Genomic DNA, 144,179 nt, shown 5'->3' with positions numbered 1-144,179 from the left:
CCCATGCTGGGTGAGATAAATATCTTGGTCAAATGACAACTTTGTATAAAAAAATGGGAAAAGTTGTCTTTTGCCAAAATATTTCTCTCACCCAGCATGGGTATATATAAAATGACACCCCAAAACACATTCCCCACCTTCTCCTGAGTACGGAGATACCAGATGTGTGACACTTTTTTGCAGCCTAGGTGGGCAAAGGGGCCCATATTCCAAAGAGCACCTTTCGGATTTCACAGGTCATTTTTTACAGAATTTGATTTCAAACTCCTTACCACACATTTGGGCCCCTAGAATGCCAGGGCAGTATAACTACCCCACAAGTGACCCCATTTTGGAAAGAAGAGACCCCAAGGTATTCGCTGATGGGCATAGTGAGTTCATAGAACTTTTTATTTTTTGTCACAAAAAAAAAAAATCATCATTTTCCGCTAACTTGTGACAAAAAATAAAAAGTTCTATGAACTCACTATGCCATCAGCGAATACCTTAGGGTGTGTACTTTCAGAAATGGGGTCATTTGTGGGGTGTTTGTACTGTCTGGGCATTGTAGAACCTCAGGAAACATGACAGGTGCTCAGAAAGTCATAGCTGCTTCAAAAAGCGGAAATTCACATTTTTGTACCATAGTTTGTAAACGCTATAACTTTTACCCAAACCATTTTTTTTTTACCCAAACATTTTTTTTTTATCAAAGACATGTAGAACTATAAATTTAGAGCAAAATTTCTATATGGATGTCGTTTTTTTTTGCAAAATTTTACAACTGAAAGTGAAAAATGTCATTTTTTTGCAAAAAAAATCGTTAAATTTCGATTAATAACAAAAAAAGTAAAAATGTCAGCAGCAATGAAATACCACCAAATGAAAGCTCTATTAGTGAGAAGAAAAGGAGGTAAAATTCATTTGGGTGGTAAGTTGCATGACCGAGCAATAAACGGTGAAAGTAGTGTAGTGCAGAAGTGTAAAAAGTGGCCTGGTCTTTCAGGGTGTTTAAGCACTGGGGGCTGAGGTGGTTAATGATAAAATGTAGTTTTGCATTATACAATAATACACAGGTATTATAAAAATATGCAGATTTATTGGTTACAAGGTTATAAACGTATATAAGTAAATAAACACAATGATACATGCAAATGAATATATATAGCGTTAATATAAAGCATTACAAGCTTAACAATACATGTGAGTGGAAATAACTTGTCACATTATAACTAAGCTATTATTAGGTTAGGATATCAGAATAGGAACATAAGTTATATACATTACTTCTGTTCAGAGAAAACCTCATGATATCAGGATGGGCATGTCTAATCCTAGACATCAATATAGAATGCTAAATACATTCTGCCCCCCTCTAACCAACTACACATCACATGACTTCAAGATGGGCAAATCCATCCAAGGATATAACTTAGAAGACTATTTTCACATATATAACTTTTTGGTAAGACTATTAAGACAAATAACAGGGATCTAGGATCTTAAATGGAAAGGATTTGACGTCTTTCCCGTGGGAATCCATCACTTAGCTTGGCGAAGAATGTTCTATCAATATATATATATAAAAGCAATCATTTAATGCTTTGCTAGATTATGAGTCTAGATTCTTCTGCAGGTAGAATGAAGGCTCACAATATCCTAAGACTTCATCTCAATATGGAGATGATCAATTTATTTAATCATTTATTTATTCGCCAATCTAGATGGTATAATTTCACCCACACTATCAAATTAGTCTTAATAAAATGAAATATCATTTTCTGTGTCTCTTACCAAGTCCTAGTAGGAATCTCACTTCTGCTCCTAGGAAAGCTGGGTGATCCATCATAGCGCATCTCATTATGGCTTCCATCTTGATAGACCTCAACCTCTCCTCCCTCTCTCTTTCTCTTGATCGCCCCTACTTTTCTCTTGATAGCTCCCTTTCTCTTGATAGCTCCCTTTCTCTTGATAGCTCCCCTATGCAACACCGCACACGAATAATTATTCCCCCCCTTATCTAAGAATCACCCCATTTAGATTATGGATTCCCAATCAGGTAGGGTGGGTGTATTCGTATGCTAATAACCTCATGACGTTATCTCAACTCCTAATATGGCATAGGACAAATAATGAAATAATATAATGTTGCCCATCTGACTCCAGATGGCACTGCGGTACTGTAGGTGAATATAACAACTTTTTAAGCATTAAAATTAAATATCTAATAATACTTTCACAGGACCTCAATGACCTTTCTACCATAAATCACTGAGGAAGGTCTTTTCCTTACACTTTTAATTACCTATATGCCGGATTTGTTGGAGTTGACTGTCTTCTCCTATCTTTTGAAATATGGGTTGACTTGATGAAAATTTTATGTAGCGGCTTTGATGCTGGGCATCGGAACTTGTAGATTTCATTTATGTACTCCCATGAATAACTATTGTTTTGAAATCCAATTAACTTAAACTTACTGGTTTCTGTATCTTCTACAATACCTTCTAAATGGTAAATACATGGTATAACATATATATATAAATCGATACATTGTTACACATAGATAACATATTATATGAATTATTGATTAACATATGTTGTAAACTAAATATACCATGCAGAGATATATATATAATATAATTATGTATATATAAATTGAAGCTCATACAGCAGGTGTGCTCCAAGGACATGAGTCCTTATTAAGTAACCTCTAGACAGACATGTTTTTGGGAGTTGACTTACTCCTTACCAGATGGTCTCATATCTGTAGCACTAACTTTTTAAATACAATGTCCATTTATGTTCACAATTTTTTTTTTTTTACATAGACTGAACTTGCCATGAACTCATCTTGGCTTTTTCAGCCACATAATATGACTATGGTTCAAGTTGATCTTATTCTTAAAGGAAATGAGATGAGCATCCATTTTGATTACAATGTCATTAGATAATATTGTATACGTATGAAAATGCCCAACAATGCGACATACTGGGACTACAAAGCAACAGTTGCAAAAAGCCCAGCCATATCGGATATTGTGTCGCACTTCGCAAGTTGCGCGACTTTTCCTCCATTGGGTTTAATGGAAGTCATGGCGATGTTCGACACAAAATCCGTCAAGTCTGGTAGTCGTTGAGGAAATCCATTGACAATCATTATGTGCAGTGTCACCGCGTAGCCGTTCCCTTGAAGAACATTCTTATGGCCTCTAACTAATGGGCCCCATAGGTATGTTTAGCGTGTACCTCAGGATCTAAATGTCAGCGTGTGAATGAGGCCTAAGAGGAGACGACTCTACTGTGTTGGACACAGAAATCAGATGCTGAAGAGTTTGGTGCCCCTCGAGGATCCCTCCTGACGTCCCCTACAGATCACTATGTATCACAGCAGCACCCGTGTCATCACAAATGCCGTCTCATCACTGCATGAGCAGCTCTGTATCAAGCATGTCATGATGCCATCTTCATGTTTATTTGCCACTTATTTCAACCGGAGAGACAAACGCCATATTGATTGTTGCCATGGTTACAGCTACCAAGATGAATACTTGAAAATGTCTCCCAGGGGCAACGCAATCCATTATCTGTAGACGCCAGAGACTGGTGATTAATTACAGAAATCAATAGACGCTGAGACACCTATTTATTACAGGGTTACTAGAAGAACCAGGTCTTCTACTGCTCTACCTGTGGGTGTATTTCTATATACCGTACTGTAGATATACTGCGTATGTATGTGCATATGTATAGTAACAAGGTGTGTGGTAAAGGCCTGGACGGGATGTATATCTCACCCAGAGTCCTCAGCAGGCTGAGATAAAAAGAATCCACAAGGCTGTATTGGTTTTAGCAAAGTGCAGTTTGCTGGAGCTGTTTTTTTCGGACTGGTGGGTTGGTTTGGTAGAGGGACCTACCAGTCTACACCCTTACTCCAGGAAAGCTATTCCCCCTAGCCTGAGGACATCAGGTGTGGCTACTGGGATTGGTAATGGCGGATAAATAGGAGGCCTCAGTCAGGGTCAGATCATGGTGGCTATCTGACTGTGAGGCTGTGCTTAGCCAGATCCCCTGACATGCTGAAGGCACTGGTGAGAGATACATTCTCTGTATGGTTAGGGTTAGAGTGCAGATGGACAATGACCCAAAGCATACTGCAAAAGCAACCAAAGAGTTTTTTAAGGGAAAGAAGTGGAATGTTATCCAATGGCCAAGTCAATCACCGGACCTGAATCCGATTGAGAATGCATTTTATTTGCTGAAGACAAAACTGAAGGGAAAATGCCCCAAGAACAAGCAGGAACTGAAGAGTTGCAGTAGAGGCCTGGCAGAGCATCACCAGGGATGAAACCCAGCGTCTGGTGATGTCTATGCGTTCCAGACTTCAGGCTGTAATTGACTGCAAAGGATTTGCAACCAAGTATTAAAAAGTGAAAGTCTGATTTATGATTATTATTATGTCCCATTACTTTTGGTTCCTTAACAAGTGGGAGGCACATATGGAAACTGTTGTAATTCCTGCACCGTTCACCTGATTTGGATGTAAATACCCCCAAATTAAAGCTGACAGTCTGCAGTTAAAGCACATCTTGTTCATTTCAAATCCATTGTGGTGGTGTATAGAGCCAAAAAAGTTAGAACTGTGTCGATGTCCCAATATTTATGGACCTGACTGTATACACAAAAAAATAATACACCCAGATAGAAATGTCAGATTGCTGCAAAACTCAGCATGCAGAAATGTCTCGGGCAGACAAGTAAACGATAAAAGGTGTGGTCTGATTAGACACTGGGTCTTAAGAAGGTGTAAAAGTGCTTCCCCTGCTACCCTATGAAAAGGCTTTCAGAGGCTACTTTTGGGTAGTGTACCTCTTGGTGACAGATCATTGACTGCTAGACATGCCACTTTGTCGTACTCTAAGTCATTTTTCCCAGTTGACAGTTGAGAGGGACTCCTCATTGGACTGAGAGAAGCAGGACAGTTGTCTCAACAAATTCCCCGCTATCTAGACGTTCAGACCTAGCTGTTAGAAGGTGTTGGGAGCAGTGGTTAAGTGAAGGCACACACTCACGGTGAACAGGCTCCAGATGCCCAAGCAGACCACCAAGGATCGTTTGATCTGCCGACAAGCATGAGCAGCTCTCACGGTTCCATTGTCCACCATACAGACACAGATGGCCCCTTCACTACACACTCCTGATTCTGCCCGGACCATTTCCAGGTGCTTAGCAAAAAGAAATTTTGTGTCATGGCACCAATTAACTATCCTGTCATTGCCAGCCAGCCTCTGTCTCCTTAGTTTGCAGTGGTGTCGTCAATGAGACGCCTGGACTACTTTGGACTGCAACCGTATTATCTTTAGAGATCAATCCAGGTTCTGTTTGGGATCCCACGGCGGTCGGGTTCGAGTATGGAGTCCTCGTGGTGAGTGCTTCAATCCTGCCCTTGCTGCTCCAACCATGATCTGAAGAGCCATCTCATGACAGTCGGTCACCGCTAGTAGTGATACCAGGGACACTAACAGCTCAGTGATATGTGCAGGACATCCTGCAACCACATGTTTGGCCTCTCATGGCAGCATTCCCAACTGGTATTTTTCAGCAGGATACTCACATCAAGGGTTTCCCAGGAATGTCTCCTCCATATTCCTTGGCCTGCCATTCACCAGATTTATCACCAATCGGGCACTTATGGGACCATCTAGAACGCCACCTTCATCAACCTACAAGTGGGCATGATCTACAGGCCCAGCTACAACATCTGGGGGTAAATGTTCCAGAGGATACCATACAGAACCGGTATGCCTCCATGTCCAACTGTATCTCATCTTGTATCTAGGCTAGGGGCGCCCAACAAGGTCCTGGAGCCTCCTTTAAATTGCCGTTTTCCCCAATAAACTTCTCCTTTTGCTCTAATATTCTACTAACTTCCATATATCATCATCATTACATTCACACATAGGAAGTATCATTCCCAAAAAGGCTTCTTGGTGCGGTATTTTTGTTGTTGTCAGTGAGTGCATATACCGACACATCTACCAGTAACCTGGGGGTGTCAGGCGGTTTTGATTTTCTCTTTACCATGATGTATAGTTGTCCTTCCTTCAGGGCCTCGGGGGTCTACAGATTAATGTTTGCATGCTATGCTATTGATGTAAGGAAGTGCAGCAATCAACCAGGGTCAATGATTTCTGTAAAAGAAATGTCCGCTGCTCTTCTGCAGAATAAGGCCTTATTCACACAGTCAGTGTTTGGTCAGTGATTACCATCAGTGATTTTGAGCTAAAACCAGGTGTGGGTCTAAACTCAGAACAGATCGTTTACTTTATCTCTGTGGAGGCTCCAATCCTGGTTTTGGCTCACAATCACTTCTGGAAATCACTGACCAAAACACTGATGCCTGAATAATCCCTAACGGGGTGGAGGCGCCATTGTACGAAGTGCCAGGCTCAGAATAGTTGAAGTTGGCCTTGGCATTTCATTTGGGAATTAATCTCAGATAATAGATGGCAAATTGAATTTGGACTACCACTCCCAATATACAGAGCAGGGTAGTGTCCATCTGACACCATACCCTAGACTCTACTGGTTCCCAGTACTAGTCAAAGTATAGCAGGTGGATAACCTAGTAGTGCTGTCACATACACAAGTCTTCCATCTCCCCATGATGCAAGGAGAGGAGATGCACCATGTCTGGAAGCTCACGTGTGTTCATGTATTGATTTAGAGGTAGACCATTGTGACAACCACCCGCCAATCCCATCGTATTATGCCACAGCTGCCATACAGGTCTCGTCCACTAGAGACTTCTGGAGGCAAATCCACTGTGAGCACAGTAGACATTAAAGATTGGTTGGTGTGCCCATACATGATACAATCGCGATTGTATGTACACTGCTCAAAAAAATAAAGGGAACACTTAAACAACACAATGTAACTCCAAGTCAATCACACTTCTGTGAAATCAAACTGTCCACTTAGGAAGCAACACTGAGTGACAATCAATTTCACATGCTGTTGTGCAAATGGGATAGACAACTGGTGGAAATTATAGGCAATTAGCAAGACACCCCCAATAAAGGAGTGGTTCTGCAGGTGGTGACCACAGACCTCTTCTCAGTTCCTATGCTTCATGGCTGATGTTTTGGTCACTTTTGAATGCTGGCGGTGCTTTCACTCTAGTGGTAGCATGAGACGGAGTCTACAACCCACACAAGTGGCTCAGGTAGTGCAGCTTATTCAGGATGGCACATCAATGCGAGCTGTGGCAAGAAGGTTTGCTGTGTCTGTCAGCGTAGTGTCCAGAGCATGGAGGCGCTACCAGGAGACAGGCCAGTACATCAGGAGACGTGGAGGAGGCTGTAGGAGGGCAACAACCCAGCAGCAGGACCGCTACCTCCGCCTTTGTGCAAGGAGGAACAGAAGGAGCACTGCCAGAGCCCTGCAAAATGACCTCCATCAGGCCACAAATCTGCACGTGCCTGCTCAAATGGTCAGAAACAGACTCCATGAGGGTGATATGAGGGGCCGACGTCCACAGGTGGGGGTTGTGCTTACAGCCCAACACCGTGCAGGACGTTTGGCATTTGCCAGAGAACACCAAGATTGGCAAATTCGCCACCGGCGCCCTGTGCTCTTCACAGATGAAAGCAGGTTCACACTGAGCACATGTGACAGATGTGACAGAGTCTGGAGACGCCGTGGAGAACGTTCTGCTGCCTGCAACATCCTCCAGCATGACCGGTTTGGCATTGGGTCAGTAATGGTGTGGGGTGACATTTCTTTGGAGGGCCACACAGCCCTCCATGTGCTCGCCAGAGGTAGCTTGACTGCCATTAGGTACCGAGATGAGATCCTCAGACCCCTTGTGAGACCACATGCTGGTGCGGTTGGCCCTGGGTTCCTCCTAATGCAAGACAATGCTAGACCTCATGTGGCTGGAGTGTGTCAGCAGTTCCTGCAAGACGAAGGCATTGATGCTATGGACTGGCCCGCCCGTTCCCCAGACCTGAATCCAATTGAGCACATCTGGGACATCATGTCTCGCTCTATCCACCAACGTCACGTTGCACCACAGACTGTCCAGGAGTTGGCAGATGCTTTAGTGCAGGTCTGGGAGGAGATCCCTCAGGAGACCGTCCGCCACCTCATCAGGAGCATGCACAGGCGTTGTAGGGAGGTCATACAGGCACGTGGAGGCCACACACACTACTGAGCCTCATTTTGACTTGTTTTAAGGACATTACATCAAAGTTGGATCAGCCTGTAGTGTGTTTTTCCACTTTAATTTTGAGTGTGACTCCAAATCCAGACCTCCATGGGTTAAAAAATTTGATTTCCATTTTTTTATTTTTGTGTGATTTTGTTGTCAGCACATTCAACTATGTAAAGAACAAAGTATTTCAGAAGAATATTTCATTAATTCAGATCTAGGATGTGTTATTTTTGTGTTCCCTTTATTTTTTTGAGCAGTGTATAATCAGTAATATACAATTATCGATTTCACGCTGGAAATCAAATTAATTTTCTGCCACCACTCAGGGCCAGTCTTTGGGGTGTGCGAGCTGTGCGGCCGTATGGGAAAATGGAATGGGAGAGTGGAACAGATAAATTCCGAAGGGTGGAGTAAAATATTTCAAGTAATAAAAACAAGACCTCCCAGAACCCAGCACATAGGCTTATTCAAGCAGTCGGTCTTATACAGCAGGCCAGCCCGAGATTGTGTGAGGCGAGCCTGGCGAGCTAAGCCGCTGCAGCTGCCAGGTCAGGTTCTGGAGCGTGGAGGAGGAGCTTAGGGGCGCAGGCGCAGCATCCAAGTGCTGCGCCTTCACAGAGAGCCGCGGAAGGAATGAGTGAGGGCGGCGGCCGGTGCTCTGCAGACAGGGAGGGAGCAGAAGACTTCAAATAGTGAGTACCTGTTCTTATTGTTTTTTTTTTTTTACCAAATATCTTTCATTAAATGGGGGCAGGGGCTAATTAAGGGGGGCAGGGTACTGGATAAGGGTGACAGACACTGGTAATAATTAAGGAGGCAGGGGACTGGATAAGGGTGACACTGGGTATGATTAAGGAGGCAGGGGACTGGATGAGGGTGACACTGGGTATGATTAAGGGGCAGGGGACTGGCTTTGGTTGACACTGGGTATGATTAAGGGGGGCAGCGGACTGGGTAAAGGTGACACTGGGTATGATTAAGGGGGGCAGGAGACTGGCTATGGGTGACACTGGGTATGATTAAGGGGGGCAGGAGACTGGCTATGGGTGACACTGGGTATGATTAAGGGGCAGGGGACTGGATATGGGTGACACTGGGTATGATTAAGGGGGGCAGGAGACTGGCCATGGGTGACACTGGGTATGATTAAGGGGCAGGGGACTGGCTATGGGTGACACTGGGTATGATTAAGGGGGGCAGGGGACTGGCTATGGGTGACACTGGGTATGATTAAGGGGGGCAGGAGACTGGCTATGGGTGACACTGGGTATGATTAAGGGGGGGCAGCGGACTGGGTAAAGGTGACTCTGGGTATGATTAAGGGGGGAAGGAGACTGGCTATGGGTGACACTGGGTATAATTAAGGGGGGCAGGAGACTGGCTATGGGTGACACTGGGTATGATTAAGGGGGGCAGGAGACTGGCTATGGGTGACACTGGGTATAATTAAGGGGGGCAGGAGACTGGCTATGGGTGACACTGGGTATGATTAAGGGGGGCAGGAGACTGGCTATGGGTGACACTGGGTATGATTAAGGGGGGCAGGAGACTGGCTATGGGTGACACTGGGTATGATTAAGGGGGGCAGGGGACTGGCTATGGGTGACACTGGGTATGATTAAGGTCCAGATAGACCAGATAATCAAGTAACAAGGGCAAAACTGGAACGATTCAATCATTAGTTTTATTCTAAAAACTATACACAAAAAATACATACATTAAAACTGACAGATAAATATACCTGCCAGTCGAACAGATTGGTTGGATAGAAATAAGTAAGAGATGAAAGGGAATAGAATGTCTGTAAGTTTAGAATTACTGTGGTAGAGTCCAGTAAAAGATAAAGTCTTTGTAAGAAATAATCCAAGATGGCGGTGTGCCCGTGTCCAGCGGGCGGTCGTGATGTTAGTTGACTTCAGATGGTAGATGAAGGACCAGGATCTGAGTGGGTCTCCGTGTTTTACCCTCTCTGTGGCTGGGAGCGGCTATGACACGTACAAGTCCAGCCTTGTGTAATTGGAAAAGGGACAGTTTTGCCCCAGAGGGAGAAAATCTGGCAGAATCTTTGCCTTGCCAGTTTGTCCGTACCCGTAGGTCAAATTAAGAAGTAGAATTCATATTTCTAATTGGTACAATTTTACACATCATCTGATACCAAATACGACTGGAAGATAATACAGTGTGCCTAAGAACCGTCATATCTCAGAGAGGGAATTTCCGATTTGTTTGCGGATTTCCAGGAAGGTGTGTTAGAAGACCTGAAGCAATCTCTGAACAGATGGTTCCTTTCATATTTCCCTAGCCCATGAAATATTAGGAAAATATGGGAAAAATATGAAGATTGGAGGTGACTTTCGGGTCATCTTCCTTCCTGTACCAACCAGCTGTGTGATAAGGATCTGTCCTTTTCTTCTGAAGTTCGCTGCCCGGGCTAAAGTTGTGAGACCTCCGGCGATGCTGGAGCCACACAGACTGGGAAGATGCACATTTTATGAGGTTTTGTCATGATGATATCTGATTGATGGATGTATCCTGGCATGGGGGCAGGAAGATTCTATTGGCACGGATGTGCTAAATTTACTCTGATCTCTGAGCTGTGCTAGCAAGGTGAATTACTTCTGGGTTGAAAAAAAGATTTTAACTCTTTGTGTGCAGGAGAGGGCTCTTGTGATTTTAAAAATGGACGCATTCACGATTTCTTCATATTGCTGAGATCACAAAGCGTCACAACCATGTTTCCTGCCCAAATTCTACTGGATGGAGACATTGTGGGGGCAGATACACAGTCCAACAGCAAAAACAGAGACCTGCTGACTGTTTCCCAGGGCAACCGGCAGAATCTTGACTGTGCATTCAGGTATATTCTACATAAAACATGCGGATTATATCTGAGGTGAACATGCACTTTACAATTCAGCTGCTTCCTGGGCTTGTGACAAGTTTTATATCATTTACAATTATTTCACCGCCCTGTCTGTTTTATATTAGGGATGGCTTTATGCTGGCTCAGACATAATCTGGATTTTCTTATTTGAAGGGGTTGTCCCATGAAAAATATTCTATATCTTTCAAACCAGCACCTGGATCTGAATACTTTTGTAATTGCATGTAATTACAAATGTATTATAGCTACTGAGTTATTCAATAAAATGTATCTGTATAGCGCCACCTGCTGTTTACTCTTTTTCTAATTTCTCAGCCCTGCTCACTGAGGTGGACGCACATGCTCAGTTTCATCCTTCAACTATGGCAAGCTGAGGCAGCAAGGACACGCCCCCTGAGAAAGGACATGCCCCTGAGAAAGGACACACCCCCTGAGAAAGGACACGCCCCCTGAGCTGCCAGCTTGAAATAAATCTAGCAGAGCAATGAATGGGGAGATCTCTGGATCCATGTGAGGTACAGGACTGGTTCTGGCTTCGTTAGAGATTGCCACGTCATTTTTTTCAAAATGAGGAAAAAACAAGGCGTGAAGTATGGGAAAATGGAATGGGAGAGTGGAACAGATAAATTCCGAAGGGTGGAGTAAAATATTTCAAGTAATAAAAACAAGACCTCCCAGAACCCAGCACATAGGCTTATTAAATTTTTTGGTGGTGCATCGTTTATATTACTCCCCTGCCAAACTTATGAAATATTACAAGAACAAGGTATTTAGATGTTTAAAATGTGGCGAGATTGGAGTTGAGGATGTGCATTTACTGTGGGAGTACCAATCTCTCCAACATTTTTGGAATGAAGTGCTTGGTTATATTAAGGTACTTCATAAGGTGGACATCCCCCTAACTTTCGGGGCATGTGTGCTGGGTTTGGTGGAGGATACAGGGTACTCCAGGAAATTCTCAATAATAACTAAATTGATATTTCAGGCTACGAGATGTATTGTAAGAAAATGGATAGAGAAAACCGTACCAACAATAAATATGTGGTTCAGCCTGGTCAAATGTTCGTTGGCTTGCGAGCTACAAATGCTAAAAGGTGGAGGTTTGAGAGTATGTGGGCAGAATGGCTAAAAAACTGATTAAGATGGAAATTGGATTGGGGTATGGGGGTAGTTTTTTTTTAGGTGGGATGGGGATGGGGGTAGGAAAACTATAAATTGTGATGTAGATTTGGTGATATACAATTCTGCAAAGATAGATGTATTGATTTTATATGTAGCTACGATATGTATGTCCTTTTTGTATTGTAAAATATATTTAAAAAAAGAGAGATTGCCACGTACCATATTCATGGAAAGCCCCTTTAATCTGTATGAAAAAAAGGAAGAAGGTGTAAAGTGATTAATATGCTTCCTGAGATAGTCTATATACAGGGGCGTACATAGAAATCACTGGGCCCCATAGCAAGAATCGAAATTGGGCCCCCATTCCCCTTTTATAGCCCCTCCCACTACCCATTCCAGGCCTCTCTCTTTGTTCAATGAACTGTACAGCCTGCTGCGTTTTATAATTTATGCCATCAGGGCCGGATTAGGATTACAAAACAGCCCTGGCACACAAAAGAGCTATAATAGATGCAGTGTGTACAGATGTATAGTGTATACAGCAGTGTACTGATATGTGAGGTACGAGGTATAATAGATGCAGTGTGTACAGGTATATAGTATATACAGCAGTGTACTGATATGTGAGGTACGAGGTATAATAGATGCAGTGTGTACAGGTATATAGTATATACAGCAGTGTACTGATATGTGAGGTACGAGGTATAATAGATGCAGTGTGTACAGGTATATTGTATATACAGCAGGTACTGACATGTGAGGTACGAGGTATAATAGATGCAGTGTGTACAGGTATATTGTATATACAGCAGGTACTGACATGTGAGGTATGAGGTATAAAAGATGCAGTGTGTACAGGTATATTGTATATACAGCAGGTACTGACATGTGAGGTACGAGGTATAATAGATGCAGTGTGTACAGATGTATAGTATATACAGCAGTGTACTGACATGTGAGGTATGAGGTATAAAAGATGCAGTGTGTACAGGTATATTGTATATACAGCAGTGTACTGACATGTGAGGTACGCGAGGTATAATAGATGCAGTGTGTACAGGTATATAGTATATACAGCAGGTACTGACATGTGAGGTACGAGGTATAATAGATGCAGTGTGTACAGATGTATAGTATATACAGCAGTGTACTGATATGGGAGGTACAAGGTATAATAGATGCAGTGTGTACAGGTATATTGTATATACAGCAGGTACTGATATGGGAGGTACGAGGTATAATAGATGCAGTGTGTACAGATGTATAGTATATACAGCAGTGTACTGATATGGGAGGTACGAGGTATAATAGATGCAGTGTGTACAGGTATATTGTATATACTGTACAGCAGGTATTGACATGTGAGGTACGAGGTATAATAGATGCAGTGTGTACAGGTATATTGTATATACAGCAAGTACTGACAAGTGAGGTACGAGGTATAATAGATGCAGTGTGTACAGGTATATTGTATATACAGCAGGTACTGACATGTGAGGTACGAGGTATAATAGATGCAGTGTGTACAGGTATATTGTATATACAGCAGGTACTGACATGTGAGGTACGAGGTATAATAGATGCAGTGTGTACAGGTATATTGTATATACAGCAGGTATTGACATGAGGTATGAGGTACAAATTACAGCTTGTACCTCACATATCAGTCCACTGCTGTATATACTATATATCTGTAAACACTGCATCTATTATACCTCGTACCTCAACATATCAGTAGGTTTATACTATATATCTGTACATATTGCATCTATAATACTGTGTAATATATGCGGTGTGTATATATATATACATACACAGAGCAGTGTATTGATGTGAGACATAGAAGGTATAATACTGTAGATGCAGTGTTTACAGAAATATGTGGTCAGTTATACATTATGGTCACTGTGTGTGAGGTACATGAGGTAGTGGTCACTGTACCTGTCTGAAGTATTATACATGAGTGAGCAATGAGTAAAACAGGGCATGGAGGGGAGGGGGTAAATGATGAGAAGTGGAGGACCTCCTCTTACCACTCCATTCCAGTCTGTATGGATCAATGTAGAGCTGATTGTGAACTTCTAATTACTTGCTGTTAGTGGTTGCAGTTCCTTTGCTAGATCCTGCAGGACCTGTGATGTTGAAGATGATGTCATCACAGGTCCTGGCAGATGCACTGTTCTAACCTGGGAACTACACTTTACACTGTGCAGTTCCCTTACAGGACCTGTGATGACATCATCAAAGGTCCTTTAGCTTTAGAAAGATAGACAGGAGCAATTAGGGGGCGGGGCCTCTCCTACACTGGGTCCCTCTTCCTCACGGGCCCCATAGCAGCTGCGTGGTCTGCCTATATATGGTAGGTACTCCACTGTCTATATAGTACAGAATAATGCAGCAGTAACAGGCCACTACATGCATGTTGTATAGGTAATCCTTGCAGCTGCCTGAACACAAAGTGATGGAGCAGGCCCTGCCCAGACTAATCCTATGGGCGAGGTGATCCACAACTGCACAAACGAGAGATGGCCGCACCACCAGACGGTTCATGACGCCCATCTTTCCTACAGAAGATGGGAAAAGAGCAGGGGACGGGAGGATTGGGATGTGAGGCCAAGAACCAGAAGCAGCAGTGAGCCGGGTGGTGTTTTAAAGGTTTCAAAGAAACCTGCGTGATCCAGCGCCTTCACGATAAGGCCTCATACACACGACCTTATGTATTTTGTGGTCCGCAAAAAATACGGATGACGTCAGTGTGCATTCCGTTCTGCAAAATACAGAACAGCTGGCCCCTAATAGAACAGTACTATCCTTGTCTGTATTGCGGACAATAATAGGACAAGTTCTATTTTTTTGCGGAACGGAAATACAGACATACAGAAACGGAATGCAGACCCATTGAAATTAATGGTTCAGTATACGGTCCCGTCCCCCCCCAAAAAAAGTAACAGACACGGAAAGAAAATACGTTAGTGTGCATGAACCCTAAGGCTGAGTAAATTAACGTTTTTGTCATCCATTTAACGTATACATTAACGGATGCCTCAGACTGATGCCATACAGTGGCATCCGTTTACCAAAGTGCTCCAACGCAGACTACTGTAAAACCGACTTCAAAAATTCCTTGCATGATAAATTCCAGCCGTCCATGAACAGCCAAAAATGAGTCTCTGTCTTAAAAATAACTAGTGCTGTGTATGTTGCTAATACATAGCAAAAGCTATTCTTTAGCTCCCCCTAGCGGCAGAGAGAGAAAATGCTGCAAAGAAGTGATCCTCTTCTTTGTCGTTACTTAAAATTACATAACAATTCTGGAGCAGTACAAAGCACAATGCAGCGTTCTATTATTCCTCCTGGAAATGTATGAATACATTGACAGCTAAGTCTTAGCATTTTGGGGGTATCCTATCTGAACTGTAGCGACACCACTCTGACGAGGAATGATGAGACCCAGTTTTCACTTTATTCCGATATTCAGGAGGAATAACAGGAATGGCGCAACACAAGAGAAAAGCTGCTCATCATGATGCAGGTTCGTCCAATGCAGAGCAAGCGTCAGCGCGTACAAGTGGATGAGATAAAAAAAAAAAAAAAATATATATATATATATATATATATATATATATACAGGGAGTGCAGAATTATTAGGCAAGTTGTATTTTTGAGGATTAATTTTATTATTGAACAACAACCATGTTCTCAATGAACCCAAAAAACTCATTAATATCAAAGCTGAATATTTTTGGAAGTAGCTTTTAGTTTGTTTTTAGTTTTAGCTATTTTAGGGGGATATCTGTGTGTGCAGGTGACTATTACTGTGCATAATTATTAGGCAACTTAACAAAAAACAAATATATACCCATTTCAATTATTTATTTTTACCAGTGAAACCAATATAACATCTCAACATTCACAAATATACATTTCTGACATTCAAAAACAAAACAAAAACAAATCAGTGACCAATATAGCCACCTTTCTTTGCAAGGACACTCAAAAGCCTGCCATCCATGGATTCTGTCAGTGTTTTGATCTGTTCACCATCAACATTGCGTGCAGCAGCAACCACAGCCTCCCAGACACTGTTCAGAGAGGTGTACGGTTTTCCCTCCTTGTAAATCTCACATTTGATGATGGACCACAGGTTCTCAATGGGGTTCAGATCAGGTGAACAAGGAGGCCATGTCATTAGATTTTCTTCTTTTATACCCTTTCTTGCCAGCCACGCTGTGGAGTACTTGGACGCGTGTGATGGAGCATTGTCCTGCATGAAAATCATGTTTTTCTTGAAGGATGCAGACTTCCTCCTGTACCACTGCTTGAAGAAGGTGTCTTCCAGAAACTGGCAGTAGGACTGGGAGTTGAGCTTGACTCCATCCTCAACCCGAAAAGGCCCCACAAGCTCATCTTTGATGATACCAGCCCAAACCAGTACTTCACCTCCACCTTGCTGGCGTCTGAGTCGGACTGGAGCTCTCTGCCCTTTACCAATCCAGCCACGGGCCCATCCATCTGGCCCATCAAGACTCACTCTCATTTCATCAGTCCATAAAACCTTAGAAAAATCAGTCTTGAGATATTTCTTGGCCCAGTCTTGACGTTTCAGCTTGTGTGTCTTGTTCAGTGGTGGTCGTCTTTCAGCCTTTCTTACCTTGGCCATGTCTCTGAGTATTGCACACCTTGTGCTTTTGGGCACTCCAGTGATGTTGCAGCTCTGAAATATGGCCAAACTGGTGGCAAGTGGCATCTTGGCAGCTGCACGCTTGACTTTTCTCAGTTCATGGGCAGTTATTTTGCGCCTTGGTTTTTCCACACGCTTCTTGCGACCCTGTTGACTATTTTGAATGAAACGCTTGATTGTTCGATGATCACGCTTCAGAAGCTTTGCAATTTTAAGAGTGCTGCATCCCTCTGCAAGATATCTCACTATTTTTTACTTTTCTGAGCCTGTCAAGTACTTCTTTTGACCCATTTTGCCAAAGGAAAGGAAGTTGCCTAATAATTATGCACTCCTGATATAGGGTGTTGATGTCATTAGACCACACCCCTTCTCATTACAGAGATGCACATCACCTAATATGCTTAATTGGTAGTAGGCTTTCGAGCCTATACAGCTTGGAGTAAGACAACATGCATAAAGAGGATGATGTGGTCAAAATACTCATTTGCCTAATAATTCTGTACAGGGTGTATATTGTGGGGACTTGCTCTGGTAGTCAGGACAAGCAGACGCAGTATACCGTATTTTCCGGCGTATAAGACGACCCCCAACTTTTCCATTTAAAATATAGGTTTTGGGCTATACTCGCCGTATAAGACTACCCCTGAATGCCCAGCCCTGCCTGTCTTCAAGACGAACTTCTCCAGTCCAGGAAACTGACTGGGATCTGTGGATGGCACTGTTATGGGGAGGGGGATCAGTTAATGACACTACTATGGGGGGATCTATGGATGACACTATATAGCATCTTATGCTATATGTGTCATCCACAGATCCCCCTCCCCATAACAGTGCCATACACAGTTCCCCCTCCCCATAACAGTGCCATCCACAGATCCCCCCCATAACAGTGCCATCCATAGATCCCCCTCCCCATAACAGTGCCATCCACAGATCCACCTTCCCATGACAGTGCCATCCACAGATCCCCCTCCCATGACAGTGCCATCCACAGATCCCCCTCCCATGACAGTGCCATCCACAGATCCCCCTCCCCATAACAGTGCCATTCACAGATCCCCCTCCCATAACAGTGCCATCCACAGATCCCCCTCCCCATGACAGTGCCATCCACAGATCCCCCTCCCCATGACAGTGCCATCCACAGATCCCCCCCTAAACAGTGCCATCCACAAATCTCCCCCTAAACAGTGCCATCCACAAATCTCCCCCTAAACAGTGCCATCCACAGATCCCCCTCCCCGACGCTCAGAGTATACATTTATAAACTGTAATCCTGTAACTTTAACTCTAATCAGCGCTCATCTCTTTACTAGGGTATCTTACTCTCAGCTCCGGTAACAGGCAGTGCGGGCGACGCTCACTCACTGACGTCACGCGCCTGCGCCGCCTAGTGGGAGGAGCAGGCACGTGACATAAGTGAGTGAGCGCCGCCCGCACTGCCTGCTGTTACCGGAGCTGAGAGTAAGATACCCTAGTAAAGAGATGAGCGCTGATTAGAGTTAAAGTTACGGATTACAGTTTATAAATGTACTCCTGTGAGCGGCGGGCCCCTGTATATTCTAACCCCCAGGCAAGCGTCCCCGTCACCATGGGAACGCTTGGGGGTTAGAATATACCATCGGATCTGAGTATACCCAGCGTATAAGACGACCCCCGACTTTTGAAAATAATTTCTAGTGTTAGAAAGTCGTCTTATACGCCGGAAAATACGGTAAATGCAAAGACCAGTTTATAACTCAAAAACATCAGTGTTTATTCACACTTATAAATAAAGAGAGGTGACGCACTGGATCTGGAGCAGATTATGGTAGAGGTGCTCTCAGTAAAAAGGAATCACCCTTCCTTTGATAAAATGTGCAAATGAAAAAAGATACTGGGCACTCTCTAGAATAGAAGGAACCTCACAATTTATTATCAATAAGACATATAAACATATAGACAGTTCATTTAATACCATTAAAACACCATAACATAAAATCCGGATAAATATACTAAAATATAGATATAAAACTAGATTCCTAATAGTCTAAAAATATATATAGGAATAAGATCGCCTCTGATTGTTCGGGGATAAAAAGTCTTTGTAAATAAATGTTCCTCCAACTTTGAGTTTGGATATACTGTAGAAATATTCTTTAGGGTATTGATAGCCCAAATATAACTTCTCCTCCACAAATGAAATGAAATCTCAGTTTTTTAATACAGTGATTTAGTTGTGCGGCGTCCCGCTATTACTCACTGTTCAGTTGAAATGCTTTATTCCGCTGCTATGCCGGTACTTTGAGTTCAGGGATATCACATATGAGTTTCGTTCCCCTCTCTGTCTCGTAGGTGCCGCTCTATCAATAGAAGAGCCGGCGCTCGATGGATATTGCAGGCTCCTTTTTCTGCGCTGGATTTGATTTGTGGATGAGGGTATGATACTCCTCAGAAAAGTCCTTTTGGAGTGCGCATAAGGTCTGCAGTGAGACACAGTTAATCCGGGTATCTGTGATACTTTAGCATGGAAAATCAATGTCCATCAGGGGGGATCCTAGCACCAAACGCGTTTCGGGGTCTGTTATCACCCCTTCCTCAGTGGACAACTGCTGCTGACACATGAAAACTGGCTCTTACTCCACCGTGGCCAGGAACCTCGGTGACACGTACCTATCATCCACGAAGATTCCTTGTTCCTTCTTACAATATATACAGGTGAAACTCGGAAAATTAGAATATCGTGCAAAAGTCCATTTATTTCAGTAATGCAACTTAAAAGGAGTTGCATTAATGCAGCTTAAAATTAGAATATTGTGAAAAGGTTCAATATTCTCGGCTCAAAGTGTCACACTCTAGTCAGCTAATTAATCCGTACCCCCTGAGCAAAGGGGACCTGAGATTGTGACTTTGGGGTTTCATAAGCTGTAAGCCATAATCATCCAAATTATAACAAATAAAGGCTTGAAATATCTCGCTTTGCATGTAATGAGTCTATCTCATATGTTAGTTTCACCTTTTAAGTTGCATTACTGAAATAAATGAACTTTGCACAATATTCAAATTTTTTGAGTTTCACCTGTATATATATTTACATTTTTTTAACCCCCGAAAGGCACTTTAACCTGTTTATAATAGCCATTAGATGGGTGAACTCCTGTCTACACGGCCATTAAAACTGGCCTATTGATTTCAATGGGGTTCATCTGGACTTATCCTATTTTTTGACGGCCAGTACAAAAAATAAACCTGCATGTGATTAGCTCTATAGATTGGTTCTAAAACCAGATGTTTGAATTTTAAGCGTGGTTTAATTAATAATCGGGGGGCAATGCTGTTTGGGTCCCGGGAATACGCCTTTACGCTTGCATCAGTAGAATATAATGACCAGATGTTGGGGATGTAATATGGGACCATAATACATGGCTGCAGAAGACCGGTCTACATCTTCTCCTCACCCCTCAACGTGCTGGTTTTCTTTTATAGACAGAACCTTGTGTGAAGATGACCCCCACCGCGTAGTTGTGGATTTGGAAAACAGATTTTAACAGTCCCTCAGGGATGTAGTACAAGAAACCCAGGTTAGCACTGGTGCCGGGCAGCGCTGGGGTCCTAGGTTTGAATGCGACCAAGGACAACATCTGCACAGAGTTTGTATGTTCTCCCTGTGTTTGCAAGGGTTTCCTCCCACACTCCAAAGACTAGTGATGGACGAACATCGGCTCAAATGTTCGTGAACCGCAAGTTTGCGGGGGGCCCCATTCAATTTAAAGGCAGGCGAACCTGGAAAACCTTCAGGTCATATTTGCAGCCACCAAATACTTACTAGAAGTGCACAAATAGTCCCACAACATAGTGACATACCAGATGTATTATTAGAATTTGTGATCCATTCATAATTTTTTTCAATGCAAAATATCGGCAATGTAATTTTCGCCTATGCGCAAAATAGGCGCAACCTACTACAGCAACTGGGTTTCCACCAGATCGAAGTTGGATGCGATCAGAAAAGACGGTTGGCAACTATTTTCGTGACGTTGAGGAAGAATTTCTGATCACTGTAAGTAATTTGACATTAAAGCAGTGTATTTGAGTACATTTCACATGCATGTTAGAACAATCGCTGTATATGCAGATCGAGTGTTTAAAAAAAGCGCCATTGCGAAATATTTTCTTCAAATAGTGTTTTTCACTGTGTGTAGATGCAGTAACGCAGCAAAACCGCAGACAAATGCTGCACTACCTAAATGCACAATATAGAAAGTATATAATTGATATATAACACCCCTGCTTCAATCTGTTTTTTTGGGGGGCAACTGCCATATCACACCAGTAGAAATTATTGGTTCCAATGGTGTTTGTCCCTCTATATAGCTGCGGTATCGCAGCAGAACCGCACACAACTGCTGCACAATACAAATGCACTATAATATACTTTCTATGATAGAAAGTATATTATAAGTATATCACACCTATCGATAGCACACCTATACCAGTCCTTAAAAGGACTTTGGTGGCCCTATTAGCTAGCGTTTGGTGTCCCTAACAGCCTGTCCCTGCTCCACACAGCAACCTCTCCCTACACTGGCAAAAGACTGAATGTAAAATGGCGGCCAGATCCGGTTTATTTATAAGGTAGGGGGTATGTCCATGTGCTGAAACGTCTCAATTGGCTGTCCTGTACCACCTGATGGATGTGTCATGGGTCAAAGTCCTTCACAATGTAAAAGAATATGGCGGGCGCGAATATCGCCATATGTTTGGCGAATCGCGAACGTGCAAAGTTCGCTGCGAAACAACCACCAGGCGAACCACAAGGCCATCTCTACCAAAGACATACTGATAGGGAACTTAGATTGTGAGCTCCATTGGATGCTAATGTGTGTAACGCGCTGTGGAATATAGTAGCGCGATATAAGTGCATGGTTCCTGATCATCTCCTGGCTCTCACGTTGGGGGTCTCCTGACAAAAACCAGACAGGACGATTCCTATTACCCATCATCACAAGAAAGGAGGTTCAATATAAAACTTTACAGCCCGATTCAAAGGAAACCCCAATTACGCAGTCCTGGAAGGCTACGGGACGAAACAATGAATGAAAGACTTCACAGCCAGTACAAGTCAGGGAGGGGGCCAGCATCACGAAAGGACGGAGGCCTGCTGGGATCATGGAGGGTCTCCCACCACCCTAAGAAAACAAACAGGCGAACTCCAAGCATCAGCCCCTTTTCTCCACCACATCCGGCCTGCTTTCATAGGACTAAGAAGAAGAAATACTCCATAGGCTACTTTCACACCTGCGTTAGGTGCGGATCCGTCTGGTATCCGCACCTATAAATGCAAACGCTGGTATCCGTTCAGTACGGATCCATCTGCATAACTTTGTTAAAAAAAAATCTAAGTCTAAGTGTAAGTCAAACGGATCCGTCCTGACTTACATTGAAAGTCAATGGGGGACGGATCCGTTTATAATTGCACCATATTTGTGTCAATGTAAACGGATCCGTCCCCATTGACTTACATTGTAAGTCAGGACGGATCCGTTTGGCTCCGCACCGCCAGGCGGACACCAAAATGCTGCAAGCGTTCAGGGCTCTCACGGTCCAAAACGGATCAGTTTTGCCCTAATGCATTCTGAATGGAAAAGGATCCGCTTAGAATCCATCCGTTTTTCACTGCCTCTGCACTGATGAGCCTCATTGTAAGGCTAAGTTCCACCTACCAGAGAGGATGAAGATTTCCACTTGGGGTCTTAAAGTTAGATGAGAGGATTTATTCACATATTCCCTGTCCCAACGGGAATGGGTCTTAAAGGGGTTGTCCCAAGACAGTTAAGGAGGGACCACAGTGGACGGAGCAGTCAATCTCTAAAAAAACCTTAAGGATGCTGCCATGCTAGATTTTCTTCCTGGAGTTTTTTTTTTTTTTTTTACTTGAAAATGTATTCAAATTGACACAAAAAAACCCCTAAAAACCTTCGGGCACCACCTGCTGGAAAGTAGATATCCTATAAGAATGTTTGACTTTTTAACCCCTTGGATACCAGAGTTTCCCTATTTTCCTTGAGCCATAACTTTTTTATATTTCCGTTCACATAGTTGTATGACGGCTTTTTTTTTGCGGGACAAGTTGTACTTTCTAATGCCACCATTAATTATGGCATAAAATGTAGTGGGAAGCGGTAAAAATTTTTCCAAATGGGGTCGAATTGAAAAAAAAATAAAACAATTCCTCCACCGTTGTACGGGTTTTATTCCCACAGTGTTTAAGGCAAAACTGACCCGTGCCCTTCATTTGCTGGGTCAGTACGATTAGAATGTTACCCCATATGTATAGGTTCTTTATGTCTAAATAGTTTAAAAATAACTTTAAACTTTGAGAATTATATATTTTTTTTTAAATCACCCTATTCTGACCCCCATAACTTTTTTTTTTATACTTCTGTCTACTGAGCTGTTTAGGGTCTCATTTTTGGCAGAACAATCTGTAGTTTTTATTTGTACCATTTTGGAATGTGCTTGACTTTTTGATCGCATTTTATTACTCTTTTTGGGTAAGAGAAGCAATAAAAAAAAAAAAGGCAAATCAGCCATTTTGACCCTTTTTCCGTTATGCCATTCGCCGTATTGGAATTTTTGTTTTCCATTTTAATAGTATGGGCGTTTTCAGTCGCGGTGATACCCATGATGTTTATATTTGTTATTTAGGTATTTATTTTTTAATTATACGGAAAGGAAGGTGATTTAAACTGTTCTTTTTTTATATATTTTTTGTGATGATTTTGTGGCTCATATATGAGGCTATAAATTATGTTTTTAAATTTTTCATTTTTGTCTATCAGGGATTTTTAAAATGCCATTTTAACTAAATTTTGCTCATTTCTTATCCTGGCAGCGCAAATACCGATGCCCCAATTGGCCACACAGGGCATCGGTAGGAAGCCCGAGCTTCCGGGTTTTTGCGCATTTTGATGCTGTGACCTCACTTGGTAACGGCATCTAATTACCGCGATCGGCATTATTGCCGGTCACAGTAATTAGCCGCAGGTCTCTGCTGTTTACACATGGATCCAGTGCTGTATCGAACGGGTTAAACAGGCCTCGAGACATCATTTAGAATTATATCCCAGCACCTCATCTGCAGTCCACAAATTTCAGATCCGCAAAACAAGGACACCGGCCTGTGTGTGTGTTCCACAATTTGCGGACCGCACATGGCCACCACTCTCATATAAAATACCTATTCTTGTCCGCAATTGCAGAAAGAATAGGACATGCTCTATATTTTTTGCGGGTCATGGAACGGAACTATGGATGCGGACAGCACATGGTGTGCTCTGGAATGAATGGGTCCGCACCTGTGCGTACCCGTTCATACGGTCGTGTAAATGGGCCCTTAGGAAGTGATTGCCTCTCATCAGTGCAGAGTGGAGAGAACTGGCCTAACAGGGTGAGCGCGCCTGGTACTGGTTTGACAGTAACCCTAAATTATGTCCCAAGGCCCTTTTAGAAGGTCAAACACTGACATAGCACCACCTGGTGGAAGGCAGCTATCCTATCACTATAGACATTTTTCCTCCAGCCTTTGGATACAGGATAACTGTTGTTTGCAGGAAAACCCCTTTAAGAGGAAGTACAAAAAAATAAAATAAAATAGACTAGTTTTTCAGCTCCAACCCCATTTTTAGTTTGATTTTTTTATTTTTTGCATCGAACCGTGTGAGCAAAAGCCAAAGTCTTTATATTTTGAGTAATGCTCATCTTCTATGTATTCCCCTCAGGGCCTTTCTGGTGTACATCTATAAGCAGCACGTGCACATTTTCTCTTGTCTTGAGACCCAGACTGCAGCCGTCACTCCTCCATGCTTTATACTGCAAGTCAGCCTATAGAGACTGGGTGTGTTGTACAAGCGGTCATTGCAACTTGACAGCCCTTATTATACACCATGCCCCATAAACACTAATTCAACACCAACTTTCAGTAGAGCAGCTTCAGTAGGGCACCAAATGCCACATGTCAATTACCAGATTTATTAACCTGGCGTACATTCAGGCTGTCTAGACCTGGACCAGAATTATCACAGGGTTTAGGCTGGATGATAAATATGGTGCAGGGAAAGACACCTCGATGTGGCAAAATTCACAGCGGAATATCCTCTACATGTGACTATACCCTTAAAGGGGTATTCCCACCTTATATGTGCCATTGCTTTATGATCATGAGGACGTACAGTACCGACTCCTTCAGCCTTTGCTTGCACAGTGGCATCCCGGACGCTGCAGCACGGGTCCATTCAAGTATAAGTGTAGCGCTTCATTCCCCAGATCACTACCCAACCCAGAGGTTGGAACCTCACAGACCGTGACATGCTGCCGCTTTATAAGATCGGAGTACCCATTTAAATTTGAACATTTCATACTTTCCAGATAATATTTTCAGCAATGACACCGGCTAAAAAAAGACGTAGGGAACGGTGTCCGTGTCACATACATAAAACATGCAATGGCGGCTAAATATTCCAGATTATCCTTTTTATTACACAGTATTATCGGTGAACCTGTATTAAAGAGCAGGCATCGGCTCCTGTCACCGTAATTACAGAAGACACCATCTCCATCACCTTCTTTTATGAGAAACTCCAATACAGAAGTAAAGAACAGTCTTTGGAAAGTGTCATTTAGTGTTTCTGCTGCAGCCGAGATAGGACAAAAAAAAAAGGAAGACGACAGGAAAAGACTAACAACTTGTTAATTATCTGTATTCACTGTAAAATTTTCAGATCAATTCTTCTTAAAAAAAAAAAAAGATATTAAACAGGATCCTGAAGTGGCTTCATTGTCGACCAGTTCAACTTAAAGCTACGAGGAGGGAAAGGCTGGTTAACAGTTATTCCTGAAGAACGCGGCTCCACGACCCCGGGGGCACGTGCCCTCCTGAGTACCACTACTCTGACTCTAAACCGGCCTACGACGTCTAGCTGTTCCGTCTTCAGTCCTCGATAGACTTTACGTATTTCTCGTAGGCGTCCTCGCTCATCAGGTCATCCAGTTCTGAGGGAACGTCCAAAGTCACCTTTATTAACCACCCTGTGCACGGGAAGAAGAAGATGACAGATGAAGCTTCGGGAAGCCTATAAACATCACTGCATATGAAGTGTGTGCCATTGCAAGATGTCCCCCGCAGGGGGGGGGGGGGGGGGGCACAATGGGGCAGATTTCCTAATCCTGAAGACCTGCACCAAATATATCACTGTGGTTCATGCTGGATGATGTACTTGGTGCAACTAATTGGGGACTTCGTTATTGCTAGAATAGTGGCACAATTTTGGTGCAAAAAGTTCCACCTTAGGCCATACTTCTTCCCACCGAGCGAGCGCCCTTGACAAGCTAGGTGCAGTGTTTTTAAGACCAGGTGCACCAAATTTTGGCATAATTTAAAGACAATGTCTAATTGCACTCACATCAGCAAATGTGGGCTGGTATGGGACATTTATCAAGACCGGTGTTCCCATACGTGCCGGACTGAGATGCGCCTAATTTATTAAGAGGCATCTCTGGCACTCCATGCGCCAGAAACTGAAGGGGCGGGAGTAGATATCAGCTACAACTTACACTGGTGTACGTTATAGTAAATCCGACAGGCCGTGGGAAGCCCCTCCCTCTCCTGCTAAGTCCCGCCCCTTCAGAAAAGCGGCAAGAAAAACTCTAAAAGTTACAAATTATGGCATGCATCACAATTTATGCCACAACAGTGTTTCCTGCAGTAGATCGATAGTACAGAAGCATCAGAACATGGGGAACGGGGTTTTCTTTAGGAGGGGCTATTTTTTGGGATCCCCTATAGTGAGCTAAAGGCCTTTCTACACGGGCGGAGGATCTTACAAAGATTCCAATCTCTGCCCATGTAAATATGACATCTTTTATGTGGGCATAAAGATCATTGTTTATTGACAGCACATCACCCATGTTAGTGGTACATGCTGCTGACAAACAGTGCACTCTATAAGGAGGGGTCTGGGTCCATTCAAACCCCTTCCTAAAATTGCCAAGCTGAAATGAAAGGTAAAAATGAGTGCTGATCGTCTCAATCTGGCGATTCATCTGCTCAAGTAAAAGGACGTCACGTTCGGTTTGGTGGGTCAGAGTGCTCTGTGCAGCTGTTTGAGGACCTACCGTATTTTTCGCCCCATAAGACGCAGTTTTTTTACCCCAAAATGGGGGGAAAAATGTCTCTGCGTCTTCTGGAGTGAATACTAATGAGAGCTTCCGTTATGGAAATAACAAAACCAGTATCAATCACCAGGAAAATCCACTGCCGCTGAGCTGGGGCTTCTGCTTCTCTGCAGTGATGACGTTGCGGCTGTCCACTGACAGTTCCGTGGGTGGTCACAATGTCAAAACAGACCGGCAGAACCGCGGAAGCAGCAACAGATTTTCCAGGTACTATTTTCTCACATCACCTGCTATTTGCTAGATTTTTAAACATCCTGGACGATCCTTCTAATAAAAGGTGACCATTTGTAAGTTCCCGTCATGACAGGACATTATGATATTCACCTTCATCGTAGCAGGATTTGTTCACCAAGCCGGGGTTATCTGCCAGCGCTTCGTTGATTGCCTTAACTTCTCCGGTCAAGGGAGAGAAGAGTTCACTAGCTGCCTTTACACTCTCTAATGTTCCAAACTCATCTATGTCAAAAGAGAAAAAACATACAACGCAGAATGACATCACCGATCATCACCATGGCGACCCCCATCACCAATGACCAAACAGATTAGAAATCTAAACAACTGAAATGAAAACCTGTTCTAAACGCTTTGTTTTACAGTAAATTTCCAAATTCAAAACAGCCACAGATGTTATGGAGAAATAAAATTACTTTGGTGGCCCAACAAACTAACTCAGGGCCACTGAACCACCAAATGTGCAAAATGCCAAAAAGGTGTCTAGCGATTTAGGACTATAAGACGCACGATCTAGCAAGAAAAAAGCCTTGCGATAAACTGCCTGCATCTTAAGATTGTATTAGACAGCTCGATTCTGCAGGTGACTGTCAGGAAGGAAGCTTTCCTTCCCGGCAATCTCCTGCTCGTTTAGCGGAGGAGACCGCTGCCATTACATGCAGCGATCTCCTCCACAGCATTATACCATGGCTCATTCCCATGATGTCCAGTTGTTTGCTGGCAGTAGAACGTTATTAGACACCACGATCTGCCGCCTGCAAACAATGATTTTTTTATTTTTTTTACCCGTCTAAAGATTTGGACTGCTCAATGATCGCGCAATCGGCGGCAGTATTACACTGCCAGATGATTGCTAACAAGCGTTACTACAAACGCTCTTTAGCAATCATCTGCCGAAAAATCAGCAGGTGTAATAAAGGCTGTCCGCATCTTTTGCGGCCCCATTGAAATGAATGGGTCCACACCCGTTCCGCAAAATTGCGGAACGGATGCGGACTCATTCATACAGTCATGTGAATGTAGCCTGAAATGGAGGATTTTTTTTTTGCAGTCTATTCAGTCAAAGGAGTGCGCATAAAGAAGAAAGCGTCTTTCCTTTAGGCTACATGCACACGACCATATGTGTTTTGTGGTCCGCAAAAAAAACGGATGACGTTCCGTACGGCATCCGTGTTTTTTTTTTGCGGATCCATTATAATGATGCCTATCCTTTTCCGCAAACTAGAAAAAAAATAGGACATGCACTATTTTTTTTGCGGAGCAACGGAACGGACATACTGATGCGGACAGCACACTGTGGACCCATTGAAATGAATTGGTCTGCATCCTATCCGCAAAAAAAAACAAAAAACGGTCGGACACGGAAACAAAATACGGTCGTGTGCATGAGGCCTTATACTTTATCTTATGTATCAAACTGCACGTGTGCTATTCCAGCCTTCTATATAAATGTAATAAAATGACATTCAGCACCGATTGTCATCTTCACTCCGTACAGAAACATCCAATATTCTAGTCAAACGTCAAAAATGCCACAAACCTACCCATTTTGTTGATCTTGGCCCCAACTTCAGGAAGACTACAGTAAACTACATCTCCTAATGACTCCTGGAAGAAAAGAAGATACAAGTGAGTATGGTGGGGGGGAATAAATGCACATAAAGTATTGTAGATGGGCAAATGCTGGAATATCTTCTTCAGGCTGTAATGGGTCTCTCCTACTACCAGGCCTTGCTCAGATACGGCACATTCTATAAGCAGAGATGAAGCATTCATGCTCATAATATTGACATTTCACAACATTTTTTATGCCAAGAAAAGTAGTTATTGGCACTATTATTACTGTGAGAACACAGGGAACCCATTAGGTGGGCTCTCGGGGACTTCACCCCTATCCTTAGGTCATCAATGTCTGATCTCAGGGTTGCATTCACCGTGGCCCCCAACGATTAGCACAATGAAGTGGTTGTGGAAGTTCTGCAAGCCCTGGTCCACTTGTATACACAGCCACTGCGCCTCATTTGTAAGAGCTGCAGTACCAGGAGCAGCCTCTGGAGGCGCTGTGTAAGAACTGGAGAGGATGTGGAGTGCTTCCATTCCTTTAGCATTGGAGTCTATGGGGATTATACTGTCTTCCTATGGAGCTTTGCCACAGACAGGGGCTCGATAGGAACTAATGTGCAGCAGCCTCCTGTCACACAGGAGGACAGGGGCTGCTGCATGCACACGCCAGCTCCTCCGATCTCTGCCAGGGGGAGCTGGAACACACTCCGATATGCGCTTTTCTGAGTTTCCGTGGCTCTAGATGCCTGGGTGATATTTGACCACGGCATCTAAAGGGTTAAAACCCCGCAGTCTGCGTTACCGGAGGTCACGGTCATGAGCCCTGGGTGACTGCGTTTAAAACAGCAAGCAGCCAGCAGCTATGGCGCCCGCGTGCCACATTTAACCACTTACATTATATATATATATATAAATACACATACACACACACACACACACACACACAGTGGGTCCACTGAAAATGAACAGAACCACGCACATCCCTCTAATCTGACTTTAAACCATTCTTTACTATATATTTTAGAAAGTAACACACATGTACACATCCATAGTAAGGCTACTTTCACACTTGTGTTAGAGGATTCCGGCAGGCAGGTCCGTTGCCGAAACTGCCTGCCGGATCCGGAAATCTGTATGTAAACGGATAGCATTTGTTTCCGGATGCAGATCCCTCGGACAAATGCATTGAAATACCAGATCAGTTTCTCCGGTGTCATCCGGAAAAACAGATCCTGTATTTATTTTTTTGCATTTTTAAAAGGTCTGCGCATGCACGAACCAGGAAACCAGATCCGTTTTTCCAGAACACTTGGTACCGGATCCGGGATTAAATCACTTCAACGGAAATTAATGCCAGTTCCGGCATTCCGGAATTTTGGCCAAATAGCGTAAGAGGGACTGAACTGAAGACATCCTGATGCATATGGAACGGAATGCGCTCCATTCAGAATGCATTAGGATAAAACTGAAGCTTTTTTTTCCCCAGTATTGAGCCCCTGTTACAGAACTCAATACCGGAAAACTTTAACGTTAGTGTGAAAGTACCCTAAGTACAAACGGTATTCTATTAGTAACCTTTATTACTGCCGCTCACTATTCACCGATAGAGGGCCCTTTAAGAAAAATATAGAAAAACAGGCAAAGTTTATGTTTAAAAGAAAAAAAAAAAAAAAAGGGGAAGACATAAGCTGACTCCAGCAGCGTGGCGTTTACCGATGTCAAGGGTCAGGGCTGGGAATATTCCACAAACAAGTAGATACCTGGGCAAATTTGCTGATTCCAACAGTTCCAACCCCTTCCTCCACAGATATCCATTCATGCTTGTCTGTGAACTTACGAGCTGCCGAAACCAAGAGTGAGAAATGGCATAAATCAACCAAATATATATATAAAATGCAATAAAATAACAGCATTTAAAAGGTTTTACATTGAATTAAAATGCTCAGGACTGTATGCTAAACTCTGTAACAGGTCGTGTAGTAGTTTGAGCCCAGACAGTCCAGTGGTGCACTTTAAAAAAAAATAAAAAAAAATTGCAACTACCACTAGGGGGAGCTCCCTGCATACAAATCAATGGGGAGCTGTACAAATTCATGTGCACACAGCACCACCTAGTGGTCCCCACAGGCAGGGTTCATTAATGTAACTTCAAATGAAGGGAAGTGAAAGATTTGTGTGACAAAAAAGGGGTCTCAAACCCCAATATTATAAAGAGGTACATCATTTTGGGAGGAGAAATCTACAAACACATATATAAAGGTTAGACAAGATAAAACTGATCAGACTGGCAGAACAAGGGCTACAGCGGAGCACACCGTACGATACACCTGCCGCCTTTTGCTTGGCTTACCTTTCATTAATATACTGACATATAATGGGTCGCGCTGTTAATAAATTTGCACATTTTAACCCCTCTCAGTCACTGCCCCTTTTTTTGGAAGCTTTTGAAAACGGTCTAGTGAAACGTAAAAAGCGTATAAAGCACATAATAAATAGAACGCACTGTGGATTTTGCTGTGACCATCCACGGCATAAACCGACATAGTGCGGGTTTAATGCCCGACTCGCGGGTCAGTTACGCTGTGGATTTTTTGGAGGTCCCCGAGGGACTTTCCTGCGTTTCTACTGTAAGATCCGCACGCGCTACCTGTGGAGTTTTCTACAGATCTGGTGCAGATTTCATCCTCTGCACTGGAAAGGGTTAAATCCGCAGCAGTGAGAAGCCACAGCGTAAACTGACGTCAGGGGGAATTAAGATCCGCACCGCAGTTTACACTGCGTGGGGATTACGGTAGTCGGGCAGAATCTTCTCCAGTTTGCTGGTACTGTAATACGCGCTGGAAAACCTGCAGTGTATCCATCCTGTGTGAACATACTCTTAAAGGGGTTTCAAGGACTCCTATAGGATAGGTCATCCATATCAGATTGGTGGGGGGGGGGGGGTCCAACTTCTGGCACGCCCACTTATCTGCAGAATCCATGCCTCTTACCAAGCATAGCGCCGTACATTGTACAGTGGCTGTGTTTGGTATTGCAGCTCAGCCCCATTCACTTTTGAACGTGACCGATGAACACCACGTCACGGGTCTAGGAAAAAGCCGTGGTGCTCACTGGACCGCCGTGGCCTCATCAAACAGCTGATCGGGAGTCAGACCCCCCCCCCCACTGGTCAGATATTGATGACCTATCCTAAAGGTTATGAATCCTGGAAACCCCCCCCTTTTTAACAAGGACCATCTGTCTGCAAGACATCCTCACGTGTAAGGCTTGTAATGAAATCGAACATTCTGATCACCCCGGGCGTTAGAGACCCTTAACGGAGCGCCAATCATCCCGCTATATCACTGCCTGTAAGTGCCGATCAGATTCCACATCACTCGGCGTGTCTCCGTACAGGTCACACTGTATGCTCCGTGACTGCGACGAGAACTCTCTGGCTTAAACCAGATCTGGGGCAGCAGGGAGCATGTCCTGGCGGTATAGCACACACCGCTCCGCACGGTGACACAGAACAGACATCGCTATTTATCGCTGCATTGACACCTTTTTTTCTGGTGTAAATTTTTAACCGTTTACAGCAGACATTACAGCCATCCGTGGCTCGCTGCCCGTCCTGGTGGCGTAAGCCTGAAAATGTGTTTTTACACATGGATTCACATCTTGGGGCACTTTGATCATTTAGATCAGGCATGCTCAACCTGTGGCCCTCCAGCTGTTGCAAAACTACAACTCCCATCATTCCCTGACAGCCTACAGAAGGGCATCGTGGGAGTTGTAGTTTTACAACAGCTGGAGGGCCGCAGGTTGAGCATGCCTGGTTTAGATGCAACTAAAGGCTGGTGTTACACATGCTAGACTTAAAGGGGTGCTCCGGTGTGAGAAATTATCCCCTATCCACAGGATAGGGGATAACCATCAGATCGGGGGGGGGGGGGGGGTTCTACCGCTGGGGCCCCCCCATCGATCACGACAGCGGGGGCCCCATACTCCCCCTTGCAGCCTCCCTGAAAAGAACAGAGCGGCCGGTTGGGGCGGGCGTGCGGAATTCCGGAGATAGTGGAGCGCTGTACTCGGCTATCTCCGGAATTCCCATAGAAATTAATGGAGAGGCCACGCACATGTATGCACCATCCATTCTGTTCATTTTGGGGGTTCCACGGGGCACCCGTTCTTGTGACCAGTGGGGGTCCCAGCGGTAGTACCCCCACCAATATTACAGTTACCCCCTTATCCTGCGGATAGAGGATAACTTCTAACAACCGGAATACGCCTTTAAGGCAGGTTAACACAGCCCAATGGAGCAGGCGATTGTCAGGAAGGAAGCGTCCCATCCCAGCAGCTGCCTGCTCGTCAGTAGAGGTGAAAGCAGCTATTACATCCAGCTATCTCGACCCCCAGACGAAGGTACGCCGAAACGCGCGTTGGGGTTGGCGCCATCCTGGAGGAGACTCAGTATGGGTAATTGTCCTGTTTCCTGCAATGTATGAATTCATGTATGTAACTCTTTGATTAATCATGGTTAAGGATAGGGACTTCTGTCCACTGTATGTCTCCTCCAGCGATGTTGCTCTTTTATCTCCTGCACTGATTCTTTTAAACATGTATGTTGTTAAATTAATGTGTTTTTGTAATAAAGAATTAATTAGTACCAGCGGTCTGGCATTTCTCTATGTAGGTTATATATATGTATATTACTGCCAAAGGATAGGGCATCACTTGAATGAGGATTCATTCTATGGTTGAGGTATATATTTCGGTTGGTATATCTCCTCCACAGTAAAGGGCCGTTTTCTGAATTCCGTATACGGAACTATACCTTTTAATGGGTCCGCAAAAGATGCGGCCAGCAGTCTGTGTGCTGTCCGCATCCGTTGCTCCGTTCCGTGGCCCCGCAAAAAGTCCTGTGGTCCTATTCGTTTCCATTTTGGCGGACAAAAATAGGCATTTCTATAATAGGCCTCCTGTTCCGTTCTACAAATTGCGGTAGACACACGGGTGCCACCCAGGTTGCGCAATTTGCGGACCACAAAAAACAGCACGGTCGTGTGAACGAGCCCAAAGTCATCGCTCGTCCCCATACAGCAACCTCCAGCATTCCAGGTGTTGTGAAACTACATCTCCCATCATGCACACTTGGAAGGAGCATGCTGGGAGTTGTAGTTTCACAACAGCTGGAGGGCTGAAGGTTGCGGATCCCTGCCATACAGATGGATTTGCCGGCAGCAGAGGCTGTCCACAAATGGCCGCACCATATGAACATTCCTCCCGGCAATAAAACCCTTTGGTGGAAGATGCAACCAATTTATTAAGGAACGTGCACCTCCTCTCCGGGAGCAGGAGGAGATTTCGGGTGTAACGGGGGCGGCAGTTTTCTGGTGCACATATTGTTAAAGGCATCGGAGCTCGTGGCCAGGACCCGCTTCCTCCTGTCCACTTTTTGGGAGAGTGACGAGGGCATTGGAAAAGCTAAAATATCAAAACTTGCAACTTTTTTTACCCTAAAAACTGGTAAAGAGCTCTAATAACTGACCCCCTCTGCCTGCAGAAAAACCAACCTCGACAATAGTTCCGGTGATAGGTCCCTCTCAGGTCTGTGTGTAGAGCGCTTGGCCTCACATCGGGGAAGACCGGAAGTCCGGACAGGGGCGCCGGGACAGACACTCCGACTCTGCACCAACCACTGGTTCTCTGTTTGCAACAGAATTTACACCAGACCTGCGGTGCACTTTTGGTGCAAAATGTTGCATATTTTACCAAATCCTCTTCTTATGCGGACACGCCCATTTCCTTCTAAGCCACACCCCCTTGTTAGGCTAGGTGCAAATACTCTCTCTTAACCTGGATGTGCCATATTCTGCTCCAATTTGCCCCAAAATCTACACCAAAATCTAGGTGCGCTCACATCAGTAAATGGTCCAACATTCCTGACCCTAGGCCCAGTACAGACCCGCTGGGTGCCCACGATGGCTCCGTACCCGTACACAGACCGAGTGCACCACGGCACGTTCACACCGCACAAATCCACTGTATATTCGCCATGGAATCCACAGCAGGAAAATCTACCTCAAAACCTCGTCCAAAAAATTCTGTGTGAATCTACCCTAAGGGGGCGGTTCACCTAACGGTAAGTCCTTTGCAGTTACCGGCCGTGTGCACGCCGCATCATGGCGCGGAGCCACCGACTTCAATGGGTTTGTGCGCCACGTGTTGCGGCAAAGTACAGGCCTTTCCACGGATGCGGAAGCACACAGAAATATAAAAAGGAAGGATTTTGCTGGTTGCAGGCGAGTGCGTTCATTCCGGGAAACGCGCTCCGTGAGTGAGGGACATTCCCCGGCCTGTACATTGCTAGTGTGACGTGAATAATGACTGATAATGTGAACTCCGGTCTCACCGCCGGCGGTGTGTGATAACAGTTCAGTAGTAGCAAGGCTGGGGAATGTCCCTCACTCACGGAATGAACGCGCTCGCCTGCGACCAGCTAAATCCTTCCTTTCATATTTCTAATTCCTTTCAAATCCACTTCTGGCTTGAAAATCCTGCCTTAAAACCTCCTCCCAAAATCTCAGTGTGAACCTGGCCTTACTGTTGCATGAGCCTTAGGCCTCGTGCACATGAACGCATTCTCTTTCCGTGTCCGTTCCGTTTTTTTTGTGGACCATATGCAGAACGATTTATTTCAACAGGTCCGCAAAAAAAAACGGAAGTCACTCCATGTGCATTCCGTTTCCGTATGTCTGTATTTACGTTCCGCAAACAAATAGAACATGTCCTAGTATTGTCCGCATTACGTTCTATTAGAGGCCGGCTGTTCCGTTCCGCAAAATACGGAATGCACACGGACGTCATCCGCATTTTTTGCCAGGTCCGGCATGTGTGACAGTACAACGACCCAGGCAGGAGCCAAGCTGTCACGTGAAGGTGCAGAGCAGACCTTACCACTGATGCAGAGTCCACGGACACGCCGGGAACAAATCTTACAAGGGCAGCAGGGGGCGGCCCCTGGTATGTAATGTATGAGGGCCCTCAGGCTGGAGTCACGCCGGGGCACGCCTACGTACAACGCCACGGATCACTTTTTACATACATCATGTCTAAGGCGGCAGTCGTTCTGACGTGTGTTGTGTTGGGCGTGTAGTCTGAACACGCATCACGTTTATAAGCTCCTGCCCGCTGCAGCGCGTCGGCTCCTACCCGTGTAAAGCGCTGGTCCTGCCCGCTGCAGCGCGTCACCTCCTGCCCGTGTAAAGCGCTGGTCCTGCCCGCTGCAGCGCGTCACCTCCTGCCCGTGTAAAGCGCTGGTCCTGCCCGCTGCAGCGCGTCACCTCCTGCCCGTGTAAAGCGCTGGTCCTGCCCGCTGCAGCGCGTCGGCTCCTGCCCGCTGCAGCGCGTCGGCTCCTGCCCGCTGCAGCGCGTCGGCTCCTGCCCGCTGCAGCGCGTCGGCTCCTGCCCGCTGCAGCGCGTCGGCTCCTGCCCGCTGCAGCGCGTCGGCTCCTGCCCGCTGCAGCGCGTCGGCTCCTGCCCGCTGCAGCGCGTCGGCTCCTGCCCGTGTAAAGCGCTGGTCCTGCCCGCTGCAGCGCGTCGGCTCCTGCCCGTGTAAAGCGCTGATCCTGACACCCGGCCTGTGCCAAAAGCTCATTGATTTTTGGTGAAAAAAACAGCTGTACCCATCAGTGCCCCCTCCCCCTTCAATAGTTACTTTTGCCCCCAAATCTCTATAGGGGCACCATGCCCGGCTCTACCGTAGTCCTCCATCATGCCAGTCACAAAGATGCCCAGATTTCAGCAAATAAAACCCAAAAGTTAAAATAAAAGGCTTTACGGGTCATTTCCCCCCCCCAGTTTTCAAGATCTCTGTTTACTGGCTTTGAATGAGAACCTAGAAGCTTTTCACCCCGTGTTGCTCACACTGGATCAGGTCCGCCTCCTCCTAGTCACTGACAGCAAACAGAGATCCTGAAGATAGCGAGGAATACAAATAAAGCCTTTCCTTCTGCACTTTACTCGGCAGAACACCTGTCAGTGAATGGAGCTCAGCCCGGCGGCTACATCCGGGCACCCTGACAACAAGGTCAATGGAGCAGAACATGTGCGGAGCCCCCGGGGTCACCGACCTGCAGAGTCCAGGAGCACTTACCGCCGCTCCATGCCAGGCAGTGCACGTGACAAGTAAACGCAGTAATAAGCCGCAGGGCTCTGTGCACACTGTGACCAATGAACCGCCCCGTCACAAGTAGTTATAGCAACTTGTCTCCGCATTAACGCGACCCACGGACGGGGCCCTCGGAACTCACCGGCGAGCAGACGAGCGGCACCGCTCAGGTACCGGGCCGGGCACACGCTCCTGGGCAGCAGGCGGGCGGCACAGAACACGCTGCTCACCCCGCGCACCACTCTCATCGCCATCTTTCCCAGCGCGCACCCTGCTCCAGCCGCCACTGCGCGGCCCCGACGCCCGCCTCACGTGGTGCTAGTGCGCAGGCGCGGTATTTCTCTAGACGGCGCCTCCAGCAACCTACAGACTGCTGCACAGCAGAGTGCAGGCTGCTGTCAGACAGTCTCAGCGGAGTGCAGGCTGCTGTCAGACAGTCACAGCCTGGTATCTGCTTGCATTGGAGCTCCATGCACTTTGACTTGAATTATATTTGTGTAGTACCCCAGCATACCTCACAACTTTCCAAACTAACAAAGAGGGACACTTTGTGCAGCAAGTGAAGCTAATTTTTTGGGACCTACTAAAAGGAATGACAGAATGGAATGCCCATAGACTTTAACAGGAAAGTGGAATGCCCATAGAGAATAATGGAAATGTAATATTTGAATTAGAGACAACACCATTTGACATATCTAATAATTATTTAGCAGGCTTACTCTCCAAGTTCAGTGGGATTATTTAAAGCGAACCTTTCACCAGGATTTCACTTAATAAACTATTACCAGTACCTTATAGATTATCCTCATTGTGTTTCAATGCATTTTTGTGCCGCTTTCCTGGGATGTATATTCATGAAAAAACCGACTTATAAAGTCCTCGTCTCCAGCTCCTGAAGTCACGCTAGAAGTCAAGGGGGTAGCCCTTCCCTCACTCCGGGCTGTAACTCCCCTGCCCTAACCCCTCCTCTAAGTAGTGTAACTGACAGCCGGCTCAGTCGCCGGGACCGCGCTTGTACAGGCGGTGCATGCGCCGTCGGACTCAAGCGCGATCCTGTAACTGAATCGCGCATGCGCCGTCCCCGATGCCTGCCTGTCTTCTCTTCCTCACGCGCGATTCAGTTACAGGATCGCGCTTGAGTCCGACGGCGCAGGCGCCGCCTGTACAAGCGCGGTCCCGGCGACTGAGCCGGGTGTCAGTTACACTACTTAGAGGAGGGGTTAGGGCAGGGGAGTTACAGCCCGGAGTGAGGGAAGGGCTACCCCCTTGACTTCTAGCGTGACTTCAGGAGCTGGAGACGAGGACTTTATAAGTCGGTTTTTTCATGAATATACATCCCAGGAAAGCGGCACAAGAATGCATTGAAACAGAATGAGGATAATCTATAAGGTACTGGTAATAGTTTATTAAGTGAAATCCTGGTGAAAGGTTCGCTTTAATGCTCAGATTAAGTGGAATTATCACTGTTTTCTGCAGAATGACAAGGGGAATGACACAAAGGAATGCCTATAGACTATAATGGGAAGTAAACTATGAGCTCATCTGCAGGTAAATCAGTGTTATGTAGGAAATTAAAGGGCTTCTGTCACCCCCAACACTCATTTTTCATTTTTGGGCATATTAAAATCCTTATTGGACGACTATTCCCTATATAGGGCTCTTACCTTGGTCTGTGGCTTTGCTTCATTAAAAATCGAGCTTTTAAAATATGGAAATCACTTCACTACCAGCAAGTAGGGTGTCTACTTGCTGGTAGCCGCCGCATCCTCCTTTTAAAAAAACGCCCCCTCCTCCTGTTGATTGACAGGGCCAGCGAGCGCTCTCCTCCTCCGGCTGGCCCTGTCAGCATTTCAAATCCCGCGCCTGCGCCTTACGTGTCTTCATTCGGCGCAGGCGCTCTGAGAGAAGGACGCTCGCTTCCTCAGCACTCCCTCAGTGCACCTGCGCCGATGACGTCTTCTCTTTTGACACAATATGGTGCAATTGCAAACGGATCCGTCCCCCATTGACTTTCAATGTAAAGTCAGGAGTTAATATACCATAGGATCTGAGTTTTCTCCAATCCGATGGTATATTTTAACTTGAAGCGTCCCCATCACCATGGGAACGCCTCTATGTTAGAATATACCATCGGATTTGAGTTACATCGTGAAACTCAGATCCGACAGTATATTCTAACACAGAGGCATTCCCATAGTGATGGGGACGCTTCTAGTTAGAATATACTACGAACTGTGTACATGACTGCCCCCTGCTGCCTGGCAGCACCCGATCTTTTACAGGGGGCTGTGATCAGCACAATTAACCCTTCAGGTGCCGCACCTGAAGGGGTTAATTGTGGGTATCATAGCCCCCTGTAAGAGATCAGGGGCTGCAAGGCAGCAGGGGGCAGACCCCCCTCCCTCCCCAATTTGAATATCATTGGTGGCCAGTGTGCGGCCCCCCCCTCCCTCCCTCTATTGTAATATCATTGGTGGCCAGTGTGTGCCCCCCCCTCCCTCTATTGTAATATCATTGGTGGCCAGTGTGCGGCCTCCGTCGGCCCCCCTCTATTGTAATATCATTGGTGGCCAGTGTGCGGCCCCCCCTCTATTGTAATATCATTGGTGGCCAGTGTGCGCCCCCCCCCCGGCCCCCGCTCTATTGTAATATCATTGGTGGCCAGTGTGCGGCCTCCGTCGGCCCCCCTCTATTGTAATATCATTGGTGGCCAGTGTGCGCCCCCCCCCCCCGGCCCCCCCTCTATTGTAATATCATTGGTGGCCAGTGTGCGGCCTCCGTCGGCCCCCCTCCCCCCCTCTATTGTAATATCATTGGTGGCCAGTGTGCGGCCTCCGTCGGCCCCCCTCTATTGTAATATCATTGGTGGCCAGTGTGCGCCCCCCCCGGCCCCCCCTCTATTGTAATATCATTGGTGGCCAGTGTGCGGCCTCCGTCGGCCCCCCTCCCTCCCTTTATTGTGATATCATTGGTGGCCAGTGTGCGGCCCCCCCTCTATTGTAATATCATTGGTGGCCAGTGTGCGGCCTCCGTCGGCCCCCCTCCCCCCCTCTACTGTAATTTCATTAGTGGCCAGTGTGCGGCCTCCCCTCCCCTCCCCCCCCCGATCATTGGTGGCAGCGGAGAGTTCCGATCGGAGTCCCAGTTTAATCGCTGGTGCTCCGATCGGTAACCATGGCAACCAGGACGCTACTGCAGGCCTGGTTGCCATGGTTACTTAGCAATATTACAATATTAGAAGCATCATACTTACCTGCTGCGCTGTCTGTGACCGGCCGGGAGCTCCTCCTACTGGTAAGTGACAGGTTTGTGCGGCGCATTGCTTAATGCAGTAGCGTCCTGGTTGCCATGGTTACAGATCGGAGCCCCAGCGATTAAACTGGGACTCCGATCGGAACTCTCCACTGCCACCAATGATCGGGGGGGGGGGGGGGGGGCCGCACACTGGCCACCAATGATATTAATACAATAGAGGGGGGGAGGGGGGCCGCACACTGGCCACCAATGATATTACAATAGATGGAGGGGGGGGCGCACGCTGGCCACCAGTGATATTACAATAAAGGGAGGGAGGGGGGGCCGACGGAGGCTGCACACTGGCCACAATGATATTACAATAGGGGGGGGCGGGGGGGGCCGCACACTGGCCACCAATAATATTCAAACTGGGGAGGGAGGGGGGTCTGCCCCCTGCTGCCTGGCAGCCCCTGATCTCTTATAGGGGGCTATGATATGCACAATTAACCCCTGAGGTGCAGCACCTGAGGGGTTAATTGTGCGGATCACAGCCCCCTGTAAGAGATCGGGTGCTGCCAGGCACCAGGGGGCAGTCATGTACACAGTTCGTAGTATATTCTAACTAGAAGCGTCCCCATCACTATGGGAACGCCTCTGTGTTAGAATATACTGTCGGATATGAGTTTTCACGAAGTGAAAACTCATCTCTGAAAAAGCTTTTATGCAGACGGATCTTCGGATCCGTCTGTATGAAAGTAACCTACGGACGCGGATGCCAATCTTGTGTGCATCCGTGTTCTTTCACGGACCCATTGACTTGAATGGGTCCGTGAACCGTTGTCCGTCAAAAAAATAGGACAGGTCCTATTTTTTTGACGGACAGGATACACGGATCACGGATGCGGCTGCAAAACGGTGCATTTTCCGATTTTTCCACGGACCCATTGAAAGTCAATGGGTCCGCGAAAAAAAACGGAAAACGGCACAACGGCCACGGATGCACACAACGGTCGTGTGCATGAGGCCTACGCCTAACATTTGGCACATCTTACAATTTCTCTCGTCACTTTTTCTAGACACTTTTCCTAAGTAAATAAACAGAGAAGACACGGAAAAAGATGCAAGAGAAGTGGAAAGTATCTGCTAGTAACGTGTGCATGTTTCTTATGTACAATGTCAATATATGACATGGCTGAAGTAAATAGGTCCAGACACAAGACATGGCTGTACACAGCATGCAGTTAAATCATATATAGAATTGCAGCTACAATAGAGATTCATTACATTGTGTCGTTGTGTTATATTCTTGCAGTTGTGGCTGGAGGACGAGGTGCCTGTGGTTTGCTGCTTGGAAGATTTATCGGGGTGGTGTGAATGTACTCAAGAAAAATTAAAGTGAGAGATCCAGCAAGTGCCGGTGACTTGAAGAGATCCATGTTCTCTGATGCACTGAGGTTTTCCACATATTCCATCTTCAGACACGAGACATCTAGTGGTGGGCTCTATAGTGGAGGCCCCTGCAATCCTTGGAGAGAATGGGGTACAATGCTTTGCTTACGGATCTCTTCCGCTTTGGTTTTGAGCTTTCATTTTTCCATCGGACTATGCACTGCTCATTTCCAGGGGTTACAGGTATCTGCGCTGGATGGGATATGCTGCGCATGCGTGCCTAAGCTTGCTCCCGGTGTCCCAGCCGCCGGAACTTTTTCCTAGATTGCAGGGTGGTCGTAACCATGGAAACGACCAGTCTATAATGTAATGGGAAAATGATTCCAGCCAGCAAAGGAAGCCATATGGACAATCCCAATACATTAGTAAGTGGCTTGTATTAACTTTCTCTACATGATAAAGGCCATTTAAAGAAGTGAGACGACCCTTTTAGGGGTACCTGCGCTCCAGGCATATTATGCATGGATTTTTGTGCAGCAAAATGGCAATGTAATACAGATACGATTTTAAAAATCTCATCTATACTGTGTAGAAATTTTATGCATGTAAACTGACCTGTGCAGCGGATCCACAGCAGATCAATTATTTGTGGATTTTTATGTGGATTAGTTGCGGAAATGTGGCAAATTTGTATCAAACACGCTGCTATGTCTAAGGGCTTGTCTGCATGTAATGAACTTGCTGCGGGTTTTCCCTCTGTGGACAGAAAATCCACAGCGGATTAGAATACCAGCAGAGTGAATGAGATTAGCAGAAATCTCATCCACGGGCTGCATACACCTTCATTGCTGAATTTGACCTGCGATATCTATCATTATGTAAATTTCTGTTGCAGAATTGTTGTGGGTTTTTCACAGATCTTATTCTTCACTTCAGGGCGGACGTGAAAACAAATCCAACCCCTTTTCTGCATCTAATCTGCACGCAAATCCGCATCAAAATCTGCCCGATACGATTAGATGCAGAAATAAATCTGCAGTAAATCCGATGTGTGGACATATCCTAAAGGGGTTTTCCAAGATTTTTTTTTTAAATTGCTACATTGCAGGAACCTGTATAAAATAAATGACATAACTTACCCTTTGTACGTCCTGCCTCCTCCATCGCTGCTGTCCATGTTGCAATCACATGATGTTGACTGATGCAGCCAATCAGTGGCCTCAGTGATGACGTGTGCATGAATGGCACATTACCGCTGAGGCCAGTGATTGGCTGCAGTGGTCAAGTGAATGATCAATGTGACTCCATTGTTGCAGGACCAGAGTGGTGGGACATTTAATGGATGAGATATATTTCATTTTTTATCTTTTGGAATTTTATACTGTACAGGTTTGCAATTTTAAAAAAAAATCTTGGAAAACCCCTTTAATGTCTGATAGTTAGGGGTCCCAGTGGTGGCATCCTGATCCTGAAGTTCTGACTTGCTCCCTGTGCCTTTTAGCCCGGAGGACAAGGTGGTGGAGGGAGCTGGTTGCACTTGGGTGGCGCTATGCTCAGTGAGTTCCGCGTTCAGTCCAACCCCTGGTACAGAATCCCCAGATACTATTCTTCTTAAATGAGTACATGCAGTTTAATATACAGTAGTATAGAGACATCCATAAACCTTGTGTACAGTAACAGAAACTGGTGACGACAATAAAAGCCAATTACATTTTTGCTGCCACTGTGCTGTAACAGTGACACGAGCAATTATTCACATACATAACATAGAATAAAAATCTTCAGGTATTCTGACAATTTGCATTTGGCCCCCCATCCCCCTTCTTATGCCGTAGTCCAAGAAAGCTGCATATTTTCATCAACATGAGATCCACAATTTCTTCCTCTTCTGACGGCTGTAATAAAGGTACAATATATTAGAATTGGATGACACTTGTAATCATTGATGAGCGGTAGGGGCAATATTCGAATTTGCGATATTTCGCGAATATTCGTCATATATTCGAGAATTCGTGATCTCCAGTCATTATTTTCTTGATTGTGAAAATCGGCAATTCGAAAATTCGTGATAAAAATTTGCGATACGAAAATTCACGATACGAAAATTCGCGATCAACACAACTCCTAAAGTCAAAGATATTGCAGCCTTCTCATTGGCCCACAAACAAGAAGCAGTGAGGGATCATGGGTACTGATGAAAACAAATCTAGGATATTCGCGATTACGAAGATATAGCACTATATTCTAGATATTCGTGAATTCTCGAAGTGCCAATATTCGCGATCAACACTCCTTGTAATAAAGGTATAATATAATTGTATGACTCCTGTAATAAAGGTATAATATAACTGTATTACATATATTTTTTAGTTTTTTTCCAGGGCCACTTTAAGTTCCCAGTGCGCCCTTGGGAGGCACTAGATTTTTTTGATTCCACTGGTGGTAATGGAGAAAATGTTGCTATACTGTGTCTCCAGTGAAAACCAGTAGCACCACCTGCTTGTCCACGTGAGCTCCCAATGTGACCATATCACGTGTCTCACTGACATGCAGGAACATCCCTTGAATTGAACATCCATATGGAAATAATATGTAAGTATAATACATGCGCTTGCTGTGTTGAGTGAGTTGCATACAGGCGACCTATAGACATAAGAGGCTGTTACACCTGCAGGCACACTGGAGACCACGACTTATCTCTCACTGCCCTTGGATGTCTATTTAAAACCTTAAGATATTTATGCAGTGTAGATAAAATGCTGGTTCAGATGGTCAGACCATTGACATGTGAAGAGACCTCTGGTTCTTACATACACACACGTGTTAAAGGAACACTGGGCAGACATATACTGTGTTATGCATTGTGCAGGGCCTGAGGGGGGAGCTTGGCTTCTGCCTTTGGTGTCCTGTGTCATGCTTCGCCCCCCTGCACCAGTTTTGGCTGTAGTTTTCCTTTTCCTCAGGTCTTCCATGTTCCCAAATGTATAAAGCGTCAACAACATGTTATTGTAGTTTTAAAAATATTGTCTGAAGAAAATCATAGGACCATGGAATATGTGCCATATAATATTCTATGTAGTCCTCACTTTAAAGGGCTTGTCCGAGTTTTTGATATTGATGACCTATACTTAGGATTGATGGCCTATCAGATCGGCGGAGGTCCGACTCCAGACTCCCTCGCCGATCAGCTGTTTAAAGAGACCGGTGAGCGCTGCTGCCTTGTTGCAGCTCGCCAAGCACAGTGCCGTACATTGTATAGTGGTCGTACTTGGTATTGCAGCCCAGCCCATTCACGTGAATGCTAATGAGTTGCGCCTAGGTTATGTGACCAATGATCAGTGGCTGCAAGGACCCTCACTGGAGTGCTGCTGTCTCTTCAAACAGCTGATTGGCGGGAGTGCTGGCAGTCGGACCCCCTACTGATCAGATGTTGATGGCCTATCCTGACGATAGGTCATCAGTCTTAAAAACTCGGAAAACCCCTTTAATTTTGTTATATCATCACTAACCTGGTGATCCTTTTGTTCTTCGCTGAATGCCACCAAGATAACCGAAATAAAGAGATTCAGTACCACAAAGGTCATGAAAATAATACTTGATCCAACCAGGAAAGAGCCCAAAACTGGATTATAATCCAACACCTGTGAATGAAGAGACATAGGGTGATCATGAAACTGATATATAGTGAGCAGCAGTAGCCAGTCCCTCACATGGACTGTGGTCTTCACCCCTGCTGCTGAAAATTTAGGATAAAATCATTAACTAAACCACTAAATGCCCAAGTAATATACATTATTCCATTGTTCCATAATTAAAAAAATTTTTTAATTAAAGGGAACCTGTCACCGGGATTTTGTGTATAGAGCTGAGGACACGGGTTGCTAGATGGCCGCTAGCACATCCGCAATATCCAGTCCCCATAGCTCTGTGTGCTTTTATTCTGTCAAAAAAACTATTTTTTATATATATATATATATATGTAAATGAGGCTACTAACATTTCCGGAGCCCACTGTGAAGGAGCCCAGCACCACCCCGCATCCTCCACATCTTCTCCTTGCTCCCCGACGTCACAAAGCTAGAGCGCCGCAATCTTGCGATGTGCGAGCTAGCGCATGCACAGTGCCGGCATAGTGTACCTTCCCTGTGCTGGCATCAGCCTCAGGGAACGAACTGTGCATGCGCTAGCTCGCGCATCGCGAGATTATGGCGCTCTAGCTTTGTGATGTTGGGGAGCAAGGAGGAGATTCGGAAGACGCGGGGCGGTGCTGGGCTCAGAGTCAGAGAACGCTGGACTCATCTCTGAAGCATGGAGGAGACAGGACTCATCTAAGGTTCATTTACATATCTATAAAATCTTTTTTTGACACAATAAAAGCACACAGAGCTATAGGGACTGGGTATTGCAGATGTGCTAGCGGCGATCTAGCAGCCCATGTCCTCAGCTCTATGCACAAAATCCAGGTGACAGGTTTCCTTTAAAGAGTAACTATGCTTTTTTTCCATTTTTGATATGTCATAGGGACATATCAGAAGTATCGATCGGCGGGGGTCCCAGCTCTGAGACCCTCACCAATCGCTAGAACTAGGGGTCAGAAGTAGGGATGAGCGAATAGACTTCAGATGCTTCATCTGAAGTCGATTCCCATAAAACTTTGCTTTAATACTGTACGGAGAAAGAACGCATTGGCTCTGAAACCAAACCCGAGTTCTGTATCAAGGTTTTTTACAGTAAAAATTAATTCCCGAAGTTATTACACAAAGTCTCGCGAGACTTCACAAAGTAATAACTTCGGCTCATCGGAGCCAATACATTCTCCCGCTCCGTACAGTATTAAAACAAAGTTTTATGCGAATCGGCTTTGGATGAAGCATCCGAAGTCGATTCGCTCATCCGAGCGCTGCTGCCCCCTCACTGCTGAGCACAAGACTGTGTACGAGCTCATAGCCTTTCTATTGAAACCGTCTACAGTCTTGTACTCAGCAGCAAGGAGAAGCTGCGCTCGGCTGAGCGCTTCTGACCCCTCGTTCTAGCGATTGGTGGGGGTCTCGGAGTTTGGATTCCTGCCTATGACATATCAAAAATTGAAAAAAAAAACTGTTGTTACCCTTAAAACAGTGCCATGCTGGTCCACTACCAAATTTAAAGGAGTACTCCACTGAATGCAAGCTCTCAATGAGTCAAACAGGACAAAGTACAATTGCTAAGTGGCTGAGGTCTTCTAATCCTGCTCTCATGGTCTTGGCTAAGGGTCCATTTGGACAGGCCGATCTCACCCCAGAATGATGATATAATGATGATTGACAGTCATTTAAAGGGACTTCTAAGGCCATTTTACTTGAAACGATGATCAAAATCTGTTTGTCGGCTGATGAGATCTTTTATGTAGCCACAAACATAATCGTTTGCTGGCATCACATCTCCCGGTTTAAATGGGATTTGCTATCGACAATATAAAAACTGTATGGGGGACGAACAATCGTACTAATGATCGCTTGCTCCCCCAATGCAGTTTTCATCGGCCAGAGTTAAGGTCCATTAAACCAGTGCAGATTGACTTGTTACACTGCTGATCAGAGTTCGTTAAGGTCCCGCATTGGGCCGTGTAAAAGGACCCTAAAATGGGCTGATGCAAACTGAAAGAGGGATGAATGATCGTCAGTATGATTGTTCGTCCCCATCCAGTTATTGTTATATTATCAGCAGCACATCCCCTGTTTAAATGGGGAGGCAGGCAATTGTAAGTCTGCATAAAATATCCTGGTTTTCACTGAGCAATGACTTGGAATGAGAGTTCTTCTGAATGCTCATTTACATGTGATAAGGTCTCAAGGTTGGGGCTCCAAAGGTAAAATTCCATGTAATACTGAAAACGTAACCCCTATGAGAGTGGTCTTTTCCCTCTTGGGTGGTCGCTATAACTATGACTATAGGGTTTTATGGAGCTTCTGCATATCAGCAGTTCAGGAAGGCAGGTCTCTGCAGTTACCGCTCTGCACAATGTGAATCACCCTGGATAGTCGGCCTTCTTTTTATTGCTCTTTTTTTTTTTTTTATAAATATATATTTTTATTTTCCAAATCATGATATTAGTACATAAAACAGTAATAATCACAACGGCATGCCTAGCATGGCAATCATAAACATCCTTACAAGAAGATAAATTCTATACAACATCCTAAGAACACCCTCACGACAATATATAATAATAACTATATCCACCCCCCCCCCCCTCATTGGCTGCCGTCCACTCCATTCATTAATGAGTAAAATAATATTGATTATGGCTATGTAGATCTGCGTGCACTTCTCCGTTTCCTTTCAATGTCCTCATAAACTCTAATTTTTTGAAGATATGAACCCCACTCCCTTGTTGAGGGCGGGGAGACAGAGCCCCAATACTTTATCAATATAGCTTTAGCGACCATCAATCCCCGCATCCAAATCCGTCTGACCTGGGCCGGGACTTCCACTTCTGACCCACATTCTCCAAAAAGCACTATCAAGACCTCCGGGTTATAATTCATTGAGCTCTCCCTTTGTAGGGTAGAAAAAACCTCATCCCAATAACTTCTTATTTTGCTGCAGCTCCAAAGCAAGTGGACATAGTCCGCATTAATATATCCACATTTGGAGCAGCAGCAATCCCGATCTTTATTTTGGGGAAATTTTCCTTGTATTTTAGGCGTATAGTAAAGTCTATGGAGGATCTTAAATTGGATTAACCTGTGCGCACTGGAAACTGACGCCCTTCTCACATTCCTATAAATGGTAGATCACTGTAGTGGGGGGCAATTCAGCTCTTGCTCCCACTTAACTGTGCTTTTGAAAGGTGTTACAGTTGCCAGTGCAATTCGGAGTTTTGCATATAATCTAGATAACTTCACTTTTTCATACTTCTGAGCGTCACAAAAATCAAAAAATAAATTCTCTCTTGCTCTTTGCTCCATTCACGTCTGTCTGCAGCAGTGAACTATGTCTGACAATACCTCCTCATAATTGAAGATTCCCAGCTGAAGGCTGACCATAGTCTTTGCAGAGTCGAACACAGTCTTGTAAGAGTTCAGCTTCCACCCGAATATCAAATTACACTGCAACCATCGGAAATAGGGCAATATTAAAACAAGATTACTTAGCATTTTTCTACATATACAGAACAGTAAAGGGTCACTGAGTTTTCATAAAAGAGAAATATCTGCATGGAGTTTGTATGTTCTCCGCGTGTTTGTGCGAGTTTCCTCCGGGTTTTCCGGTTTCCTCCCGCACTCCAAAGACATACTGATAGGGAGCTTAGATTGTGAGCCCCATTGGGGACAGTTGGATGCTAATGTCTGCAAAGCGCCGTGGAATATGTCAGCGCTATATAAGTGAGTATAATATAAATTCCCCTTACGCCTCTTTTTGGCGTAGAAAGGTCGCAAATGCACCTGATTTCCTGCTTTTCAATGCATTTGCGACTTTTCTAATTGCAATCTGCATTTTATGCTTCCCTCGCCAAGTCTATGAAAGGGGGTTTGACGAGAGAGGAGCGAGGGAGTGATTCATCATTATTTTCGCCAGATACTGGGATAAATGACGACTGAAATCCACAGCTACCCCTGTAAATATCTGATTCGAGGGGTCGGACCTCTGGGACACCACCGATCATGAGAATGGGGGTCCAGTCTCCAGATATAGACGGTGCATGTGTGCTGCCGCTTCATTCACCCTCTATAGGACTGCTGGAAATGGCTTTCTCCTGCAGTCCCATCCGCTGCATACAGGGACCCCCTTTCTGGTGATCGTGGGGGTCCCCTCCTGTCCAGTGGATAGGGGATATGTTGCATTGTAGGAAAACTCCTTTAAGGACTTTTCCATGAATCATAATACATTTTGTTCATTCCGACCCCTTTAACTAAAACCATGACAACGGCAGTGATGGAGGACGGAGGCACTCACAGCGATGGAATAGGCCAGAAACATGACAAGAATGACAGTAATGAATCCGGAGATGTCTCCCCAGGCTCGGCGTAATGTTGCTGTGATCATATTAAGTTTTGGGTTCAGCCTCATGAGATGCCACAGTTTAATGGTGGAGAGAAGGACTAGGAAGGCGATGAGGTAGCCCAAGGCAGCGTCCGCTGCTGCAGTTTCATTAAAAGTTACAAACCTAGAAATAAAATAAGAATATAAAAAGAGAAAACTATTTCATTACACTTCGTCCACTATAAATATGGGTGCAGGGACCCTACAGGCAGTTATTCCACCAGTAATTTCCACGAATGTCTGCACCACAAAGGATGCCTTCACATCACCTTCTAGGCTACTTTCACACCAGCGTGTTCGCGGGATCCGTCATGGATCAGCAAAAACGCTTCTGTCATAATAATACAACCATCTGCATCCGTTATGAACCATTGTAAGTCAATGGGGGACGTATCCGTTTTATTTTGTGTTCAAGACATTGTGTGTCATGACGGATCCGTCTTGCTCTGCACCACAACGCGGGCAGAAAAACGCTACTAGCAGCGTTGTTCTGTCCACGATGGGAACGCAACCAAACTGAATGGAATGCATTCTGGTCCACTCCTTTCATTCAGTTCAGTTTTGTCCCCATTGACAATGAATGGGGACAAAACGGAAGCGTCCTTCCCCCCCCCCCCCCCCCCGCTATTGAGACCCTATGAAGGATCTCAATAGCGGAAAGGGAAAGCGCAGATGTGAAAGTAGCCTTAGCTTTCCGTTCTTCTGATCCGTCAGAGAGACAGCAGAAGGAAAAAAAAACTGGATCCTGTAAAAAACGGATCCTGTTGCATCAGTTGTCATCCGTTTGAGCCATTTCCATCTGAGATTCGTTGTTTTAGAAAGGAAAAAAACAGAAAACAGTACTCTATGCAGGACTTTTTTTTACGTCTAAAAAAACGGATCTCAGACGGAAATGGCTCAAACGGATGACAACTGATGCAACAGGATCCTTTTTTTTCTTCTCTCTCTTCTTCTGATGGATCAGAAAAACGGAAAGCTAAACAGTGATGTGAACGCAGTGACTTCAGCACTTTCTTCTACTTTTTTAGTTAAAGGGGTTTTGGAATAGAGCAGCCATTTTTTTCTAATCCCGGAGAACCCCTTTAAAGTCATTTCACAACAGTGGCTCTGCAATTTTTGAGCGGTCCTTATATAAGAGTCTGCCCCGAGGGGGATACCGCCTTTTCAGCTTATTTCATGTATGTTGCTGCTTAGGCTACGTTCTCCACTGCGGCTGCTAGATCCAGCAGGCTGTTCCGGATTCTACTATTGATTCTGCTGCAGGATGCCAATGGCTATTATGGCATCCGGCGGTGAGCCGGCCGCATTCTGGCATAAATGCCGGGTTTCGGCCGGACAAATCTGCAGCATGCAGTGTTTTTTATCCAGCCAACAGCTGCCATTTATGTCGGGACAGGTTACGGGAAAAGCCTGCTGGATTTCAGCCGCTACTATAAACGCACCCTTACATTTTCCAATTGGCGCTGTTGTTTGGCGGTACATGTAGTGTGGCACTCGTGCCTCGGGGAGGTTTAGGCATGAGTGACGAGTGCTGGGCAAGGGTCTCCTGCTTGTGGCTTAGAGACAACAGAAGGAACAAGAGTCCCATCCATTTCACAGGAGGTTTTCATCAGTCGCAGGTTGGGAATCCTGTAATGACGTCACAAGGAATGTGCTGGCGCAGAGGCACTGCGCCGTGGCATTCTCTGGGCCAGAGTATGCCGTATTAAAGGGGTTATGCCATGATTGATGTAAAAAAATAAAAAATAAAATCAGACATCATACAGTGCATGGCAATACCTTTCTAACAAAGCTAGAACCAGCCCTGTACCTCACAAGGATCCAGAGATCTCCACATTCATTGCCCTAATTGCTCTGCTAGATTTATTTCAGGCTGGAAGCTCAGGGGTCCGTGTCCTTTCTGCTGCAGCTCAGGGGACGTGTCCTTTCTGCTGCAGCTCTGTCCCTGTAACTGTCACAGCTCCTAACAGAAGTTATAGGTGGTGACGGGTGAAGATGTAAACTGAGTGCGTGCGACCACCACTGTGAGGTGGACAAGAAATAAGTTAAAGAACAAACAGCAGGTGGAGCTCTACAGATAACGTTTAATGAATAGCTCAGTGGCTATACTAAATTTTTTATTACATGCAATAACAAAAGTATTCAGATCCAGGTGCTGGTTTGAATAATGAAAATATTTTTTGTGGCATAGCCCCTTTAAGTTATCTTCTCCCACATTTTATTGCAGGGAGGGAAGCTACGATGTGCGCTCTGGTGCACCCTACACTGCATCATGTACTGCTTGTGCTGCAGCAGCTAGGCGCTGAGAACGTTTTTTTTACTATTTAATACACCGTCCTGTAATCGCCTCATTTGCTAGTTAAAAGTGGATTAAGCAACTTGCTGCAGAGCTGGCTCAAAGTCCATTCTCCGAACCGCTGGACACTAATCCCAGCAAATCTTTTATGGAAACTAATCTGCCCTGCACTCTGCGAGGCCTACACGGCACATTTCATTACAAAGCATTCCATGGAAGATGGGTCATGACATCTCCAATTTACTCGTCCTTGTGGTCCTGGTAGTAGTGGATATCTCTGTTTCCAAGAATGGTCCTTTTCACAAAGACAGATAGGGCGCTCCAGCTGAGTAGAATAATCGCCAACTCCAGCAGGTTCCACTTGCTCCGAAAATATCCCCATTTCAGCGTTTTCATAAGCTTCCCCTGTAAAGTAGGCACGTGATAATGTTGTTATTTAAAAGAGGGTTTTTCCGAGATTTTTGAACTGACAACCTATCCTCTGCATAGGTTATCAGTATCTAATCGGTGGGGGTCCGATATCCGAGACGGTTTCGGTGCTCGCGGTAGCGCTGGAGCCTTCTCTAGCTTTCCTTAAGCCATGTGACGTCATGTGAATGGGGCAGAACACGACACCAAGGACAGCCGCTATACAATGTACGGCGCTGTGCTTGGTGAGCTGAGAGGAGGCTGTGGCACTACTGTGGGCACCGGTGCCTTCTCACAGGTGATCGGTGGGCAGACCTCCACCGATCCGTTCAAAAATCCCAGAAAACTCCTTTGATAGTTAGGACTGGGGAATGTTTGTAGGACTCAATATCTTCTCATTCTCACATTGTTTTTCCTTCCAGACATTTAGCTAAATGCCTGCTCAGCTGCCAGCTACCTCTCCCCCATACACATGCACGCTTGGCTGAGTGTGCCTGTATTCTGAATAGGGAGAAAGCTGCTGCCAGACACCTCTGTTGCTGGCTTATCCATTACAGAACAAAAGGATTGGAAATGTTGAAATCCAACTGCCTGATCCTTATCTCCACCCAAATTAGATGGTTGTCTGGTTGAGCAGAAATTGTTGGGTTTGGCCAACATGCATCTGCAAGGCCGGCCTAATTAGGATCTGTCATCAGGTTTACGCTGCCCTATCCGGCAGTGCCATGACTGGTGACATAGACCCTGATTCATACATGGGGTCACTTAAAGGGGTTAAGCAAACAGGGTAGCTCACTGTGCTATTTGCACAGCTTCTATTCATTGCTATAGGAATTAAGGCAACAGCAGAACGCCAGCCTTAAAAGGCCAAGATGGGACAACCCCTTTAATTGACCCTACGTTTGAAAGAGGGTCTCTGTCACCAGTTGTGGCACCGTCAGATAGGGCAGCGTACAGCTGGTGACAGATTCCTATGATGCTGGCCATACACATTAGAAGCATGTTGGCTGAGCCCAATGATTCCCCATCAAATAATGATTCCGGAGCATCTTTTAATAGTTATTAATACTAGACTCCATGTTATGCCATTCCTCAGTTATTCCTACACATTTATTAATAGGTGTCACCAGGTGGGGTGTCACTGCATGGTCTGACATAGGACTGACTGGACTGTGTCAACCCCCGACTGGAGACACCTATTAATAAACTAGTAGGAATAACTGAGGAATGGCACAACATAGAGCCATGTGAAAATATGTTCTAGAATTGTTATAGCACAGAGAATAAAATATTTCATAAAGCAGACATGTCAGGAGTGGTGACAGGCCCTCTTTAAATCTGATGAAAGGCTACGGACGCTCAGTTGTATTGCTTAATTCATTTTAAAGAAAAATTAAGCAATATTACAAATAATCTTCATTAAAACTATCCTTATATTGTGCTCGTATAGTTCTTCTGCAAACCTGTGTGTCTCCATGGTAACAGACTACAAATAAACCCTGTGTAGTCTTTTCCTGAGGAGCATGTCTACAGGGTGGGGAAGGCTAGCCTAACGTCTATGTGATATCAATATTACATTCATTTTCGAGAATGATGTGAATAATATAGACATCTGAGCCGGGACTGTAACCAAACTGCCGTACCTGGACCACCATGTAGTAAATCACAAAGAGAAAATACATCACTTCGGCTGCCACAACAAAGATATGTAAGCCATCAGTGTACGGATACAAGCGGATGCTCTGCAGATCTGCGTGAGTCTGGAAAGTGCCTTAAAGACAAGGATCAGAAGATGACATGCTGCTGATATTCTCTTGTTCCAACATTCCCGTAGTTGCTGATGAATATTTTATAAAGTTATCATCGTCCTACCTAATGCATTCGTCTCGAACATCAGGCTGACGAGGCAGAAGAGGTTGACGTTGGCGTTGTAAATGGTAAACTCCACAAAAACTGCCCTGGTGTAAGTGTCCAGCCAGACATTGTTAAAGAGATACTGCAGAATCCTAGAAGATACGATCATTAACATATTAATGTCAGGCAGTGGCACAATCTGTGGTGGTTGTAGTACCTTAGAGCAGAGTAGATTCCTTTCAAGTCAACATCTGCTTGAAAGGAAGATGACAGATTTGGCGTGCTGAATGTCAATAGAGTCCTTAAACTTACCTAGAGGCAGTAGTTCGATCACCACCTAGATCCACCATGTAGCCCCCTCCACGGTATGTGGTCAGCCGACCCCAAGTTGGGTGGCTTCTAAGCTTAGACTGGCTCCTGTAGCTCCATGCAGAGGTTGCATCAGATGAATTGCTCAAAGCGGAGATATTCCACTGTTCGCCATAATGCTCCATATCTTCTGCGTCCAGAGAATAAGGAGCTCGACAGTCTTCAATTGTGGTTTGTAGGACGCGAGCTACAAGGCAAGAGTCCTTGTTGACCCGAACTTGTCGGATTCTGGCACTGCCAACCAGTTTTGAGTTGCCATCTGTTACAAAGCCTGTATCATAGCACACAGATATTAAAGTTGGTTGCCTGGTTTATTTTCAACTACAATTATTGTTATTTTTAATGAGTGGCGAGAGTTCCCCTCTCTATCGGCCAGAGTGACGAGTAGAAACGTAGGTCTCATGCTCTGGAAGACCAGGGTGTCAAAAAACATATGGTGCCTTGCTTTAATTGGCACCATGCTGACAGTTTCCCGAACAGATTAAAATGACAGATGGAGGTCCTAGGAGCAGGTCACCCTGTGATCAGCTTGTCCTCAGGGGACATTAGGTATATCTCATGAGAGCATGCTAGGCCACCAGCTCTGATGCTATGAAAACTTAGACGTCCCCTGTACACGTGCTAAAATAACAAAAAAGAAGCCATGCTTACCTCTCTCTGCCACTTCCAGCACTGCACTTTGACCTCCCACTGCTAGTTATTTTCCTCGCATTTTCCACGCAGGGTTGGACTGGCCCAGCAAAGGACCCTTCCGTGGGCACAGCCTTAGTGGTCTAGGTTCATGGGCCAAGCCAAAGGTCTAGGAGAAAAGCACCATTTGGAGCTGATCACTTACCATGCGGATCTGTTTCTTTGATTCAAAACCTATTAGACTTTATTGATAATACAGGGGTTGAGACCCAGGTAACATCGGTCCGACACTGCACACAGGTCACCACTGCAGCCAATCACTGGCCACGTCCCATGTGTACTGCTGAGATCACAACTTGGAACTTCACTGCTGCAGCCAGGATGATGTCAGCAGTGAGAGGGGAAGCAGCACAGTGCAGGAAGCCGCAAGAGAGAAAAGGGGTAAGTATCACTTCTTTGTTATTTTAGCACATGTACAGGGTAAGGGCACGTTCACACGACTTTGCCGTTTTTTGCGGTCCGCAAATTGCAGATCCGCAAAAAAATGGATGCCGCCCGTGTGCCTTCCGCAATTTGAGGAATGGAACAGAAGGCCCATTATAGAAATGCCTATTCTTGTCCGCAAAACGGACAAGAATAGGACAGGACTCATAATTTTTGCAGGGCCACGGAACAGAGCAACGGATGCGGACAGCACACAGAGTGCTGTCCGCATCTTTTGCGGACCCATTGAAATGAATGGTTCCGTATACGGACCGTATGCGGAACGCAGAAAACGGCCCGTATAGGGAACGCAAAATACGTTCGTGTGAACGAGCCCCAAGTCTGAGTTTTTATTTAATGCAGACAGGTGCTCTTCAACTACTGTCATGAGGACTACAACTGATATCATGGCTTCATGGTCAAAATGGCTGTTTTCTAAAAAAATTTAGGGCATGTTTAATGAATACTGTCGATCTGGTCTTCTGCTCGGCACCCCTGATCTATTCTACAGCACCAGAGGACTGTAGGAGATCATTTGTTATAAGATGTACTGTCTGCATTGTCATGAATACAAGCTGTAGGCATACAGGGATATACTGTATATGAAATGACCAAACAACCATGCATTGTACCAACCTGGATAAGTTCCAAATAAATTACTGATCAAGGTGGTGTTTGCCCAGGTAAAGAAATTTTGGTAGCTACAAACTTTTTCCAGTCCACCAGCGAAGCTATTTTCTATGTGTTTATTGAGGTAGTATGAGTTTGGATCTCTCTGCCCATACGCAACTAGAAGAAGCATCCATAGAAATCCCAAGTATGCTGCAAGACAGAAGTCACGAGACTGCATCATGATTCTATACATACAGTAATGTAAAATACAGGTTTTTGTTACATTTCAATCAAGTGTTTCGTTTTCAGCTAGGATCAATTGAGTGTAATAGGCACGTCTACTAAACGAGTCTAAGGCTGGAGATTCAGTGATGGCACCAGTCACATTGACTATTTCACAGTTGGCAGTTACATGCAAAAAGGTATCTCCCAAGGAAGAGAACCATCTAGCTATCGCCACCTCTTTGAAGTGGCTCTCTATAATTCTCCATACCCTGGAGTACTTACAGTAAGCCTACACACAAGACTGGTCTCTTTAAGGAGATTCGGCACCATGCCTAAACCACCTTCAAGGCGTGGCGCTCAGCTAGCCAGAATCCTACTCCATACAGATGAGGGGCAAGCACCCCTAAACATCACCCTGCCTAAAGCATTGGCAGCTTGTAGGAGAAGCCGCTAACTTATGTTATTCTAAGGGGGCATAGACTCTTAATGAACGACCAGGACCTGACATTTTGATTTAAAAGAGGACCCGTCACCGTCCCTGACATGAATGTCTTAGTAACTACTTGCATTCCCCATGTAATAAAAATTCTGGAGCATCTATTCTTATGACTCAATGTTTTGCCTTCTTCTACTATTCTTGCTAGAAGTTTATGGATATATAGGTACAGATGGGTGTTACCAGTGTCTTTGCACAGTCTGACACTATCAGCGCTGCCAGTGTCAGCCGGTAACTCCCATCTGTACCTTTATCCATAAACTTCTGGCAGGAATAAGAGATAAATAGCACAACCTAGACTCCCCAGAATTGTTCTTACACGGGGAATGCAAGTCGTTACTAAGACAGACATGTTAGGAGAGGGGACGGGTCCTCTTTAAATACACAGATGAAGTTTGGGATGATCACAGTGTCATATAGAGACGATAATCTTCCCAGGGTGCAGGGAAAAAAAACATTATATCGCTGTAATTAGGAAAAAAAAAAAGGGCATTTTAGTGACATACTGTAAAACTGCTGGGTTCTTAAACCATGAAATACGTAGATGAAATCAAATAAAAACACCACAGTAGATTATGTTGGGACGTCCATATTTCATATACTGGTTTGGCATGGGCTGTATACCAGAACTCCTACCCTAATATAATATATTGGGCAAAAAAGGGAGACAATATGCCGATGTTAGTTTGGCTTTTTCTGGGTGGCCACACGAGCGGCTTTTATAGAATAAAATCCAGTGCACAAGGCGACAGGAGATGAAGAGGCATGGGGCTTTCCTACAGACGGTCAGACAGTGGCAGCATATCATATCCTGGTGATAATTCACCGATGTCTGTAGTGAGTACGCACATGGAGCGCCAGGTATTCTGGATGGCAATGATGAAATCTTACCCAGTATTTCCCGTAATAAAGCAAACACCTTTTGCTCCTTTATATGGATGCTCCTCATTCTTGAGACATCAGTAGGAGGAGGCGGCTGGTATATCTTACTGTCTCTGGGAGAGTCTAGCAGAAGGTTTGGATCTCCTGTGGACGCATAAATTATTCTTATCGGTAAATTATATTTACATCTCCTTTCTGATTATTGACACCGTAGCCAAAGGAAAAAGTACAATGGTTACATTTTTACAACCTATGTTTTATATTGCATATTTATAGATTTTGTATTGCCTAAAGAGTCACGGTACCTTCACACAATTTCATTTCATTCAATAAAGAATGGTGTACATTTCTAAATAACTTCAGTAATTTCTAAAATTTCTAAATAACTTCATTTAAAAAAATTCGGCATGCATGGCCACTAGGGGGTCTCACTTCCACCTAATTTGCAATCCAGTGCCTGTTGTCAGGCAAGATCCATGCCTGGTAACAGAGACTCAGAAGACGAGAGGAAGTGGCGGCGTGTCAAAGCTAGCTGAGATCCTGAGCTTGATAAAAAAAACTTCTTCTGAAGATTATAGCAGCTTTTCCTGCCTCTCTGTAAGTGTGACCCCCCCCCCCCTCCTAATCGGTTCTGTGAGCTCCTGAGTTAAAAACTAAAATAGTGGGAAGTAAGGGAAAGTATGTCACAGCAGTACAGTGCTAGCAGATTCCACAAAAGGGATACACCTCATGCTTGTGAGAGAAAGGCATCTAGCTGTGCAACTGAAACAGGGAATAATATGGCTGAAATTGACATTAGGGAAGCCCAGAAAAGAACTATTCCTTCACAGTTATGATTGTACAAAGAAGCACAGACACTATGCAAACATTTTTTAAAAACTCAGGTACCCTTCATGGACTGGATCGTGCATGGACAACACTTCTCACAACTGGGGGTTTGCTATATGATATCCAGCCTAGGAAATCTGCTATAGGCTAAACAGCCTGGACTGCAGAATGCTACTTTTCTCCAATGTTCCCCTTCTCAGAAGACAGATTTGTGCCGTTGATGTACTTAGCTCGCAGAGGATTGTCTAGACCAGGGGTGCACAACCTGCGGCCCAGGGGCCACATGCGTCCCTCAATATTATTCTGTGTGGAACCTCAACCATCTGGTGACAGACATGTATGTCTATGTCTTGTGGCTGCTCACATGCATTTTTCATGTATTCTCCCATTAGATGGGAGTCCTGGAAGTGTAACCAGACATTTATGGTGTATACTGTATGTATAATATGCAATAAATACAGTACATCAGTTGGTAATACCCCTTTAGCTTTTATTTTCGGCCCTTGGGATTCTTTCAGTCTAATAATGTGGCCCCCAACCAGAAAAGGTTGTGCACCCCTGGTCTAGACTAAAAGTTTTGTGTTCCTTTTTTTTTCCTTCTTCTACTGTTATATCAGTTCTTATACTCCAGTCACGTCCAGAGCCATACTTAGTACTCTGCACGTCCCACACCTTGTAGGTTGTAATTTTACTCTTATTAGACATTGCACAAAAAATATTACTGTTAAAAGTTTTGCAGGTGGTGCCCCCAGTAGCATCGTCACCATGAAAAAAAAACTATTGATCACAGTCATTTGATAAACTGCATATTTTCATGTATTTTAGAGCTACATATTGTCCATGCAGGTTCCAGGGCATTCAGTAATGTCGTTTAGTGTGACATGACTAAGGGACACATAATAATTTCCAATATAGACTAAAAACTAGTAAATGTTTAACACAACCATTAGCGGGAGAGAGAGTTTATAGTTACTTCTCACTGGACTGGGTCCATCTCTAGGGGAAAATTAACCAGAGGATTGTGTATGTACTGTAAACCTTGACCCTGACAATCCATTAACAAGCTATACACATGTATGGAAATACGTTTTATATTAGTGTTGGCATGTGTAGTATATCGTATACCGTACATATATGACCTTGCCACATGGAACAGGCACTACAGTTTCTTGCTATCCCCAAGTCACTTTTCAGGGGATGAATTATGACATATTAGCAATGCATGGTCGCCAATTATTTAATTTAAAAAAAATGTATTAAAAAAAAAAAAAGCTAAAAAATTGCACCTTTTTTTTTTTATTACTGATGATCTATCATTTGATTAGGTCATCAGTATCTGATCGGTGAGGGTCCAACAACCGGGACCTCCGCCGATCAGCTGTTTGAGAAGGCAATAGCGCTCGCAGTAATGCCGCGGCCTTCTCGCAGTTTCCCTCAGGCCAGTGATGGCACGACTATGTATATGGCCTGGGCATCCAGATCTAATTACTTGCGACTGGGAACACAGCATTTGTAATGTAAAAGGGGTTGTCCGATATTTCGATATTGTTGGATGGGTCATCAATGTCTGATAGGCGGGGGTCCGACTCCTGGTACCCATGCTGATCAGCTGTTTGAAGAGGCCGGTGAGCGCTGCAGCCTCTTCCTAGGCCAGTCACATTCATTGGACCTGAGGTGTAATACCAAGCACAGTTACTATCAAATGTACGGCACTGTGAGGGGGTTGCAGCGCTTACCAGAGTCACCAGTGTTGTGTTCTCTTCAAACAGCTGATCGGCAGGGGTCCCACGAGTCTGACCCCCACTGATCAGATACTAATGACCTATCCTGAGGATAAGCCATCAATTGTCATACAGCCACCTTAATGTTATGCACTCAAGTCTCTGTGTAGCCACAGCCTAAATGTGCCCTCTGATTTAGCAAGGGTTGTCTCTCTTTTGGGACCTTCATGAATGAGCTGGTGCAGAGAGAGAACTATAGATAGCTGTGGAGGCATTAGAACATACAGAAGTGAGGATCTGAGCAGGATGGTGCATGATATCATGGCCAATTGTAATGACCGGCGTCACGCAAAGGGAGGGAAATGGGAAGGTCCTGTCCAAGGGAGAGGGAAAGGTGGTGACCCCTGACTCACCTTGAGGCTGGCACCTGACTGCCCTGACGTCCCTAGACGGGTTCCTCACCCGTACGCCGATCACGTGCCTAAACCCTGGCTTTCCCTAAGATGAGCCCTATGTAGTGAACGGGCGCACTAGTCCGCACCACTAACACTAAAGGAAAACACCAAGGGAAGGACAGACAATACAGACAAACATATATTCCCAGGTGGGCGACAACAGCAGACCACAAAGGCCCAACAGGGATCCGGAGGGTAACGTTCTGGAACAACAACCAGGGAACACAGCTACACAGCTCCAGTGGGTCAGTATAGAAGTCCAGGCAGGAAGCTCTATATCTGGCAACCAGAGAAGTGAGAGAGGGGAATATAAGGAGGTTGGGATTGCTGGACAAGAAACAGCTGAGGAGGAGAAGCTACGGATCCCTGAGTGAGCCAAAAAGGATTGCAAGGCAAACCCAGAAAGCTACCATTAAGAAACAGTACTGTCTTTAGACATATAGCGCGCAGCCACCCGATGCGACTTCCTGACCCCGGGTATAACGGAGTCAGACGTGGCTCTTGACACCATCGTGACACCAATGTTAATTTTTTTTTTGAACAATAATTTTTTATTAAGATTTTCATAAACATAGGTTACATTTAAATGTAAACATTCACATGTACAAGATTGTATCACAGCAGATAATAAGGCACTTGTGACATCTTCTAATAGGGGAAGGTAGTTACATTGCACACGACAGATAAACTGGTACCATTAACAGAAAAGGTCACTAAGGTACATAAATACTGGGATGCATACTAATATTCAAGTAATAGAGTAGAGCTAAAAGATCATAATCTAATAGCTGCATTAGGAGGAATGTTGCATTTCTTATCACTTAGCCACACTTCCCAATTCTTTAGGAAGACAGACTTTGAGTTCCTAGCTAATGCCCAAAGACCCTCAAAAAGGCAGTTGTTGTCAAGCGTTCTAAAAATTCTCTTGATATTAGGGAGTGCACCAGCTTTCCAGCAGGCAGCAACTTTCAGACGTGTAACAAATATTAAGTGACTGGCAATTACTCTAAAGTGGTATGGCAGGTCTATAAGGCCTACAGAAAGTAAAGCCATCTTAGGAGAGGGGTCAATAGGATAACCTGCTAGAGAAGATAAGAACTCAAAAATTGAGATCCACAGACTTTTTACTGTACGGCACTCCCACCACATGTGAAGATATGTTCCAGAATCATGGCCACATCTCCAGCAAGCTGGGGAGACCTCAGGAAAGATTCTGTTTATATAAACAGGGGTTCTATACCATCTGTATAATAATTTTCTTGCTCCTTCTAAGTGATCAGAGCATTTGGAGAGTTTAGAGACAGAGGTAAAAACTTCGTTCCACTCTGAATCTGTGAGAGCTGAACCCAATTCTACATTCCACTTATCTATAATACCAATGTTAATATTTAGTAGGGCACACTACTAAATCCAATATCTAGTTGGCCGATCCCTCCCACTTATCTGTTTATCCTACATCAGTTTATGAGATATGCAAGGAATATCACTCGGCATCTTAAACTCATGACTTCTTTCTCCGTTGTGCTCATAATAGCCAATAATCATATTACGTTTATGGCACCCCTTTAATTGAATAGGAAAATACTCTGGGGAATTCATGGTACCTGGTGCTGAAAGTTCTCCATTGATGGTGGTTTCTTCCTCTTCTTCTGGTTCCACTTTCTTTAAAACTAGAGCAAAAAAGGCTGCAAAACCAAGTACCTGTAACAATTTAGGAAGAAATAATATAAGCAAAGTATGTACTTCGATCTCATTCTCTTAAGTTATGCAGGAGCTTCCTACCACACCTTTAAAGGTTGAGTGATGAAAAGACTCTCGAAAAATGAGATGGCCATTGAAATAAGCCACTTGATAGAACTATCCTTGCCATAATGCAAGCCATACAACATAGTAAAGAATCCAGATACACCACTAGTAGCCAGGACGAGGAACCACCCAATGAAGACAAACCACCACGGCAAACCCTTGGAGATGTTTTTCTTCTTGTCCTCTGAGAGATTCATAGCGGAGGAATATCTACAGAACATTAAGACAGAAGGAGATAAGGCTGGTCAACTATGTATACACCAGATGATGCATGATCATTATATACTCTATTCCAGATCTAGAAGATATGCATCTTGATTTAGATACTCTATATTGCAGAATCCTTCCAAGATCACTATATGGTCAGAGTCACCTCTGGGACCCATACCTACTTCCAGGACAGGGTCCCCAAAGTGAAGGGGAGTGCACCGCAGATGCATGGCATGCTCTTCATCCATTTCTATGCGAGTTGCAAAAAGAATTGAGCAAGTGAAGCTCAGCTATTTCCAGAACTCCCACAGAAGTGAATGGAGAGAGCACTTCACAAACACGGATGCCTTTAACTCTATGGGAGCCCCGGAAATAGCTGAGCCGGTACTCATCCATAGAAGTGAATAGAGGGTGGCAGCGATTGCGCTGTGCGCCCTTGTTAACTTTGAGGGCCGCTTTCTAGAGATAGATGTGGTAAGGAAGTTCAAAGGGGTTGTGCCATCTGGGACTTTAATTGCATCTAATAATCTCACACGTGTCCCCTTCATAGTAAAAATTCCCAGATGCGCCCCCTTTACAGTAAAAATGCCCAGATGTGCCCTTTCACAGAAAAAATGCCCAGATATTTGCCCCTTCACAGTAGTAATGCTCACACGTGCCCCCTCACCTGGTTCTGGTCCGCAAAATTTATACCATGTCTAGTGCGGCCCTCAGGAAAAAAAAATGTTTGGGCACCACTGCTATTAGGCATTATGGCTGGTTTTAATGGGGCTGATCCTGCTGACAGACGCCCTTTAAGTAAAATCTAAAGCAAACGTGATCTCACATTTCACTTGCTGATCTAGAAGCACAGAGTTGGTTTTCCAGGACTTCCTTCATATGCTGGACTTGTAAAACAGCCTGGATGTAACACTGAGGATTCTGAAACTGAAGAGGTCCAAGAAGCTCTAGCTTCCTCTCTATGTGCTGCAACTGCCGGTAAAGGTATCGGTTGTGATCTCCTCTAGGATGTCTCTCTTCAAGTCCTTTTTCTGGGGTGGGGCTCCTCATTTCATCTGGAAAAAATGCATGAGTGCGATAGTAGATTTTATATACCAAGTCTGCATCAAGCACAGGGGCGCTATTAGGAATTAAAGGGTCTCATATAAAAGGAAGGAACTGCCCACCACCGTTTTGACAATTAATTGAACTAAGCCATTCAAAAACAGCATCATCACTTTTTGTACTTGAAAATAAGGAATGGATAGTAATGTTATATTCTGCACATTGGTGGAACCATACAGTAGTGTCAGATACTTGGACAACTTTTATTTTTTTTTTATATATAACTGGTCATTTGGACAGCTCTGCTATGGTGACAACTTACCATGTAGGTCTACAGAGCCCAAGCTGAGGGTCATTGACCTCTCCTCCTTTTTACTATCATCATAAAACTCTTGACCAATTCTGTTCTGCCTCAGGATGATGTCTTCTACAAGTGATAAAAGTTTATTGATATCTGCTGATTTCCCGGCATCTATACTGGGTAATGGAGACTTCTGGGCCTTAAACAGGGAGTTGGCAATTCTTCTGATGTCCTATAAGGCAGAGAGATTCATGTAAGTTTATTGGTGTTTATCACTAGTATATATAAACATTATTGTATAGAAGCAAAATATTCCACAGGAATGTACAGAGACCGACAATTCCCACCCCCAATAGAGTGCGCAGTCTAATTTTTCCTTATCCAAGTCACACGAGGATGGCCTGGCTTTCACCAAGGGGGTGTGTAGTACCCCAGACCTGGGAGTACTACAATTGCATAGGTATATTAATTTAATGTCATGTATTTCATTTTATGTATTTGGCCATATCTTCCAGCTAAGGAAATGGATGCAAAGGTTAACCAGGAAGAAGGCTAACCACCCTGTTCCCCACCTCTTGGTTGGAGTGGGCTGGTTCTGCTTCCTTCCAGGATGGGGAGTTTCTGTCCAGAGATAGAGGGGAAGGGAAGCTCATTGCAAAGCTCATGTTCCTGTTACAGATTCTCCAGAGAGAACTACTCAAACTTTTCTCAAGTAAAGTCTTGAGATGCTAGACAGCAGAGTGAACCGCTACATCCAGCACTGAAGACACTGCCATAAGGTGAGGGATTACAGTGAAGACACTCATCACCAAACTACTATTAGGCCAGGATAACCTAAGTGCTAAACTGCAGCCATCCAACCTGCCTCCATATCCCTATTGGTGCCAGAGAGGAGATTGCACTTAAACTACTGCTACTGAATGTATTTGAAGTTCTACGTTGCACTTAGTAAAAATACTTTGTTTACTTTCGTTTACTTATGCCTCCTTCTTTAGTACTACATACCCACTGCACCGATCCCCAGAGAGCAACGGCCTGAGGTAGTACACAGTGACACAACACCCAATACCACTCCCATCCTCTATACCGGTTCACTGCACAATTTTATGGAAGGCCAAATATCATTATGTTTTTAGGGTGAGGGAGGAAACAACCAAGAACATGCAAACTTCATGCAGATGCTATCATTGGGCAGATTTGAACCAAACAGCTCAATATTGCATGGCACTAAGGTCTGAATCACAAAGACAGAAGTTAATGGTACAATTCACACGTTCGTTTTTCGAAACTCAGGACATGCACTACTTTGTTCTGTGTCTCATAGACCGTGGACCTGGAGACCATTGGAGACAACTGCCATTATAGGAATGACTGTACCTTCAACACTGAATCTGGGGTAAGAGCCGAGCTGGAAACAACTGGTGAAGAACATTTCTTTTCGGTATGAGATGTACAGTCTTTTCCTGCCATTTGTGAAGACTCTTTTGTTGGTTTAGGTCGGACATTTCTGAAGATCTGAACTATCAGGAGGTTGATGGGAAACATCAATAAGGAGCTCTCGATTCCAATCATCACCTCCTGCCAGGTGAATTCAATCTTACCTGAGATTGCCGATAAAAATTGGATGTCAGCACATGAAAAATTGAAGTGGTTAGTGACAAAATACTATACATCTTACATGAGGCGGCTGCGGCATGCAGTCAAAACCCTGTCCCCCCGTGGTGGCCCGCACAATTTTGAGGGTAAAGCTGAAGTGAAGTCTAACTTTCAAAATTGCGTAAACCTGGACTTAAGGTGCTTTTACACATGTGGCTTTAGCCTAGGATACGACACCACAGTTACCACTAATTTCAGGGTGGCACCCGGTGCAGTTCCATGTGATAGCATTCTGAAGGCCTTTTTATGTGGGCAGGAACCATTTACATGCAGCCATGAGCCTTGCTATATGGAGATGATTGAGCGTTAATACAATAGTTCATCCCCATAGAGTTGTCATCGTTTGCCAACTGCACACCTCTGGTTACACAAAGAAATGTGCTGCCAACAGACAAGGATTTATGATGATGTATGAAAGTTGTCATTGGTGGCACATGTACATGGGCCATACATGGGCTGAATCCTTGTTCCTCATAATTGAAGCAACAAACGGGCTCTAACAGTGCTGGCACTGGTTGCGGCTGAGCTGCAGTAACCGCCTGTAGATTACCACCAATTTTCGGGTTGGACCTGCCATGGTTTCAAGTTGCAAGTACAGGTGCAGCTTGGCATTAGAGGTAATACCATGGTTCTGCTACACATTGGTTCTGCTTTTGTATTAGCCATGATTTTTCTGTAATTCCATCTGTAGTATGTCATTGTATGTACTTTGTCATATGGTTCTTGGAATTATTTGAAGACCAGGAGGGTGGGTTAGGTGGGGCGCTTACCCTTCTTGTTTTTACACAAAATCTAATAAAGAGACTTAACATTACTTATGGCAGAAAACTGGTGTAAATAACACCTGAAATTATAATTTCATTTTCTTGCGCTTGGACTTCCTTACATGCGCCAAAATTATTAAGATGTGTCTGTTAATACACTTGGTGCCTCTCCTGCCAGTGCAACCTAGACCAAGACTGGCATATAAAGACTCCAGCGCTCAACCGATTGAAGAAAATCCAAGCTCTGTTGATAGTATAACCATAACGCATTTCAGGGATGCAGCCCCTTCTTCGGATGGGTTCCTCAGAGTTCATTGTAGATCCCTTCTTCACATCTGGTTCTACTCCTGTAGGTCACCTGGACACCTGCTGTTGACCATTACCTGGATTATTCAACTTGTGTCTATGCTTTAATAGTGGCTGGGGCTGATCACAACCAAACAAGGTGAGAGCATTACCAAAGAAGTCGTGTGCACATATTTAGCATTGCTTCTTGATAGTACTATGCTATGTAGTGCGCAGCGCTGTATTTTCTTTTTGTCTTGTCACAATTAATGGCTTCATAAATTCTGCCTGTGATTCCTCTTATCACAACATGTCCAGTGGGGGAATTTATCATGAGGGGAAGTTTTGAGGTCAGTTTTGCTTGAGTCTGCTTTGCCTTAATTTAAGCCAAAGTTATCAAATAAGGCACTTTGTTTGTAAATTTGGCCCATCTTAATTAAAAAAAAAAAACACTTTTGCCTAGAGATGTTACTCCAGTTTTTACGCTACCACCTACTGGAGTGAGCTTGCAACATTTTTTGTGACCTTTTCCTAAGGGTACGTCGCAATCGTGAGCCATTCGGGCCGTGGCCGGCTGCGGTCGAGAACCGCGTGGCCAATCAGGCTGCAGCTCCCTCTTATTTAACTAATAAAGACCTCATTGTATAGCTGGTCTTCATGGTTAACAGCCGCGTGGCACCATCAATACTGCTCAGCCATTAACAATGATGACCAGCTATACAGTATGGTCTTCGTTAAGCAGCTGCGGCCTATTTGGCTGCGTGGTTCACAACTGCAGCCAGCCGCAAAGTTCAGAAAAATTCTATGCAGCTGCTTTGCCGAATTTCACAAAGAAATTTGCTTCATGATTAATTACTTTGTCACAAAGCGCATTTCTTTGTAAGCAGCAGGTGCAATGACGGGGAACAGCGTTTATGTCGCCCCCTGTCACTCAACACCTCAGATGCCACGTTCATCACTGATTGCCGAATCTGAGAATAAAAGTGAGGGCTTTCAGGGGTTTATCCGGTAAAATAAATAAATAAATAATACTCACCTTATCCATTTGAGCGGGAAGAGGCTGCCGCGGTCATCTTGATTAAAGACACTGTGCAAAGTCTGGTGATCACGTCATCAAGCTGGCCGGCATGGTGACGTCATACGTTACCGCACACGAAATTTCGCTTGGGATCCTCCATCAAGATGGCTTTGGCAGCCTCTTCATGCTCAAATGGATGAGTTTTTTTAACGCCATTTCAGGGAAAAATCAAGGAAATTCGGCTTCGCGGCAAATTTAGTTTTTCCTGAAATTTAGGTTGAAGTCCACTTCGGATAATTCCATTAGTTTAACCCTACCGACTATGCCCCGAATTGCTCATGACGGTGCTGTGTGCTCATACCCTAAGTCACATATCATAAATCTGGCCCAGCTAACCACCCCCACTCTCTTTTCAAAAGTGGTGAGTGTGGTGTTAAATCGCAAAAAGTTGCAAATATTTTATGCAGAAATGGCATCTGCCAAAATTAGTCAACCGTTTTCTAGTGCACAGGGAATGATATATTCCCCCATCTGGTACAAAGACCAATTTACCTATGCCAATAGCAACCATACCAAAGGTATAATAAATGGGTGGGTTCAAAATAGGGCTCAAGTAGAAAGCATATCTCCCAAAAAATACAATAAAATAAAAACAGAATTAGGGGCACATTTATTAAGACCGCGTTTTAGACACCGGTCTTAGTACGGGCCCATAACTGGTGGAGGATCTGCCGAAGTTATGAAGAGGCGCAGGCCTCTCGATAACTTCGGCTCATCCGGTGCCAAGTCTAAATGTAAGACAGCTTCCTTGCTGTCTTACATTTAGACCATTTTCTTCTCCTAAAACAGGCGTAGAAAATGATGAATGAGACGGGCCGGCCGGCCCGTCCTGCCCACGAGTTTAGACCTGACATGAGCAGGGCGAAGTTGCAGACAGCAGAGCACCTCACCTGCACATGATTTAGATGTATTTCAGTATAATAAATGACCCCCTTAGTGTTTAAAATATGTGTTCTGTAGTCACAGATTACATCTAGTCATTACCTAAGTCCATCTTCTGTTCAGCAGGGTCTGTGGGCACCCCCCAAAACATAATACTGGTCAGCATGGTGCAGAGCAGCAGGGAAAAGCAGCAGGATACTCTCTGAACCCGAGTAAATGGGCTTCTGGGAGAGCGACTAAATACAGAGTACCAGATGTGTCCGTCTCTGAATCCTTTGGATGTCTTCATGAAGAATAGATTGCTGAAAGCAAAAAGCGGAGAATTTCTAGTAAACTGCGTGTATCATCTGATAATCTGTCGTCAATTATATCGAGAAATAATAGATAGTTTTTCTAGATCACATCAGGAAACAGAAAGCATCGGTTCTTTTAAATGTTTAGTGTCTATTGTCTGGTGTTACCTAAACTGCTTCATATCTTCTTCTGTGGCCACATTGAACTCCTTATCCAGCACACAATCTCCAACCTCAATGGAAAGCCAGGAGCTACAGAGAAAGTACCACCTCTGGTCCATTTCTACGTCATGTACCAACACTCTGTTCACATACCTGCAACGACAAGGATAATGGTTCGGGAAAATAGCAATGCTCAGAAATAAAAGATGGAAAGTCCTACTGCACTTAAGATTCTTTATAGCATAGATTGTTATATTTCATCACTGAGTGACAAGGATTGTGCGCCAAAGCAGTACCTTTCTTCTCCTCTATACCTATTCTCTGGAGAGGACATCTCCGCCAGAGGCACTGGACCTGCGGCAGCACTCCTTGGCATACTGGACTTCAACTTTGACAAGTCTACAATAGAGTTGTGCCTATCCTAGCACAACTCAAAAAGGTGATCCTCCATTTTGGAGCCCCACCATCCCCTCGTTTTTCCCCCAAACGTTATTACCCTATGTTGTGCCTTTCTTTGTTCCTTCATTAACCCAGTGCCTACGATACTAATCTGTATGGGGACCTTTATGCAAAGTTCATTCCTACCATGAAGGCTTATCTCCTGAGTTGTCATGCCAAAGTCTTATACGCTGTACGTCTCCAAGAGGCAATAGAGTTGTCAATAAGAAAACATCACATCCTCCACGTTCAAAGACGATTCCATCTGGGTCATACAAGTAGTGGGGTTCACTCTCTCCGTCAGAGCCATAGAGTGTAATAGTTACCTATAGGACAGAGCTTCCATAAATGAATAAGGATGAAGAGTTTCTCCGGTACAGAAAAGTCAGAGATAACCTTAACCACTAATAACACGACTGAGAGAAACATTGAAAGCAATTTTTGGTGATGTGATCCAAGAGTTTTTGGTTTTGGGAACTGAAAGTATCTATACCTTAGATGTGGTTGCTGCACCTCTTCGATGGCCAGTGAATACAGTCACAAGATACCGATACTGGGCAAATGGCTCATTATCTTCAAGTGCTATGACCTTCACCTGGTTAAAAATAATGTAGTTTTAGTTTATTTTAAGTCATTTGTATCTACAAATTTAGAAGTTCCATATCTAACATGGGCCGATGCACAGGACAATTGTCAGAAATGAACGGTTCCTTTCCTATCATGCATGCAGCACCTCTATATGGGGACGAATGATCATTACTGCAGCAGCACACCCCTATTTAGGGATCTTTCAGACGGGCTGAGGATCGAGCCATTTACTGGAAATGAATGTTTGTATGAATACTTGTGCCTGATAATTGCCCCTTGTAAATGTGCTGCTGATGACCCAACGAAAGAGAAAACACTTGTTCGTCAGGTGATTGCATTTTTTATGTGGCACCTAAAAATCGTTATTTGCCTTGAATGATCAGCAATGACTGGGAATGAACTGTTTGTTCTGGACCCTTGCCCTGGGCATTGTCTCATGTAATCGCGCCCTTACACAGGGTGATGTGCTGCCAACAAACAACCATTTTCGGTGTCATATGAAAGATGCAATTGCAGCGAGCCCAGGAGGAGGTAGAGCAGAGGATGGGAGTAGTAGTGGCTCTGGATGTTACAGTCAACCGTTGCCCCCTAGGACTGTTTGGTACAGAACAGGGAGAGACCTATGTGAGCCAGCACCTTGTGGATATTTTAAAGTTCTTTTTTCTGGCCAGGAATAACAAAGCCGCCGCACCTTCGGTCCAGACGTTAGGACCCAGGACAATTCCATTTCTCTCCGTCAGGTGGGACGCCACGTGGAGGTTTGCGGACCACGTGGGACGTCGCGTAGGTTCTGACAGCGCAAAGAAAGAATATACAGCGCGGACGGCGTTAGCATCGTGGAGAGGTAAAGTACTGAACTTTCAGCCTCTAACTTAATTCTTTGTGAAAACAGCATATTGGCTATATTTTGTGTATACAGTGTCCTGGCCACAGACTTTTGGGACCCTTTGACCCTTTGAAGTACAATAGCCTCTACAGTTCTCAATGAACAAGGTCCGGACATTAAGTACCCATATATAGAAGGGCTTATCTGACATATTGTTGCATCCAGTGATACCTTTAGGGGTGGACAACCCCATTGGAGAATTATACCCTATAAATCAGAGGGGCACCGATACAACTGTGATTATATATGTTCCCAGTTGAGACTGTACAGGATAGCATCCCTGAAATGTATACAACCTAAGGGAAGACTACCCCATAAAACAGGGGTCCAATCCCACTGTACAGCATACAGAATATCTGCAAACAGGGGGACATTTGTCTGAGAATATTTAGTCCACAGGTCTATGGTTTTATCGTTGTTTGATGTGATATATTGATTTGATATTTTTATTCATTTTAAAGAATAAAAGGGTTTTATATCGTTGATTTTTGCATAGCTCTATGCACTTCTAGTTACAGAGTGCCCCGCGGTTACCATTTCATTATCAGGAACAAGCATTCATATAAATGTTCGTTCCTAATAATTGGCCAGACCCTCAGCCTGTGTAAAAGGGCTCTAAGCTTCCATCGAAGGTAGTGGCTTCTTTGTTAGCACATACAACTACCAACCTTGTCATTATCCTGGAGATCTTTTCTCCTGGCCCAAATCAATACCAAAATATAGACAAGAGCAATGCATGCGACTGTGGTCACCACAACAGGGTTGTCTACAAACGTAGCGAAAAGCTCGATTGTTCTGCTCACATCCACAGCATTTGGCGTGACGATAAATGAGCTTCCGAAGAAGGTTAAATGGTTGCAGAGACACTGGATACTATGGGGAGTAGACTTTGGCCCAACCTGAAATACACCATAGTAATATCTGAGTGACTATATGACATCACCTAACACTTATATAACCATACAAGGCATGCTTATTCCACAATATCCAATTTTCATAATTCGATCTACTCACATGACAGCCAGTGCTATTCCATTCCTGATTGCTCTCATCCCAGAATACGCACCGGGACGTGAAGCTGATGACTGATACAGATATGGAATTTATATTGGGAACATCTTCCTCCATCTCCGGTCGTATGGCCAAGTAGTAGCTGCCTTCCCCATAAAGCTCCTCAGGGTTTAACACCCAGGAATACACTTTATCTTGGAGAGAAATGTTATAGTGATTACTAGTTGTATATGGAAGTAGTAGGAGGTGGGATTAGGATTAGTACCGTATGCTGTATATTATCTTATGCTGGTTGTACTTGGAGAAAAATCAATAGAAGGAAAACACTACCACTCGATACTATGATGTGTACTGGTTTTGGTTCTGATTATGATGAATTGCATGCATATTTGTCAGGAGATCAGAGCATGTTTGTCTCCATGGCATATAACATCAGGGTTCATGGGAGAGGAGGGAGAGCAATCACATACTCCTCAGCGTTACAGACTGTCAGCATAAGTGAGAGGAGATCCCTCAAGAGGATCAGTTGAGGATCGAACCTGTGCTCCTACATGAGAGCTAGTGAAGACAGTAGCACCCTGGACACACAGACTTCACATCCAGCATGCATTACTTGGAGGCAAATGTCCCCATAAAAAAAGTCTGAAACTAGGAGCACTAATGAGGCTGCACATGACAGCCCTACGCCTAAAAGAACACAGATCCAGGCAGCGCTCCAGTAGAGACCCTTTATATTCACCTGATGTGACGGCCAGCTTTTAATAAGCTTTTGTCAAGCACAACAATAGTGCCAAAGGATGTTTAGCGCGGTCCACACATGGGATCTGCATTTGGAAAAAATAGCCTGGAAAAGTACTTTTCGTTTATTTACTCCCTTGTTTGGAAGACAGAAACACGTCATGTCGGGCAGTACTAGGGTTTAAAGGCTATGTACACCTTTGCGGGCAATAATTTTTTTATTATTGCATTGTACTTATTTTAAGCTAAAAATCATTTTTTCATTTGGTCTTTATGAAAAATATGGATCCCCTTTTTTGTGTACAGAGCTGAGATGCTGTAGTGGCAGCCTGTGGATTTTCTGTATTTTCCTGTCACGGGCCTCAGTGTTGTGTTAACTACCTTGCTGGATGGAGTCAGTTGTACTCCAGCCTTGGTGTGTGCTGGAGTTATGCTCCTTGTCTGGTTGTTCCCTTTTCCAGTGTGAGGGCCACCTTGTGGGACATCGATGTCTCCAGCGAGGTCTTCCCATTCTATCCTCCACGTTCCCCTTCCTTACCTGTGTGGGTTTATGTTCAGGGTTTGGTGTCTCGTCTTGTTGTTGTTACATGTCTGGTCAGTTGGTGGTTTATGTCCGGCATGTATGCAAGTCGTACCCTGTTTGTTGTGCCTCCGGAAGGGGGCTCCATGGTTTCCCGGAGGGGTGAACCAAAAGTCAAGTCTGTGAACTGTTTCTGGAGTGCTGGTTCTTCTGTGTCAGTACGTACTGCATCCGTTTGGTGTTTGGATTGCAGTACGTTTGTATAGGTTCCAGTTTACCTTGGTGTGGTCTTCTGTTGTGCCGTCTAGCAGCTGCGGCAGGTAAGTTACCATGCCTTCCTGGGTTCTAGGTTCAGTGGTTATCCCCGCCACTGGATATCTACCTGCCGTTCCACTTGGCTTCCTCTCCTTGCTGTTAGGCCTGCAGAGACTCCTGCTCTTCTGTGTCTTGGAAGAACAGGTCGTCTCTCCCCTGCTCCTATGTGAGGGATTATCAGGGCGACTCAGGGTCCTAGGTATCCTGGGTATGAGCCGTCCTACCATCCAGGTCCTCTCATACGGTGAGGAGTTAGGGCAAGGATTAGGGACGCTTTAGGAGGTGACCTGCTCCCCGATCCCGGCATCCTGGCCTAGCTGCATCCTCGCATACCCATCATTGTATGGTGGGGAGTTCCCCCACTGTCACATTTCTGTCATCTGGGGAGCAAACGGACTCCTTATCTCTGCTCTCTGACATTATAAACAATCATTAAATATCAATCCTTATTAAAACCACATTCTTAAGTTTTTATGACATATTAGTAGTTTAGAGATAAGGTTTACTAGATGACTGGCACAAAGTGAAAGTGAAAGTACCAGTCACACAGTTAGAAAAATAGTTAACCCTTTGTTGACAGAATCGCTCAATATTTTTAATGAAGGTCAATAGAAAATATGATTTTTAGCAAAAAATGAGTAAAATACAATCATAAACAAAAACTGCCTCCAAAAGGTGTTGTGGCGATGTTTACAGTGCTGGAAGGCATGTATATCCCATCCAGACACCTCAGCTGGGTGAGATAAATAAAATCCAGAAAGCTGCAGGCATTTCAGCAAAGCTTAGTTTGCTCAATCAGTTTTGTCTACGTTTTGTTCTGGGCTGGATTTTATTTGGACTGGTGGATAGGTTTGGTAGTGGGATCTGCCAGTCCACACCCTTCCAGTACGGGTGTTGTCCTTTGCCAGAGGTGATCGCAGGTGAGGCCTGCTGTAATCAAGGAGGGATAAAACCAACCCTCTGTGTGTCAGTCTGGGAAGAGAGGACTTGGAAACAGAGGCTTACAGAGGCTCTGGGTGGTCTCAGCCAGGAGGACTGAGGGGCCACGAGGCTGTGTGTAGCCGGATCTCTTCCCTGTATGGACTTGTGTTCGATAAGCGGACCTGCTAAGGCCTGGACCTTGAGACCCTGTGTATAAGCTGTGCTTAGAGGTGAGTCAGGGAAACAAACTTTGTATTAGTTAGAGCCCAGACGGGCAGGTGTTTATTTTGATGCTAATGTTTGTGCAGATGCTAAAGTGCCATAATAAATCACCAGTTTGGATCCTTTAAATCCTGTTGTCTGCGAAGAAGTCTGTGATTGCAACCCCCCTGAGAGAGAAAGAAATCCCTTACAGTGTACATAGCCTTTAAGTAGGGTGCAGGTCCATTATTAGGGTGAGTTTCTGGACTGGGTTGCCCTTATCGGGCAGGTGCTCTTTGTTTAGGCTGTTAGGGATTTCTAGCCCCTTACCTCCATCAGTAGGAAATTACTAGGAACAGTTATCAGCCATTATCACACAGTAGACTTACCCTGGAAGATTTTGTTATTTCTGTGGACCACTAGAAGCATCCACCAGACCGTTTGAAACATTGGACTACCATGAACATCACTGTTACCGCTGTATCAACCGAGGTATTGATGCACTGCGTGGGGCAGAAGAATCAATATGACTGCAAATGATCCTTTGTTATTAAGGTACTCTCTTATTTTTCATAGCTACCATACTTTAGGCAGTAGTTCTGCAAGCGGCCTTCTATGTGGTTAGGATATAGGGCAGTATTTTTATGACTTGGTATACGGTCCAAAAGAAACACTGGCTTGCCTTGCGCTAACTCATTAGCCCAGAATGGGTTTTTGATGTTGTTTTTTGTCTTTTAGATTTTATTTCCATGTTGTTGCATTAATCATATTCTTATTAAAATATACATTTTACACGCCCCTATATTATGTACTTATTTGGATATATGTAGGGGGCTTTGGTGATTCATCTCCCTGTACATACCAATACGTGGGACATTTTTTGCATTTTTATTTGCACATTTCCCACTTGACACAACACCCCTGTATTTGGTATCAGGTGTAGCACTGTTAGGCTTTGCATAAAGAGATGGTTATCAGGGTGTCAACACCAGTGGCAAGTAAATACATAAGCGAGACAACATAGTGCAGTATATTAAACCTTACCTCCAGGATATTGTCCATTTGGCAGATGAGTATTGATATCATAGTTTGTTTCATTAGGGTGATACCCATAGCCCAGGTAGAGCATCAATGGTATGTCTTCACTGGGTTCCAAATGGATGACAAGAGGATAGTTGGGTGACGTTATGTTTACTATGACAGCTGATAGATTAGCCAGAAACAAAGTGCTTTTGTCTCCATCAGCCATATAATCCCTGGGTAACATTATCTGTGGGTAAAAAAAAATCATATTGTAAGGTATAATAAAGCATTAAAAAAAATATTCATAGAAGAACCCCCACACTGCACCATCTTCTTGGAAGATCGTCTACCCTCTCAGACACAAGGTGTAGCCCCACGATCTACAGTCTGGGGGGATATCTATAGCATCTACTTAAGTATCGATAGCACTTTCTAGCATTGCATGAGTTGCTTGGAAGTAATGAACACAGAAGAGAACATCTTTTTACCTCTATGTATTCAGTGAGATCCTTTACAGGGATGACAGATCCATTTGTCCTGGTCAGGCTCAGTCCCCCAACAGATCCACTAATGTCAAGTGAGTTACTAGAGAAGAATGGATTCACTGAAAAGCTCACCATCTGGAATAGAGAGGTCATGTCAGAAAGGGAACTAGAAAAATGGAAGTGCACAGGGAAGTCATGGGATCTTCAGATCTAGGACCGTTCAGAGGTGCAACATATTTTTTAGATGCTACCTGCAAGTCTGCCTCATAAGAATAGATCTCTTTGAAATGTGCTGGCCCTTTAGAATCCATTCTGGACCCATAGGTTGCTTTACCCCCGCAAGGTATCAAACCTTGCAAAAAGAAGGGGCTCTGCACTGGTTGACACTACTTATGGGGATAATCTGAATCAAGACTCCATCTTAGGGTGCCGTCACTCGCAGCTACATTTTCTGCAACTGAAAATCAGTTCCATTGACCTGAATGAGGTTTTCAGAAATCCATGTGTTTCCCACCAACTTAACCTCATTCTGCAGCATGGAACGGATTTTTAATCGCAATAAATTTCTGCAACAAAATCTGCTGCGTGTGAAGGCACCCTTAATATGCCTGACGGCAACTGTAGCTTCTGTGGTGCGTAGAAGCTCCTACACCCTATAACTCCCAATTAGCGTAGGGATACATGTCGATAGAAATGAATGGGATCGCAGTGCAAGTCACCAAAAAATCCAACACTGCTGGATTTTTTGTGACTTGCGCTGCAATCCTATACTTTTCTATGGGATCACGGACACTCTGCGATCTTGACTGCAACTAGTGTCACTGCCTATCCCTACCCTATGTCAACAGATGTATGTGACATAAATAGTCTGCTCTGCTAGGGAGGAAAACTAGGAGGACTATCTAATTCAGAATTTTTTTTTAAGGTGGTGATTCACATTTCTGGTATTTACAGCAGACATTTTGATTAATAGCTTCATTAGTGACCACTAATACGCCTTTTTACTGACGTAAACAACGGGTGTTTTAGCTAAACAGCTGGCTTTAATCAATCATTACATGTACCCAAAATGGTGCATTAAAAACTATAACTTGTCCTGCAAAAAATAAGTCCTCATACAAGTACATTGATAAAAAAAACTAAAAAGTTGTAGCTCTTGGAATGCGATTTTTAAAAAATGTGCATGGTCACTAATGGGTTAATAAATATCTGAGCAGACTCTAGGGTGATGCTGTTCATGATTGACAGCAAAAAAAACTAAACCACCATTTTAACAAATTCTACCTTTTATATAAATTTCCAATTTGTGCTTTCTTTTAACATTCCACTAGATGGCAATAGAGCGCCACATAACTTAGCGAAGGCGCTGAGGCTGAGTTCATATCACCGTTTCATTTTCCGTTCTTCTGATCCGTCAGAAGAACAGAAAACAAAAAAAACAACAGATCCTGTATTTTAAGCATCAGTTACGCTCAGTTATGCACATTTTAAATCCGTTTCAGCCATTTCCGTCTGAGATCTGTTTTTTTAGACGGAAAAACAGTCCTACACAAAGTTTTTTATTTTCTGGATCTCAATAACTGATCTCAGAGGGAATGGCTAAAACGGATGCAAAATGTGCATAACTGAGCAGAACGTATGCTTAAAATACAGGATCCGTTTATTTTTGGTGTTGTTTATATGTTCTTCTCATGGATCAGAAGAACAGAAAATGAAACAGTGATGTGAACGCGGCCTTAGAAATGCTCCTGCACTTGCTTCTTTTCAGACCTCTTACATTACACATTTTTGCCATGTCAAACTTGCCCGGAGATCCAGTGCCTCTTCGTCGCCCATTGGGAGATTCAGAGTGGATAGAGGTGGAAGGGTAAACGCTGCAGTGCTTCCATCTGGAATATTCACGGATGCTCGCTCTACTTGGTCAGACTGCAACCTATTAGAGGCAAATGTATATACTATGGGGTAGATTTATCAATAATACCCTAGGGTTAGACATGATAAAACTAGAGCAGATGTGCAGAAACCGCGCCGAATGTCTGCACACCGTATGATTCATAATGGTTCATACTGCTTTTTGGAATAATTTATGTTGATAGTGCTCACGCAGATTATTCTTGTATTACTGTATGTAAGAGGTACTTCTATATATACCGGTAGCAATATATATATAAATGGCACATCACTAGGTTATAAAAAACAAAATGGCTGCACACCGTTATATATACAAACAATAGAGCTAAGAAGTGGGGGTCATTCTAGATAAAAGTGGTACAATACCGACTATAAATGAGTAATGGAAGCTCTTAGCGCACATACGTGTCGGGACTTCTGAGCAGAGTACGTTTGTAGCTGGTTCCTACACTGCCCTGAATATTGTAGGCTTAAGTAAGTCCAAAGTGAGGCAGTATATTTAGTGATAGGCACCCATCTGCGGAAGCCACCTTGACGCCTGGTAGATGGGCCCGACACGTATGTGCGCTAAGAGCTTCCATTACTCATTTATAGTCGGTATTGTACCACTTTTTTATCTAGAATGACCCCCACTTCTTAGCTCTATTGTTTGTATATATAACGGTGTGCAGCCATTTAGTTTTTTGTAATTATGTTCGCTTCATGGATATGCACCTGTGATCCTGAAGGTTCTAGTCTAAATTTTCTTGCAACATCACTAGGTTATGCCATCAAAGTCAGATAGGTGCGGGTCCCAACTCTAAGACTTGCACCCATCTCCAGGAGAGTGCACTGCGCATGCACGGTGTGATCTGGATTGATTACTATGTAAGTTCCAAAAATAGAGTGGCACTGGCTCGGCCATCTTTGGAAGTCCAGTAGAAATAAATGTAGAGCACACAGCGCAAGCGCGGCCACCGCATCATTCACTATTCCACTATTTTCCGCAGCCCCATAAAAGTGAATGGAGGGCGGCCGTGCATGAGCGTCTGCTCTCAGCTCATTCTGGTTGTCCCAGTCTGGAGACAGGAGCGGGTCCTAGACTGGGACCGGCACCTATCTGACACTGGTGGCATAGCAATGTCTAAGATGAGACAACCCCTTTAAGGACATACCTGTTGATATACATGGTAGCGGCCGGAGCCATCAGTACCATAGGTTCATTATCCGGCAGTCTTCCCACCAGTAATGCGCTCTGCAGAGTCTCTACTGCGCTGAGTAAATGCAGCGACACTGCACTCTACAAGAAAAGGAGGACCGAGTGAAGCAGCACAGTCTTGGTATGTAAGGCATTTACAAAAGCACATAATGTGGTATAATGGTATATACATGTTCTATACAAGGAATGGCTGTTAGATGTACAGTGTCCGATTTTTTTTTTTTGTATAACTTGCAGTATTTTATGCTTTCGGCATTTTGACATTTCAAAAGATGATGTTATGTGGTTTGAACAAAAGGATTGTTAGGTTTGGGTTAGATCCTGACTTAGGGCTCATGCACGCGAACGTATTTTTTGTCTGTGTCCGTCGTAGTTTTTTTTTTTTTGCAGCCCGTAGGCAGAACCACCCTGAGGATAGACCATCAATATTCATTCCCAGATAACCCCTTTAAAGGGTCCGGGAATTTGGAGAAAACATTTTGATCTGCGGGGGTCTGAGTGCTGGGACCCGCACCAATCAGTAGAACGAGAAGAAGTATGCTCGCCTACTGCCCTCTCTTTTCTCACTGCAGAGGATGGACTTGAGATGGACCCACAGACTTTCAATTTAGTCCGTCTTGGTTCCTCTTCTGCAGTGAGTAGAGAGAGCGACATTCTGTTGCAAAAGGGCACTTTGTGACAAAATTTGGGACTTCTGCACACCAAACAACTAGCCCACTGCCATAATAAATCTCCTCCTTAGTTCCTATCTTGTGGATAAAGGATAAGTGTTGACTCTCAAAAACCCCTTTAATGAGTTCTACAGCGTGGAATGGCTAAGCACAAAAACGTAATTGGGGGCGACATCAAAACTAGTGATGAGGAGACACAGAGGGGGTTTGCTAATTCTGTTTGGAAACTGATAGTAGTAGTCTGATTATTTGCCACGTGCAGCTGCCTCCCCTCTGCCCTGGTATCTGTATAGTAATGGCAGACGTACCATGGTGTTACCAGCAGACCCATTCCTTGCACTCGCCTCCAGCACGTTACTCATGGCATTAAACAGATAGTTTGCCGTTCTTTCTTTCGTCGGATCCCGTTCATTGCTTACGGTCAGCAAGGACTGGCTGACGTCTCTCAGCACACTGATGGCTTCCACCTTGAAGAAAGTTATACAAAAGAGCTGACTGGGCGGCCATAGTGGCTTTTTGTCAGCACTGATTTCTCTAGTATTATGTAATACTCTAGAGAACCAGAAGGTTTGATACATGAGGCCCAATGGCTTATAGACTAGACTACGTCTCACCTGAGCGGACGAAGACAGCTCTTCACTTCTCATTGTGATGTCTTTCAGCACCTCGGACATCTCAAGAGCCGTGTGCAGTGTGGTCACGTTAACAGCAGAGAGCGCTGTGATCATCACTTCTCGTAACTAGGGTGGAAATAGAAGAAAGTTAGACTTCACTGGTTAGAACTTCCATTCTGCTGTCTGTTCAGTTTCCGACCATTTTCAGGATCTCTGCTTGCTTTCATCAAATTTATCATTTACATTCAGAGACTCCTTGCTATCTTGTCCTACAACCTCTAAGGCTCTGTTCACACCTACGTGGATTGCATTATATTTCACAGGGAAATACACGGAGCTACGTCACCCGTTAAAACAACATACGCTTCGCGGTACCCGACGGACTCAACTGACAATGTGTGAAACTAAGAGAGAAAAAGGTCCATGGACCATACAATAAAAACAGTCCAATGACCATATACTGCCATACAATGGAGAAGCTTAAATACACAAATGTGGAACGTTTTGGGTGCCAACCTTGCCATCCCGGGGGTGCAGGGTTAGTACAATAACTCTTAAAGGGGTTATGTCATCTCAAACATTGGTGGTATATCTCTCTAGGATATGTCACCAATGTCTGATAGGTGCAGGTCCCACCTCTGGAACCCACAACTATCTCTAAAAAAGAAGGAGAGCAGACCGCGCATGCGCCGCCACCCTCCATTCATTTCAATGGGACTGCCGAAAATAGCCGCGCGCACAGAAGTGAATGGAGCTGTACCTGCGCTTGTGCGGTGTGCCTCCCATTCATTTCTAAAGTAGTAAATATATATTTGTACCGTGTTACCTAGCAAATAGAAGATAAAAGAAAATATTGCGATTCCTCAGTGGTCGATACCTTTTCATTTGTGTCCATTTGTGCCGTTTCAATAAAAGGTATCAACCAGTGAGGAATCTCATTCTTTTTTTTTTATATCATTTATTTCTACTGGCCTTCCTAAAAATAGCACTCGGCACTCCCATAGGAATGAATGGAGGGCGGCCGTGCATGCGAGGTCCGCTTCCTACACTTTGCAGGCTCTGCTCTAGAGACAGCTGTGGGTCTCAGAGGTGGGACCCGCACCTATCAGACATTGGTGATATATCCTAGAGATATGCCACCCAATGTTTGAGATGTCACAACCCCTATAACAGTTAGGCTACTTTCACACTAGCTTTTTTTTGCGGCTCCGTCATGGATCTGCAAAACTGCTACCGTTACAATAATACAACCGCATGCCTCAGTCATGAACGGATCCGGTTGTATTATGTCTTCTATAGTCATGACTGATCCGTCTTGAACACCATTGAAAGTCAATGGGGGAAGGATCCGTTTCTATTGTGCCATATTGTGTCAGAAAAAACGGATCCGTTCCCATTGCCTTACATTTTGTGCCAGAACGGATCTGTTTGGCTCCGCTTCATCAGGCGGAGAGCAAAACGCTGCAGGCAGCGTTTTGGTGTCCGCCTTCAGAGCGCAATGGAGACTGATCGGAGGCAAACTGATGGATTCTGAGCGGATCCTTTTCCATTCAGAATGCATTAGGGCAAAACGAATCCGTTTTGGACCGGATCTCACAAACAGAAAGCCAAAATGCTAGTGTGAAAGTAGTCTTAGTAACCCGGACCCCCAGGAAGGCATGGTTGACACCCAAAATGTTCCACATTTGTGTATTTAACCTGCTCTATTGTATGGAAGCATATGGTCATTGGACTGTTTTTATTGTATGGTCTATGGACTTTTTTCTCTCTTTATTTCACCCATTATCTGTCGGGCACTGTAAGTGTATGTTGTTTGAATGGAGGGCGGCGTGGTCTCAGAGGCGGGACCCACAGCTATTAGACATTGGGGGCACACCCTAGCGATATGCCACCAATGCTTGAGATGACACAACCCTTTAATGTAATAGAATAAAACTATTCATATATTTGAAATAAATACATATTATTGATAAAATGGCAAGTAAAGATCAATGCAGTGCTGAAGACCTGTTCACATAATCATGAATAATAGCTGGAAATATGCAGGTCGGCTATGGCCACGGAGACACTATTGGGATGCTTTGAAGGCACCTCTTTTTTGTTGCCGGCCTGCAGTGATCCACCGTCGGGGGCCTCCTGGTTGAGGACAGAAGACACTGATTTGTAGAGCTGAATTAGTGAGCTGCTGTCGCTTCCCTCCTTCAAACTGTGCATTGACCTTTGAGACAGAAACGATGCCAGGCTGTCGGTGCTCGCCTCGTCATACGTGACCTGGAAAAAGACGGGCATCTGATAAAGCGCTTGTGTCACATAAACAATGAGAAGGCAGCCAAGTGTAACTGCACATCTATCTGTAAAGGTTCATTACACAGGAAATACATGGTATTTATTTGATGAATAAGGAAGTGTTAGAACATTTTCGAATACAGTGATCCCTCAAGTTACAATATTTTCAGTATACAAGGGTCTTTCCTGGCCCATCGTAAGTTGAAGCTAGACTCAACATACAATGTCTCAGACTCTGATCCAAGCATTCACTGGTGTCTAGTAGCTCCTCTGTGGTCCTAAATATTCTGTACTGCCCCCTGTCTGTGCCAGGATGAGCTGCGGCTTTGGACACCAGTTGAGCAGCGCTCCTGGTAAAGCTATGTACTATGCAAGACCCTGAAGAAGCTCCTGCCCTCACCTAGAAAGTCATTTACAGTTTCCAGCATCTATTCCTGTCTGTTTTACTTAAAGGGGTTGTCCCATAACTAATATAAAAAATGAAAATCAGACATCATATAGTACATGACAACCTCTTTCTAACAAAGCTAGAACCAGCCCTGTACCTCACATGGATCCAGAGATCTTTTCTGCTGCAGTGAAGGGGGCAAGTCCACTCTGCTGCAGGTCAAGGGGAGTGTCCTTTCTGCTGCAGCTCAGGAGGCGTGTCTCAGCTCTCCCTATCACAGCTCAGGAGGCAGTTGAAGGATGAAACTGAACATGTGCGGCCATCTCAGTAAGCAGGACAAAGAAATAAGAAAACGAACAGACAGTAGGTGGCGCTGTACAGATACATTTTTTTGAATAACTCAGTGGCTATGCAAAACTTTTAATTACATGCAATTACAAGAGTATTCTGTTTTCAAATGAGCTCTTGAATCTGTAGAATATTTTTCGTGGGACAACCCCCTTCAAAGACTGGTTATCTGCTTATTTTTCTTAAAGCTTCACTTTTTCTTATTTTAGAATGGCATTTGTGGGCTTTGTAACCAACTACTGGTTTCCCGTATAGATATAGACTCAAGTTACAATGGTATCAACTTTCAATGGTCGTCCCAGGGCCAATTAATAATATAACATGAGAGACCACTGTATTCTTTTTGAATCAAACCTATTGTTCAAGAGTTCTGCTTGCAGTCATTCAAGAGAAACCTTCACTGTTTACTTCCAATGGATATGCAAAGAGGCATCTCCCAAGGAAGAGAGCCATCTCACCAGCGCCACCTACTGGAAGTGTCTCCCTAGGAGTCAAGATCCCACTTTCCAACAAGCCTTGGGATGACAAGGGAATATGGCCAAGCCAGATATCCATCCATAGACAGCTGTTTCGGGGGGCTTGCCCCTCATCAGTGTGGAGTAGGATTCTGGCTGGGGGGGGGGGGGCAATGTCTTGCAAGCGGTTTAGGCAGGATGCTGAAGCTCCTTGAAGAGACCAGTCCTGTATGGGGACTTACTTGAAGTACTTCATGGTATGGAGACTTATTGTCAATGCCCCATGGTAGTCGAATATGCGAAGAGTTATCTCCCAAGGAAGAGAACCATCTCACCAGTGCAAGTGAAAGTGGTTGTCTATGAGTCAGGATTTGACAAGGGAATAAGTTTATATACCATTAAAGGGAACCTGTCACCTCAAAAACGCATATTAAACCGCCAGCATTGCCTTATAGTAGCCCCCAGTCTGTTCATAATTATATGTTTGATCCGGTAGTCTGATGCTCAATAGCCTAAAAAAACAAAAATATTTTAAGCGCCATCAGCGCTATCTTGAAGGGTCAGCTTCAAGTCAAGGTAAGCACGCCCCCTAACTGTCCCCTCTCTTGTTTGATTGACAGCCAGAAGTCTCGCGCATGCGCGGTTCACTCCTTGGTAAGTCGCGATCCTGTCTCCAGCTGCCGCTGTTAGCCGGCTTTCAGCGGCGCGCCGCACATGCAGGAGACTTCTGCGATCCCGGCCACACTTCAGGCTGTCATTAAAACAAGAGAGAGGACGGTTAGGGGGCGTGCTTACCTTGACTTGGAGCAAGGAAGCCGCTGCCCATTGACTTGAAGCTGACCGGCAAGATAGCGCTTAAACTACCGGATCAAACATATGATTATGAACAGACTGGGGGCTACTATAAGGTAATGCTGGCAGTTTTATATGCGTTTTTGAGATGACAGGTTCCCTTTAAGTACTTCCAGTAAGTCTCCACGCAGGACTGGTTTCTTCAAGGAGGTTAAGCACCCTGCCTAAACCGCTTCCAAGGCGTCACTCTGCACTGATGAGGGACAAGCACCCCCTGAAACAGATGTCTACAGATGGATATCTGGTCTGGCTATATTCCCTTTTCAAACCCCAAGACTTGTCGGAAAGTCGGATCTTGACTCATAGAGAGCCACTTCCAAAATGTAGAGCTGGCGAGATGGTTCTCTTTTTTTTGAGAAATACCTCTTTGCACGTCCTCTTCCCATGGAGCATTGCCAATAAGTCTCCATACAGGACGGGTCTCTTCCAGGAGATTCAGCACTCTGCCTAAGCCGCTTCCAGTGGATAAAACTCCTTCCTGGTGACTTGATGATGACAGAGGGGCTCCATATGAGACAACGTTGTGCTAACCGGGGGCAGAGCTGTAGGGGATGCAGAAGTAGCAGACACATCCAGGCCCTGGTACACAGCCGTTGTGCCATATAAGAAGGCACGGTCATATACCATTATACTAGCATTGTAAAGAGCATGTCTTTAAAGGGGTTTTGTCACTTCAGTAAGTGGCATTTACAATGTAGGGAAAGTTAATACAGGCAATATACTAATGTATTGTGATTGTCCATATTGCTTCCTTTGCTGGCTGGATTCATTTTTCCATCAAATTATACACTGCTTGTTTTCATGGTTACGACCACCCTGCAATCCAGCAGTGGTGGTCATGCTTGCACACTATAGGAAAAAATGTTGGCCTCTCTGGTGACCGGGACTGGGGGAGCGCTCATAGGCTGCTGCTTTTTCTTTAGTATGCAAGCATGGCCACTGTTGACGGAGTGCAGGGTGGTCGTAACAATGGAAATGAGCGGAGTATAATGTGATGGAAAAATGAATCCAGCCAGAAAAGGAGGCAATATGGATGATAACCATACATTAGTAAGTGCCTGGTATTAACTTCCTCTACATGATAAATGCCATTTACTGAAGTGACAGAACCCCTTCAGAGCTACAAAATAAAAACATATTCTAAAAAAATGTATTTCAAATAAATCATTATATTACCTTCACTTTCACCGCGGTACTGACCGAATCACCAAAGTTATTAGTGACGGTAACAGTAAGATTTAACAGGAAGCCGAATTCTTCGTCTCCAAGAGGTAAATACACAGAGGGAAGCTCTCCTTTTGGACCGCAGTAGAGCTGAGATTCTAAAACATAAAACAAATTGCTGCAGATTTACTAAGCCTGTAGATGGCGTACCCTTAGACAGGGTGTCTAGGCCCAGTGGCTGATCGGGAGGTGACAAATGTGGTGCATCAATAATTTTGTCTAACTATATACAATGTATTGGTGGCTTGGTTTGTATTGGCGCATATTAGGCCACGCCCCATTTCCCGTGAAGCTATGCCCCATTTTACTTAAGCCACACCCCCTTGTCGGGTTAGGAGTTGATAATTGCTTTAAACCTCTGTGCACCATATGATCTCAGGATAAATCATCAATATCAGATTGTGGATGTCACAGGTTAAGGGGAAGGGAAAACACCAACTACACACCACAACGAATAGACAACAATCTAGGCCTCAAAAGCTAAGGAAGAGGGATGGTGACCTCCTAGTAATCCCTAGGCCTTTCCCTAACTCCTGCCAGTATGAGCAGATCCTGATGGTGGAAATACTCATACACCGGATACCTAAAGCCCTGCTTAAACTGACGAGCCCAAGGATAGGTAGCAGGGGATGAGACAGCTGGTCCCTTCCAGAATGAAGGAACCTGCGTCTCCCTGAGGCCTAGAAACAACACACACCAGATAATAAGAAACAGCGAAGGCAACAAGTACTTAGCTTAGAGATGTATGGAGAAGCAGGAGATCCAGGACAAACCAGCACTAGCAACTCCAAGCAGAAACTATCAACCGCATGGTCAGCAGTGTGAGGCGGATCTAAATAGAGCCTCATCACTGATAACTAGTGGTACCTGAGGAGAGGCGAGATCCTGCCAAACAACAACATACATAGAGGAAAACAGAGAGACCTGTCAGACAGCCTCACGTGCAGCAAGTCTATCCGATCTTCTCACCTCTCTCACAGGAGGGATTGTGACAGTGGAGGTCCCGCTGATCAGCTGTATTAAGAGGCCACGGTGGTCCGATCGGCGCTGCAGCCTCCTCACGGCATATGAAGCACAGCACTGTAAATAGCACAGTGGTTATGCTTGGTGTTGCAGCCCATGACCTAGGAAGAAGCCGCGAAAATCACAACAGCTGATTGGTATGGGTGCCAGGAGTTGGAGCCCCACCGATCAGATACTGATGACCAATCCTCAGGATAGGTCAATATTGTACTCCCGGAAAACCCCTTTTAAAGGCTTGGTCCAGCTCTGCAACTGAAATTCTCTTTGTTGCTATGGGCATCTAAGCCAGTTTCCCTTGCAACAGTTTTGAAAAATCTCCCCCAAAATGTCCCTGTATGATTCTTATTATCTACTAGCAGAAGGACCTTCGCTTCGCACGGGTATATTTCATCTATTTCATTTAATGTTTCTGTGTGTCGTTAAAAGATATCCACAGTATCGCCCATAACAGTGACCTCTACAGCACCCCGCCCCCTTAACAGTGAACTCCACAGCCCCTCACCCCTTAACACTGACCCCCCCACAGTGCCCCACCTCCTTAAAATGGGATCTCAACAGCAGCCCATCCCCTTAAAGGGGTTGTCCGGGTTCAGAGCTGAACCCGGACATACCTCCATTTTTACCCCGGCAGCCCCCCTGACAGGAGCATCGGAGCAGTTCATGCTCCGATGCTCTCCTTTGCCCTGCGCTAAATCGAGCAGGGCAGAGGCATTTTTTGGAGATATGGTGACGTACCGGGGCTCTCCATGGGGCTGCCAGGAAGCCCGGTGACGTCACCGCCACTGATGGGCGGGATTTAGCTGGTGACATCACCGAACACACTGCCGGGCGGAAGTTTCCGCCCGGCAGTGTGTTATTGAAAACAAAAGAGACCTTGCCCTGCACGATGTAGCGCAGGGCAAGGGAGCGCATCGGAGCATGAGCATAGCCTCAGGGGGGCTGCCTGGGTGAAAATAAGGGTATGTCCGGGTTCAGCTCTGAACCCGGACAACCCCTTTAACTTTGACCTTCACAGCAGCCAGCGCCCCTTTAAGGCCTCTTTCACACGGGCGTCGCAGGTGAGGGCCGGATGCGATGCCGGTGTGTTCAGGGAAAACCATGCGAGTAGGCACGCAATTTCAGTCAGTTTTGACTGGGATTACATTCTGTTCAGTTTTTTCCGCGCGAGTGCAATGCGTTTTGCACGTGCGTGAGAAAAAACTGAATGTTGTACCCAGACCCGAACCCGGACTTCTTCACTGAAGTTCGGGTTTGGGTTTGGTGTTCTGTAGATTTTATTATTTTCCATTATAACATGGTTATAAGGGAAAATAATAGAATTCTTTAATACAGAATGCTAAGTATAATGTCAATCGAGGGTTAAAAAAAAATATCTTCTATCTTCATTCAGCAGGACCTGCGCTGACGTCACCGCGCTCACCACCTGGTGAGCGCGATGACATCAGCGAAGGTCCTTTTGCAGGTCCTTCAAGAGGAACAAAGAAGAGGATCCCGGCTGCGCGATCAAGTGGATGAGGTGAGTAATGTTTTTATTATTTTTTAACCCTCAATTGACATTGGACTTTGCATTCTGTATTAAGAATGCTATTATTTTCCCTTATAACCATGTTATAATGGATAATAATAAAATGTACAGAACACCAAACCCAAACCCGAACTTCAGTGAAGAAGTCCGGGTTCGGGTCTGGGTACCACATTCAGTTTTTTCCTCACGCACATGCAAAACGCATTGCACTCGCGTGAAAAAAACTGAACGGAATGTAATCCCAGTCAAAACTGACTGAAATTGCGTGCCTACTGCACCCTGAACGCATCCGGCCCTCACCCGCGACGCCCATGTGAAAGAGGCCTAACAGTGACCTATTGTCACGGTGGGGAGTGGGGGAAACCCCCCACCGTGCGGTGTTAAAGGGTACAAGGGTATCAGTCTTGCCAAAAGGAGTAATAAAGGAGCAGGTCACCTCCTACAGCGTCCCTAATCCTCTCCCTAACTCCTCACCATATGAGCGGACCCCGATGGTAGGACGGCTCATACTCTGGATTCCTATAGACCCTAAGTCACCCTGGTAATCCTTCACCAAGGAGCAGGGAAGAGACGACCTGTTCATCCCAGTCATGGAGGAACAGGAGTCTCTATCTGAGGCCAGGCTGCAAGGAGGGGGGGAACACATACAACATAAGGAGATGGCAGGTAAGCAAAACCAATAACACACTTACCTGCCACAGACACACTGACTGGAACCCGTGCACAAGTGCTGCTGTCCACACCAACATTAAAGGACACAGCATAAACCACAACCACACAGGAACCCAGGACACCCATAGCTGCAATAAACGTGAGACAGGGGAATGTCTAGTAAACATGCTGGACACCAAACATCACTCAGCCATGTAACACAACACAAGACATACAACACCCTGAACATAACCCTCGCAAACCAAAAGATAAGAAGGGAAAGAGACACCATAATAACATCAATGACCACAAGGGTGGCCCTCACTGGACAGATGGTAAAAGCCAGGAACAGTGAACCACCAGCATACACCAAGGCTGGAGGAACACCTAGCTTCAGGCATCCAGCAGAGGCTAAATAGCCCAAGCAGCCACACCCACATAAACCCAGTGTTCACAAAACACTAGGAAGGGAGTTAACCCTTCCAACACCAGACAGAGGAAGGAAGCCACTTAAAGGGGAAGTGCACACACAAGCATACCAAACCACATGTTACCACCGGCAACGGCATGTGTGGCAACCAAGTCACGGCAATCACCCAGAAGGCAGAGACACTGCAACCGCATGCTCTCACAGCAACACGTTGCCGCGGGCAACGTGCAAACCAAAGGCCGTGACACCTATACAGCATGATGGATGCATGTAGCAGCGTAGTTGTGCCCTATGTGTCGTGCGACTTATTGTTGTCCTGTAGCCCTAGCCTAAATCTGACCTACAGCAGTGAAGTAAAATGGCTGGGTTGTTATGGAAACCTGGAGTAAAACTGTGTGTATGTGGAGACTTAGGGCCTGCAAGCTTCTATTGGCTGATAAGGGACATGTGACTGTGTGTATGGCAGTTGGGATATGAAGAGAAAGACTTGCAGGCTTGCATTGGCTAATGCAGGTAATTTTTTTGTGAATATCTCAGGAACGGTACGTCCTAGAGAGCTGAGACCTGCTCTAAAACCTTTCCGGACACCTGATGTACCTGTGTTCCAAATTTGGTGAAGATCGCTCCAGTCGTTTGCTCGCGCATAAAGAACAGACAGAAACTAATTTTTATAATATAAGAGATTAAATGCTGCATATGGGGATTTTATTGTTTTGGTCAGTATGTCTAGTTCAGCCTGATCTGGTTATACTTACGTGGCTTAGGATAGAAGCAGTAAGTGAGGGCGATACGCTCATCTTCCTTGCAGGCATCAGTGATAGAACATGGAGAGAGGCAGGAGATCCGGAAGCTGGTGAGCACAGAGCCCTCACTGGGATATATGGTGCAGTCTGGCACCTCTGGAGCTGGCAGGGCGCTGACAACCATCACATCCTCTCCGTATTCATGAGATGTCTTGGCTAAAATAAACCAAGTGGGTGAAAATATTTCAACATAAGAACAAGGAAACGTCATTTATGTATCTAACCTGAGGCAGGGCACTGGCTGTACTCAAAGGGACCAGCCCTGTATGGAGATTCACTGGAAGTGCTCCATGGTATGGAGACTTATTGGCAAAGCTCCATGGGGAAAGAATATGTAAAGAACCAGCTCGTTACCGCCACCTTATGGAAGTGGCTGCCTATGAGTCACAATACGACTTTGTAACTACGCCTTGGGGTATCTATCTCCTATCTATCTCATATCTATCTATCTATCTATCTATCTATCCATGTACCTACAAAATTGGAAAAATGGGCAGCACTCTCCAAAATACAAGCAGCTCCACTCACTCTTCTGTGTCTTCTCCGTAGTCGTCCACCTTGTCCTCCCTGGTAAGCTGCAGCCTGCTCTTGCCAGCATGGCATCTCCCCTTTGCCCGTAGGGCATGCATGCACACTCCTTCTGGCTCTTAAAGGGACAACACGCGTTTACCCTAATCTTCACTTGCCAATGACTAGGCACTTCAGGCACCTTCCCCAGGTGGGAAAATGTATTTACACCAGACAACAGACATAAATCCACATCTGCTTCCCTTCACAGAGTATATTATAAAGCTGAACATCTGCAGCCACCACTAAGGGGAAGCTCAACGCTCAGGAATTTATTCAGTTACCAGTGACTTCAATGGAAGCTGTAAATAATCTCTACAAACTGAGCTCCCCCAAGTGGCGGATGATGGAAAATCTAGTAAATCTATGTCTGGAACAACAGAACCTGTTAAACCTTAGCCCCCGCCCCCCCCCCCCCCCCCCCCCTATCGGATGACAGCCCCTATGGTAGGGATGCCACTGCTCTCACTTACCGACCAGCTTTATTCTGACAGCACCTTCAGGATGGTCCTTTAACACTGTGCCGTTCAGCACCAGGACGGACAAATCATTTTGTAATAGCGTAAAAGAACTGGTTCTAAAATCACGTAGATGGCAGACAGCGGGAAGAGCTTCAGACTGGAAAGAAGTGAGATATCAGGAAATGTGAGAAATTAGGACTCACGGACATCATAGACAGAAGTCTATGCGATTCTATAGCGATACTGTGAGCCAGTGGAAGGGCTATGGGTAAGGTTTTATAATCATGTCTCTATCTTACCCACTATAAAGTTATACCCCACAGAACACTGCAATCATAGGTTACTTATTTTTAATATTGACTTAATGTCCGTCTGATATTGAACCTATTCAGCAGCCTTTTTGTAAATGCCTTAGGCACTTGCTTCTACTGACCCTGCTAATTGTTTTTTTTTTTCTAGCATTCTCTGTGTAACTGTGTATACAGAGAATGCCATCAGTCACTGAGAAGACAGCCCCTGTGTACAACTGAGCTCAGAAAAGGCAGAGAATTAAAGGGGTTGTCCCATGAAAAATATTCTACAGTTTTCAAAACAGCCCCTGGATCTGAATACTTTTGTAATTGCCTGTAATTAAACATTTTGCATAACCACTGAGTTATTTAATAAAATGTATCTGTATAGCGCCACCTGCTGTTAGTTTTTTCTTCTTATTCCCTTTACCTCCTCACTGGGATAGCCGCACATGCTCAGTTTCATCCTTCAACTGCCTCCTGAGCTCTGATAGGGAGAGCATAGACACGCCCCCTGAGCTGTGATAGGGAGAGCTGAGACACGCCCCCTGAGCTGTGATAGGGAGAGCTGAGACACGCCCCTGAGCTGCAGCGGAAAAGACACTCCCCTTGAGGTGTCAGCTTGATATAAATCTAGCAGAGCAATGAATGTGGAGATCTCTGGATCCATCTCAGTGGTGCACCACCAATGAGGCCAGGTGAGGCGGTCGCCTCAGGCAGCACCAGGTAGGGGCAAGAAGGGGGGCAGCGGAAGGGCCATGGGGAATAAGCGCTTTCATTGTGGCAAAGGGGTTAGGTTAAGAAATTGGCATTGGGAGGGGGCGCCGTTTCAGTTCTCGCCTCAGGCAGCATAAAGGCTAGGGGCACCCCTGCTCCGTCTGAGGTACAGGGCTGGTTCTAGCTTTGTTAGAAAGAGATTCTCATGTACTGTATGATGTCTGATTTTCAGTTTTGACATTAGTCATGGGAGGACCCCTTTAAATGTTTCAATTCATTCATCTTCTCCCACAAAACTATATATCAGTCTGCTCAGCTCCTTCTGCTCTATAACATGCGGCCTGCAGATTTAACTGGATTATATTAATGGCTTTTAAATCAGACAATAAGTCTGGATTTAAGGTTAAACCAAATTTGTTCATTCCCACACTTTGCTAAAAAAAAACATTGCTAAAGTATCAACCGTCTGAGATATGGCAAGACAAAAGATTACAGATCCCATCATCTTTAATAAGGAAAGCACTTTTTAGCCGTATTATTATGTGAGCAGTCAGGAATTCAGAGATAAGGGCTACACGTGGAGCCGTCAGAATAGCAACATGACGGGACTCTGTGTAAAACTGAAACTAAGATACTATGTAGCAAGGCTGATGCTTTAGCGTCCATTCACATGTTCGCAAGTGTTTTGCAGTCCGCAAAACATGGACACCAGCCATGTGTGTTCCGCAATTTGCGGACCGAACATGGCTGGCACTATGATAGAAATGCATATCGTTGTCCGTGGCTGCGGACAAGAATAGGACATGCTCTATGTTTTTTGTGGGGCCGCGGAACAGAAGTGGGGATGCGGACAGCACACAGTGTGCTGTCCTTATCTTTTGCGACCCCATTGAAATGAATGAGCCCACACCCATTCCGTAAAAATTGCGGATCCATTCATGCGGATGTGTGAATGGACCGTAACTCTGTAGGGCAAAAAACGCTAAAAAAATAAATAACAATTTCTTGAAAAAAAGCCTTTAAAAGCCTTCAAAGGGGTTGTCTCACTTCAGCAAATGGCATTCATCATGTACAGTTGTGTTCAAAATAATAGCAGTCAGATATCACTAACCTGATCAATCAATGTTTTTGGTAGAAATTATATTTCTACATGGCAAATAATTTACTAGCAGGTGTAGTAGAGTAATAGAAATCCAACAGACCCAACAGACATGACATGCATGCTGCTGGTTCTCTGTAATTGAATCACTAAGGCCTTGTTCACATCAGGGTTCAGCCTTTCCGTTCTCCTGCTCCGTTATAGGAGCAGGAAAACGGAAAGGACGGATTCGGCTCATAAGTGAGCCGAACGGAGCCTACGGACCTCATAGACCCCCGTTAGGTTTCCGCTCAGAAGATGATTTTGGAGCGGAGACAAAAGTCCTGCATGCAGGACTTTTGTCTCCGCTACAAAATCATCTTCTGAGCGGAAACCTAACGGACCCCATTATAGTCTATGGGGGTCTATGAGGTCCGTAGGCTCCGTTCGGCTCAGTTATGAGCCGAATCCGTCCTTTCCGTTTTCCTGCTCCTATAACCGAGCAGGAGAACGGAAAGGCTGAACGCTGATGTGAACATAGCCTAATTGAAAGGGGCATGTTCAAAATAATAGCAGTGTGGAGTTCAATGAGTGAGGTCATTCATTCTTTGAAAAACAGGTGGCAATTATTGCCCTTATTTAAAAAAGGAAGGCAACAAATGTTGTACATGCTGGTTACAGTGCATTTCTCTCTGAAATTCTGAGGAAAATGGGTCGTTCCAGACATTGTTCAGAAGAACAGCGTACCTTGATTAAAAAGTTGATTGGAGAGGGGAAAACATATAATGAAGTGCAGAAAATGATAGGCTGCTCAGCTAAAATGATCGCAAATGCTTTAAAATGGCAACCGAAACCTGAAAGACGTGGAAGGAAGCAAAAAACTACCATTCAAATAGATAGAAGAATAGCCAAAATGGCAAGGACTCAGCACACAATCAGCTCCAGGAAGATCAAAGAAGGTGTAAAGTTCCCTGTGAGTCCTGTTACAATTAGAAGACGCCTATGTGAAGCCAAGCTATCTGCAAGAAGCCCCCGCAAAGTCCCACTGTAGAAAAACAGACACGTGCTGAAGAGGTTACAATTTGCCAAGCAGCAAATTGACGGCCTAAAGAGACATTTTGTGGACTGATGGAAGTAAGATTGTTCTTTTTGGGTCTAGTGGCCGGAGGCAGTTTGTCAGACGACCCCCAAACACTGAATTCAAGCCACAGTACACTGTGAAGACATGAAGCATGGTGGCGCAAGCATCATGATACAGGGATGTTTCTCAGACTACGATGTTGGGCCTGTTTATCGCATACCAGGGATCATGGATCAGTTTGAATACATCAGAATACATCAGAATACTTGGAGAGGTCATGCTGCCTTATGCTGGAGGAAATGCCCTTGAAATGGGTGTTCCAACAAGACAACGACCCCAAACACACCAGTAAACGTGCAACATCTTGGTTCCAAACCAACAAGATTGAGGTTATGGAGCGGTCAGCCCAATCCCCGGATCTTTATCCAATAGAAAACTTGTGGGGTGACATCAAAAATGCCGTTTCTGAGGCAAAACCAAGAAATAGAGAAGAACTGTGGGATGTGGTCCAATCATCCTGGGCTGGAATACCTGTCCAGAAGTTGGTGACTCCATGCAACACAGATGTCCAGCAGTTCTCAGAGACAGCGGTCATACAACTAAATATTAGTGAAGTGATTCAAAGGAAAGCAAAATCTTCAAACATTTTTCAGTTTATATAGTGAATGTTTGAGTTTGTAAAGAAGAATACAAACACTGCTATTTTTTACTAATATTCACTTTTCTTAATTTTTTTTAGAGGAACAGAATGTGTAGTGTTCCCGATGCATTTGTGTGTATGGAAATAAATGCTATTAGAAGGATTTTGAGCTTTATTCACTTTTTTAAACACACTGCAATTATTTTGAACACAACTGTAGATGCAGTTAATACAAGGCACTTACCAATAAATTGTGATTGTCCATATTGCTTCCTTTGCTGGCTGGATTCATTTTTTCCATCACATTATACACTGGTCGTTTTCATGGTTATGACCACCCTGCAATCCACTAGTGGTGGCCATGCTTGCACATGAGCGACACAGCTCCAACCTATGCGTGATCTCACAATCACGGCCACCAGAGAGGGTGACGCTTTTTTTCTATAGTGCGCAAGCACGACCACCAATGCTGGATTGCAGGGTGGTCGTAACCATGGAAACAAGCAGTGTATAATATAAGGTGACGGAAAAATGAATCAAGCCAGCAAAGGAAGCCATATGGTCAATCACATTACATTAGTAAGAGCCTTGTATTAACTTTCTGTACATGATAAATGTTGTTTGCTGAAGTGAGACGACCCCCTTTAAAAAGTTTAGGCTTAAATTACAATGATCATCAGTAATAAAACACAAAATTGGAAGGCGATATTGACATAGGCCATTTGTATCGCTCCAGTTATTTGGGGATTACAGGCTTCCTGGATGTGGCAGGTGCATGCAGTTCCAGACACGCCGAGCTCTGCTACATGTGAAGCATCTTGTGCGTGTGTGAGACACTAACCTTCTGTAAAGGGCTCGTATCGATGTACCAGCTATATGTGACACCATGGCAGTTTTCACAAGCAGCTCTGAACACCACAGGCTCTGAAGTGTTCATATTCCTGCAGTTAGTCTCACATCTGAAAGAGATTAAAGTGACTTTTTAACAAATTAAATGTCCATGAGTCCCCCGTCCTATGAATTTACATCATAAGCAGGTACAGAAGTAGCACTGTATTCCCTGCACTGCTGCTGTTCTGCCATATTACTTTTGTGGGGCAGACGTCAAGACTGCAACATCCATACTCAGTATTGTACGAAGCCCTATGTTTTCTTTCAACACATGAATCTACAAACTATAAAGAGCCTATAGAGACGTGTAGGACGAGGTCTCAGTGTCCATTCACACAACCGTATTTTCAGTCCGCATCCGATCTGCATTCATTTCAATGGGGCCACGAAGGATCCGGACAGGACGATTTGTGGACTGGTCGTGTGCATAAATGTGATGTAATAGCTGTGGAACCTAATTACAGATTTTACAATGTGGCCAAGTTTCAAGTTACACCTTTTATTACTACTATAAGGCTATGGACCACGAGTCCACACGGGGAAAATGCTTCTACAGTGGATCGCAACACGAATCTGTGGTGATTCAGCAGCAGAATCAGCATGTGCTAGATACAGAGTTTGGATTTCACCCCTATACATCGAATAAAATCTGCCACATTTCCAGCAAATAATGAACATGCTGCAGATTTGTAAGGGTCCATTCACATGTCCGTAGTGCATCGCGGACCGCACATCGCCGGCACCCCCATAGAAATGCCTATCCTTGTCGGCAATTCCGGACAAGAATAGGACATGCTCTATTTTTTTCCGGAGCTGCGGACCGGAAGATTGGGGGCCACGCTCCAGAAATGCGGATGCGGAGAGCACATAGTGTGCTCTCCGCATCCATTTAGTCCCCATAGAGAATGAATGGGTCCGCACCCGTTCTGCACAATTGCGGAACGGGTGCAGACAACACTTGCGGACGTGTGAATGGAGCCTAAATCCGTCGCAAATTTGTTTTAAAGTTACATGAGTATGGGGGTCTGTACTGCAACTTGCTGCGGATTTGCTGGGCTGCAAATCCAAAGTGTCTGGAATATGTCAAATCTTCTATTACAACAGGGTGCATCGATGCAGATCCCAAATTCTATGTCATTCCGTCATACCTGATTTTGGGTCGGAACTGAACCTTGGAGGTTACATAGAAACACTGCTCATCTTCCACAGTGTCCTCATCGCTATAAGTCGCAACGGCCTGGATGGTGAAGGCAGCATTGGGAGGTGGGAGACAGCTAGCAGGGATCACAACCTTATAAGAAGTCACGTCAATGAGATTTTGCTTCACACACTCAAACCACCCAGACCAGCAAGATCCTACATAAGAAAGCATATAGGTTACGTACTGTAACGCAACCATAGTAAATAATGGGCCTACTACAAAAAATAGAAATTAGCGAAAAGTCACTTACCGCATGCCCATGTGAAATTAGCAGTAGTATTGGCTGGCCACTGCAGAGTAATGTCAGAGAAGGGGCTGATATTTCTGCGAGGTTCTATACGCATCTGCATTTTTATCTTCTCTTTAATGAAACCCTGTAAGTCAGGATTAAAAAAGATAATAATAAATACAAGCTGCCATTTTGAATGTGATTTCAAGGCTATGTACAACTTTGGGTGCAATTTTTTTATAATTGCATTGTTACTCATTTTGAGTTAAAAATATATATTTTTAAATTGGTCTTTATTAAAAATTTGGAGCCCTTTTTTCGATATAGAGCTGAGATGCTCTAGTAGCACCCTTTGGATTTTCTGTCAAGTCCATCAGACCAGGAGCTGACGGGCTCCTTATCTCTGCTTTCTGACATTATAAACACTCATTATAGCTCCGTTCTTATCTTGCTGATAAGAATGTGGCTTAAAAAATTGTTTATGACCTCTCAGTAGTTTAGAGATAAGGTTAGATGATCGGCACAAAGTGAAAGTGCCAGTCACACAGCTAGAAAAACCCTTTGTGACAGAACAGCTCAATATTTTAATAATAGCCAATTGAAAAAAAAAGATTTTTAGCCAAAAATGAGTAACATGCAATCATAAACAAAAATTGCCTACGAAGGTGTACATAGCCTTTAAAGGGCCAGTCTTACCCCAGATAATTCCTTTAAAGAGGATCTGTCACCAGATTTCACAAACTGCATCCATTATTAAACAGAGGTCCTAGGCCTGATGAGTCTGGTGTACTTACTTTGAAAATGACAGAATGACTGTATACTCCTTTATGAAAGTTTCCTACCTGATACTAAAATGGGTATAGTATGAGTACCTGACATTTGTATTGTTAAATCTGGTAACAGATCCTCATTTAAGGGATTGTCCAGGATTTTTTTTTATTGATGTCCTATACTTGGGATAGGCCATCAATACCTGCTGAGGTGCCACAGTAGCTCTGGAGCAAGATCTACACAGCTCCATCTATAGTGTAGTGGACGGAGCTGGTTACTGCATCTCTGCTCCCAACCATTTTCTTATTTCATTCTACTTATTTTGGGCTACAAATAATTTTTAATTGGTCTTTATTAAAACATTTCCGCCCTTTCTCTGTACAGATGTCAGTCTCAGTGTATTTGTACAGACGGCCCATATGTAGTCTTAATCTCTGAATTCCCTACAGCTCATAAACACTCATTATAGCTCAATTGTTATCAAACTTAAAAAGGGGATGATAGTGACAATGAGGAGCAGCGCTGGTGTCAGATCCCCGCCTTTAAGATTTTGATGGCCTATCCTGAGGCCATCAATATAAAAATCCTGCACAACCCCTTCTATATGAGAGTCACAAATAACTGATTGCTATAGGTCCAGCTCCTAATACTGATTGTGCTGACTTTAACATTTGTCCACCTATCCAGTTCCCCTGGAACTGCTAACCTTAAATCAATAAAGTGCTCTAAAATACTTACTCTTCCCTCTTCACTTTGTCTTTCATCTTTTTCTTCTTTTGCTATAAAAAAAAAAAAAAGACACAAAAAGAAACTTTGTAAGTGTGAAGTTGTATTGTTTAGCTGGTAAAGGGGCTGTCCCATGAATAATATTACTATTATTATTATAGCCACTAAGTTATTCAATGAAATCTATCTGTATAGCGCCACCTGCTGTTTGCTCTTTTTCCGATTTCTCTGTCCTGCTCACTGAGATGGCCGCACATGCTCAGTTCCATCTTTTATCTGCCACCAGCTACAGCAGACAAGGCATGCCCTCTGAATTAGGACCCATGTGAGGTACAGCACTGGTTCTAGCTTTGTAAGAAAGAGGTTGTCATGTACTAGATTATGTATCATTTTAATTTTTTACATTAATCATGGGATAACCCCTTTAAAACGGGTAGTCTCACTTCAGCAAGGGGCATTTAGGCTTCATTCACACGTCCGCAATTTCGTTCCGTATTTTGCGGAACGGAATTGCGGACCCATTCATTTCTTATGACTCCTCTTAGCCGGTCTCCTTTTTATAAACACTGTCAAGGTGTCAAAAAGTGTACAATAAGACACAATAAATTTAGGACACACCATGTACTTTTTGGTTGCACTTTCCTTAGTAAATTTACCCCAATTTTGCATCAGTGCCAGGGTGAGAAATGTCATCTGCTAGATTCCATTACCTTTATCAGTGTTTTCTGTCACTGTAACGTTCCCGATATTCAAGCTGACGTTCGATACTGCGTTTCCAGCAATCACTGTGACCATATAAACTCCTGTGATGTGCAACATTAAATGAAGGATATAGAAGTATAAATCATATATAATCTCAGTCATCTGTAGGTGCCGACATATTACGTCCGTACAATAAAAGATACGAAAACCAGAGACGAATGGTACAAAATACCCTTTCAATAGGTGTCAAGAAGATCATGACAGGCAGGGAACTTAAAGTGGGCCTGCAAAAAATCAAAACTGGCCACATGTTGTAGGCAGGTCCAAATTAACAGAAAAAAGGGCAACCCAAATAGGCAGGGACCCCCGAAGTACTACCATAGTTCAGCACAAAATACCACCCCAGCAGAACCAAATACACACAAAACACTGCCGTCCCCGCTGCAGTATTCAACTGTACCACCATCCTGTGGATGATGATACAGTTGAGTTCAGGAGGGCACCTGCGGCTGTTGTGCCGGCACATTAAGTACCAGATGCTCCTAGCATTAATTAAAGGGGTTTTCCTCTGGATAGGTCATTAGTATCTGATCTGTGGAGATCTGACACCTGGGATCCCGGACGATCAGCTGTTTGAGAAGGCACCAGAGCTAGCAGTAGCTCTGCAGCCTTCCTTCAGCCTTTCCCAAGCCAGTGACATCATGTTCATCAGTTCCATCGCCTAGATGCTGCTCGGAATTATAGAAGTGAATGGGGCTGAGCTGCAATACCAAGCATAGCCACTATACAATGTACGGAGCTGTGCTTGGAAAGCACAGAGCTCACAGGAGCGCTGGTGCCTTCTCCAAACAGCTAATTGGCGGGGTCTCGAGTGTCAGACCCCCACCGATCAGATACTGATGACCTATGGTCATTAGTGTTAAAGTGCTTGAAAACCCCATTATGTATCTGGCTGGTGGCCGTAATGATGGCTTGGGTGACCCCCTGGGCAGTGGACCACCGGGAAATCAAAACACAATACAAAAATGATTACTAGTAGATTATTGTACCTGCCGTGCCAACGGTGATATTGTATACATGTGGCTGGGTTGTCAGACATTGCCCCGAATGTCTCATGGTATCATTAGCTCCTGTGATCTCGATCATTACATCAGCTGGCAATCCATGAGATATGGTGACGTTTATCTGTAAATCTTTCCCTGCTTCCAAAGTGGCGGTGGATAAGTGAGCTTGTAGGCCGGACACTGTCTCCATAAGATGTATGGTGACACTAGCGTTGAGCTGCACTGAGGTTTTGTGACTCGATGCAATGATCTGCAGCTGGTGAACTCCTGGGCCAATAAGCCTTTGAGATGCAACATCCAGGGTCAGATTATGAGGAGTATCTTGAGGGTTAAGCCTGGTCTCCATTAAAGTCACATTGTCATGTACAATAGAGATGTTCATGTCGCTACCTAAATTAGTTGAAGAAGAATACAACCAGTTTACACGTTATATGCAACTTGAATGCAGACAGCCGTTAGGGTTGCCTCCTGCAAAACATGGACATTTCTGGACATCCATATAATGTCCGGGTGTGCCCATTTTTTCCAGACCCCGTCATTTAAATGAATGAGTCTTAAAGCCCCCATAGATATCAGTGTATATTTAGCCAAAAAAGCTGAAAAAGTTGGGTTTGGCCGACAATCGAATCTGTGTGGGAAGCTCCTGACTCTCCCCCGACAGATGATGTTGGGGGAGAGAAGGATTGGGCAGAGTGAATATTTTCGCCTGATCCTTTTGATCTACCAGGAGCTTTTTGGCAGTGGTTCCCTCCCCTCTACCCATTGAATACACCTTTGGCTAAATGAGTATGACTATGGTGAAGACAGAAGAGATACAGTAGCTATTGAATGTGTATGGCCGTCCCTAGATAGAAAATGGACAAGAATGGTACATGGAAATGTAAAAATAAACTATTAGCGTGCATGTAATCCTAATGGTCTGGGGATGAATAAGGAGCAACCAAACACCCCAGTAAGCATAAAACCATACGGTCAGGTTTCCCTATGCAGTTTTCGAAGCCAAAATCAAGATTGGATCATAAAAGGAAAGAAAGTAGAAAAGACAGATACGACTTCTCCTCTCTTTTAGGCTACATGCACAGGACCGTTGTGTGTTTTGCGCTCCGCAAATCGCGGATCCGCAAAACACGAATGGTGTCCGGAGTGCTGTCCGCGTCTTTTGCGGCCCCATTAAAGTGAATGGGTCCGTATCTGAGCCGCCAAAACTACAGACCAAAACAATGGCCGTGTGCATGAGCTTATCTCCGAGGACTCAAGGTTGGACATGGTAAGGTCATACCTTCCAAATTCTTATTGTCTCCGGATCCCATCAACAAAAATGTACTCCTTATGAGTTAAAGAAATCAGACACAATTGTAACTTCCACAGAGTTCTGAAGAATGAGTTATCAGGGATCACTTCTCAGCTTGGAAAGCATAAAATCTCATAAATTTACGCCTTTTTAATAACCTTATGTTTAAACTTTGGCATTTACACAGGTAAGTACACAAAATATAAATATATCATATAGATATCACATCAATGGGTGTTCCAGGAGCTGGAGAACCCAGATTTATCAGCGTCAAGAGAAGTTATAAGTGACACTGCACAAATTTACATCAATAAAAAGTAGAGCGGGTTACTGGAGAATTATCCTGCTGCCCCATACTAGGCATTCCCCATCAATGAAGCATGCCACGGTTTTGTCTTCTTGGATTCATATGACCTCCAAAAAAAACTCTGTATGCATCAGTATGAAATCAGAGACATACTGAAGGCTCCGAAAAACTGAAAGCGTACCTGTTGTTTCAGGTGATATTTCATAAAAAGCTGTTATGTGAGCGTACATGAGGAAAAACACTATTTCTGGCCATTATATTAATTCTCAGTTTTCCTCAAGCTCATGGGTGCAGACCAGCTGCTATGGTGTCTCCCATGCACAGCACACATACAGAAGGAGATCTTGCTCCCCTGTCTCTCTGTAGCACACACTCATAAACAGCAGCATGGAAGACATTATACCTTATTAGTACTGAGCAGTGTAGCTGTGAATCCAGCATTGGGGTGAGGTAGAAAACTTACTAGAAGCTGAAACAGTGTTTGTGTGTGTTACTCTCACATTGCAACTGCTCTCCCCCCCCCCCCCCCCCCCCTCAACTCTCCATGCTATAGGCAGCATGTAACCTGATCTCTCAGTGAGCTGATAATCCCTCTCCTTTCAAGACAGATTTTAGCTGTGAACTGAAGGTGGATTTACACGGCACGAGAATCGGGCAGATTATTGGGAACAACCGTTTCTGCGAAAGGTCGTTCCCAACAATCTGGCCATGTAAACGTGCCGTGATCACCCGATGAACGAGTGAAACACTCGTTCATCAGGCGATGCTGTCGTTCATGCAGGCACCACCCATCACACGATCTGCAGCTCAAAAACCATGATTCTGTATAAGGATGAAGGATCACTATAGTGCTATATATGTAAATGCCGCAGTCTCCTTCAGAGAACAAGCAGCTGACTGTCAGGAAGGAACGCTCCCTCAGCCCATGTAAATCCAGCCTGAGGGTGAATAATCAATTCAAGAAGAAGGGTGAGAAGAAGTGGCTCATATAACAGAAAAGAGGCATTTTTCTCTAATAAGATATATTAGAAAGTTTCTTATAGTCTTATAGTTCTTGAATAAGGCTAAGTTTTTTGAAAGCACAGAGCTTACTGAACTATTTACACATGCACTGAATGTTATCCAATGTCTTGTCTCTTACCTGTGTTCATTTCCACCTGAATCCACAAGGTGTCTCCGTATACAGTTCTACAAGCATCATCTTGGGACTCCTGTTGGCTAAAACAACCAGTAATGCTAAGGCTGCCAGTGCTTTCCTCTATGATGATATTTCGCTGTGCCATCACATGCCATTCACTGGTCGAACATTCTACAAACACAGTAAAGTCTCCAGGAGAGGTGTAGCTGTGGATTATACTGCTTGATGCACTGAAAGATAAAATAGCACAGACAACAAAGTTGACCGCAAGAAAATCTTTTTGATTGTGATGTGGCATAGCTATATATTGTAGGGCTAGTTTCACACCAGCGCTAGACATCTCCGGCAGGCTGTTCCGGTAGGGAGAAGCCTGCCAAAGATGTCTGGATCCGGTACTGCCAGACGGTACCTGATACCTGCTGGCACCATTAACTATAATGGGGACCGGCAGAGATCCGTCCGCAACTCAGCATGTTTGCTGGATATTCGTCAGTCCCCATTATGGCATCTCTGCATAAGTTGACATAAGCTTACAAACAATATATTGATGTATATGTCTTCCCTTTATCGGGGAAACAGACGAGGGCAGAAATGGAGTCAATTAACAATCACCAATTAACAACATTATCAAACATAAAATTAGAAGAAACCTCCTCCGAGTCTCATTCATACCCAGTCAAAGGGAAAAAGGGGGACATTTATCAGGACTGGCGCTTTCTGCACCTGTCTTGATATCTTCTGCACTGCCGAAGAATGAGCCTAATTTATGACGAGGTTGTAAATTAGGCGCATCCTCCTGCAGTCCTTTGCGCCTAACCAGAAATCTATGACAGCTCAGACCTGCCGTACATTTATGGCTTCATTTACGCCTGAAAATTGGTGTAAATGAAGATACATTTGTTGCTGTGATTGGCCCCGCACCCTTTCCACACTCCCTTTTAAAAAAGTGACGAGGACGGTGAAAAAGGGGAGATGTGGCAATTTTTTCGCAAGTCGCACCTGTGACTTTTTAATGCCACTTTTCAGGCATAAAGGGAATAAAATCTCCCCCAAAGTGTTTTCTTGTCTATCAGGATGCACTAAGAACCTTCACCACCCTGGTGGTAGAGGTGACAATAATAATTTGTACTGTAGTATCAGACACTGACAAATATTTAGAGGGTTTTCCAGGACACGGAGATTGACGGCCTGTCCCCAGGATAGGTCACCATTATCAGATCACCCATTGATCTGCTGTTTCAGTCAGCTGCAAGTGTCTATACAGTGGACGGAAAGGCTTCGTGCACTGTGCAGTTTCCAGCGCGGGGTACTGCGGTTCAGGTCCCATTCATTTGGCTAGGAGATGAGCTGCAGTGCCCTGATTTGAACATTGCACAGTGGAATATGTCGTTCCCGGTGCTGACGGCTGCCTAAAAGAGCTGATCGCTGGGGGTGCGGATTGTGGGACCCCCAACGATCTGATACTGATGACCTATTCTGAAGTAAGGCCATCAATATATGAGTATCGGAAAACCTGTTTAAACCTTTTTAGAGCTCATTCAGACGGCCGTATGCTGTCCGCAAAAATGTGAATCCATTTTACTGTGGACAGTTCAGCATGTCCGCAAAAAAACGGATTCCATTGTGTATTTTTCTGACCCATAGACTTCAATGGGACCATATCCTGATTTTCACTGACAAGTATAGGACATGTTTCATTTGTTTTGCGGAGCCATAGAATGGAAGAAAATGGCCCTACAGACGTGAATAAGTCTGCATCTCATACGCCAAAAAACGGATCCGCGTTTTTGCAGACAGCATACGGCCTTCTGAATGAGCCCTTATTGTATTATAATTGCTACCCACCCAAAACAAGGGGGGGGGGGGGAATATGTTAAAACTTAACTTTTAATAGTCATGAATCTAAAATTGAAATTAATCTAGGATAATGCGCCGCAGTGCCCAAAAGTGTAAGTTAAAAAAGGCAAAGGTTACACAGGTAGTGTTAACCACCGCTGGTGATCACCTAGAGATGCCTCATACGGTTATATGATAAAACCAAACAGTCTTACCGGATCTTGCAGTGTACCTCTTTAAGGATCCGGAAATCAGCTGGAAATTCTGGACGCAATTCTGAGCGGATAACCCCAATCGGAAGCCATGTTGTTCAGGCATCTGTGTATAGGTACTGGCAGGGTCGGGAGATAAATATCCCTAAATTAACCCTACCAAAACAGGATCTACTGTATTGCCCTACCTATCTAACACAGAGCACCCGACCCCATCCGGAACCTGTCCCTGTATATGGACAATTCTCTATTCCTGTCCCTGAAAAAATACTCCCGACGTGACACGTTTCTGTCCACTCCTGGCCACCGGACTCTTCAGGGGATATGCATCAGAGACATGTGAAACCTGCCATAGGGTCAGATTCACCATATATCTCTCAACAGTGAAAAAGAGAGTTAAAGACGGAGATAAATAAACAGACGGACCACCAGAGGGTTGCGGTGTCCTACAAATAGGGGTGCATCCATGCTCTCTGAAAAAACGCTGCCCCAGGTCATGGGAGAATTAGCCAGCAGCTGCCATAAAAGACTGTGGCGTTTAAATGCTGGTCAGATGAGCACCACTCACCTCACCCGCCTACTTCCGCTACACGCCCCACGATGCGTCCCCCGTGACAGGTAAACGTATTCACAAAAGTTATTCGAGATCATCAAGAAGATGAAATCTGTGGCACGCCAAGCTCATTGCCCGAGTCAGGCTTTCACTCTCACATCTTCTTCCGGTGCATGAGCTAGAATAACTTTTCACTTTTGTGAGTACAATTAAAGGGGTCGTCCGAGCTTTTTAATACTGATGATCTATCCTCAGGATAGGTCATCAATACCAGATTGGTGGGGGTCCGACCCCTGGCACCCCCGCCAATCAGCTGTACGGGGAGATGACGCTCCCCGTACAGTCTCCCTTCCCTCTTCCTGTCTGCTGCTGTATGTCTATGAACCCCCACCGATCTGGTATCGATGACCTATCCTGAGGATGGATCATCAACATTAAAAAGCCCCTTTAATTGTTAAAAGTTATTCGAGCCCAGGCAGCGGAGGAAGATGTGAGAGTGAAAGCCTGAGTTGGACAACCTTAAAGTGGAACCCTATTAAGACTTACCAGATCTCACACCAAGGAATGTCAGATTGTTCTTGCCACCTGTAGCACCAGTTTGGTGAAGATACTTAGAGTATCCTGGCGTCTTTAACCCTGTAGAACCAGATGGCCCAGCAGATCTATTTCTATGAGATGGACATAGAAACGTCTTTATCCTATGAACTGGGTGTGAATGTGATTTGGAGGCGATTTCTTCTCATTTAGTATTTGATATTGCTATTTGGGCGCTGAGGAATTGTTAGCTGTTTTTGCATGAACTGACTGACATGCGGTGTGGGTTACATGTGGATTTGCCATGGATTTTGCAGCAGATTTTCCATAGATATCACTCTGTGCATTGCAAAAAGTGAAATCCGCTGTGGAAATCTGCAGTATAAATTCACATGTTCCTTTTAGATTGAAATGATTTAAAGGGCATCTGTCAGCAGATCTGTCCCTATGACACTGGCTGACCTGTTACATGTGCACTTGGCAGCTGAAGGCATCTGTGTTGGTCCCATGTTCATATGTGCCCGCATTGCTGAGAAAAAGAATGTTTCAATATATGCAAATGAGCCTCTAGGAGCAATGGGGGCGTTACCATTACACCTAGAGGCTCTGCTCTCTCTGCAACTGCTGATCCCTCTCCACTTTTTTGACAGAGCCAGGTCTGATGATGTTTACACTTCTAGGTCCGGTCAATCAAAGTGCAGAGGATTCGACAATGGCAGAGAGAGCAGAGCCTCTAGGTGTAATGGCAACGTCCCCGTTGCTCCTAGAGGCTCATTTGCATATAATATTTTTCTCAGCAATGCGGGCACATAGGAACATGGGACCAACACAGATGTCTTCAGCTGCCAAGTGCACATGTAACAGGTCAGCCAGTGTCATAGGGACAAGTCTGCTGACAGATGCCCTTTAAATATAAATATTATATATAGTATATATAAAATCATGCCACTGGATATTATGTGCAAATGTATATACATTTCATTAGATAAGGCAATAAAACTAATGAGTACAAATACAATAAACTGTACAGGCGGTAATAAAGTGCTGACAACATTGTTGTAAATGGGTCTAAGTTTCATTTATGTTACAGAAGGAAACTTCAGTCACATGTATTCCTCGCCTTCAGCTACACTGTAGATTGCAAATCCAAGGAAAGTGCAGAAAAGGATTGCACAATCTCAGTGCACACATGAGGACGAGCACGTGATCTTCATGTACTCCTTCCTGCATTATATACTGTAGTTCTACTTACTTATCCGGCTGATAGGGATCAATATTGTATCCATCTCCAGTGCTGATAATGCATGACAGATTCCCGCTGTATTCTGACAGAAGCCATGTTATAGTAAGGGTTATGTTTTCGGACACGAAGGATTTATCTACTAAATCAAGCCTCAGACCTGTATACCAAGATAGCAGATAAATGGTATATGATCAGTGGTCAGGGTAACATAAGACAGTACGGGCATGGTGTACCCACATTTAATAATGGGAGACTAATTATTGCATAGTGGCATGTTCATAAAGCAGCACAGCCTTGCATTTACTTGCTGATTATATATTGTGGTAATGTGAACAGTGCTGGAAGGTGTGTTGTCCCACTTCAGGGACCTCAGATGGGTGAGACAGGTAAAATCCAGAGAGCGGCAGTAGTCTCAGCAAAGCATAGTTTGCTGAGACATTTTTGTATACATTTTCTGGGCTGGATTTTACTTGGACTGGTGGCTAGGCTTGGTAGAGGGAGTTGCCAGTCCACACCCTTCCAGTACGGGTTTTCCTTTCTACCTGAGGTGATCGCAGGTGAGGCCTGCTGTAATCAGGCTGGCATAAAGCGCCTCAGAGTAGGTCAGTCTGAGGAGGGAGAGCGAGACTGTTTTGTGAAGCAGAGGCTCTGTGTGTGGTCTGAGGGGCCACAAGGCTTTGAATAGCCTGAGGTTTGGAGGACCTAGCGACACCTAGAGAACGAGGGTTGCACGCCCAGCGTCTGGAGGACTACTGGGCCACACTCCCCCAAAAGGTACTGGAGTTGCCACAGCCTGGAGGCTGCAGTATTGATGTTGGCTGAGGAAAGCCGCATATAATGTCCATGTGTGAACTGTGCTCTATGAGTGAGGTAGGGACGTATTTTGCTTAGGTAGCGCCTAGACGGGCAGGAGTTTATTTGTGTTTTAAGTGTTGGCGGTGCGGGAACCTCACCCCACCCAGTGATGTATAACTGGACTATCCTTTATAAGAAGACTGTCAAAATAAATGCACAGTTTGGATATGAAAATCCGTTGTCTGGTGAGATATCTGTGAGTGTGACCCCCTGAAAAGAGACGATCCCTTACAATACATATACAATGCATTCAGATTTTTTTCACAGAGGTGCATTTCAGAGAAACCCTCTGATGAATTTCCATGTAATTTAGCAGCCACGCTGGAACATATCCTAAAAGGCAGAAATTCTAGTGCAGATTTTGCTGCGTATTTGCCCCAGATTTCACCAGATGCACTGCAAAAAGGGGAAACCCAAGGTCTCGTCCACATTTCCGTTTTTTTTCACGGATATGTGCTTTCGGCATATTCCACGGACAGCACACTCTATGCACTGATTTTAATGCATTCATTCACACATCAGTGGTTTTCCACCACTTTGGTCCACGATGCGGACCAAACAAGCCCGTTAAAGTCTATAGTGAAAAGTAGAACTGGTTTAGGCTCCCATAGTAACCAATCAGGTTTCACCTTTCATTTACACCTGAGCAGCGTCTATGGATGACACACGAAGGGTACAAAATGGACACATGGACCAAAGACAGATTCTTCACCGACATCTTTACGGATGAAACGCATTTTCCACAGACTGGAATGTGAACAAGGCCAAAACTGACATAGGCACTTAGGTAAATACAGTGATTACTTTCAAACATTGTCGATTTGAAGCACACAAATCCAAAGTGGCGAATTTTGGGCATTTACTCCTCGCGTGGACGTCCCGTAAAGCTTCACTGAACGGGCAAAACCGCCTTGAAACATGCAGTCAGTCTATCACTATAAGGGCTCATGCACACAAGCGTGTGTACCCTGTGCCCGTATTGCGGTCCACAAACCGCAGATTTAATATACCAAGGCCTGAGACTTACCTTCCATGCAGCTATACCAAACAGACAGGTAACTACCAGACCCAGGACAGGGGTCTCCAAACTGTGCAGCATCCGTGACAATTTGACAAGCCTGGAGGCCATGACACTGACCTGATGGAGAACAACATTAGCAATTTAAAGGGTTTATTCCATGATTGATGTAAAAAAGATTAGAATCATATAGCACATGACAACCTCTTTCTAGCGAAGCTAGAACCAGCCCTGTACCTCACATGGATCCAGAGATCTCCACATTTATTGCTTCAATTATTTTGCTAGATTTATTTCAAGCTGGCAACTCAGGGGGGTGGGTCTGTCCTTTCTCAGGGGCGTGCTCTTTACCTGTAACGCCCCAGAGTGCCGTTACCACCTTTGCACCTTGCTACTATCTCCTATGGTTAACCTAATGTCATCCTATGTATTAATTTCCAGGTCTTGCAAAGTGTGTATTCATATTTCTTGTTATGTAACTGTTCAAGTGTGTTATGCCTGGTTCAACAGCAGGTGGCAGCATCAAAGTCAGAGCTATCTTACATAGAATGGAGCTTTCCTTTCCATTCTTACCCCCCCCCCCTCTGTGGTGTGGTGGGTGTTTTTCCCCCACTTGCTGCAGGAAGGGAGGAGTTTAGTTAGAAGGTCAGTCTAAGTTACCCCCTGCTAGAGGAAGGCAGCAGGAGCCCGTCCCTATGGGGCACCTTCACCTCAGCTGGATATGAAGGCAGAAGCTGGAAGCCTCAGAGACCAGGAGTAAAGTGTTCCCTGGACAAAGCGAGAGACAGACCAGATTACAGAGCAAAGTACAGCCTATAGCTAAAGCTAAATTCTGCAGTTATCCTGTTAGCACAGCAGAGCCAGAGAGCAACAGACATAGCAGAGAAGAGTTTGCCTGCCACAATTAATGCCAAAGCCTGCTGGAACCAAGATGAAGCCTGAAACTGTTTGGAGAAAAGTTTATTTAAGTAAAGCTGTTACCGACTTCATCACAAAGTCTGGACTCAATTTATTTCTTCGTCCCCTTCATCGACAACCCCCCTTTTCATTGCTTCGGAGCCAACGCCTAGGGTCCAGCGTATCCAGGTAGAAGCACCGTGACACGTGCACAACACCTTAAGGGACATTATAGGCTACCCTACACGACTCTGGCATTCCTACACCTGGGACCAATCTACAGAATCACTAAAAGGGGCCCCGTGTCCTTGTTGCTTCATTGCAACTGGCGTCACAAAAAAAAGTACTTTTTCCTCTTAAAGGGACCTGGGGGGAGGCGCCTGTTACACCACAGCTTCTAACAGAAGATATGGCTGATGACAGTTGAAGATTTCAATTGAGCACGTGCGACCATCCCAGTGAAGTGGACAAAAATTAAGGATATACAAATACATCATGTTAAATAACTCAGTGGCTATACAAAATTTTTAATTACAGCAATTACAAAAGTATTCAGATCTAGGTGCTGGTTTGAAAAATGTAGACTATTTAACCAAATTGGTGCCCCAACTGCAGTCAACCTGTGAGCAAGTTATTGTCAGAGGAATGAGACAAAAATGGCAATATAAAATAAACTACGCAATGTTATGTAAAAAGCAGAGAAAGACATTAACTGAAGAGACTTGAATTAGAATTAGACTGGGAAAGTACCATAATCTAGAAATGCTGAACATTAGCATCCACCAAGACATTATTTCCTGTCTTCCACAAAGCAGAAGAAAAAACACTAAGGTCTCTTTCACACGGGCGTTGCGGGAAAAGGTGCGGGTGCGTTGCGGGAACATGCACGATTTATCCGCGTGAGTGCAAAACATTGTAATGCGTTTTGCACGCGCGTGAGAAAAATCGGCATTTTTGGTACCCAAACCCGAACTTCTTCACAGAAGTTCGGGCTTGGGATCGGTGTTCTGTAGATTGTATTATTTTCCCTTATAACATGGTTATAAGGGAAAATAATAGCATTCTGAATACAGAATGCATAGTACAATAGGGCTGGAGGGGTTAAAAAAAAAATTAAAAAAAATTTAACTCACCTTAATCCACTTGATCGCGCAGTCCGGCTTCTCTTCTGTCTTCATCTTTGCTGTGTGCAGGAAAAGGACCTGTGGTGACGTCACTCCGGTCATCACATGGTCCATCACATGATCTTTTTACCATGGTGATGGACCATGTGATGACCGGAGTGACGTCACCACAGGTCCTTTTCCTGCACACAGCCAAGAAGACAGAAGAGAAGCCAGGCTGCGCGATCAAGTGGATTAAGGTGAGTTAAAAAAAATTTAAAACATTTTTTAACCCCTCCAGCGCTATTTTACTATGCATTCTGTATTCAGAATGCTATTATTTTCCCTTATAACAATGTTTTAAGAGAAAATAATACAATCTACAGAACACCGATCCCAAGCCCGAACTTCTGTGAAGAAGTTCGGGTTTGGGTACCAAACATGCCGATTTTTCTCACCCGCGTGCAAAACGCATTACAATGTTTTGCACTCGCGCGGAAAAATCGTGCATGTTCCCGCAACGCACCCGCACCTTTTCCCGCAACGCCCGTGTGAAAAAGGCCTAAGGGCTGTTTCAAACGAGCGAGTCCATTGCGGGAATCACGCTCCGTGTGTGAGTGTGATCCTCCGCTCTGGACTTGCAGGAGTGCACGGCATCATCATGATTTATAATGCTATGTGCCTCTGCATGGCCTTTTTTCCACAGAATCATAGTGACATAAAGCTGTCAGTATGATTCTGTAGAAATAAGGTCAAGCAGAGGCACATAGCATTATAAATCATGATAATGCCGTGCGCTCCTGCAAGTCCAGAGCGGAGGATCACACTCACACACGGAGCGTGATTCCCGCAATGGACTCGCTCGTGTGAAACAGCCCTAAGGGTCCATTCACACATCCGCAAAATGGGTCCGTATCTGTTCTGCAATTTTGCGGAACGGGTGCGGACCCATTCATTGTCAATGGGGCCGCAAAGGATGCGGATAGCACACAGTGTGCTGTCCGCATCCGCACTTCCGTTCCGCGGCCCCGCAAAAAAATGGAACATGTCCTATTCTTGTCCGCAGACATGGACAAGAAAAGGCATTTCTATTATAGTGCCAGCCATGTGCAGTCCGCAAAATGCAAAACGCACATGGCCGTTGTCTGTGTTTTGCAGATCCGCAATTTACAATTGATGGCCTCTTCCTAGTACATGCATCATTTGACCGAGGCGCAGCTCAGCTCCATTGAAGTGAATGGGGCTGAGCTGCAATACCAATCACTGCCACTATTCTGTGTACGGCGCTGTGCTTGGAAAGCTGTGGGGAGCTGCTGTGCTCTGGTGAGCGTGGCGGCTCCCTGAAACAGCTGATCGGTGGGGATGCTGAGAATCAGACCTCTGCCGATATGATAATGTTAAGGTTGCTGTCTGTCCGGGGGGAGTCGGAGAGGCCCCTGATGAAAATGGCGGGTTCAGCCATTACACATCTAACGTGTAGGGACAGACAGCTTTATTCCCATTCATTTACTGGTACATATAAGATACCGTAGTACAGTACTTACCTGCCACCTGTTCTCTAACACTGTTCCAGCTGCAGCCACTTGTTGTAAGTGAGGTGCTCCCCTGGGTACAGAAATGGGGGCTCTTGCGTCCATAGAAGCTATCGGTAATCTGCACCACTTCTCCTGACCCGCACTGTAATGTGGCATTCTGATTATCACAGGCAATGGTATGACCAGACTCTAAAATGATTTAAAAAAAAAAAGCACAAACAGATCAAGCAATAAACTTCGGACAATTATGCTCAGTAGTGTTTGGTTTGCAGAGATGGCAATTGTGAGAACGGCATTGCATTTAGATTCACTGCCCAAATGTCATTGTTTGGGTATCTTGCATTTTTGGACTCCCATCATTTGAGCAAGCAAACTCCATATGCAGCAGGTGCTGGCTGGTTTAGGGTACTTTCACACTAGCGGTTTTCTTTTCCGGCATAGAGTTCCGTCCTAGGGGCTCTATACCGGAAAAGAACTGATCAGGCATATCCCTATGCATTCTGAATGGAGAGTAATCCGTTCAGGATGCATCAGGATGTCTTCAGTTCAATCGTTTTGACTGATCAGGCAAAAGATAAAACCGTAGCATGCTACGGTTTGATCTCCGGCGAAAAAAACTGAAGACTTGCCTGAATGCCGGCATTTTTCCCCATAGGAATGTATTATTGCATTCAAAATACCGGAATGCCGGATCTGTCCGGTAAAAATGTGAAAAAAAATACAAGACGGATCCGTCTGTCCGTATGACAAGCGGAGAGACGGATCCGTTCTTGCAATGCATTTGTGAGATGTCTCACAAATGCTTTCAGTCACATCAAAATTGGCGGATCCAGCGGGCAGTTCCGTCGTCGGATCACACTGCCGCAAGTGTGAAAGTAGCCTTATACAGACACCAAACCACAGTGATCGGGAGATAACTCTGACCTCTGACCACTGATCATTCCCGTGATGCTATGTCAGCCTGAGGCCCTGTGAAGGCCTGCCATTGTAAACTGCTTGTTATGCCCTGCTTCCTGCTTCCCATAGACCACAATAGTAAACTATTGCAATATATGGTATAAGCGATAGAACAATTGTATGTTCATGGGGTTGCTAAAAGTGAAAATGAAAAACAAAAAAATTGAAAAATACAAAAGTGTAAAAAATTCAAATCATCCCCTTTCTCGATTTTTTTTTTTTTTTATATAAAAATAAATAAAAAATACGTAGAACTGGTATCGTCATGTCTGAAAATGTCTGAACTATTGAAATATAAAAGCATTTCCAGAGTAAGGCCTCATGCACACGGCCGTGTGCACCCCGCATCACGGATGCGGACCCATTCACTTGAATGGGTCCGCAATTCTGGAGATACGGAACACCGGAAGCAGTACGGAGTGCTTCCGTGGTGTTTCTTTCCGTTGTTCCGCACCGCAAATAAATATGACATGTCATATGTTTTTGCAGTGCGGACAGACCACGGACCTATTCAAGTTGAATGGGTCCGGCCCGCTGCACGGATGTTGCCCGTACATTGGGAACCGCAATTGCGGTCCCCAATCCACGGAACAGCCGCACAATGGCCGTGTGCATGAGGCCTTAATGTTATAATGGGAGGAAAAAATCTAAATGGCCAAACTGCTGTTTTTTGCTCACCTTGCCCATCCCAAACAAAATAAATTGGCATGGATCCAAAAACAGTACTAATAAAAACTACAGCTTAAAAATAAAAAGGCAAGCTCTCACAAAGCTCTGTAGATAGAAATAAGGTTATGAGTTTTAGTATATGGAGACACAAAACAACTTTTTTTCAAAGTTTGTTCTTTTTTAAGTAGTAAAGCATAAAAACGAATCTAAATGAGATAGCGCTGTAATGAAAACACAAAAAAATACAACTGAAGGAATTGTGTTTCACCCCACAAATAATTTTTTTCTGTTTTCCAACAAATGATGTGGCAAATAACATGATGCCATTAAAAAGTACGACTTGTCCCTGGGAAAAAAAAACAAAAAAACAAGCCATCATCCGGCAATGTGACCAGAAAAGTAAAGGACCTTATCTATCACTGACTACAAGTCTTCCTGAGGCATGAAGAATGAAAGACAACGTAATGTACTTCTCTGGGTGCATTTGATAATTTACAGTATTTGATCAATGATCATCTGACACTTGGGTATCCTTTGAGGTCATTGATCCAATATGGGTGGCTATTAAGCAGGAGGATAAATGATGGTTTAGTATACGGTATATATGGGGGCGAGCTCTGGGGCCGAAGAACAGGGGGAAGAATGGTGAGGAGGATAAATGACGGTTCAGTATACAGTAAATATGGGGGCGAGCTCTGGTGCTGAAGAACAGGGGGAAGAATGGTGAGGAGGATAAATGAGGGTTCAGTATACAGTAAATATGGGGGCGAGCTCTGGTGCTGAAGAACAGGGGGAAGAATGGTGAGGAGGATAAATGAGGGTTCAGTATACGGTAAATATGGGGGCGAGCTCTGGTGCTGAAGAACAAGGGGAAGAATGGTGAGGAGGATAAATGAGGGTTCAGTATACAGTATATATGAGGGCGAGCTCTGGTGCTGAAGAACAGGGGGAAGAATGGTGAGGAGGATAAATGACGGTTCAGTATACAGTAAATATGGGGGCGAGCTCTGGGGCCGAAGAACAGGGGGAAGAATGGTGAGGAGGATAAATGACGGTTCAGTATACAGTAAATATGGGGGCGAGCTCTGGTGCTGAAGAACAGGGGGAAGAATGGTGAGGAGGATAAATGAGGGTTCAGTATACAGTAAATATGGGGGCGAGCTCTGGTGCTGAAGAACAAGGGGAAGAATGGTGAGGAGGATAAATGAGGGTTCAGTATACAGTAAATATGGGGGCGAGCTCTGGTGCTGAAGAACAAGGGGAAGAATGGTGAGGAGGATAAATGACGGTTCAGTATACAGTATATATGAGGGCGAGCTCTGGTGCTGAAGAACAGGGGGAAGAATGGTGAGGAGGATAAATGAGGGTTCAGTATACAGTATATATGAGGGCGAGCTCTGGTGCTGAAGAACAGGAGGATGAATGGTGAGGAGGATAAATGAGGGTTCAATATACAGTAAATATGGGGGCGAGCTCTGGTGCTGAAGAACAAGGGGAAGAATGGTGAGGAGGATAAATGACGGTTCAGTATACAGTAAATATGGGGGCGAGCTCTGGTGCTGAAGAACAAGGGGAAGAATGGTGAGGAGGATAAATGAGGGTTCAGTATACAGTAAATATGGGGGCGAGCTCTGGTGCTGAAGAACAGGGGGAAGAATGGTGAGGAGGATAAATGACGGTTCAGTATACAGTAAATATGGGGGCGAGCTCTGGTGCTGAAGAACAGGGGGAAGAATGGTGAGGAGGATAAATGACGGTTCAGTATACAGTAAATATGGGGGCGAGCTCTGGTGCTGAAGAACAGGGGGAAGAATGGTGAGGAGGATAAATGAGGGTTCAGTATACGGTAAATATGGGGGCGAGCTCTGGTGCTGAAGAACAAGGGGAAGAATGGTGAGGAGGATAAATGACGGTTCAGTATACAGTATATATGAGGGCGAGCTCTGGTGCTGAAGAACAGGAGGATGAATGGTGAGGAGGATAAATGAGGGTTCAATATACAGTAAATATGGGGGCGAGCTCTGGTGCTGAAGAACAAGGGGAAGAATGGTGAGGAGGATAAATGAGGGTTCAGTATACAGTAAATATGGGGGCGAGCTCTGGTGCTGAAGAACAGGGGGAAGAATGGTGAGGAGGATAAATGACGGTTCAGTATACAGTAAATATGGGGGCGAGCTCTGGTGCTGAAGAACAGGGGGAAGAATGGTGAGGAGGATAAATGACGGTTCAGTATACAGTAAATATGGGGGCGAGCTCTGGTGCTGAAGAACAGGGGGAAGAATGGTGAGGAGGATAAATGAGGGTTCAGTATACAGTAAATATGGGGGCGAGCTCTGGTGCTGAAGAACAAGGGGAAGAATGGTGAGGAGGATAAATGAGGGTTCAGTATACAGTAAATATGGGGGCGAGCTCTGGTGCTGAAGAACAGGGGGAAGAATGGTGAGGAGGATAAATCAGGGTTCAGTATACAGTAAATATGGGGGCGAGCCCTGGTGCTGAAGAACAGGGGGAAGAATGGTGAGGAGGATAAATGACGGTTCAGTATACAGTAAATATGGGGGCGAGCTCTGGTGCTGAAGAACAGGAGGATGAATGGTGAGGAGGATAAATGAGGGTTCAGTATACAGTAAATATGGGGGCGAGCTCTGGTGCTGAAGAACAGGGGGAAGAATGGTGAGGAGGATAAATGAGGGTTCAGTATACAGTATATATGAGGGCGAGCTCTGGTGCTGAAGAACAAGGGGAAGAATGGTGAGGAGGATAAATGAGGGTTCAGTATACAGTATATATGAGGGCGAGCTCTGGTGCTGAAGAACAGGGGGAAGAATGGTGAGGAGGATAAATGACGGTTCAGTATACAGTAAATATGGGGGCGAGCTCTGGTGCTGAAGAACAAGGGGAAGAATGGTGAGGAGGATAAATGAGGGTTCAGTATACAGTAAATATGGGGGCGAGCCCTGGTGCTGAAGAACAGGGGGAAGAATGGTGAGGAGGATAAATGAGGGTTCAGTATACAGTAAATATGGGGGCGAGCTCTGGTGCTGAAGAACAGGGGGAAGAATGGTGAGGAGGATAAATGACGGTTCAGTATACAGTAAATATGGGGGCGAGCTCTGGTGCTGAAGAACAGGGGGAAGAATGGTGAGGAGGATAAATGAGGGTTCAGTATACAGTAAATATGAGGGCGAGCTCTGGTGCTGAAGAACAGGAGGATGAATGGTGAGGAGGATAAATGACGGTTCAGTATACAGTAAATATGGGGGCGAGCTCTGGTGCTGAAGAACAAGGGGAAGAATGGTGAGGAGGATAAATGACGGTTCAGTATACAGTATATATGAGGGCGAGCTCTGGTGCTGAAGAACAGGAGGATGAATGGTGAGGAGGATAAATGACGGTTCAGTATACAGTAAATATGGGGGCGAGCTCTGGTGCTGAAGAACAGGGGGAAGAATAGTGAGGAGGATAAATGACGGTTCAGTATACAGTAAATATGGGGGCGAGCCCTGGTGCTGAAGAACAGGGGGAAGAATGGTGAGGAGGATAAATGACGGTTCAGTATACAGTAAATATGGGGGCGAGCTCTGGTGCTGAAGAACAGGGGGAAGAATAGTGAGGAGGATAAATGACGGTTCAGTATACAGTAAATATGGGGGCGAGCTCTGGTGCTGAAGAACAGGGGGAAGAATGGTGAGGAGGATAAATGACGGTTCAGTATACAGTAAATATGGGGGCGAGCTCTGGTGCTGAAGAACAGGGGGAAGAATGGTGAGGAGGATAAATGACGGTTCAGTATACAGTATATATGGGGGTGAGCTCTGGTGCTGAAGAACAGGGGGAAGAATGGTGAGGAGGATAAATGACGGTTCAGTATACAGTAAATATGGGGGCGAGCTCTGGTGCTGAAGAACAAGGGGAAGAATGGTGAGGAGGATAAATGAGGGTTCAGTATACAGTATATATGAGGGCGAGCTCTGGTGCTGAAGAACAGGGGGAAGAATGGTGAGGAGGATAAATCAGGGTTCAGTATACAGTAAATATGGGGGCGAGCTCTGGTGCTGAAGAACAGGGGGAAGAATGGTGAGGAGGATAAATCAGGGTTCAGTATACGGTAAATATGGGGGCGAGCTCTGGTGCTGAAGAACAGGGGGTAGAATGGTGAGGAGGATAAATGAGGGTTCAGTATACAGTATATATGAGGGCGAGCTCTGGTGCTGAAGAACAGGGGGAAGAATGGTGAGGAGGATAAATCAGGGTTCAGTATACAGTAAATATGGGGGCGAGCTCTGGTGCTGAAGAACAGGGGGAAGAATGGTGAGGAGGATAAATCAGGGTTCAGTATACGGTAAATATGGGGGCGAGCTCTGGTGCTGAAGAACAGGGGGTAGAATGGTGAGGAGGATAAATCAGGGTTCAGTATACAGTAAATATGGGGGCGAGCTCTGGTGCTGAAGAACAGGGGGTAGAATGGTGAACCTCTGCCTTGAGCGCTAAGAGAGCTTGTCCCATCACTTACCGAATTCACACATAAAAAATAACTCCTGGCTGCAGTTTTCTGTTGTCCCCCATCGGTAGTCAGATTCCTTCTTTAGGTAGCCACATCTCCCATTGCTCGCAGAGTCCTCCTGGCTAGCCCAGCGGCTATAAGTCACATTAGACATATCCAGCCAGGTCACAGATTCTGTGTGAAGAAGAGCATTTAAAGGGAATGTGTCACCTTTCATTTTTTTTCTGCCAGTTAAAACCAGATAGCAACACATTTTTTTCTAATCCGTTTTTATTTTCTGAATTTAGATTTGAAATCCATTTTCCTGAACATGTTTATGTGGGCGGCCATCTTGCCTGAGCTGTTTCTTAACAGCATTTAGACACATGCTTTACAGCATCCATGGTGCCAAGTAGACCAAGGTCACTGCAGCCCAGCATGTGAAGTGGGCGTACAAACAATAACACGTGACTTACATGATGGCAATGTGACCTGTGACCAAAATCAAGCAGGTGTAGATTTTTGGCGGCTGTTTTAGGTTGTGTGTTGTAGCGGGATCACATTGACAATCATCAGGCTACTTTCACATCTACATTTTGAAATCTAGCCGGCTGTTCTGGCAGAGGAACAGCCTGCCACAGTTCACCGTAACTGGGAGAGCTGCATAATGCCGCATACCTCTAGATCCCCATTGACTATAATTCGGGCGCTTTCCAGAATAAACACCTGCTTTCAACTGGACAAAAAGTCCAGCTTGCAGTACTTTATGTCCAGCCTGCAGTACTTTATGTCCAGCCTGCAGTACTTTATGTCCAGCCTGCAGTACTTTATGTCCAGCCTGCAGTACTTTATGTCCAGCCTGCAGTACTTTATGTCCTGCCTGCAGTACTTTATGTCCTGCCTGCAGTACTTTATGCCCAGCCTCTTTCTTATCATTCATGCCATAAAGCGTCCAGATCCTTGTCGGATCCGATTATAGTCAATGGAGTCCAGTAGTTCAAGGCATTATTCATTGGGAACTCCGGTAGGCTGTTCCTCTGCCGGATTTCAAAATGGAGATGTAAAAGTAGCCTAAGATGCAATGTTGCTATGTGACACTGTCTGTGACCTTCATGTCCTGTGGCCCTCACCAGTAGAAGCCCTCTATGAGACAATAGTACAGCACCTATGCTATAAGTAACACAAAGGTGAACTATAGGTAACTCATTGACACTAAACACTACATGAATCAATTACCTTCTCCTGAGTCGACCTGCTCCGGTGAGTTGCGAACCAGCCCGATCCACCAGTCGACATCCTTTGACAGATGTTCACCTAAAAAATCCTGTGTCTCCTGATTATGGATGAAAACCAGATGCCCTCCTCCTCTCTCGCACCAGGATTGGGCACTGTGGAAGGTGCGCTTAAGACGAACAACTTCATAACACGCTTTGTTATAGGGCACCTGGTACTTGGAGCAAGGTGAGGGATCTGCATGGATGACAGAAGCAAGACAAAACAGAGTTAGGACTATGAGACGTGTCCCACACCGAGGACTCAGCATGGTGCTGCCTACGTTCAGTACTTCTGTAGAATGATGCCTTCAGCAAGTCCTGTATATTCCCTAACCAACGATGAGTGACGTCACTCTACCAATGACCACTTTTTGCTCCATTGTGCTTTGCCCGGGCCATAAAAAGGAGAATAAATTATAGATGCATTATCCGAAGAGATACACAATAGCAGCCATCTATAAAAACCGCTCAAAAGCACAATTGTAAAAAGTGGGGAGGGCGGCTCTGATTACTGTGCTGCATTGTTTGGATGGGAGAAGATAAGGCTGTAATCCTCTTCTCTCCCAGGTGGTGATTGGAGATAATCCTGCCAAATTTTCTTATCTTTGTCCCTATGAAAAAGGTGGATTTAAAACAAGGTACAATTAGGGAACAATGAAAGCATGTGTTTTCTGGTCAGGTTCTATATGTACACAACATCACATGTAATATTAACATTGGGCCCAAGGATTGATCTTAGGACTGGTGGGACAGGGTTGGTGCTGTTTGCCTGCAAATGTAATCTATATACAGTAAATGGGATATACAGTATATATATATATATATATATATATATATATACACACTGCTCAAAAAAATAAAGGGAACACTTAAACAACACAATGTAACTCCAAGTCAATCACACTTCTGTGAAATCAAACTGTCCACTTAGGAAGCAACACTGAGTGACAATCAATTTCACATGCTGTTGTGCAACTGGGATAGACAACAGGTGGAAATTATAGGCAATTAGCAGGACACCCCCAATAAAGAAGTGGTTCTGCAGGTGGTGAGCACAGACCACTTCTCAGTTCCTATGCTTCCTGGCTGATGTTTTGGTCACTTTTGAATGCTGGCCGTGCTTTCACTCTAGTGGTAGCATGAGACGGAGTCTACAACCCACACAAGTGGCTCAGGTAGTGCAGCTTATCCAGGATGGCACATCAATGCGAGCTGTGGCAAGAAGGTTTGCTGTGTCTGTCAGCGTAGTGTCCAGAGCATGGAGGCGCTACCAGGAGACAGGCCAGTACATCAGGAGACGTGGAAGAGGCCGTAGGAGGGCAACAACACAGCAGCAGGACCGGTACCTCCGCCTTTGTGCAAGGAGGAACAGGAGGAGCACTGCCAGAGCCCTGCAAAATGACCTCCAGCAGGCCACAAATGTGCATGTGACTGCTCAAACGGTCAGAAACAGACTCCATGAGGGTGATATGAGGGCCCGACGTCCACAGGTGGGGGTTGTGCTTACAGCCCAACACCGTGCAGGACGTTTGGCATTTGCCAGAGAAAACCAAGATTGGCAAATTCGCCACTGGCGCCCTGTGCTCTTCACAGATGAAAGCAGGTTCACACTGAGCACATGTGACAGACGTGACAGAGTCTGGAGACACCGTGGAGAACGTTCTGCTGCCTGCAACATCCTCTAGCATGACCGGTTTGGCATTGGGTCAGTAATGGTGTGGGGTGGAATTTCTTTGGAGGGCCGCACAGCCCTCCATGTGCTTGCCAGAGGTAGCCTGACTGCCATTAGGTACCGAGATGAGATCCTCAGACCCCTTGTGAGACCATATGCTGGTGCGGTTGGCCCTGGGTTCCTCCTAATGCAAGACAATGCTAGACCTCATGTGGATGGAGTGTGTCAGCAGTTCCTGCAAGACGAAGGCATTGATGCTATGGACTGGCCCGCCCATTCCCCAGACCTGAATCCAATTGAGCACATCTGGGACATCATGTCTCGCTCTATCCACCAACGTCACGTTGCACCACAGACTGTCCAGGAGTTGGCAGATGCTTTAGTCCAGGTCTGGGAGGAGATCCCTCAGGAGACCGTCCGCCACCTCATCAGGAGCATGCACAGGCGTTGTAGGGAGGTCATACAGGCATATGGAGGCCACACACACTACTGAGCCTCATTTTGACTTGTTTTAAGGACATTACATCAAAGTTGGATCAGCCTGTAGTGTGTTTTTCCACTTTAATTTTGAGTGTGAATCCAAATCCAGACCTCCAAGGGATAAAAAATTTGATTTCAATTTTTTTATGTTTGTGTGATTTTGTTGTCAGCACATTCAACTATGTAAAGAACAAAGTATTTCAGAAGAATATTTAATTAATTCAGATCTAGGATGTGTTATTTTTGTGTTCCCTTTATTTTTTTTGAGCAGTGTATATATATATTTATATATCTCCTACGAAAAACATTCTATATTTTTCACACCAGCACCTGGATCTGAATACATTTGTAATTGCATGTAGAGTTATTCAGTAAAATCTATCTGTATAGCGCCACCTGCTGTTTGCTCGTTTTCTGATTTCTCTGTCCTCCTCAGTGAGTTGGAAGCACATGCTCAGTTCCATCTGTAACACCCCAGAGTTGTGTTACTACACGCCTCTTCCCCGCTACTATCTTCTAAGAGCTTTTATAATGTCATCTGATGTGATTTTACATTATGTCTTCCACAAATGTGCATATAAACCTAAGTTAAATGCAATTGTTCATGTAATACTGCCTGGTTACCAGTAGGTGGCAGCAACATATTGGCAGAGAGATAGTCTTAATGTTATGACAGTTCAGAGTGGAACAATCCTGTTCTATTCTGTCCCCCTTCTGAAGAGAGGTGGGCTATTCCATCTTCCTGCACTAAGGGAGGGAAAAACCAGTTAGAGCCAGTTGAGTTTTACCAGTGTATAGGGAAGACAGCAAGGACCTAGTCTCGGCTGAGACTTGGCCATATTCCCAGTCTGAGCACCTTCAGCTCAGCTGGATGGGAAAAGCAGAAAACTATAGACAACCTCCAGAGTTCCAGGAAGAAAGCATCTGCTGAGTATCCATCTGAGAGATAAGTCCAGAGACCAAGGAGAAGCTATTCCCTCTGACAGGGAGGAAGTTGCTAGTCAGTCTACTAGAGATAGCTCTAGCAGAGCGAACACCTAAGGCCTCATGCACACGAACTTATTTTCTTTCCGTGTCCGTTCCGTGTTCTGTATACGGAACCCTTTATTTCAATGGGTCCACAAAAAAAAACTGAAGTTACTCCGTGTGCATTCCGTTTCCGTATATGTCTGCATTTCCATTCCGCAAAAAAATAGAACATGTCCTATTATTGTCCGCATTACAGACAAGGATAGAACTGTTCTATTAGGGGCCAGCTGTTCTGTTCTGCAAAATATGGAATGCACACGGACGTCATCCGTATTTTTTTTCGGACCGCAAAATACATACGGTCGTGTGCATGAGGCCTAAGAATGATGTGGGGCAGGGACCCAGGGAATCCTCCTACTCTGCAGATTAGGCTAGTTTCACACTAGTGTTAAACTGTTCCGGTAGAGGAACAGCGTGCAGGAATTCATCGTATCCAGCATAGCAGAATACTACCTTTCCCTCTACCGGTGCCCATTGGCGGTGGGGATCCGGCCTGTTTCCGGGATTTGGCTGGACAAAAAAATGCTGCCTGAAAAGTTTAGCGCTAGTGTAAAACTAGCTTTAAAAGTGACAGTTTACATGGCAGCCCTCAAAACGAAGAAACATTTCAGAATGTTTAGCAGTCACAAAGAGGATTGCAGAGCATTTGTCAGAGAAGGTAACTGCCTGCACCGTGGCTTACAGGCTTCTCTGTATGTGGTGGGAACAAACAAGTCCCAGGCTTCCCAACACAGCTAGGACAGAAAGTATCCCCTGAGGATACTGTGGATGGGAATATCCATCTGGAGACAGCGAAAGTGCACTCCATTAGTCCGAAAAAAGGAGAGGTTTTACAGCCTGATTAAGGCCTCATGCACACAGCCATAGGGCTCGTTCACACGACTGTATGGCTTTTTCAGTGTTTTGCGGGCCGTTTTTAACGGATCCGTTTTTACGTTTTTTGTTTCAGTAGTGTTTCCGGTTTCGTTCTGTTTTTCCGTTCCATTTTTCTGTATGGCATATACAGTAATTATATAGAAAAAAGTGGGCTGGGCATAACATTTTCAATAGATGGTTCCTCAAAAACGGAACATATACGGAAGACATACGGAGTACATTCCGTATGTGTTCCGTTTTTTTGCGGACCCATTGACTTGAATGGAGCAACGGAACGTGATTTGCGATCAATAATAGGACATGTTCTATCTTTCAACGGAACGGAAATACGGAAACAAAATGCATACGGAGTAAATTCCGTTTTTTTTTTTGCAGAACCATTGAAATAAATGGTTCCATATAAGGACCGTATATGGAACGCAAAAAACGGCCCGTATACGGAATGCAAAAAACGTTTGTGTGAATGAGCCCATAGGCTTACGTTCCCGTTTTTTGCGTTTCGTATACGGTCCGTATATGAAACCATTCATTTCAATGGGTCCACAAAAAAACGGAATGTACTCCGTATGCATTCCGTTTCCGTATTTCCGTTCAAAGATAGAACATGTCCTATTATTGCCCGCAAATCACGTCCTGTGGCTCTACTCAAGTCAATGGGGCTGAAAAAAAAAACGGAACGGATACGGAATGCATCCGTATGGCCTCTTGCACACGACCATATAGCTTTTTCAGTATTTTGCTGTCCGCAAAAAATACAGATGACATCCGTGTGCATTAAGTTTTTTGTGGAACGGAACAGCTGGCCCCTGATAGAACAGTACTATCCTTGTCCGTTAAGCGGACAATAATAGGACATGTTCTATCTTTGAACGGAACTGAAAAACGGAAATACTATAACGCAAGGCATACAGAGTACTTTCAGTTTTTTTTGCGGACCCATTGAAATAAATGGTTCCGTATACGGACCATATACGGAACACAAAAAACGGAACGTAAACAGAAAAAAAAAACGTTTGTGTGCAAGAGGCCTATGTCTTCCGTATCCGTTGCGTTTTTGCGGAACCATCTATTTTATGCCCAGCCCAATTTTTCAGTGTAATTACTGTATACTGTATATGCCATGCTTCCGTTTCCGTTTGCGATCCGCAAAAAACGGAAACCAAACAGAAAAACGGAACCAAAGCGGAACGTAAACACTACTGAAACAAAAAACTGATCCGTTTAAAACGGACCGCAAAACACTGAAAAAGTCATAAGGTCGTGTGCAAGAGGCCATAGTCTACACCCGTGTCCGATTCACATTTTTTGCACTTTGTACACAGACCCATTTATTTCTATGGGTCTGCAAAAAAATAAAAAAAACGCCATCCATCATCCATGTGCTGCCGGCATCTGTGTGTCCGTTAGGAAAATTGTAGAACGTGTCCTATTCTAGATATTTCTAGTATGGTTGTGGGAAAAATGTGGATTGCACATGGAAGGTGTCCGTATTTTGTGGATCCATGGTTTGCGGACAGCAATACAGACATGGTGGTGCGCATGAGGCCTAAAGCAGAGACACTGGCCTCCATATACTGTACAACCTTGGGAATTGCTCACGTCTGCTGTAAAGACCTAATTTCATGTATACACTAGCGGTGTGGATCACCTGTTGACCGGCTTCAGTATAGTACAGTATAGTATAGTACAGTATAGTGCAGTACAGTATAGTGCAGTACAGTATAGTGCAGTACAGTATAGTACAGTACAGTATAGTACAGTATAATATAGTACAGTACAGTATAGTGCAGTACAGTATAGTGCAGTACAGTATAGTATAGTACAGTATAGTACAGTACAGTATAGTACAGTATAGTACAGTACAGTATAGTGCAGTACAGTATAGTGCAGTACAGTATAGTACAGTATAGTGCAGTATAGTACAGTATAGTACAGTATAGTGCAGTACAGTACAGTACAGTACAGTATAGTACAGTATAGTGCAGTACAGTGCAGAGTACAGTATAGTACAGTACAGTATAGTACAGTACAGTATAGTGCAGTACAGTATAGTGCAGTACAGTATAGTGCAGTACAGTACAGTATAGTGCAGTATAGTACAGTATAGTACAGTATAGTGCAGTACAGTACAGTACAGTATAGTACAGTATAGTGCAGTACAGTACAGTACAGTATAGTACAGTATAGTGCAGTACAGTGCAGAGTACAGTATAGTACAGTACAGTAGACTTGTTGCACCAAAACCTGGTCTCGTCCTTACCGCACCGCACTACAGTTTGCATCATCAGGGGTGGACAGCCCAGTGACTACCTCAACCCCCATTTATGCCACTACTACTACTACTCTTATCCTCTCCACCCCCTCACTAGGCCGCTGCATAAATGCTCAGAAATGACATGAGATATTCAGTGTGTGTTATCTTATACCTGGGATACTTTGGTTAATGGGTGGCTGCATCACAACCTCAGCTTGTTCTTTGAACATTTACTGCCCAACAAAACCTGCGTTATCACTTTCTGCATTTTTCTTTAATTATGATTGTCCCGTTATCTCATGAGCTAATTTGTAATTGCTGCTATTTAGATGAGATCTTAATTGGAACAGCAAATAAGACATATGTGCCATAGGACACGTGGATAGCCGTCACAGAATGATGGAGAACAGATCTGCTGGAACAGCTTAAAGGTTTGCATAAACATCTTTTAGAATAATCCTTTATGAAGGTCGCTGTAATTTTGCAATGTATTTCTTTTACCGTTATTGCTCCTGTCTTCCGTTCTGGGCTGTGCATGCAGCTCTTTCTTATATCCTGTGATGTTCTGTCCATGGGCGGGGCAGTGATAGGGGAGTGTCTGTGACTAGCTGGGTGGGAGGAGCTATATACCAGCAGGGTGTTGTTAGGGGCGGTGCTAGAGAAAGGTGAAGTGTATCATGGGTTTGGTTGGATACCGGAACAGAAAGTTCTACATACAGGATGGAAACAAACCAGAGGGATTGGCTTAAATGATGAAAACGGGGCAGGAAAGTCCCCCCCAAAAAAAAAAAGCATGGGGAAGATATACATAAGGAAAGCAACTACATGAGCATAGTAATCCTGGACAAGAATAGGACATGCTCTATTTTTTTCCGGAGCTGCGGACTGGAAGATCGGGGCCGCGCTCCGGAAATGCAGATGCGGACAGCACACTGTGTGCTGTCCACATCTATTCCAGCCCCATAGAGAATGAATGGGTCCGCACCCGTTCCGCATAATTGCGGAACGGATGCGGACCCATTCTACGGTCATCTGAATGGAGCTTTAAAGAGCGTTTTTCAGCAAAATAATAATAATAATAATAATAATGACAAATAGTAGCTATACACTTTGAGGTTCTTAGTTATATCTGTTTCAGGAAAAGCAGGGTAAGGTCATCTTCACATGGGTAAAATCTGCCTCTGATTCTGCAGCGGAAACTGGCATTTTCTGCTGCGTAATTAATATTTAAAACACCATCCAACTGGGTGGAGTTGGGGGCATGGCTTAACAGTAAAAAAATGTGACCATGCCCTCAGTGTGCTGCCCTATGTGTGCGACCTCCTCCGACAGAGGATGTTGGGGAGAGAAGGATTGGGTGAAATTAATATTTTTGCCTGACCCTTTTGTTCTCCTGGGATATAAGCCACCGCCAGAAGTGTCAGCAGTGATACAAATGTGTTCTCCTCTCACCCTGTTAAATACACATGTTCGGCTGAGCTGGAGTCAGGAGAGATAGCTGATCCTTCAGCCAACAGCTATTGAATGTGTATGGCCGCCCTAACTCTTTGGTCATGATTGCAAGCTTTTCAAAACCTGCTACTGCCGCCAGGGGCCCCGTTCATGGAGGGAACATCTTTACACCTGTTTTGTGAGTACTCATTTGCATACAGTCTGTTAGATCTTACATCTCCCCTGCATTTCAGTCTGCCTCTCATCTCCCTGCATCTGCTATCTAAAAGACAAACTGTTTGTTGCCCAGAGCAAACAATCATAGCACAGCGTTCATTTTTGTCCATACCATCCAATAACAGCACATCTTTCATTTTACTACAGCGGTTCTTACAATACCGGTGACCTATGTTTACCAACTTGTGGCTCTCTAGCTGTTGCAAAACTACAACTCCCCTCATGCCCCGACAGTTTGCAGTCATTGGGGCATGATGGGAGCTGTCGTTTATGCAACAGCTGGAGGGCTACTGGTCTGTAAACATAGGTCTACAGCATTTTAAGCAGCATTTTAAGCAGACTGTGATTTCCTATACATACCTTATACAGTCCAGTAGACCCTACGGACAACATGCCACTGTGATAGCTCCTTCCTCAGTGGTTAAACTTTTACCACTGAGGAAGGAACTATCACAGTTTTGAAACGCGTCTGGTATACAAGAAGTAAATTGCGGTATTGGAATTATACATCTTTGAATACCTATCCTGTAAAGTAATGAAGTAGTGTAGATTGGCGTCCTGGGATCTTTACCACTCATGCGCTAACAAACATGTCGGCACAAGCGCAAGCGGAGACTGCAAGCCCTAGCGATCTGCAGGAGACAGAGGGGAGCGAAGCAGGAGAAAACATAAAGTAAACTAGACACGCATCTACCCACCCAGCAGTAGCGACACAATAGAACGGACAAACTGGGGTATTGGTAAGCAGCGTGGAAGCGCAACAAACTTTATGCCGCTAGATAGAAAGCCTTTCTCCCACCATTACAATTAATTGTAACACGGTAATGCAACGGGCACCTCCCGCAGGGCCCTCCTATAACGCGTCCCAGGTGTAGGAAATGCCGAGTGGTATAGTGCAGCCTAAATGTCTCTTATTGTGTGTCATGGTGCTCCTACCTGGATACAGCTGGAACCGAACCCGAGTTCGGGAAATGTTTTTTTACAGTAAAAATTAATCTATGAAGTTATTACGCGAAGTCACGCGAGACTTCTCTAAGAAATAACTTTAGCTCATCGGAGCCAATACATTCTAATACTGTACGGAGCGCTCGCTCCGTACAGTATTGGACCGAAGTTTTATGCGAATCGGTCATCCCTAGTTATAGCAGGCCGTGCACTATTCTGGTGAGCTCCCTACACCTGTTACGAACATACCACTGTAGGCCTGTACATTTATACCGTGCCATACATGTGTCAGAGACTTCATTTGGAGGCCTACGCTGTTAGCATATAACGTACCACTGACAGAAAGCTATGTGCACAAAGCCCTGAGTAATCATTCAGGAGATCAATTCGGATAACATACCTTTGCACCAATCTGCATCCAGTCCTCATCAATAAATAGACTGGCTTTGGGTAATAATGATAACAATTATCACGTCCACATGGAAATATTTAACTAACACGACAATTAGACTTTGATTCATCCCACCCAAGCTGATAGCGCCACATACTCTTCACTGCACAGGGGTCATATCCATTCTAAAAGATATCTGCTGCAGTCTTGTCAATTAAAGGGAACCTGTCACCAAGAGAATGCAATATACCAGGTTATAGAGCAGAAGGAGTTTGGCAGATTGACATATAGTTTTGTGACGCAGCAATTTTCCGGTTTTTTTCTTCTACTCCCTGCATTCCCAGAGCCATAGCTTATTTTATTTTTTCCTTTTACAGACGTTTGAGGGCTTGTATTTTTGCAAGACAAATTGTACTTTCTAATGGCATCATGTAATATTCCATACAATGTGGTTGGAAACTGGGGGAAAATTTAAGATTACACTTACCGGTAATCACTTTTCCATAAGCCCATGACAGCACCCTTGAGAGACCGCCTCCATCCAGGACAGGAAACAGGAACTTTCGTGGAGAGCTCATAAGGAGGAGCATGGCCCCAAGACCACCAGTTAATCGCAAGAACTTGTCCTAGACCACACTCTTACACATATTTTTTTTTTTTTTTTTTATATATATATATTTTTTTTTTTGTAAATGATTTCCTTTTTTTTTCCATATATATCTATATATATATATATTTTTTTTTTATAGTATTAATTCTATATAGGGTGGGAATAAACCCGGGTGCTGTCATGGGCTTATGGAAAAGTGATTACCGGTAAGTGTAATCTTAAATTTCCCTTACGCCCATGACAGCACCCTTGAGAGACGAATAGAATAGAAACCCCTTTATTTTTTAGGGTGGGACTACTGCCTGGAGGACTTTCCTACCGAAGGCTAGTTGCTCTCTAGTGCCTAGGTCTAATCTGTAGTGACGAAAGAAGGTGCCCGGCGACTGCCATGTGGCTGCTCTACAAATCTGTTCTAAGGTAGCGTCGGCCCTTTCTGCCCAAGTGGTGGAAACTGATCTTGTGGAATGAGCACCAAAACCCCCAGGGGGAGCCTTTCCAGTTGAAGAATAGGCCAAATTAATGGCTCTCACGATCCATCTGGAAAGGGTTTTAGTAGAAGCTGGGAGACCCTTATTTTTCCCACTAAATTGAATGAAAAGTTTTGAGGTTTTCCTCCACTGACTAGTAACCTCCAGATAATGGGATAGACATCTTTTTACATCTAAACAATGGAGTTTTTCCTCTTTTTCATTTCTCGGATTTTGACACAGGGAAGGAAGGATAATATCCTGTGTTCTGTGAAACATAGAAACCACTTTCGGTAAGAAGGAAGGGTCTGGTTTAATGAGTACCCTATCATCTAGGATATTAGTGTAAGGTGGTGAAGTAGAAAAAGCCGAAATCTCACCAACCCTCCTTGCTGAGGTAATTGCTACAAGAAAAGCTGTTTTGAAGGACAAGATTTTTATGGGTAACTCTTTAAGTGGCTCAAAGGGAGGCTCCGTGAGGCTAGTGAGGACCAAGTTGAGGTCCCAGGGGGGAACTGAAGGTCCAGATATAGGTCTAAGCCTGCTGATGGCTTTAAAAAATCTTCGGACCCACGGGTAGTTGGCGATGGGAGAATCAAAGAATGCACTCAAAGCGGATACCTGTACCTTAAGAGTACTTGGCCTCAAATTCTTTTCATGACCGGCTTGCAGAAAATCTAAAACCTTACACATAGGTGGAGGATTTAAAGGATTCACCGGATCTTTGGCAAACTTTTGGAAGGTGTTCCAAATTCTGAGATAAATGGAAGATGTGATATCCTTTCTGCAGGATAGTAAAGTGGAAACTACCTTCTTGGAGAGTCCTCTACTTTCTAGGATTTCCCCCTCAAGAGCCATGCTGTTAAGTGTAACTGCCTCACATTCGGATGGTTGACCGGTCCTTGGGACAGAAGGTCTTGCCTCTCCGGGAGAATCCAAGGGTCTGTCAAGGATAGCTTCCTCAACCAAGTGAACCAGGTTCTTCTGGGCCAGAATGGAGCAATTAAGATCACTGTCGTTCTTTCTTGTCTCAACTTCTGTAGGAATCTTGGAAGAAGTCTTAACGGAGGAAAGGCGTAGAGGAGCTGGTTCGGCCAGTGAAGGGAGAAGGCATCTATCCCTGTTGGTGAATCTCTCGCGCTGAGGGAAAAGAAAAGATGACACTTTCTGTTTTCTCTGGTAGCAAATAAGTCCAGATGAGGGCGACCCCAAAGTTGAATTATTTGATCGAAGACCATTTGATTCAAACACCATTCCCCCTGGTCTAGTGTATTTCTGCTTAAGAAATCTGCCACCTTGTTTTCTGTACCTTTTAGATGTACTGCCATAAGGAACGGAACAGAGGGAACTATAAGGGAAAAGATATCCGTTGTTAACTGCATAAGATTTTCTGATCTGGTTCCTCCTTGCTTGTTTAAGTAGGAGACAACTGTGGCGTTGTCCGAAAAAACTTTTATAGCTTTTCCCTGAAGTAGAGGAAGAAATTCTTTTAAGGCGAGAAAAACTGCTCTCAGTTCCCTCATGTTTTGGGAGTCTAGACTCTGCTCTCTCCCCCAAACACCTTGCCTTAAGTACCCTAGGCAACAGGCCCCCCAACCGGAAGGACTTGCGTCGGTGGTAAGGGTAACAAAATTTTGTTGGATCCAAGGGAGCCCCTGGGACAGGTTTACAGGATTCAGCCACCAGCGAAGAGACTGGATCACTTGGGGGGTGAGTGTGAGGGGTGTGTCTAATGGGCGTAGGGTGCCCTGCCATTCCTTCAGAATTTGCCACTGTAGGGGTCTGGAGTGAAGATGGCTCCAACTGACCGCTGGTATAGTGGAAGTCATTCTGCCCAAGACCGCCATTGCTTGCCTGATAGTAGGGTTTTTTGAAGATATCAGGGACTGAACCTGTTATATTAATCTCTGAATCTTGTCTTGGGGTAGGATACAAAGTAGTTTCTTTGAGTCCAGCATCATTCCTAGGAAGACACGAACTTGGGAAGGTATTAGATGTGATTTTTCCCAGTTTATTTGCCAGCCGAGGTCTTCTAGGATCTGCACTACTTTTTTGAGTTGTATTTCGAGAAGGGATTCTGACTCTGCTACCACCAGGAGGTCGTCTAGGTAAGGAATCACTAGAATGTCTCTTTCTCTTATATGAGCCATGACTTCTGCCATGACTTTCGTGAAAAGCCTGGGAGCTTGAGAAATCCCAAAGGGAAGGGCTGTATATTGTAGGTGCTGAATGTGACTTCCTATTGAAACAGCGACTCTGAGGAATTTTTGACAGTCTGCCTGAATAGGGATGTGATAGTACGCATCTCTCATATCTATCGTAGCCATGAAACAGCCCCCGAAAAGATGTTTTAAAACTGATTGGATGGATTCCATTCTGAATTTTTTGTAGGAGAGATACTGATTTAGATCTTTTAGATTTATGATTGTTCTGAATGTTCCATCCGGTTTGGGAACCAGAAAAAGGGAAGAGTAGAAACCTCTGCCTCTCTCCGCCTCTGGCATCGGAACTAGAACATTTTTTTGAAGTAAGGATGCAATCTCCTGTTGTAAAGCTAGATTTTTGCCTGAATTTCCTAGAAAATTTGTAATTTTGAATCTGTCCGGTGGGTGAGAGACAAACTCTAGACAAAACCCTTCTCTTATTACGCTTAAAATCCAGGGGCTTGAGGAGATTTTTTCCCAAGCGTAAGGGAAGAGAGAAAGTCTGCCACCCACGGGAGAGAGACCGTCATTGCTGTGATGGTTTAGAGGTTGAGGAGGATTGGGAACTAAAGAGGAAACCCTTACTTTTCCTATTCTTGTTGTCTGCTCTAAAGTCTTTCTTCTGGCTCCTAAAAAAATCTTTCTTGTTTTTGCGAAAAAAACGTTGTTTTTTCAGGGGTCTGGAGACAGGGAATCCTTTTTTATTGTCCGAAGCTTTATCCAAAAGGTCGTCCAAGACGGACCCAAAAAGATAATCGCCCTGACAAGGAATTGCACAAAGTTTATTTTTTGATCCAGTGTCTCCCGACCATCCTTTTAGCCAAATAGCTCGTCTGGCTAAATTAGAAAGTGCAGCTGACCTAGCATTTAATTTTAAAGCATCTGCCGAGGCATCAGAAATAAAGTCTACTGCTTTAAGTAGAGTGGGAAAAACGGCTAACAATTGATCTCTCGGGGTTTTATCTTGAATGTGGGATTCTAATTCTTCCAGCCATAATTTCAGAGACCTAGCAGTGGATGTGGCGGCAATATTTGGTTTGAACGCTTGAGCTGAGGTCTCCCAAACTTTTTCAAGGTAACCCTCTGCTCGTTTATCCATAGGGTCTTTAAGAGTACCCAAGTCCTCAAACGGTAGAGCCGATCTTTTTGAGATTTTTGCAACCGGTGCATCCAACTTAGGAGGCCTGTCCCAATTTACTGAGTCTGCCTCATCAAAAGGATATTTCCTTTTCACATTTTTAGGGACAAAAATTTTTTTATCGGGTTTTTGCCATTCCTTCTGTATCAAGAATTTTATATTCTCGTTTACGGGAAAAACTCTAGATTTTTTCTGCCCGAGGTCACCAAACATGATATCCTGAACGGATTTTGGGTCTTTGGATTCGTCTAGCTTCATGGTCGCACGAACCGCTTTTAATAAAGCTTCCGTATCATCCGGGGAAAAAAGTGGCCTGCCCGTGGATTCTTCATCCTGGGATGAGTCTGGGCTATCTAGGATTTCTCCTCTATCACTATCTTCTAAGGGATCCGAGTCAGATTTATTAGCTGTGCCTGATCTGGTTCCAAGGGAGCTCGAGGCTACAGAGGGGAAGCTCTTTTTGAAATCTTTCAAGGAATCCGAGACCTCTGTCTTCACCATCTCCCTAATACTCTGCAAAAGGGATGGGGACTCCTCCTCCACTAGTTTCTCAATGCAATGTTGACATAATTTTTTCGACCAAGAGGGGGCAAGTTTCTTTTTACAGACGGCACATTCCTTCCCTCTGGTTTTTGAAATTGCCTTTCTAGGGCCCTCTTTTATAGTCTAAAAAGCAAGAAAGAAAAGAGGGAAAGGAGATTTAGCCTGACTAAAAACAACAAGTGATGGGGAATGATCCCCCTTACCCCACCAGGAGTACCAGTCTGCATTCATGACCCACCTGTTGATCGGCGCGTTGGGCACTCTCCTCCTCCATACCGCTGTGGGGTAGAGTGACTCCCAGGATCCAAAAAATCCAGCTTCCTATAAGGCTGGCTGGGCTGCTGCTGACCGTGCGCCTCCTGTGGGTTCGATTCCCTCGGTCGGGTCCTGCTGAAACCATCTGCGGCCCTAAGTAGGAGAAGCACTTCCTACTTCCGGAACGCACGCTACATGCGTTCCAAATACCGGAAGTCTCGACGCCGAGACCGGATCTCGCTTGGATCGCGAGATTTTGTCTCCCCAGAGAAGGATGGTGAGGAGGAGGCCCCGGCCCGCCTGAACACTGTCAGGAGGGACCGGCGTGTCGGACGCACCTCTCAGTGCGACCGGGACTGCAGAGTAGCGGCAGCGCGGCGTAAGCCAGACTCCAGCAGCAAGCACCAGACTCCGGCCGGCGGCTCCTAGAGGAGACTTACGCCGGAACAGGTAACCCCACTTCGAACTATTCTCAGGGGCCCTGCAGCCTAACCTTCTTCTTTTCTCCACGAACCGTCCCTGTCTAGGACAGGAAACAGGAACTGGTGGTCTTGGGGCCATGCTCCTCCTTATGAGCTCTTCACGAAAGTTCCTGTTTCCTGTCCTGGATGGAGGCGGTCTCTCAAGGGTGCTGTCATGGGCGTAAGGGAAAAAATTGTAAGTGAGGTGGCGTTAGAAAACACAGCAATTTTTCCATTGTTTAACCACTTAAGGACCACAGGTTTATACCCCCCTAAAGACCAGGCCCTTTTTTACAAATCGGCACTCCACAACTTTAGCGGTTTATTGCTCGGTCATGCAACTTACCACCCAAATGAATTTTACCTCCTTTTCTTCTCACTAATAGAGCTTTCATTTGGTGGTATTTCATTGCTGCTGACATTTTTACTTTTTTTGTTATTAATCAAAATTTAACGATTTTTTTGCAAAAAAATGACATTTTTCACTTTCAGTTGTAAAATTTTGCAAAAAAAACGAGATCCATATATAAATTTGGCTCTAAATTTATTGTTCTACATGTCTTTGATAAAAAAAAAATGTTTGGGTAAAAAAAAAAATGGTTTGGGTAAAAGTTATAGCGTTTACAAACTATGGTACAAAAATGTGAATTTCCGCTTTTTGAAGCAGCTCTGACTTTCTGAGCACCTGTCATGTTTCCTGAGGTTCTACAATGCCCAGACAGTACAAACACCCCACAAATGACCCCATTTCGGAAAGTACACACCCTAAGGTATTCGCTGATGGGCATAGTGAGTTCATAGAACTTTTTATTTTTTGTCACAAGTTAGCGGAAAATGATGATTTTTTTTTTTGATTTTTTTTTTCTTACAAAGTCTCATATTCCACTAACTTGTGACAAAAAATAAAAAGTTCTATGAACTCACTATGCCCATCACGAAATACCTTGGGGTCTCTTCTTTTCAAAATGGGGTCACTTGTGGGGTAGCTATACTGCCCTGGCATTCTAGGGGCCCAAATGTGTGGTAAGGAGTTTGAAATCAAATTCTGTAAAAAATGACGAGTGAAATCCGAAAGGTGCTCTTTGGAATATGGGCCCCTTTGCCCACCTAGGCTGCAAAAAAGTGTCACACATCTGGTATCTCCGTATTCAGTAGAAGTTGGGGAATGTGTTTTGGGGTGTCTTTTTACATATACCCATGCTGGGTGAGATAAATATCTTGGTCAAATGCCAACTTTGTATAAAAAAATGGGAAAAGTTGTCTTTTGCCAAGATATTTCTCTCACCCAGCATGGGTATATGTAAAATGACACCCCAAAACACATTCCCCAACTTCTCCTGAGTACGGAGATACCAGATGTGTGACACTTTTTTGCAGCCTAGGTGGGCAAAGGGGCCCATATTCCAAAGAGCACCTTTCGGATTTCACTGGTCATTTTTTACAGAATCTGATTTCAAACTCCTTACCACACATTTGGGCCCCTAGAATGCCAGGGCAGTATAACTACCCCACAAGTGACCCCATTTTGGAAAGAAGAGACCCCAAGGTATTCGCTGATGGGCATAGTGAGTTCATGGAAGTTTTTATTTTTTGTCACAAGTTAGTGGAATATGAGACTTTGTATGAAAAAAAAATAAAAAAAAAAAAATCATAATTTTCCACTAACTTGTGACAAAAAATAAAAAATTCTAGGAACTCGCCATGCCCCTCACGGAATACCTTGGGGTGTCTTCTTTCCAAAATGGGGTCACTTGTGGGGTAGTTATACTGCCCTGGCATTTTCCAGGGGCCCTAATGTGTGGTAAGTAGGTAAATGACCTGTGAAATCCGAAAGGTGCTCTTTGGAATGTCGGCCCCTTTGCCCACCTAGGCTGCAAAAAAGTGTCACACATCTGGTATCTCCGTACTCAGGAGAAGTTGGGGAATGTGTTTTGGGGTGTCATTTTACATATACCCATGCTGGGTGAGAGAAATATCTTGGCAAAAGACAACTTTTCCCATTTTTTTATACAAAGTTGGCATTTGACCAAGATATTTCTCTCACCCAACATGGGTATATGTAAAATGACACCCCAAAACACATTCCTCAACTTCTCCTGAGTACGGCGATACCAGATGTGTGACACTTTTTTGCAGCCTAGATGCGCAAAGGTGCCGAAATTCCTTTTAGGAGGGCATTTTTAGACATTTGGATACCAGACTTCTTCTCACGCTTTGGGGCCCCTAGAATGCCAGGGCAGTATAAATACCCCACATGTGACCCCATTTTGGAAAGAAGACACCCTAAGGTATTCAATGAAGGGCATGGTGAGTTCATAGAAATTTTTTTTTTTTGGCACAAGTTAGCGGAAATTGATATTTTTTATTTTTTTCTCACAAAGTCTCCCTTTCCGCTAACTTGGGACAAAAATTTAAATCTTTCATGGACTCAATATGCCCCTCACGGAATACCTGGGGGTGTCTTCTTTCCGAAATGGGGTCACATGTGGGGTATTTATACTGCCCTGGCATTCTAGGGGCCCTAAAGCGTGAGAAGAAGTCTGGAATATAAATGTCTAAAAATTTTTACGCATTTGGATTCCGTGAGGGGTATGGTGAGTTCATGTGAGATTTTATTTTTTGACACAAGTTAGTGGAATATGAGACTTTGTAAGAAAAAAAAAAAAAATTCCGCTAACTTGGGCCAAAAAAATGTCTGAATGGAGCCTTACAGAGGGTGATCAATAACAGGGGGGTTATCAATGACAGGGGGGTGATCAGGGAGTCTATATGGGGTGATCACCCCCCTGTCATTGATCACCCCCCTATAAGGCTCCATTCAGATGTCCGTATGTGTTTTGCGGATCCGATCCATGTATCCGTGGATCCGTAAAAATCATACAGACATCTGAATGCAGCCTGACAGGGGGGGGGTGATCAATGACAGGGGGGTGATCAGGGAGTCTATATGGGGTGATCACCCCCCCTGGAAGGCTCCAGGGAGACGCCTGTATGTGTTTTGCGGATCCGATCCATCTATCAGTGGATCCGTAAAAATCATGCGGACGTCTGAATGGAGCTTTACAGGGGTGTGATCAATGACAGGGGGGTAATCAATGACAGGGGGGTGATCAGGGAGTCTATATGGGGTGGTCACCACAGTCATTGATCACGCCCCTGTAAGGCTCCATTCAGACGTCCGTGTGCGTTTTGCGGATCCGATCCATCTATCAGTGGATCCGTAAAAATCATGCGGACATCTGAATGGAGCTTTACAGGGGTGTGATCAATGACAGGGGGTAATCAATGACAGGGGGGTGATCAGGGAGTCTATATGGGGTGATCGGGTGATCAGGGGCTAATAAGGGGTTAATAAGTGACGGGGGGGGGGGGGTGTAGTGTAGTGGTGCTTGGTGCTACTTTACTGAGCTACCTGTGTCCTCTGGTGGTCGATCCAAACAAAGGGGACCACCAGAGGACCAGGTAGCAGGTATATTAGACGCTGTTATCAAAACAGCGTCTAATATACCTGTTAGGGGTTAAAAAAAACACATCTCCAGCCTGCCAGCGAACGATCGCCGCTGGCAGGCTGGAGATCAACTCTCTTACCTTCCGTTCCTGTGAGCGCGCGCGCCTGTGTGCGCGCGTTCACAGGAAATCTCGGCTCACGCGAGATGACGCCTATTGGCGTTAGCGTAGCCTGGGGGAGCCGCCGCAATGACGCCTTTCGGCGTTAGGCGTGCGGCAAGTGGTTAATGGGTTTTGTTTTTGTGGCTCCTATGCGGTAAAAATGGCACGTTATGTTTATTCTGCGGGTCAGTACGATTACAGCTAATACAAAAATAAATCTTTTCATTGCTATATTCTGACCTCCATAACTTTTTAGTTATGTCTACGAGACTGTGCGTTGACAATTTTTTTTTCCAGGCTGATCTGCATTTTTCATTGATACCATTTTGAGGTGTGTCTATAACTTTTTGATCACTCTTTACTCATTTTTACTTATTTTTTAAAGAGATGAAACAACCAAAAAAAGAAACAGCAAATCAGCGTTTTGTTTTTTTTTCTCTGTTAGGCTACATGCACACGAACGTTGTTTCCATGGCTGTTCAGGTTTTTTTGCAGATAGGATGCGGACCCATTCATTTCAAGGGTCAGCAAAAAATGTCCGCATCGGTATGTCCGTTCCGTAGTCCCACAAAAAAAATAGAACATGTCCTATTCTTGTCCGTTTTAGGCATTGTTACAATGGATTCACAAAAAAAAACGGATGGCATACGGATTTCATCCGTTTTTTTTGCAGACCGCAAAACACATATGGTCATGTGCATGTAGCCTTATACTGTTCACCATAAGGGAGAAATATTTTTATATTTTAATAGTACAAGTGTTTTGGGATGCAGCAATACTAATGATCCATATTATTTTTATTGTTTATTTATTTTTAATATATCGATATTTTTAAAAACATTTTCTACAACTTTTTTAGTCCCTCTAGGGGACTTTGACATGCAATTGCTTAATTGCTTTATTAGATTTCTTTAGATTTGATGTAAAATCATATTTATGTGAAGTAACACCATGAATTACATTTTTAACACTTGTGAACAGGGTTCGAAATTTACTGGAATTCTCTAGGATTGATTTATTGATTGACCATAGATCATAAGCTGCCATGTTACAATGGACAATAACTTTAGAATTCATTAGAAATGCCGAATCACAGCATCTAATAAATACCACAGTTCAGCACCAAATACCTCTCAGAAGTACGGGGGGGGAAAAAACTTCCCAGCAGCGACAAATACCACAGTGCAGCAGAAAATACCTCTACAACAGCACCAAATGAACACCAACGAGCAGCATCACTGGCGGCAGCAGCAATGTCCCCTTTCCCACAGCAGTACAGGTGATATTGGAGGTGGTAAGGAGAGTGAAGAAAAGCTCTCCAGTCAGCTATCCTCTGCTGATCTGACCTCCAGACTGCTGTTGAATCTCACTGGGTGAAGGACCTGTCGTCATGTGACCATGATGTTATGGCAGGTCCTTCACCCCTTCTAACAGTTTTTTACAGTACGATTTCGTCAGATGTGATGACCTGTGACGTCGCGGTAATGAAAAACTAGGATGCTTAATTCATGTCAATGTCTTATTTTTATCTTGAATATTGCAAATGAAGCCAAAGTCAAGTTTTGGGAAAGTATTTTGAGCAAAATCTTTCGTAAAATGTTTAAATCTGGTAAAAATAAAGCGTTAATCCCTCTGTGATCCAGATCTGTAGAAGGCTTGGCCGGAACTAAGCCAGATGACTGGAACTCTAAAGCAAATACTTGACTTAGGTAACTAACCTTATTAGCATCTTTCCACCTTTGTGATTTTGCCAACATTCTACATTTGTCCAAAGATAAAGACGGAGGGGGTGGTTAGATTTACCGTCTATAAAATATTAATATCTGCCAAATTTATAACAGGGGCTCAGGCTGGATGATAAATCTGGTGCAGGGATTAGACACATTTGTCTAACTTTACAACAACTATTGGTTGGTTTACCTTGTGACAAAATTTTGGGGCAATTTTGGAACACAATCACTCATCTGAAAACACTCTCCTTTCCTGTAAAGCCACACCCCTCAGGCGAGCCGGACATGGTCATTTATTATTTTTGTCACATTTGACGTATAAATAAGTCTAAAGTCGGGTTTACACTGCACAATGTTAGAGCAGATTATGGAAGCGTTCCTTCCCGACAGTCGGCTGCTCGTTTAGTGAAGGAGACCTCTGCATTTACATGCAGCAATCTCCTTCACAGTATGAGGACAATAGCGCTCCCTCATCCCCATACAGGATCGTTGTTTCTGGGCAGCAGATCGCAGTTTAGACCGCACAATCTGCTGCCCAGAAACGATGATTGGCGGTGCCTGCACAAATGACAGGATCATCCGATGAGCGAGCATTTTGCTCGTTCATCGGGTGACAGATTTTATGCATTTTACAAGTTTTTTCTTTTTTTATTTATAGACTTTTTCATGCATTTTTCCAGTCCTATAGTAAAATGCATGAAAATAAGTGGCTTTAAAGGGATTTTGGCAAACCCCACCACTTGGCCGGCCCTGGCAAAGGAAAGAGTACTTACCTGCCTCCTGGTGTAGGCTCCCTTCTTCTTCCAGCCTGGACTCCCTCGATGTCTACATCGGGTTTGACCTCGCCGCAGCCAATCAATGGCTGCGGTGGTGACCGGCAATTCTTAAGTCATGACAAATGGTCACATGATGGAACAGGATCCGGTGATAGGCTGCGGCGATGTCAAACTGGATGTTGACATCGAGGGAGCCCAGCGGAGCATCACAGGTCTGTTGTAGAAGGAGTGGGGAGCCGGTGCCAGGAAGCAGGTAAGCAATATTTCCTTTACAGGTCTGGCAAAGGAGGCGGGGGAGATGGGAGGTTGCCAACCCCCCCCCCCCCATTCTTGCACAACCCCTTTGAACCCTACCAATCAGCTGTTCAGAAGTAGCTCAAGTGCTGGAACTACAATGGAAGCAGCGCTGCAGTGACCAGCTGTCACGGCCACGGTTTTGGCCGTGACTCCTTGGGAGCCCGCGGTTTGGGTTGTTGTTTCAACCGCAGCTTCAGGCTTGATGTTGTTTGCCTCAAGTGCGGTTGCCGCGGACAACAGGTATGTGTGCGGTCCCTTTGGAGTTTGTGTGCGTGTATGTATGCACTGTCGTTTGTCTGTGTGCACTCTGTGTAGTGTGTGGTGTGCACGGACACGTTTCCTGCACTGTGGTTGCCCGTGGCAACGTTCGTCATTGTGTACATGTGGTGGCAGTGTCCCGGCCTTGGGGCTGACTCCCAGGACACGGTTGCCACCCATGTCGTTGCCTGCGGCAACAACCACAGTGTGTTTGTTGTGTTGGACACTTTCCCTTTAAGTTGGTGTTTTCCCTTTCCTGTGGTGCTGGAAGGGTTAACTCCCTTCCCAGTGTGTGTGATGTCACTGGGTGTGTCTGACCGTTGGGTGTGGCCTCTTTGGCCTATAAAGCCTCTCACTTTGGCATGGCTCAGTAGGTTGCTTCAGTCATGCTTTGCTGTTGCAGCCTCCTGTGATTTCCATCTTCTTGTTAGGGCCACCCTTCCGGTCATAAGTTATAATTCCGTGATGTGTTGTTGTCTTGTGTCTTTGGTTTTTGTGCAGCTATGGTTGTCCTGGTCCCTGTGTGTCTTCATGTGTGTGCTGTTTACCTTTGTCTGTGTGGACAGCCTTTCCTTAGCACGGGTTCCAGTCAGCAAGGCTGAGACAGGTTTGTGTGGAACTGTTTGGTTCACCTGTCTTATCCATAGTCCTGTTTATGTACCCCCTTCTTCATGCTGCTTGGTCAGTGAGACTCCTGCTCCTCCGTGTCTAGGAGGAGTGGGTTGTCTTACCCTGCTCCTTAGCCCAGGGACCGGACGGAGGGTAAGTCAGGGATCCGAGGTTCCTGCGCATGGGTCCTCCTACCATCAAGGTCGGCCCATGCAGGTAGGAGACAGGATCAGCGTTAGGGACGCAACAGGAGGTGACCTGCTCCCTGATTCTGTGTTCCTGGCGAGTAGCGACTGGACATCTTCCATCACCGCACGGCTGAGGATTTCCCCCATCCTCAGCCGTGACACCAGCCCTGTCCAATACACAATGGATGAAGCGTTGTGAATCCGGCTCTGGAGCTAATCAGGAACATCTGATCAGCGGGAGTGGGGGGGGGGGGGGGTAGTGGACCCCCACCGACCTGATACTGAATAATCTTGGAAAACCCCTTAATGCTGTATATTACACAATTACTCATAATGAGATACAACATCACAATGGAGCCAAACCAGATCATGATTTAGATTTTTCTGTGTAACTATAACTGCTATGGGGCAACTTTTGAAGGTTGGGAGGGGGTAGAGTAAAAGGGGGAATAAAAAATGTTATG

General features: G+C 44.6%; 2 protein-coding genes across 2 annotated transcripts; both read right to left on the bottom strand.

Moving 5' to 3' along the window:
- Window positions 1-25,547: 25,547 nt before the first annotated feature.
- GCSH (glycine cleavage system protein H) lies at window positions 25,548-37,341 on the bottom strand. The gene is made up of 5 exons (XM_040410195.1): window positions 37,179-37,341; window positions 30,645-30,724; window positions 28,866-28,929; window positions 27,415-27,546; window positions 25,548-25,944 (listed from the first exon to the last, which is right to left on the bottom strand). Exons 1-5 carry the CDS (start codon window positions 37,288-37,290, stop codon window positions 25,847-25,849), a joined length of 486 nt encoding a protein of 161 aa, XP_040266129.1. The 5' UTR covers window positions 37,291-37,341; the 3' UTR covers window positions 25,548-25,846.
- A 5,762-nt stretch (window positions 37,342-43,103) lies between these two features.
- On the bottom strand, window positions 43,104-135,806 carry PKD1L2 (polycystin 1 like 2). The gene is made up of 46 exons (XM_040408946.1): window positions 135,771-135,806; window positions 134,712-135,655; window positions 132,028-132,995; window positions 121,218-121,451; window positions 120,012-120,176; window positions 113,882-114,061; window positions 110,347-110,457; window positions 108,474-108,621; window positions 104,090-104,316; window positions 101,336-101,740; window positions 100,295-100,387; window positions 99,597-99,637; window positions 98,109-98,232; window positions 97,806-98,013; window positions 96,608-96,725; window positions 91,973-92,117; window positions 90,885-91,088; window positions 86,453-86,598; window positions 83,039-83,218; window positions 80,948-81,073; window positions 80,642-80,800; window positions 79,619-79,743; window positions 78,360-78,486; window positions 76,557-76,688; window positions 76,090-76,315; window positions 72,354-72,544; window positions 72,008-72,238; window positions 70,359-70,460; window positions 70,013-70,191; window positions 69,434-69,580; window positions 69,075-69,274; window positions 65,685-65,908; window positions 64,329-64,539; window positions 63,789-64,017; window positions 62,734-62,962; window positions 62,551-62,647; window positions 57,952-58,086; window positions 56,364-56,549; window positions 54,558-54,885; window positions 54,264-54,397; window positions 54,035-54,162; window positions 52,228-52,388; window positions 49,601-49,811; window positions 48,652-48,753; window positions 45,172-45,303; window positions 43,104-43,557 (listed from the first exon to the last, which is right to left on the bottom strand). Exons 1-46 carry the CDS (start codon window positions 135,804-135,806, stop codon window positions 43,444-43,446), a joined length of 9,243 nt encoding a protein of 3,080 aa, XP_040264880.1. The 3' UTR covers window positions 43,104-43,443.
- Window positions 135,807-144,179: the final 8,373 nt, after the last annotated feature.

This window comes from Bufo bufo, chromosome 10 (assembly GCF_905171765.1).
Source record: "Bufo bufo chromosome 10, aBufBuf1.1, whole genome shotgun sequence".
Lineage (NCBI taxonomy): Eukaryota > Metazoa > Chordata > Amphibia > Anura > Bufonidae > Bufo > Bufo bufo.
Note: the sequence above shows the minus strand (reverse complement) of the source record. Positions and strands in the feature narration are given on the sequence as shown.

What these genes read in the sequence shown, in the direction of transcription:
- GCSH (XM_040410195.1), bottom strand. Translation starts at nt 37,290, where the DNA reads ATGGCGATGAGAGTGGTGCGCGGGGTGAGCAGCGTGTTCTGTGCCGCC. An exon ending in TGCCGCTCGTCTGCTCGCCG is followed by an intron (nt 30,725 to 37,178) that starts GTGAGTTCCGAG and finishes TGGTTTCGGCAG; the next exon opens with CTCGTAAGTTCACAGACAAG. An exon ending in GGCCAAGATCAACAAAATGG is followed by an intron (nt 27,547 to 28,865) that starts GTAGGTTTGTGG and finishes CTTTTGACATAG; the next exon opens with ATGAGTTTGGAACATTAGAG.
- PKD1L2 (XM_040408946.1), bottom strand. Translation starts at nt 135,806, where the DNA reads ATGGAGGAGGAGAGTGCCCAACGCGCCGATCAACAG. An exon ending in TCAGGTGGAAATGAACACAG is followed by an intron (nt 101,741 to 104,089) that starts GTAAGAGACAAG and finishes CAACTAATTTAG; the next exon opens with GTAGCGACATGAACATCTCT. An exon ending in AGCTGTCTTCGTCCGCTCAG is followed by an intron (nt 80,801 to 80,947) that starts GTGAGACGTAGT and finishes ACTTTCTTCAAG; the next exon opens with GTGGAAGCCATCAGTGTGCT.